We start from the raw sequence: 144,179 nt of genomic DNA on the forward strand, positions 1-144,179 counted from the left end.
TTACAACAATTACTTACACTACCATATAACAAAACAAGAAGAGATATTCCTCAGAAAAGAGACTGATGAGACTCCTGAGTATCGACCTACATTGTGCCGTTTCTAGGCTTAACATATCAAGTTATCGAAATTAGTGCCTGGGTGTTTGTGAGCGTTGTTTCATATCATCACGTTCCCCAAAGAACTAATTAAATTAACGTTTGTTAATTTGGACGTAAGACCACACATATTTCATGAGAGTATACTTTTGTTAGGTGTTGGTACAAGTTTGTTATAGCTCAAGTAGTTTGTGATGCTGTTCATTTTGGGGACACCTCATTCCACCGTTATAGTTGTTATAAGTCTGTGGGGACATGGGGGTTAATGAGTAGTTGTATGGGAAATTCATGCTTTTATAAGTTTGTTTACAATCTGTCTGTGAAAATTCTTATATATATATTTTACACGTTCCCGCTTTGTTGTTAGTTGTTCAGTTTTATTTTTAACGAAACCGCTGAGTTCATAAATGTATGACCCGTGACCTGAATAGTCTACCACGCTTATTCCAAGGGGTTTCAACGAAGTTTATTAATTTCTGTAACTACGGGAGGTAACCGCACATGAGACAAAACAATAGTGAAACGTATAAAAGTGGAACTAGTGGACGAATAATGCATTCGAACCAGTGTTATTTTTTTCTTCTAAATGTGTCTGTGTTTATCAGAAAACGTACAACCTTATGCAAAACAATGATTGTCAGTGTTGATATAACATTCTGAATATCCTTTTGTAATTTGTAATAGTTTAAACAACTTTAGACAACAACTTTAAAGTTTAAACAACATATCACTATTCGTTAAGTTGTTCTTAAAATTCTCGATATTTTGTCAGTTTTTCAGTTTTAGTTTCTAGTATATTTAAATCCTGGAATGCATGACATTTGTATGAAAGGTCACAGTATCGCAATAATGACAGGGAAATAGTGCCTACGTGCAGGTTCATCACCAGCGGAATGCGGCTTGACCTAGTTTCGGTCCTCATCTAGGTGTACAAATCGACCATTTGATATTTATTTTCTGGGTGTTTTTTGTTTGTTTTGTGTCGAGATTTGATATTTTTCAGTTTCAGCTACAGCACAAAAGCAGATATTTTTCTAATTTAAAACTATGGGCCTGAGTTAATTTGAAAGAAACACCTTGTAACAAAGTAACGTTATTTTTGTGGCACGGATTTCTTTTTTTCAACAGTCTGAAGCATCATTATTTTTTATTATTTGTTCCAAGAATTTTCGGGACAATTCATTTTTTCGATACAATCCCAGGCTTCTTTAGAGAAGATGGTCGTGAGTGTTGACCGGAAACTGCTGACATCCTCGGATCGCCTGACAAGCACCGGAAGTTCATTCCTTAGAGAAGCGCCAGCTCTGCTGAGAGTTCTGTTTCCGTACGTTGTGGTGAAGATGGCGCCACCATCTGTTGTTGGCATGCCCGCAATGCCTGTTTATGTTGGTAAAACTTTGTAAGTTCTTGTAGGTACACTGGAGCTAGACCATGGAGTGATTTGTAGACAAATACCAACAGCCTGGCCATGGTTCTCTGTCTCACTGGCAGCCAATGAAGTTCCTCAAGACCGGTGTTATGTGGTGGCGCATTCGACATGGAAGGTGTATCTTGTCCAGATGATTTTGCTGAATGCCATGCATGAGTCTGTTGCAAGAGTCTAAGTTTGAAGCGACAAATGCAGGGACTAAGCATTAGACAGAGTCTTTGTCCACATCTACTGATCTGTCTGATATTCCTTATCCTATATGATGGAATGCGACCCGTGAAGATCCGGGATAGAATAGGTCTTCAGCAACCCATGCTTGCCGTAAAAGGCGACTATGCTTGTCGTAAGGGGCAACTAACGGGATCAGGTGGTCAGGCTCGCTGACGTGGTTGATGCATGTCATTGTATCCCAATTGCGATAATGGATGCTCATGATGTCGATCACTGGATTTTCTGGTCCAGACTTGATTATTTACATTTATTTGATAGGCATTACTTAGAAGTTGACGGATGACAAGGTAAACACAATTTTATGGATAACAACTTCTTTGATACTGTAAAAAGCGACGTTTCGGTATAGATCCTTAACAACTTGACAACGGTATAAGGATCTATACCGAAGCGTCGCTTTTTACAGTATTAAAGAAGTTGTTTTCCATAAAATTGTGTCTACCTTATTTACAGACCGCCGTCATATAGCTGGAATACTTCTGAGTGCGGCGTTAAACAACAAACGAAAGAACGAAAAAATGATGGTATGCACTTTCGCAGATGTTATTCACATGGTTTCCTAAATTGAATGTTAAATCAATGTTCACGCCTAGATTTCTTGCATGACTGCTTGGTTTAACAATACTGTCCCAACCGGGATATTGGGACGTTGAAGATGACATACAATTGTGAGTTAGTGTGTTGGGTTCAACGCCGCTATTAACAATATTTCAAATATATTGCGATGTGTCAGCTTGACGTGGGAGGAAAGCCCGAAATGACGCAGGTCTTAGATGTTTACCTCTTCGGTGCACGAAACCCACGGGCACGGGTGTGGTGCTGACAAACCTTGGAACATAATCGGGGCGAACCGGGATTCGAACCCATAATCATAGGTTTCTGGCGTGCCCAGGGGACGCAACTCCGCACGGCAAATCGCGGCGCCTTAGACGACTGGGCTACCCGTACCACAAGGGGCACGTATGTATACAATGTAGCATGCATCTTCTCAGTATGCTTCAACTTTGGCCAAGGGTGTCCCTGTGGTCTTAGGCGCCATATCTCGCTGAGCAGAGTTGTCTCCCTTTCAGTCACCACCAAAACCTGGAACTCCTAGATCCACAATGATTGTGTTTTATGCTTCTCAGACACAATAAACGTGCTTGTTTCACAAAAGTTGTAAGACCTGCATCACATCGAACGTTCCTCACAAATCAAACTGACATGCCACTGTTTAAACTTACTCAAATCAGGTGGCTGCTTGTTTTTGTGTGTGAAACATATCGTAATACGTCATGAATTGTCCCATCATGTTATACGAACTAATATCCCTACCGATGTGCCGTCTGATATACCATCCAGGTAGAAGAGTGAGTGAGTGCGGTTTTATGGCGACTTTAGCAATATTCCAGCAATATCACACCTGAAATGGGCTTCACACATTGTACCAATGTGTGGAATCGAACCAGGGTCTTCGGTGTCATGAGCGAACGCTTTAACTACTAGGCTACCCGACCGCCCCTGGAGGCAATAGAATAAGAAGAGTGTACCGACCTGTTGTTCATTGTGGATTCGAGTCTTAGACTCGCCCCGATCACATTCACGGCATTGGCAGTCGCATCATCTGACTGTAGAACCTTTGCACCTTTGTTCTGGAACTATCCGTTTTTCATGCACTCAAACACACGCGAATAAAAGAAATCACAACGATTTTATTCCAGAAACAGTATACATAAATTCTTAAAAAACAGACATGTTAACATGGCAGTAAATTGAGCAGATCTACGTTGGATGTCTAACATTCTAACATCAAGATACTTCTTACATTCACAAAACTGGACCTGGCAGTGGAACATATAACATATATCATAAAACCAACTAATGTGCATTTTCAATTCATAGATTGCAACCTTAACAAAGAGATCATCCGTTGTGCTTAAATGCAATCGGAAATTGTTGAAGCTTTAAAATTTAAAAAAAAAGCATCTATGTGATCAGTGAATATGGCGCGAACCAGTCAAAGTATTTATAGATTTAACTGTTTTGCGTTTTTAGTTTGAATATGTATTGTGCGTGTTTTTATTGTCAGGAAAGTACCACGGCTCCTGAGAAAAACTACAGAATACAGTTCTCTAACGAAGCGCTACCAATGACACGCATCGTCACTTCTTCACGGGCCTGCATACACGCCCGTGAAGTATTAACGGTGAATGTCCTGGGATCAGGTTAAAGTAAGCTCTCGTGGATGGACATCTGTTTTCCCAGTAACCATTGCAATTGACACATATTGTTTCTGTTCATACACAAACCATGTTCTCAACAAACATTTATACCGACAATCACACATCGAGATACGCGGTCTTTCAAAGACATTTCACATTCACGTTTGTAGCTGCCTTGTTTGATCGTGCCCAAGTCTGACTACATCACTTCAGACATTAAGGCCACGCCGACTTTGATCAAGTGTTAATTCCTACTCTCAATTTACAAATAATTTTAAAGAGCATGTTTGGATTTCTTATCCTCAATGTACGAAGAAAGTTATTTTTATTAAATAGCTCCCGTACATCTGTTGTGTTTTACGTGTATTAACATGTTTCATTTGAAGAACCACTGATTGTTTTGGGATTTCGCAACATATAGATATGCCGAAACTGAAATTGAGGTAAATGTATTATCAAAGATGAATTGTCACCTTAAAATATTTAAAAATATATGAAAACTTAATAAAATTTATTTTAATAATCGGAAAGAAGCCTTCCGTAAGTCTAGTTGTTTCAAGCCCTACGAACCCGGAACACATTATCCACATCCAAAATCATGTAATCCTGGAAGTTGAATATGTTTTCAATAAACAGGGTGTCTAAATGATATCTAAATATAGACTCCCTTACAAATCAACAAATCAGCATTACTGCTAATCGCTTGTCTGTAGCTACGATGTCTGTTACGTGACTGAACGCGATGAACACGTTTTTTCATGGGCTAGGCCAACAAAATTGTTCTAACCTTGGTTGTTCAATGCATGTAAATATCACTTTGGGAATGACTGATGAATTGAAATATGTTGAGATCATAACCAGGAATAATAAGACCGTTTCAATTTAACGGAACATTTCTCAGGTGCTAAAATTTGAGGAACGCAAAATGTGTTTTTTTTATGATACTTCAAAATGAGATATTATGACTTGAAATTTCATTTTTACAAAATTTCAACGTACTCAAAACCGGGATGTTCAGAACCTACAATGAGGCATCCGGCGAAATATTCCATTAATTCTGGTCTAGTTGTATTTCCTCAAACAACCACGGTGAAGGTATGACGTGAACTGATGGTTGATGTGGTACATGTAAAATATACTTTAATATGGAATCCTAGATATAGTAGCCTCATCCCTCAACCAAGCCATTCGTCACCACTCGCAACTTTCCGTTTTGTTTTCGGTTTGTTCCGAAGTGACACGAATGGATTTAGGAAAAATGATTGCGAGTTGTGGTGAATGGAATAGGTAAGGTGGGTCGTCTTTCGCATCTTATCGTATCTTTTAAAAAAAGATCTACGATTTTATGTCCTATGGACAAAGAACAGTCAACGAAATATCACGACTGAGTAAGTTACTTGCAACGGAAAGACACGTCAATTCACGAATGAATAAGTTACTTGTAACGGAAACATACGAAGAGACACGAATGAACAGCAATAGCGTGAACAAAATGAAAGCATTCGGATTTCAAAGAAAGGTATCGTACTCATGACCAGATGTTATCTGACAAATGTCACTGGACAATAACACGTGCTGATTTCTCAAGCACGTTTGGATTTGGCATTTGTAAAGCTGGAGAAATCCAGTGTCCTAAACTGGTTCCACTGTTGGTTCGCGCGGCAAGTAAAGCGCTGTTAGGCTGGAGCCCAGTCACTCCAGTGCCCTGTGTTCTACATGAGAGAAGCTGCTACCGTTATGTGACTACAGAATCCTACAGTTTAACCAACAAAACATGACATGGTCGACATATAGTCTATACTTTACAATTTAATCATTTGTTCGTCGGATGTAATGGTTATAACCATGGAATCTCCGAAGGGACATTATTACATTGACGACAATGCCCTTCTAGGATTCCGTATTAGAAGTCAGTGGAATTCGAACGTTTTAAACTTTCTTTCAATGGAGTTAACTCTTACCAAAAATAAAAAAACTTCACTTTTCTCATTGATGGTGTTAGCACTTCCTATGTTTTGCGCCAGACTATTAAAGTAACATCGAACGTTCATTCCAAGCACAGCCAAATTCCATTACGATGCTTACCATATTGTCAAAATTTTGGCGTCATTAGATTTCGCCACACACGAGCCCTAAATGGTAGTTGTATGGCTGATGGTATAAAACCTAACGCGGGACGCATCAAATCCCATGTACCCCGAGTGATCCTGCTACAACTTATATCATATGTCAGCTGTTCAAACCTTTGATCGGACGTCTCCCCCCCCAAAAAAAACAAACAAACCCCACGACGTTACTTTTGTGGCTACGTATGGCCATCTGAAATTTTAGTACGAAAAGTATTGTCCTCGGTTTCGTTGTCTACGTATTTTTAGACAAAATTGCGAATCCGACGAAGAAATAACTCCATTGTTGTGGCAAAACTAAACCATGATGAACTATGATGGGTGACCTTGACTTCCAGGGAATTAAGTTAGATAACTCTGAACTCTAATGATCCGTCAATACCACCGAGATGATCCGAGGAGAAGGACGCTCCAACTTCTCGCAGGCCGCGACTCCGGGGGGTGATCTCAAACTCGAAAGATATAGTTTCCTTTGGTCCAATGGGTTTTCTGAAAGCCGATGGGAAGAACTATCACGGATGGGTTCTGGAGGGGCTTTACAAGTAAGCGCAATAATGAAGACAAATCCATATGGGCAGAGACAAACATAACACAAATCATCAAATAATTATGACGAAAATAACTGAGGCAATCTGAATCAGTTGTACCGAATATATTATGGAAGAAAGATAAGAGCTGCAGTATCCATAGAGGGATTGGGGCTGCAATTTAGGTGCGCACCCCCTTTTTTCATAACCTCCCATGTTAACAGCATGCCCACTCGGATGAATCACTTAGGTATTATTTGCATCCTCTTTTTTCCAAATCTTGGTCATCTTCGCGAGGCAAGAGCTTCCACAAACTTATTTATCAAAGTCTAGTTTCCACCCCTGCCTTATCAAACCAATTATCCTGTGCTAAAAATGTTTGGACTATCGCCAATATCGATAGTCTAATCAAACGTATCACAAAATCAAGTTCCGAAAACATAGCCGCTACCATAGCTTGTCGAATTTGCGATGACGTCTTTTTAACAATTAAGCAAAAACTAGTATTTTCTAAGTCTTTCCACGTCATAAATCATGTCGCTTGTAAGCGGTTCGATGTTTAGAACAGTCATTGCCAAAACTGGTACACATTCGTATGATAGTTTATTTACTGCTGCCTGTCTTTGTTGACACGAATATGTCATTTCCATCTACCCCTCAACAATTGCCTTTATTTGTCTGTCATGGATAAAATGGCGAATGTTTTCGTTAACTGATCGACCATTCATTGTAATCGCGATGTTTGAAGCCTTACGAGCCAAGATAACCGATTTGATTGCATAAAGGGGCACAACTCGTGACCTGCGCGAGGTGGACCCACGATCGATCCAAGGAAAGGGGGCTGGGTGTGACAGGGGTAGAAACTAGGCTTTAATATAGGCTAGTGAACATGCTTGACTCGGGAAGATGGACAGTGCTGGGCATGAGAATGTTTGATTTTAAACAAAGGTATACACATCGATGAAAATAAGCTTGGACAATGCCATAACGATACTTATCAATTATTAAATAGAACAGAATATATACATTCTTCCACATATTCTGTAACTCTGTAGAATGTTTTCCTTATATTCCAAAGGTTAGGATGGGGTGATTCATAAATGAGACACCAACACGCCTGAACTTACTTGTAGTCAAACTGTTGAACCTTGACCGCCGACCCCCCTTCAACCTGAATCGAGGCGCCGGTCACCTTGATATCCAAAGGATTCGTGAAGGACACTTTTCCAACATATTTTTCCTTAGGATGGATTTTGTCTGGGACCTGTACAAGACGAAAACAATGTGTTAACTGTCTGTTCATACTGAATACAATGTGTTATCTGTCTGTTGATACTGAATACAATGTGTTAACTGTCTGTTGATACTGAATACAATGTGTTATCTGTCTGTTGATACTGAATACAATGTGTTAACTGTCTGTTGATACTGAATACAATGCGTTAACTGTCTGCTGATACTGAATACAATGTGTCAGCTGTCTGCCGATACTCAATACAATGTGTTAACTGTCTGCTGATACTCAATACAACGTGTCAACTATCTGCTGATACTCAATACAATGTGTTAACTGTCTGCTGACACTGAATACAATGTGTTAACTGTCTGCTGATACTAAATACAATATGTTAACTTTATGTTGATACTGAATACAATGTGTTAACTGTCTGCTGATACTGAATACAATGTGTTAACTGTCTGCTGATACTGAATACAATGTGTTAACTGTCTGCTGATACTGAATACAATGTGTCAACTGTCTGCCGATACTGAATACAATGTGTTAACTGTCTGCTGTTACTGAATACAATGTGTTAACTGTCTGCTGATACTGAATACAATGTGTTAACTGTCTGCTGATACTAAATACAATATGTTAACTGTCTGTTGATACTGAATACAATGTATTAACTGTCTGCTGATACTGAATACAATGTGTTAACTGTCTGCTGATACTCAATACAACGTGTCAACTATCTGCTGATAATCAACACAATGTGTTTACTGTCTGCTGATACTAAATACAATATGTTAACTGTCTGTTGATACAGAATACAATGTATTAACTGTCTGCTGATACTGAATACAATGTGTTAACTGTCTGCTGATACTCAATACAACGTGTCAACTATCTGCTGATAATCAACACAATGTGTTTACTGTCTGCTGACACTGAATACAATGTGTTAACTGTCTGCTGATTCTAAATACAATGTGTCAACTGATACGCAATGAGTGAGTGAGTGAGGTTTTACGCCGGTAAAATCAAAAGGTGATGAACAAGGTGTTCGCGAAATGGCGAGCGTATCCTGCCTCACTGATGGCACCCGTCACAAACACATGCAAGTGCAAGTCAACTGTTCACCTGATTAAAGAGGTAAATTACGCCACTTACTTCGATCAGAAGTGGCGGTTTAAGGAGACAGAAGGCCTCTGTGTCCGCCCACATCTGCTTGGTCTCGGTCACTCTGTAGTTGGCGCACGCCTGGAAGGTGGCCTCCGCGTTCAGCTTGCTCTGGAACTCCTGGCGGCTGACCTTCACCGTGATCTTCTCCTCTGAGAAGGAAACAATTCAACATTTGTGACATCTTCCCGAGGCAAGGAAATTAAATGACTCCAAAAGTCCAGTTTCAACAATTGCCGAACGAAGCTGGCATTTCTGAGCTTGATTCTAACGCCACCAGTGGTTATTACGAGTTAGGTCACTTCTATATGTCACTCCTATTGACAAATCAGATCACCTCTTATATCACTTGCATTTGCTTCAAACAAAATGGCGGAGCCAGTCAAGACGATCTAATCGATGATCAAGATATATATTGTAATAAAACGGGCGCAGTGACATCAACTCACGTGAGCATTTCGGGTAAAACCATGAAAAGATTTGGAAATATCTGAAAATATACGCTAAGTTGACGGGACATATTGCAAATCCTGCAATCGACCCAAATCTGCACGGCAGTTTACGAACCGATGTCGATTTCGTTTCGAGAGTATTACTGGACTGTGCAAAGACTCGTTAGTCCAGCCAAAATATAACTCGACAAGTGTAGAAAAGGTCTGAGACCTACATTACTTCAACAGGCTAAAAATAATGTTTAAACTTCCCTATTTTCACTCACGTTGTTTGGCTTGGATTTTCACATCCGTTATTTCTCCTTTCAGTCGCTTGGCGGGATTGCCGGTGTAGTATGACGTCAGCACGGACATGCGCCCACGAACAGTTCGTGTTTGGCTTGATGTGTTCTTTATAACCATGGTAACCACGAAGTCTTCTGACACGGAGGCCGTTTCAGGTACCTCGAGGCAAAACTCGACGTCAGTTTCCACGTTCTTGCCGTAAATATCTTCATCTTCACGAGAACTGAACTGGTTGACGAACTTGACAACTTGCCTTTCCTTGTCCGAACCTGCCACAGAGAGGTAGAGAGTATTATATGAACAGGATGGTATAACAAGAATAAAGCTGTAGCAGACCGTTTATCATTATGATAAATAAATGAATAATGAATGGATGAATGAGAATTTCCAGGATCACCCAAACACATGCATTGATTTATTGAAAACTGTAGTGGTAGTAGTAGTAGTAGTAGTAGTAGTAGTAGTAGTAGTAGTAGTAGTAGTAGTAGTATGATGATGATGATGATGATGATAATAATAATAATCATTATAATTTCCAGGATCACCCAAACACATGCATTTATATATTTAAACTGTAGTGGTAGTATGATGATGATGATGATGATGATGATGATGATGGTAATGGTGATATTAATAATAATTTAGGCCACAACATGCCTCCTACCTTCAGGATACTTGTACAGGTGGGTCACATCCTCCCGCAATGGGGAGTTCTTGGCCTTGGTGCTGATGAACTTCCCGACGGCGTGGCTGTTGATACGGAGCACTTCCATGGCACCATCTCCATCAACCTGCAACGAAGGAAGCGAGTGGCTGGTGTTTCAGGACAGTCAGTCATCATGTTGTGACAGGGAGAGGGGGAAGTCAGCACTTTACATGAACATTGTATATTGACACTGAGATTGACTTATGGCACAGATGGGAAACACTTCTGAATATGTACCCAGGTTGTCAGCATCATACCTTTGCCAGTGGGTTTTCCCATCTTCCCGAGGCAAGGGAGTTAACTGACTATAAAAGTCCAGTTTCCACCCTTGCCGAACTAGGCTGCAATTCCGGAGTAACAGTTCGGCTGGACTAACGAGTCTATGCATAGTCCAATCAAAATCGCGTTACGAACTAGACATCCCGTTCGTAAACAACATGGACTTCAACGTGCAGATTTCGGTCGACTGCAGGGGTATCAAAGCATGTGTACCGCCAACTTGGCGTCGACAGATATTTTGCAAAGCCTTTTATGTTTTAAATCAGGGTGCTCAGGTGATTTGATGCACTTCGCGGTGTAAGACAAGTTTTATTGCAATATAGATCTTGATTATCTTGACTGGGCGCAGCCATTTTGTTTGAAGCAAATGCAAGTAACAGGAGAGATGGAATTTAAATGATCAATAGGTAAGGACACTGAAGGAGCATAACTCGTAAAGCCACTGGTGGCGTTACGATCGAGCCTGGACATTTCAGCCTATTTCAGCCAGGGTGGAAACTGGACTCTTATAGTCAGTTAACTCCCTTGCCTCGGGAAGATGGGGTTTCTCCAAAGTTGTAAACGTCTAAAACCCGCATCGTCAGCGTTTCCTTCAACATCAAGCTGACACGCCGTTATATAACTTGAATACTTTTCAAAGCGGCGTTAAGCTCCAACTCGCTCACTCACGCATACCCCTCATGTAGGACCGACCTGCCAATGGACCTTGTCTCCGTTCACCTCGCTAAAGACGAAGGCTGTGTCGTAGCTGAGGTACACGTGACCTTCCTTAATGGCCTTGAGAGACGCCGGGCCGCACCTCATCACGCCTGGCAATGGACGAAGTAGCATTTCCGGTTTCATATACAACAGGTGAGGGACGAAACACAAAGTATAAAAAGCACTGGCGGACCCTGGAGCGGCATTCGTGACCAACTCGTGTTATTCCGGGTACGTTACGGAAAGGGGCGAGTGGTGACGAATGCCTGGAGCGGGTCTAGAACACTACCACCTAATCCCTCTCGAACATTATACATACACATATTAGTGAATATTCAACACAAAATAATATGTCCACTGCACAATATCTATTTGAACATTTCAAAACTCACATATTCATCTTCGATCACCCAGTGTATTTCTCTATTCCACTACTGAACCAATAGCCTCAATTGCTTTGTTTTGAGCCCTATTAAAAAAAGTCCTATTTTAACAGCCATCCAATCAAATCACTTATATGAGCGAAACATATTCTGTGCTAAGTTAGTGATACGCTATGACGTCCAGGGCATGTATCCTAACGTAATGGAGATATAATATACTGGATACACGAGGATGTCTTAACAATGTTCGACTTTAGTTTTAGTATACCAGTGCCTGAATTTCTTCTTTGATTGTATAAATAATAAATTATAAAAAAATATTCTTGAATGTATTCCATGTTTCGATGTCAATTTGCAGTATCATATTGAGGGGCCATGCTCCCTGGTATTCTGACCATATCAACCGCACGCCGTGCCACGTGTGACGCCGTGACATTGTCTTCATGTTATGAACAACGGAGAAATTGATGTACACAGTTTAATTGTATTCATCACCACTCGCCCCTTTCCGTAACATGCAAGAAGACTCGTCCCCTGTCGATGAATGTTAGGTGCGAAAATACGACAAACCAATCAGAATGCGCTTATGATGATATACCCAAGGCACAGTTAAATGTGTTCAATCATACTGTATAATTCCGCATGTCTAGATGTGCTTTAATTTGCATCTGATGTATATAGGATATATGGGAAAATATATGTGAACCATCACGCAACGAGTTGACAATTGTTTTAGGTATGCCCGTTTGCGCTAAGACGGAACCCGGTTGCAAAAATGGCCATGAGAGGGGCACAAGTCGCTATTCGGCTTGTCCCGGAATAACACGAGTTGGTCACGAATGAGTTTAATTGGAGTCGGCCGACACAAATCTGAGTGTTACCTTCGCTGCATTCCTGTGGCGTGGAATCGTGGGCCTGCCAGCCATCGTATCCATTGGGGAGGTCAAGGCGGCGCAGAAAAGACTCATTCCACACGTGGAAGTTCCTGGGAAAAGTGCCAGAAGGTTTATACCACTCTCGCAGAATGTGGGACAAAAGACAATATCATCCTCCGCATTCGCCGTTTACTGGGTGTGGACCTCTTTATCACCGTTCTGCAGTTTGGTAGGTACATGTTCTGACACACTTCACATATATACAAGGCTATAGTGTTGCAGGTCTCTAATCAATGATTATTAGTTTCATAAAAATTTCTAGATTATGTATATATTAAGAAGCAGTTGTCACTAAACAAGATTTGCCTATCATAAGGATAGAATTAATATTCATCCATGGACTTATGAACAGCTTGGCGCAAAGCTATCTTGGTGGTCGTCAAAAAATGAAACATGTATTTCGTGAGCGTACAAGCTCACAATCACACACAGCCGACGACCACCTCCAACTGAGCTATGTGTGTTGGCCTACCATACGGAATCGTCCATCCAATCCACTGGTTCCCCCTCCTCGTCCCAGTGGGAGTCGATGGTCATGCTGCTGTCGGTGTCGTGGGCAGACTCGAAGTTGGTGACTGATCGGGTGGCAATACCAAGGCTGCGCAACACTGTAGAACATAGCAAAGAGAGGCGTGCGAAAGGGGAACTTGGCAACCCACATGGGTTTGTTTGTTTGTTTGTTTGTTGTTTAATGCCGCACTCAACAACATTCCACTTATATGACGGCGGGATGTAAATAATAGAGTCTGGACCAGACAGTCCTGTGATTGACATCATGAACATCGATCCACGCAAATGGGATACGATGACATGCATCAACCAAGTCAACGAACTTGACCACCCGATCCCGTTAATCGCCTCTGACGACAAGCATAGTCGCCCTTTATGGCAAGCATGGGTTGCTGAAGACATATTCTACCCCGGATCTTCACGGGTGTCTAAGGGTACATTTCGCTAGATTCCAGCTGTCCTACAAGGACGGCTGTCATAGCTGTCCGACTTTACCAAGCCGCTTAACAGCTACGCCGTTGTTCAATACTATCTCAAAACTAGTTTAATACTAGTACATATTGCAAATGGTGGTCTCCATAATGTAGGGCTAGTAAGATATGATGAGGGTTTGCAACATTTTTTGTTAAGCTCTCCTGGCCAGTGAACTTATGGAACTAATTCATACACTGCCTGTAGCCGATTTTTATATTGACTTGTCGCTACACAGAACTATCTTACATTTATCTTACAAAAGCATACTAGGGCGGTCGGGCAGCGTAGTGTCTCACATATGCTCTTTTCTGGAGTTTCCCTCCGTGCTATTGCTGGAATATTGCTAAAAGCGGCGTAAAACCAAACTCACTCACTCACTCACTCACTCACTCTAGTGAGTGTGTTTGGTTTTACGCCGCTTTTAGCAATATTCCAGCAATATCACGGCGGGGGACACCAGAAAAAGGCTTCACACATTGTACCCATGTCGGGAATCGAACCGGGTCTTCGGCGTGACGAGCAAACGCTTTAACCACTAGGCCACCCGACCGCCCCCACTCACAGGAAATCATATGGTAGTGATTGTACTAAACATATGTATTAGGACATTATAAAACATTTGACCCATTATTGATATAAGGATCTTTAGGTCATTTGGAATAAGAATCAAGTTAGTGGAATGACAATCAATGCACTAGAACAAATACCAATCTGAAACACTATATTTATAGCTTAAACATACGCTTAAATCGTATATACATTATTACAAAGCCGGCCTATTTTGATCCACAAAGCGAGTATTAAACTATAGACATACAACATACGGTGCCGACACTGAAAGAGTCCCAACCGCGCCTATTAAGGAAAACATGCAATTATATGAAATTAGTAAAAGTCAACTTCTTGTTTTTACTTATAAAACAAAATATAATGTCCTAAGTAAATACAGAAGAAGCTGAACCAGAACTCAACCTACACGTGGTCACCACTCCCGAGAACACCCAACACTGGCCATATTTCACCGGCTTTCTGGTCTTGTAAAACTGCTCCAAGATGGCGACACTTCCGGGCCACAGCCATGGCGCAGTTGAATTTTTTGGGTATGTCTCTGTCCAGCGGCCTTCCAGAACACCGTCGTCGTCGTTGCTGTTAGTCTACAGATTATGTTAAATTACGTTAAAACAATGTTAAATGCATCGTCAATACTTAACAGGTTTTGCATACTCTGCGTTCTTGCATCAAGGAGAATCATCGTGTATGCCAAAACAACATATACTGACGATGTTTCAGAGGTGTTCATTTAATGTTTGATTGTTTGTTGTTTGACGCCGTACTCAACAACATTCCACCTATATGACTACAGTCTGTAAATAATCGAGTCTAGACCATACAATCCAGTGATTGTCATGAGCATCGACCTACGCAATTTGGAAACAATGACATGCATCAACCTAGTCAGCGTGCTTCACCACCCGATCCCGTTTGTCGCCTTTTACGACAAGCATGGGTTGCTGATGACCAATTGGATGTCCTTAAGCTGGTATCGTGAACGTGGGTGCTATTTACTTGTTGGTAATAATCAGAAAGAGGGACATCCTGCGTTAATTGTTTAGATGTTCCCAAATTAACCATCTTCCCGAGTCAAGGGAGTTAACTGACTTTTAAAGTCCAGTTTCCACACTCCCCGAACTAGGCTGGAATTCCTGGGATCGATTGTAGCGCCACCTGTGGCTTTTACGAGTTATGTCCCTTCTATGCCTGTCATATGGACCAATCAGATTCCACCACTCGGATCACTTGCATTTGTTTCAAACAAAATGGCGGCGCCCAGACAAGACGATCTGGTCGACAATCAAGATCTATATTGTGATAAAACGGGTCTTACATCGCGAAGTGCATCAAATCATGTGAGCACCTTGATTAAAAACTTGAAAAAATAGAAAATATCTGTTGACAACGAGTTGACAGTTTACGAACCTGATTTCGATTTCGGTTCGCGATTTTGATTGGACTATACTTGGACTCGTTAGTCCAGCCAAAATGTAACCCCATAATACCTGCCTAGTTCGGCAAGGCTGGAAACTGGACTTTTATAGTGAGTTAACTCCCTTGCCTCAGGAAGATGAAATTAAACTGTGAATTTCATTTATAGTGGAACAAATAGCCAGCGTGAAAGGTTTTCAATTGGAGTTTATCATTTGCTTGTTTCAGTTGAATACATTGTTCCATTTCAAGGACACATTTTTAACAGGTGTAGCGGCAATAAAATGTCCGAGTAACGTGATGGGATTCGAACCACGGACCTTCTGATATGAGGTCGGACGCCTTGTCCACATGACGAATTAGCTTAACCCATAAGCAAGCTGACAAGGTAAGGATGTCATCTTTGGGATTCCTCTCTGCACTAATACATAGGGAAACACAGGGAAACAATAATTGTGACCCGCCTGGAGAAAAGGGTGCTGGGATACAATTGTGCTATGACGTCATAAAGTTGTTTGTCGGCAACTTACTTCACTTCGCCATATGTTATTTTTCTCTCGTTACTTCGTAATGTAATAAAAGGATTATTAAAAAACCTTTCAGGATACATGTCTACTTTCAATGCATCAACTGGATAACCGAGGCTGCATACAGACATGTGTGAGTCAGTGTGACGATATGAGTTCGCTCCCCTGAACGTTTCAAGCGAACATTTAAAAAGATGAGATTTTGTGTTTGGTTGTTCAGCACCGCAATATTCCAGCTGTGTAAATATCGAGTCAAGACCCGACAAACCAGTGATTGATATTAAGAGCAACATATCATATTGTCGCGTTAGAAACGAACCCGCCCAGTCAACAAAGTCAACGAGTCTGACCATCTGATCCGGTATGATGCCTCCCACGGCAAGCACTTGTTGCTGAGGACCCGTGAGGGTTTTTATATAGAAATGTGTTTTGTAGATATGCTCACCATGGCCGAGATTGCTCTGATGACAGCTACCGGGCTCCCTCTCGCTGTGTCCCCCAGTTCCGCATTGTCCAGCAGCAGTAGCGCAGCGTCCAAGCAGGGCTCATCGAACTGGTCAAGCGAAAGCCAACACATTTAAACGAAACGAAAATCCAATATAACCGTTTTGTAGAAGCTATTTAAACTGGCGGCCAAAAGAAACTTTACCATCACTAAAGTTTAAAAAAACGAAAAAAGATAGATGCTTGAAGTAAAATGTCTTGAAAAGATAATAATCTCAAAGAAATCAACATTTAAAATGACAGTCATTTAAAATCCAGGGGTGGCCCAATCGTCTGAGGCGCTGGGAGTCGTTGTGCGGAGTTGCGTCCCTTGAGCGTATCAGAAAACTATAGATTCGGTCTGATTATGCTTCTAGGATGGCCAACGTTATATCCATGCTCGTGGGTTTCACCAAGGTGGTAAATGGTAAGCATCAAAGACTGCATCAATGTCCTCCCATATTGAGCTGACACGCCGTGATATATCTGACATATTGTTTTAAGCGGCGATGAGACGAGACTCACTCACTTATGTGTGCCTTGCTGACCGTTACACTGACCTGTCCGAAATTCCAATGTCTGCCTCTGTGGTTCCTGGATGACCCAACCCATATACGGCCGGAATCTCTCAGCACGTACTCGTCTCGGTCACTACTGTCCGGCATATACACCGAGTCATCTGGTGGGCAAACAAGGCAGACACTTAGCGCACATACACATGTACGACATAGGCCATACCTTATAGCACATATACGACATAGGCCATACCTTATAGCACATATACGACATAGGTCATACCTTATAGCACATATACGACATAGGCCATACCTTATAGCACATGTACGACATAGGCCATACCTTATAGCACATATACGACATAGGCCATACCTTATAGCACATATACGACATAGGCCATACCTTATAGCACATATACGAGATATACGACATAGGCCATACCTTATAGCACATATACGACATAGGCCATACCTTATAGCACATATACGACATAGGTCATACCTTATAGCACATATACGAGATATACGACATAGGCCATACCTTATAGCACATATACGACATAGGTCATACCTTATAGCACATATACGACATAGGCCATACCTTATAGCACATATACGACATAGGCCATACCTTATAGCACATATACGACATAGACCATACCTTATAGCACATATACGACATAGGCCATACCTTATAGCACATATACGACATAGGCCATACCTTATAGCACATATACGACATAGGCCATACCTTATAGCACATATACGACATAGGCCATACCTTATAGCACATATACGACATAGGCCATACCTTATAGCACATATACGACATAGGCCATACCTTATAGCACATATACGACATAGGCCATACCTTATAGCACATATACGACATAGGCCATAGGCCATATCACATGTAGCACATATACGACATAGGCCATTTCGTACAGCACATATACGACATAGGCCATATCGTATAGCACATATACGACATAGGTCATACCATATAGCACATATACGACATAGGCCATATCATATGTAGCACATATACGACATAGGCCATACCTTATAGCACATATACGACATAGGCCATACCTTATAGCACATATACGACATAGGCCATACCTTATAGCACATATACGACATAGGCCATACCTTATAGCACATATACGACATAGGCCATAGGCCATATCACATGTAGCACATATACGACATAGGCCATTTCGTACAGCACATATACGACATAGGCCATATCGTATAGCACATATACGACATAGGTCATACCATATAGCACATATACGACATAGGCCATATCATATGTAGCACATATACGACATAGGCCATATCGTATAGCACATATACGACATAGGTCATACCATATAGCACATATACGACATAGGCTATATCATATGTAGCACATATACGACATAGGCCATATCGTATAGCACATATACGACATAGGTCATACCATATAGCACATATACGACATAGGCCATATCATATGTAGCACATATACGACATAGGCCATATCGTATAGCACATATACGACATAGGCCATATCGTATAGCACATATACGACATAGGTCATACCATATAGCACATATACGACATAGGCCATATCATATGTAGCACATATACGACATAGGCTATATCATATGTAGCACATATACGACATAGGCCATATCGTATAGCACATATACGACATAGGTCATACCATATAGCACATATACGACATAGGCCATATCATATGTAGCACATATACGACATAGGCCATATCGTATAGCACATTTACGACAAAGGCCATATCATATAGCACATATACGACAAAGGTCACACCATAAAGCACATATACGACAAAGGCCATATCATATAGCACATATACGACATAGGCCATATCATATTGCACATATACGACATAGACCATATCATACAGCACATATACGACATAAGTCATGTTATATAGCACATATACGACATAGGCCATATCATATAGCACATATTCTAGATACGACATATCATATAGCAGATATACGACATTGGTTATATCATATAGCACATATACGACATAGGCCATACCATATAGCACATATACAACATAGACCATATTATATAGCACAAATACGACATAGGCCATACCATACAGCACCTATACAACATAGGCCATATCATATAGCACAAATACGACATTGGTCATATCATATAGCACAAATACGACATTGGTCATATCATATAGCACATATGCGACATTGGTCATATCTTATAGCACAAATACGACATTGGTCATATCATATAGCACATATGCGACATAAGTCATATTATACAGCACATATATACGACATAGGTCATACCATATAGCACATATACGACAGGAAATAGACGTATATTCATTCTCGTTCCTTTGTGACAACGATGTTCCGTTTCTTGTGTTTCTACGTTAGACAGATTTACATTCGGTTCACAGTGGGTTGTTGCTTGTTGTTACGGCTAGGTTTGGTAAGTTCAAGCATACAAGCAACTTGTAGTTACTGTAATTGATATTGTGTGGCTTAAGGTATAATACATGCATAAGCAGAACAAAAATCTTTCAATATACAATGGTTTGATTTGAGTATATTTTATTGCTTGTAATTTCGGTTTGGTAATTCACTGGGTTGACATTTATTTTAGATATTATAGTCCAATTTGAAAAGAAATACAGGAGAAATATGTATACTTTAATAAATTTCAACCTATTAAATTACAAACCAGGCGGAGAAGCGATGAAATAAAATGAAAAAAGAGCTGACATGTCTCCATAAATTCATCCACCAATAGATAGCGTGGAGTGCCTGAGATTTTATGTTCGCATCGTTAACTATGGATAGGTTGGGTTGAGAGCTGACAATCTCAATAAATTCAACCACCAAAAGATTGCGTGGAGAGCCCGAGATTTTATGTTCGCATCGTTAACTATGGATAGGTTGGGTTGCAGAACAACCCTGTTCTGTTCCTTTGTTTTAGGTCAGTGTTTCGCTTCTTCTTTAACACCACACTCCGTGTATATGACCCTACCTTTACACCAAGTATTGAAACTACACTGAACATATGACATATTACATGTATATATGACCCTACCTTAACAACAATCATTGAAACTACACTGAACATATGACATATTACATGTATATATGACCCTACCTTTACACCAAGCGTTGAAACTACACTGAACATATGACATATCACATGTATATATGACCCTACCTTTACACAAAGCGTTGAAACTACACTGAACATATGACATATTACATGTATATATGACCCTACCTTTACACCAAGCAATCGAACTACACTGAACATATGACATATTACATGTATATATGACCCTACCTTTACACCAAGCATTGAAACTACACTGAACATATGACATATTACATGTATATATGACCCTACCTTTACACCAAGCATTGAAACTACACTGAACATATGACATATTACATGTATATATGATCCAACCTTTACACCAAGCAATCGAACTACACTGAACATATGACATATTACATGTATATATGACCCTACCTTTACACCAAGCATTGAAACTACACTGAACATATGGCATATTACATGTATATATGACCCTACCTTTACACCAAGCATTGAAACTACACTGAACATATAACATATTACATGTATATATGACCCTACCTTTACACCAAGCATTGAAACTACACTGAACATATGACTTATTACATGTATATATGGCCCTACCTTTACACCAAGCATTGAAACTACACTGAACATATGTCATATTACATGTGTATATGATCCTACCTTTACACCAAGCATTGAAACTACACTGAACATATGGCATATTACATGTATATATGATCCTACCTTTACACCAAGCATTGAAACTACACTGAACATATGGCTTATTACATGTATATATGATCCTACCTTTACACCAAGCATTGAAACTACACTGAACATATGGCATATTACATGTATATATGATCCTACCTTTACACCAAGCATTGAAACTACACTGAACATATAACATATTACATGTATATATGACCCTACCTTTACACCAAGCGTTGGAACTACACTGAGCATATGACATATTACATGTATATTTGACCCTACCTTTACACCAAGCATTGAAACTACACTGAACATATGACATATTACATGTATATATGACCCTTCCTTTACACCAAGCATTGAAACTACACTGAACATATGACATATTACATGTATATATGACCCTACCTTTACACCAAGCATTGAAACTACACTGAACATATGACATATTACATGTATATATGACCCTACCTTTACACCAAGCGTTGGAAATACACTGAGCATATGACATATTACATGTATATATGACCCTTCCTTTACACCAAGCATTGAAACTACACTGAACATATGACATATTACATGTATATATGATCCTACCTTTACACCAAGCGTTGGAACTACACTGAGCATATGACATATTACATGTATATATGACCCTTCCTTTACACCAAGCATTGAAACTACACTGAACATATGACATATTACATGTATATATGACCCTACCTTTACACCAAGCGTTGGAACTACACTGAGCATATGACATATTACATGTATATATGACCCTTCCTTTACACCAAGCATTGAAACTACACTGAACATATGACATATTACATGTATATATGACCCTACCTTTACACCAAGCATTGGAACTACACTGAGCATATGACATATTACATGTATATATGACCCTTCCTTTACACCAAGCATTGGAACTACACTGAACATATGGCATATTACATGTATATATGATCCTACCTTTACACCAATCATTGAAGCTACACTGAACATATGGCATATTACATGTATATATGACCCTACCTTTACACCAAGCATTGAAACTACACTGAGCATATGACATATTACATGTATATATGACCCTTCCTTTACACCAAGCATTGGAACTACACTGAACATATGACATATTACATGTATATATGATCCTACCTTTACACCAATCATTGAAGCTACACTGAACATATGGCATATTACATGTATATATGATCCTACCTTTACACCAAGCATTGAAACTACACTGAACATATAACATATTACATGTATATATGACCCTACCTTTACACCAAGCATTGAAACTACACTGAACATATGACATATTACATGTATATATGACCCTTCCTTTACACCAAGCATTGAAACTACACTGAACATATGACATATTACATGTATATATGACCCTTCCTGTACACCAAGCAATCGAACTACACTGAACATATGACATATTACATGTATATATGACCCTACCTTTACACCAAGCATTGAAATTACACTGAACATATGACATATTACATGTATATATGATCCTACCTTTACACCAAGCGTTGGAACTACACTGAACATGTGACATATTACATGTATATATGATCCTACCTTTACACCAATCATTGAAGCTACACTGAACATATGACATATTACATGTATATATGATCCTACCTTTACACCAAGTATTGAAACTACACTGAACATATGACATATTACATGTATATATGATCCTACCTTTACACCAAGCATTGGAACTACACTGAACATATGACATATTACATGTATATATGGCCCTACCTTTACACCAAGCATTGAAACTACACTGAACATATGACATATTACATGTATATATGATCCTACCTTTACACCAAGCATTGAAGAGAACAAAGACATCCTCATCCTCGAGTTCATATCTGTTTATCTTCTTTTCGCCCTCTATCTTGCTCTCAACGTACACGCTGTAGCGGCCGACGATGGCGCGTTTGAAGGGCGTTACTGTTGCCGTCAGCTTGCTTCCAGTGATGTTGACATTATTCACGATCCAGTCCCGGGCACGCTTGGGAGGTTTTGTTTTAGCGAGGAGGGGGAGACGGAGTAGACTGCCTTTACTCTCCTGGGGGCGGGCACCTGTCAGAGATCAATAACATTAATATACATGAACGAGATAATTTTTTTTTTCGTTCTACTCTTGATCGGGTTCAGTGAAAGTCAATTAATCAAACTCGAATTTCTTGACGTCTTCACACAATTGTCAATTAAACAGTTATAAGCGTTAAAGATGATGAAAAAAACACAAATTGTTTCTCCTTTATTGGATCATGGGGTACCTATGTGGTTAAAGCCATCGATTGGTTTAGTGTGTCCTCTCCTCCACCCCCAAACCGAAACCCCACCCCCTACCCCAGCCCCTCTCTCGGTGTCCCCGATATGCTTGAATATTTCTATTAGCAGTGCAAAACCAAACACACAGCCTGGTTCATTTCGTTGAAACGCCCTTCGCGGACTGGCATTTTTTCTTTATAAGAATAAATGAATTTGGGTTTTGGAAGCAAAACTGGAAAAGAATATTTTGTCCTCCACTTGTATAATTTGTACTCTAAACTATAAGTTGGATGGCCTGAGAAAAATGTGTTTAAAAAAAGAATTAATCATAAAATGGTTTAAAATTATCAAAGAATCAAATGGTGAGTCCATCAGGATTACCTGTTGTGAATTGTAGAAATATGACGTCAGAGCTTTTGGTGATGGCTCGGTCGAATGTGATGGACAGGTCAAACGATTGGCCCCTCCTGATGACCAGGTCCTCCTTTTCGAACTCGTCCGTGTGGTGCTTCTCCTTGTTGGACTCCTTGTGGAGATCCACGGACGACACCTTGATGGCTTTGGCTGAAATAAACAGCAGGTTTTGTTTGTTTATTTCTTGTTTAACGCCGCACTAAGCAATATTCCAGCTATATTCCAGCGGTCTGTAAATAATCAAGTCTGGACCAGACAATCCAGTGATTGAATATCATGGATCCACGCAAATGGGATACGATGACATGCATCAACCAAGTCATCGAGCCTGACCACCCGATCCCGTTAGGCGCCTCTTACGACAAGCATAGTCACCTTATACGGCAAGCATAGGTTATTGAAGACCTACTCTACCCCGGATCTTCACGGGTCTAAACAGCAGGTGTACCAGTGAACTAAATGAGGCCTGGGCAACAGATAATCCATGTAAAGACCTCAGGACCATCAGAAACGTATCGAGTTATCCTTATTTCGAGACAACCGGATTGTCGATATATCGGACAAGGATGTCGGACAAGATTCTACAGAGACAATTAACCCATCTCTCACTTATATAGTGTGAAAGTAGCATTAGTGAAACCACATCCGTCCGTTTGCCGGAACTAAATTACCTTCTGCAAGAACTCTAAGGGCCGCAATCCTTTTCCTGTACTCCTCATCACTGAACATGCATCGTCGACGTCCCTCTTGATCTCCTCCCATCAAACGACATCGCCGACTGCGTGTTCTATAACAATGAATAGGTACGTTTAGTAGAGACAATGTCAGCGTGGCGTCAAGCAAGTCATGTGTTTTAGTGAGTCGCGACAACAGTGACAAGTTTGGGGCAAAATAGAAAACCAGATTCATGATGGGGAACTTAAAACGCAAAATGTATACAATGGAAACATTTGCGTCTGTAAGTGTAGAATTACTAGATTAATCGTTATTTTTGTTGATTCAGTTATTTATTTTTGTTTATTTACATGAATCAACAAATGCTTAAAAAGATGTGTGTATGTGTACTTTTACCAACATCCTTAAAGATGCTATACGTAATGGTGATGTCTCATATAAGAAATAAACGACTCGGGGTCGTTGAGCACCGTACAATAAAACACTGCAAGGAGAATAAACGACTCGGGACTGCGCCCCTCTTGGTTTATTCTTTCTGCAGAGTTTTACGGGTCTCGTCGTTTATTTCCTGATTATAACATCTATATAGTTCATAACCAATTTTGAACGTTTGCTAGGACGAACAAATTTCCATGATAGTACCTAATATCATCCTGCTCCCGGAATGATTCACTGTGTCCATATTTACATGAATCCAGTGTAGTATTTATGATAACAATGACATTCGATGAGGTCCCTGGTCTGTAGACTTCTTCAATAACAGACACAGTGGAATGTAAAGGGCCTAACTCACTGTGAATGATTTTGAAAACGGGACCCCGCCAAGAGGCGGTTTTCAAAATCCCAGATATAAAAGACTTTTTCCTTTTTTTAGATCCATAGTACAGCACGTTTGGGGCTTATATCTGACAGCTTATCTCTGGGCGTACCGTCTCATGATTGATGAGGGTCTCTCAACAGAAGGCAGGGCCCGTGACTTCATGAAACAGGTGCGTGTTTATGTTCAACAAACAAGCAAGGGGCTGATATTATCAAACATGTTTGTTTTGCAATAGGCGGTGATTGTGGCGGATTGTGGCGTTGGCTGTTGGTATTTTCGAGTCGGGAAACGCTTCGCTGTTTGTATCGAAATGGTTAGTACACTACGCACACACCATTTCATGAATGGAACACCTGGGACTTCTCCACTAACACATTAATTTCGCATAAAAACATATACAGTTTGAGAGTAAATGGAATCCCAACCCAACAATTCCGAACAATGGTTTTACGCCGCTTTTAGCAATATTCCAGCAATATCACGGCGGGGGACACCAGAAATGGGCATCACACATTGTACTCATGTCGGGAATCGAACCCGGGTCTTCGGCGTGGCGAGCGAACGCTTTAACCACTAGGCTACCCGACCGCCACAAATGGAATCAATACCTCATATGGAGTCAGAATGTTGAGGTTTGAGGTGTAAGGGGTAGTAGTGGAGGGAACACCGCTGCTCAATTTCCGAAGTGAACACAAGATTTGCCAGTGTACAAGTAACAATTGCAACCACACAGTATACACATAGTCTCTCATACCGATACTGAAACTTTTAGCAAGTCTAAATTTCTACAGTTCCAGGAAAAGGAAGAGATTTCTATGAATTAGATATCTATTATACATAAAAAGCAATTTAACATCCCCATCTTCTAAAAAAAATTACAGAAAAAAGAACAGCAGCGTCGATGTGAGACCACAGTGTCGACATGAGACCACAGGTGACAGCAGTGTCGACAGAAGACCACAGTGTCGACATGAGACAACATCGTCGACATGAGACCAAGTTTCGACATGAGACCACAGGAGGCAACAGTGTCCACATGAGACCACAGTGTCGACATGAGACAACATCGTCGACATGAGACAACATCGTCGACATGAGACCACAGGAGACAACAGTGTCGACATGAGAGAACAGTCGACATGAGACAACAGAGTCGACATGAGACAACATCGTCGACATGAGACCACAGGAGACAACAGTGAAGACATGAGACAACAGTGTTGACATGAGACCACAGACCACAGGAGACAACAGTGTCGACATGAGACAACAGTGTTGACATGAGACCACTGACCACAGGAGACAACAGTGTCGACATGAGACCACAGACCACAGGAGACAACAGTGTCGACATGAGACAACAGTGTTGACATGAGACCACTGACCACAGGCGACAACAGTGTCGACATGAGACCACAATGTTTATAAGTATTTTATAAGTATTTTGTGGGTAACGTAAAGCCCCATCGTCTTAATAACGATCAGTATGTGTGTCTTTGACCGGCATCTAGGACTGCCACACGTGTACAAGGTTCCGGTTCAGACATACTCTCTACACCTCACTTCCCGATGCCGACAACAGTTGCAGTGTAACGGCAGTGACGTGCATATCTCGACAAGGACATCCGCCCACCGACGCTGATTCACACTTGAGAAGTGTAACGTCTTTAAGATTACGTTTTAATAATAATTTTTGTGGTTCAATTTTCATTAGTTGATATCAACGTTTAGTTCTGGAATGTTATTTGGAGACTAGATGTTTTTGTCATCTACAGCTGCAAAGCCAGATATGTTTTTAATTTGAAACTATAAGTCTAAATATGTTTTGGTGAAAAACACCTTGACACAATGTTTTTTTAGGCAGGCATTTTTTGGCAACAGTCTGATATATCCCATTGATCCACCTGCCACCACCCCCAGAATATCAAATGCTCGTTGCCTAAAACGTTTACACTTTGATGAAACCCACGAGTACGACTATTGCGCTAATTCACCCTGGACCACATGCGTAGTGCGCACTCTGTTCAATCTAAACCGGCCTAGATGATACATTTATATAGATATCATCAGTATTGGATTCTTTTGTTCAAAACAGGGAAATGTCTTGTGTAATAAAAAAAAGATGGACTATAAAACAAGGATCATAATCAAGAAGGACGAATCAGCGGATCTTCCGATGGGAGAGGGGAGGGGGTGTATTTAATGAGATCCCGGTTATGAACAAAGCTCCCTTTCACATCTCAATGCCTCGCTATAACGTGCGGCGAATCATTTACTCGACAGCCTGGGTTCTCTAGCGCGTTCCCTTCCAGGAGGGTAGGATTACACACTTGAACGCCAAACTTACTAGGAAAATATCCTCGTCACTTCAAATTTGGGTCAGATTTCCTCAAAGTTTAGATTCTTGGCTAATAAACGTTATAATGATCTGACTGTGGCGAAGTCCCAGAAGTCCTTCAGTTCATTCCAAACTCCGCCCGTAAGATGATAATTAATTGTATTGACAAACGTATGTTGCACTTACAACTTAACTCTTAACATAGGAACGGACCAACTTTGTTTTTAAGGTGGGGGTTTAAAGTAATTTTATCCTCTACCAAAAAGACATGTATTTTGAGTGAGATAAATATGTCGTTAGTTCGGTCGTTTCTGTTGTCGTATTGGCATCTGCGTAAGTACAGGAAATACCACAGGGCCACGTATAGCCATACTGTACTGACACACTAGTGTAATCAGTACAATCAGTATAGTATGGCTATACGTGGCCCTGTGGGAAATACTCCCACGTTCAAAATTACAAATCCAACGTCACCATTATTAATCTCGGCCTGCACCCGGACGGATCCCTAGTCACAACTGTCTAACAAATGTTTGGCAGTTAGGAAAAGTAATATTCATGTTCGGAACCGTAAAACGTCGAGTGGAGTCTTGGAGTGGAGTCTTGGAGTGGAGACTTGGGGGTGGAATCTGGAGTTAATGGGAACTGACTTCATTATTAGAACGGCGGAATTTGTTGCAAGTTGTAGCAAATAGTATGTGACAGGCAGATAGGAGACTGCCTAGGACTGCGGAGGACTCACTAGGCTGGAATGACCTCTTTGTTTCTACACAGTGGGAGCTTGCTCCTACTGCCCGTCTCCTAGTCCTGCACCATGACCGTGGAATATATTTATTTTATGAAAAAACTAAATCTAGAAATGCATACAAAAGCAAGTCTAGCCAAATCAAGCTAGCTCTATCAGCATAGGGATTTTTTTTTAATTTTTAGAGTCAAGAAGGGTATTGTGTAACATAAGATTTCAGAGACTAAATGTTAGTCTACCCGTCTCCCACCCGCAGGTCTCTCTCACTCTGTAGGTAGCCTTGCTCCAAGGCTGTAATGAATGATATGTCCATGGGTGGGTAGTAGTTCTATCTTTATAGGCAAGTCTAGATAAGTCTAAGGTAGCAAGTATTTTATAGGGGCACTTATTCTTGTGCAAGTCTATTTCTCTTGCCTACTTGCCACTTTGGTAAAACAAGGGAAAAAAGACTCCACTGTAAGGCTCCAAGGCTCCAAGGCTCCAAGGCTCCAAGGCTCCAATCCCATGGTTCCACTGCAGGTTTTACAGCATGCCTTCGTGTTCTGCTTCGAGTTGTTGGAATCATGATCTAATTTTTCAATTTTTCTAATTTATTCATTTCAACAAATCAATTTGTATGTCTACCCTCTCTGATAAACCACCTCCCGTGCTCATGGGTTTCACCAAATAGGTAAACATATAAGACCTGCACCACTTTGGGCTTTCCTCCAACATTAAGCTGACACGCCGTGATATAACTGGTATACTGTTGAAAGCTGCGTTACCGCCTCCGTTGTCTGGTAGAGCGTCCGCCCGGAGAGCGGATGGTCCGGGTTCGATCCCCGACCGCGTCATACCAAAAGACGTTAAAAGATGGTACTTGTTGTTACCCTGTCTGGCGCTCGGCATTAAGGGGCTAAAACAAGGACTGGTCGGCTCAGAGTCAGTATACTGTGCCTGAGTGGGGTATTCATGTTAAACTGCGACATGGTATCTCAGTGAGCTAGCACTATAAATCGGCATCAGTCCGGACAAGTACAAGCAGCCACACACACACATACAAATACACGTGCATGCACGTCGCTATATAAGTGCAATAATCTTGGACGCGACGTTAAACCCCATTTCACCTCACCTCAAAGCTGCGTTAAACCCATCTCACTCATTCTGATAAGCAAAGAATAAGCTGTTTAAAATACAGTCATGTGATACGAACGTTAGGATCAGGTTACACGCTAGACGGATAACAGAGATCGGAGGTAAGGAGGTCAAGGTCCGAGGTGTATAGGTATATAGTAGCGGAATGAGCCGATTGGATCCGAATGAAAGCGTCTCCGTCACCAAGCCGGTATACCGCGATGAACTTATATGCTTCAGGTCATTCTTGACCAACTCGTGTTATTCCGGGACAAGCCGAATAGCGACTCGTGCCCCTCTCATGGCCATTTTTGCCACAGGGCCACGGATAGCCATACTATACTGACTGTATTGATTACATTAAAAAAATGTCACCAATTATGGCTATCCGTGGCCCTGTGATTTTTGCGACCGGGTTCCGTCTTAGCGCAAACGGGCATACCTAAAACAATTGTCAACTCGTTGCGTAATGGTTCACATATATTTCCCCATATATTACATATATTTTAGATGCAATTTAAAGCACATCGGGACATGCGAGAATTTAACAGTATGATTGACCACATTTAACTGTGTCTTGGGTATATTTTTAGATGTAAGACGTATGTTAAATTAAAATTGTTTCTGAGGGATTCTTTGACGAAGAACTTGAAATCATACGCGCATTCTGATTGGTTTGTCGTATTTTCTGGGTCACCATGACATCGACTTGGTCTGGACTAACGTTATCAGTTTTAATGGAGACGTGTGTAGATATTATGTCAAAAGTAAAATGAATCAATTCCCAATTGTATTTAAGTTAATATAATATAAACATACAGTCCTACCGATGTATTAATGTCATATCTTTCCTTCTATATGTTAAAAACCCCGTCAGTTATGTATATAAGTAAACAGTTTCGGTTTCATCGACACAAACAATTGGATAGGGTCAACTTAAGGGTCAGTATGGGGCAGTGTAGTTCGTTTATAACGAACTAAAATTGGTGGTCCATTTGAGTTCGTTATAACCATAATATACTGTATATGCAAACTGAGTCTGACAAAGCTCGCCACTACACCACTTCCCGCTGTTTGTTATCTCTGCAGCCATGACCTTGTACTTGTAACAGCCAGACTGTAAAGTAATTACGCCCCCTACAGTTCGAAACAGTACTTCCTCCTGAACCAGCTGGTCAAAGGTTATCCCGTATGTGATCTATTGTGGGAATATCCGCTTATCGTCCTTAACAACGTTCGTTTTGTTGAAGGAAATAGCACCTCCAGTTGGCGTTATACATGTAGGAGTTTATACAAGTCTTGGAGTTTACGTGACACATAAAAAAAATGTCAACCACCCTTGTTTCATCTAATGCTTCCGTCTCTTATAACGTGACATTTGGGTTAACAGAACTATTAATGCCGTTGTAATTATATAGCGAAGCCGCGTAATAACGGGGTTTCCTGGTTCGTGACTGCATATGAAAGTATGCATAGGCTTCATTATGTAGATTATTCATAGTTCGGGCTGATGTTTTAATTACACAAATCTTGACATTAATTGTTATCTCATTTGATAAAACAAGGTGCCCACAGCGTGTATTCATAACGTGCCAGACAGAAAATTATATTTCTTTTGCATCGGATTTTTACAATATTTAGGATTTCTTGTGCCAAGACATTTAAAATGGCCCGCACTGTGATGTAAAAAGAACATATGTTTTAAACGTTTTTCTTTCTGACATCACTTGATTGTCTGGATTTTTCACAGGCCGCGTTATAAGGCTGGCGTACTGCTGTGTGGCGTCAGGTCGTCTGTCTTACAGACCCTGATACAAATATATATGTATCAAATACAGCCCATGCAAGTCTATAATGTTTGGCAAGTCTAGATCACTGCAGTATCAGGAATGAAGAGAGTCACTGGGCTCCGTTTTATTATATTTTTATTAAGATAACTGAACAACTGTTTTTTTCTGTACGATATGTTCATTTCAGAGACTAGATGTAAGATAGGCGTCAGGAAACAAACAACGACGTGGGCTACCCATGTTTCACGAACACCTGTCGTCATCACTGGGTTTCAGTGATCCATTCATGTAACATGTTTTATTGGCCCACATAGAAGTAGACGGATGACAAAGTAGACACAATTTATGGATAACAACTTCTTTATTAACAGTGAAGGCGACGTTTCGGTATAGATCTTTATACCTTCTCAAACACCGAAACGTCGCCTTTACAGTAAATAAAAAAGTTGTTATCCATAAATTGTGTCTACTTTGTCCATTCATATAATTGTCATCCCCAGTTACTTTTTACGCCCAGTGGAATCTGTGTCGCCGGATAACCGAGGCTGGCTATTCTTTGGCGTTGACGTCTTATAATTATTGAATTGCTTTTGCTACCTATGATTATCTTGCTTAGGTGTTACCATGGTTATTTGCTTGATTCGACCGCCTCCGTGGCCTAGTGGTAGAGCGTTCGCCCGGAAGGTCCGGAGTTCGATCCCCGACCCCGTCATACCAAAAGACGTTAAAAAATGGTACTTGTTGTTACCCTGTCTGGCGCTCGGCATTAAGGGGCTAAAACAAGGACTGGTCGGCTCGCAGTATACTGTGTCAGAGTGGGGTATTCATGTTAAACTGCGGCATAGTATCTCGGTGTGCTGGCACTTTAAATCGGCATCAGTCCGGACTAGTACAAGCAGCCACACACACACACACACACACACACACACACACACACACGTGCATGCACGTCGCTATAAACCCAATTTCACCTCACCTATTTGCATCATTGAATACAATAATTAAAACCTTTTCCAACTCAAAACTCAGAAAGCCACGACGGCCATGACAAGGTCATGTCTGATATCTCTACCACACGGTTGAGAGCATGTTAACTGTCGCCCATTAACCGTCACAGGAGTTGACGTGCATCACAATAGACAGCAGGAGGCATGGTTCGGGCATTGTCAACCTTAAACGAGACTCGTTACATGCAAGTGCTCACTGCTGTGTAGCTATGACAACAATTGAAAAGGGTCACATCTGGTCTCAAATTCATATTATCATGAACGTATAAAAGCAGGCAGGTTGATAGATGTTCTAATGTTGACAAATGTTATTGAAATGTTTCTTTTGTATACGGTTTTAAAGGTATTGCTGGTAAGATTAAAATTCAATTTGGTTTTTATCATTATAACATTTTCGGATGTAAATAAAAAACATCATCGCCAGATGATGAAAAAAACATTCGATTTTTCGACAAACGGATTCCATTGGGTGTATAAGGAAAAATAGCGGTGAAAATTATATAAATAGACCACTGCCACACACTAACGACACCGTGTGTTGCGAAAAGGGTTCCTGCCCCTGAGAAATATCATTTACATGTGTTTGGACACAGGTGCTACCATAGAACCTTTAATGTTTGTTTGTTCGTTGTTTAACGCCGCACTCAGCAATATTCCAGCTATATGGCGGCGGAACCTTAATGACTGTGACTGTGCTCTTCTAACGAAGCCATGTTCGAATAGCCGACATCATGGATTCCGCCAACGGGTCAGTATGGACAAATGAAAATGAAAATGATGGCTGCCAACTAGCCATGTAGTTCTCCGCATTCACTAGCCATGCGCCATGACTGCGCGGAATATCTCCATGTAATTTAAACAAACCAAGTCTGGATGACAGGTCGAACAAGTGATATTCCATTAGATCATATTTTTAACAGAGACATTCATAAAGTGATAAAATATTTCATAGACTACAATATTTCATTAGTCTGCAAATTCACCAAAGGTCAAGGACAGTGACGCGCATGTGCAGGTGACGCTACCTTGGACATCAAAACAGACGCCATGAATTGGAGCGTGAATAGCTTTCGCGGAGGTCAAGGTCAGATAGTGCAGCTTGTCTGCGATATATCAGGGAGATTACCCTTGTTGAGCTGTACTAGTGGAACATGTGGACGTGTTATCGTTAGGTCTAATCTCCAAATGCGAATACTTAACGCTCCACGTCTGCTGACACGGCACATTTGTTTCAGTCGGCATACTGGATCAGTGGAGTCGTGAAGCTGTCGGGCTCGCCATTGATTAAGGCTGGTGAATGGGTGAATTATTTAGGTCAGATTAATTAGGGGTGGGACTGAACAGCGATAGCGTGGAGGAACAGGCTCGCCACATGCCAGCTGTACAGGTTGTTGTCTTGCTGGAGTAGAAACGTCATTGCCCAGACAGATGTCTAGCAGCCTTGTATGAAGGGATTCCAACCCTTCTGTGTAATCAGAACCCAACATCCGAGGAAGGTCTGCATCAATAACCATTGACATTCGTCAAGGCTGAAAGTTTGAAATTCTTGTGCTTATTTTCAAATTTCATCTAATGCTCCCTCCACCCCCACGTAAATCAGTCTCAGATGTCAGTCAAACATGACTCCTAGATTAACGCTCTGCTCAGCACATCTCCTATGCCCCATTCCTCCCCCATCCATTCCTCGTTGAGCCTTGTGACCCCTCCCATGCACAGTGCACCCAACCGCGTCTGTCCTGTTTTCTCCATTCTCTAGAAACCTGCAAATTGCATTAAACCCCCTGCTCATTTTATGATACGACAAACTTATTGTTCAGGATTGTACAGTGTTATGCAACGCGATGTAACGTAAACCATGTTCCTTTCAGGGCCGGGCATATCAAGTATCAAGCCTTGCAAGAAGGTTACCAATTTATCTCACAGCCATGACGACCATTGTACATTTTGAATTTGAAAAGTGACGCATGCGTTATGCAACGCCTACATTATGGTGTGTATGAAATTAGTTTCAATACATTGAAACTTGGTCCTTGGCTCCACCGACTGGCATTCTTGCAAGTGGTATCGCGAAATGGCGATCATTACCATACAAGTAAACTTATAAGCTATCATGACGTTTATCTCGATGCATTACAGAATCAATATGCAAGACAAGGGAGGACTTAACACCGGATCAGATGCAACGTAACTGCAAATGCTTGTTACCTTGTTATCGATCTGTGACATACAACCAGACGACATATTACTGTATCAGTGCATCGTGAATAGTGTGATTAATATGTCCGGTCCATATCGAAACCAGCTTTCCAATTAACGCTTTATGCATAATATAGCCGATATGGCACGCATGCGAACATAACAAATGAATGTACGTACGCTCTGAAGTTGTATCTTCGTCGACGAGGTTGCTCGGATGCTCTGCTGCTTGTCCGCCCGCGACGACCACTACGTCCACGTGCCATGATGCTCCGAAAAAATTCAAAGACCTAGCTCCAGAAAACACAGATCCAATACTTTATGTCCGAGTAAGGGGACAATGACAAAGTGTTTCCGACTTGCAAAAGCACAACACCAACGATTACTGGTCCGATAAGTAAGCTGTGCTGGCGTGTCACAAAACAACACGGTTCCCTACCCGGTAGTACAAGTCAACTCACCAGAGGGATCGCGGTCACACTAGGATGAACGAGCGTTAGGCGTTATAGCGAGGAGGTGACGTATTGAGTTATGGCTGGGCTGTTGTTATTATTGTTGAACTGAATATTGTTGCAGGTTTGGGCTAGTTAACTTGAATTCTTACATCTCGTTGCAAGCTGTTATATGTTAGAGTTATGATGAAGTCATTGGCGTGCACAATGACTATGGATAGCTGCATTTAGTTTAATGGAAACCAGGCTAAATGACAAACAAGGCAAATCAAACTAGCTATATTCCACAAAATCAGAACCAGACAAAGAAAATATAAAACGAGAAAACATATTGCGATATAAAAGATTTAACTAAAGTTATCCCTACTTTTAAAGTTTAAAGTGTCGGTATTGTTCTAGGTTGCTGTTAAAAATGTATCAAATATGAATCTTGTTTAATAGTTAATGAAGAAAATTATACTTTTATTTGGCTTTGTAAATAATTGTTTATTGTACTGGATACGACAGGTAGGTTCGTGTTTGAAAGAAATGGCGCCTCCGTGTAATAATGGATAGTCTGAATAAGTAGGAACTGATCGCCGATAGATCACCTACATTCAGATCTCTACAGAAACTAGGTCCCAGTTTCACACATAGCACGCAAGGTCAAGACCCGCAACGACAGCTCTACGTTATCAGGCTGCGGAGTTGAAAACTTTACGACATTTAGCCAGTGCCACTTAGGAGCGGGGGTGGCAGGTACTGTAGTATCTAATGTTGTAGTCTCCTCTACTGGGCCTGAATATATACATACGAAAATTCGGAAGCAAGTATACAACATTCTTCCAGCCTATATGTCTTCGGTTTCAGGCTCTAAAAATAAAGAGATTCAATGGGCTCACTCAAATAAATTAAAAAACAACTTTTAAAATATTCTTATTTCACAGACGAGATGTTTGTCTAACAATGGAACAAAGGTTACATAGTTTTGTCGTAGATTAGATAGTGTTATCGATGTGATAAACTAGTCCCATAAACATGCAATTGGTAGAACGATTCCAGGAGGGGTGGGGGGCGTCCAGGGGTCCCGACCACTATCTCCCCTTATTGAAATCTAAGTGTAGTGTATTGTTGTAGACAGTCCAAATATCTTGAGAGAGGGTTTTGAGAATTTGGAGCCCTCCCTTTCAAAGATGCCGGATCCGCCCTTGCGATCCGTTAAATGACACAAATGAGGTCACCGAGCATCATATCATATGATCTCTTGCCACATACACGGATACATTGTCTGCTTGATCAATAGATTATTTACAAACGTTCCCGGTATGTTATGCGAGGTTTCCCGATGTGTGTGTTTCTATATATAGAAAATCGCGGCTGCATATATTTTGGCACTCTATGACGATGGTATGGTTCACTCGAACACTCACTCATTCATACGAGGTTCTAAAGTTACTTCTTTGATTTCTTTGAAACACGTCTTAAACATGGATTAGTTGCAAAATGACATTATAGTATAAAGTTTTTATTACCCTCGTATGTTTCCGTATCGTGAATATCATATGTTAGAAATAAAATATTTGCATAATAAATAATATTTATCCACTGATGGAGGAACGTGGTGTATACAACCCCTGAAGTACTGATGGATGAACGTGGTGTATACAACCCCTGAAGTATTGATGAACGAACGTGGTGTATACAACCCCTGAAGTAGTGATGGAGGAACGTGGTGTATACAACCCCTGAAGTATTGATGAACGAACGTGGTGTATACAACCCCTGAAGTAGTGATGGAGGAACGTGGTGTATACAACCCCTGAAGTAGTGATGAACGAACGTGGTGTATACAACCCCTGAAGTAGTGATGGAGGAACGTGGTGTGTACAACCCCTGAAGTAGTGATGGATGAACGTGGTGTATTCAACCCATGAAGTAGTGATGGAGGAACGTGGTGTATACAACCCCTGAAGTAGTGATGGAGGAACGTGGTGTATACAACCCCTGAAGTATTGATGGGGGAACGTGGTGTATACAAGCCCTGAAGTAGTGATGGAGGAACGTGATGTATACAGCCCCTGAAGTAGTGATGGATGAACGTGATGTATACAACCCCTGAAGTAGTGATGGATGAACGTGATGTATACAGCCCCTGAAGTAGTGATGAACGAACGTGATGTATACAACCCCTGAAGTAGTGATGGATGAACGTGGTGTGTACAACCCCTGAGGTATTGATGGATGAACGTGGTGTATTCCACCCATGAAGTAGTGATGGATGAACGTGGTGTGTACAACCCCTGAGGTATTGATGGATGAACGTGGTGTATACAACCCCTGAGGTATTGATGGAGGAACGTGGTGTATACAACCCCTGAAGTAGTGATGGAGGAACGTGGTGTATACAACCCCTGAAGTAGTGATGGAGGAACGTGATGTATACAACCCATGAAGTAGTGATGGAGGAACGTGGTGTATACAACCCCTGAAGTACTGATGGAGGAACGTGGTGTGTACAACCCCTGAAGTAGTGATGGAGGAACGTGGTGTATACAACTCACTGAAGTATTGATGGAGGAACATGGTGTATACCACCCCTGAAGTACTGATGGAGGAACGTCATGTATACAACCCCTGAAGTCGTGATGGAGGAACGTGGTGTATACAACCCCTGAAGTAGTGATGGAGGAACGTGGTGTATACAACCCCTGAAGTATTGATGAACGAACGTGGTGTATACAACCCCTGAAGTAGTGATGGAGGAACGTGGTGTATTCAACCCATGAAGTAGTGATGAACGAACGTGGTGTATACAACCCCTGAAGTAGTGATGGAGGAACGTGGTGTATACAACCCCTGAAGTAGTGATGGAGGAACGTGGTGTATACAACCCCTGAAGTAGTGATGGAGGAACTTGGTGTATACAACCCCTGAAGTAGTGATGGAGGAACTTGGTGTATACAACCCCTGAAGTAGTGATGGAGGAACGTGGTGTATACAACCCCTGAAGTATTGATGAACGAACGTGGTGTATACAACCCCTGAAGTAGTGATGGAGGAACGTGGTGTATACAACCCCTGAAGTAGTGATGGAGGAACGTGGTGTATACAACCCCTGAAGTAGTGATGAACGAACGTGGTGTATACAACCCCTGAAGTAGTGATGGATGAACGTGGTGTATACAAGCCCTGAAGTAGTGATGGAGGAACGTGATGTATACAATCCATGAAGTAGTGATGGAGGAACGTGATGTATACAACCCATGAAGTAGTGATGGAGGAACGTGGTGTATACAACCCCTGAAGTAGTGATGGAGGAACGTGATGTATACAACCCCTGAAGTAGTGATGGAGGAACGTGGTGTATACAACCCCTGAAGTAGTGATGGAGGAACGTATATATATAATGTAATGTGTAATGTATTTGAAACAATGAAAACTAACCTCCATTGCTGTTCTATTTGACATGCGTCATTGTTACATTGCGCTTGGACTTTTGGGGATTCGGGTCAGAATAGGAGGTCCCCTGCCTCAAGAATGTCACAAGAGCTGAGTCAAATTGGTTTGTAATTATAATATTATTTTATGAATAATGGACCATAGATTCTCTTCAGTTTCCTCAAAAAAACTGAAAAGAAATCGTATTGTAGCTTTGTATATTTCTCAGGAACATAGCACAGAATTCCTCTCGCTCATGTGAGTCCATTGATTGGACGTCTGTTATCAGCGCCGTGTCACTCGCATCAGACTAAAAACATAGCTATGGCAACGAATGGGTCAAGCTCGAGAGATAATATGTATACTGTACTGAGTCTTTGAAAGGCAATTAGAAGTGATAAATATAAGGAAGCGAAATTATGAATGCCAACTACTTTATCATAAGGGACACAACGTTTCGGAGTATATACTTACTACATCATCGGGTGAATAAATGCTACGAAGCAGACAACATATATATGTACCTGTAAGAATAACAAAGATGATAAGATAACAAAGGCGGAAACTTAACAATGGAAGCCAACAGTTAATTGGCGCTGACAGGTGATTAGCAATGGACAAATAGAAGCCAACACTTAGCGGTAAATTAGCTCAGATAGTTGATAGCGATGGTCAACTGGGATCCAGGACTTAAATTATCACTGATTGGTAATAGGCAATGGACAATGGGCAACCGCCCCCCCCCTCGATTTCTTTTTACAGAAAACAGTTTTATTTTAATCAAGTTGGGGACAAGTGATACTTGTACAAATATTTGCGACAGGACATTGAGAAACCGCATGAGAGTAGCAGGAATGGCGAAAGAAATGTATCAAAAACGCCCCCTATTGGCAAGTCACCATCGGAGGTTCTGTTGGCCATGGTGTTCAGTTCGACGGGCTTGGAATCGGAGTACCTGGCAGAAATCCACTGGTCGGATGAAAACAGGTTGTGGTAAATGTCATGGATGGATGACTGAGGGTCTGGAGACACAGGGATATGGCCTATACACAACGGAACATCAGGCCAACTTTCCCTTATGGGGAAGGCTCGTTAATGATTTGGGGTGTAAAGCTGGAGCCGGTCACCATAAAAGGGAACCCCACAGCTTAACAGTACATCCGAGATGTCATAGAACCCATTTCGACAAGCACCCACTCGCCACAAGGCCCGTGAAAATCCGGGATAGAATTGGTCTTCAGTAACCCATGCTTGCCGTAAAAGGGGTCGTGTGGTCAGGCTCGCTGTCGCTGATGCATGACATCGTATCCCAACAGCATGGATCGATTCTCATGATGTCAATCACTGGATTGTCTAGCCCATACTCGAATATTTACAGACCGCCGTCATAAAGCTGGAATATTGCTGAGTACGGCGTTTAATAACAAACAAACAAACAATCACTCTCCACAAGAACGCAGTTCATGGATGATAACGCAGACCACATCCTTCCTTGTCAGTGACAACGAACCTCCTGAACAACGCTGTGACGGTTTTCCCTTGGCGAGTCAAGATCTGAATCAACTTGAGCATCCCTTCGCGTTGTATACAGGCACTGGAGCCTCCTGTACAGGATCTGCGTGTGTTGAAAGCAGCTCAGACTAACATTTAGTCTATGAAATCTTATATTACACAATATCATTCTTGACTCTAAAAATATTTTAAAAATCCCTATGCTGAGAGCTGGCTAGACTTGCTTTTTTATGCGTTTCTATATTTTTGTTCATATATTATATATATTCCACAGTTATGGTGTAGGACTAGAAGAAGCTTTGCATCTTGAGTGTCTGCAACTTCCCTCTTCAGTCATCAAAGGACTCAAGTGACATCGTTATCAAGAAATAGCCATTGAAATCGTTGTATGAACTCTGAACTCCATACTTAAAAGGGTTAAAGCGTTCGCTCGTCACGCCGAAGACCCGGGTTCGATTCTCGACATGGGTACAATGTGTGAAGCCCATTTCTGGTGATATTGCTGGAATATTGCTAAAGGCGGCGTACAACCATACTCACTCACTCGATCATACTTAAAAGGGATATCGTTTAGGGGTGATAACATCCCTGGTTCTTGTTCTACAATATCGTGATTAAAATCTAACATCAGGTGACAGTGGTGGCGCTTTTCTTGTTGTCAGAGGGTTGTGGTTACAGATAACATTCGTTTATCCGAGATCAGTTTGTTAGAAATCTCATTCCGGCACGTGTTCTGGGGTTCTGGGGGTGCTTGGTTTGTTTCCAGGGGTATAAAACCTTACTTCGTAAAAAGCGATTCGCATTAATAGCCCCGTGTGTATGTGTGTAAACTCTTTCAAACGGCAATCAATTTCAACAGAGGAATCTTAACGTAATACAAGTGTAGCCTAGGGCCTGTGAGGTTATATTGCAATGACTTGCGACAATACCACGAAGCTTAATGAAAGAACGGCGAAATCACCCGCCATTTGTTCTGAGAATAATTGTGTTGAGGTAATTCTGTAGATTTACACTTTTTACAATTTCTTAACTTACTTTAGAGACGCAATACAGTCCTGTGATACGGTAAATTAAATATGAGGTGAGGTGAAATGGGGTTTAATCGCGTCCAAGATTATTGCACTTATATAGCGACGTGCATCTACGTGTGTGTGTGTGGCTGCTTGTACTAGTCCGGACTGATGCCGATTTATAGTGCTGGCTCACTGAGATACCATGCCGCAGTTTAACATGAATACCCCTCTCAGACACAGTATAGTGACTCCGAGCCGACCAGTCCTTGTTTTAGCCCCTTAATGCCAATACCATCTTTTAACGTCTTTTGGTATGACGCGGTCGGGGATCGAACCCCGGACCTTGTGCTCTCCTGGCGGACGCTCTACCACTAGACCACGGGGGCAGTCTAAATAAATATGAACATCATAACCATAAGCTACCCTCATTTTCTCAATAATACAAATACAAGTCACGCCTAGTGACCTCGAGAAGGTACTGATGGGGTTGGTACATAGCAGTATGTTACAATATAATTAGATACGAGTTGATTGTTCTATTGGTACATAGCTGTTGCCTCTTATGTAATGAAAGTAAATGCATTTATAATGTCTCATTATCACCAGGCAGAGACAAATAATATATTTATATTAATGGGAGCCCCAAAATACCTGCTCTTAGGGAACTACAAACATTTCTAAAGGTAGCGAGAAATAAACTCACTCACTATTGCTTGTCATTTAATGTTATGCCAATATCGCTGAATCATTCTTACATAAAAAAATGGCGCGCTTTTATGATGACAAAAAAAAAAAAGCCGCGGCCAGACCGAGGCAATATTAAAAGTTTAAAAATTGAGACCACACCCCAAATCACCAATGCCATTTTATTGAAAACTCAGCGCTTAAAGTCACAATAGAGAGGGTTGGCGTGTTTATTGCAAACAAAATCCGGGCTGCCGAAACATAACAGACCTGTTCGTAATTGTGAAGAAGCACCCGTTAGACCTGTTTCAAACACGAACGCTATTTTAAGAGCTTACATAGAAATACGGGCAGTGTCCTTGAGTAACAACGCTACCCTCTTAAAATGAGATCACCGGGTCATATGCTATTGATTCACATTAGCCATCTTACGCGAGACTTTGAGAATTATGTCTTTTGATGTTTGATAAGGGGTGAATAATGTTTTGTGATGTTTGAGGCGGGTTCGAATACAGTGAATAGTTTGATACAAGTACGCCACAGATACTTGAATTCTACTTTCAACACGGTGCTACTTGGCTGGTCCATGGAGGTGCTTCTGTGCCCTTTGTATGGTACATCATACAGGTTCATATAACAAGCATCTCATGTGTCAAATAAGTTCGTTGCATATTAATCTTGTTTTACTGGAATACTGATGAGTGATCGTTAAACAACAAACAAATCATTAATATATTGTTCCACGATGGTCATAATGACGCACAGACTGGAAGCGGTCACTTATTCCAAAATAAGTGAGTGAGTGAGTGTGGTTTTACGCCGCTTTTAGCAATATTCCAGCAATATTACGGCGGGGGGCACCAGAAATGGGCTTCACACATTGTACCCATGTCGGGAATCGAACCCGGGTCTTCGGCGTGACGAGCGAAAGCTTTAACCACTAGGGTATCCGACCGCCCCTATTCCAAAATAAATTAAGAAACATACGAGATATATTTGATGGCACACAAACTGTGTGTTTCGAATGGCCTAAAAAACAGTAAGAAAAAAAATCAAATTTAATTTTGTTTATTTGTTGCCAAAGTCCCTGTCCTGTTTGTTACGTGATGTTTGTTAACAAAGTAGAGACTCGACAGGTCTAACATCTGGGTACTTGGTACTTGGTATTAGTTGTAGACTTCTTTCAATCTGTCACGTTTGTATACATGTCTTTGAACCAGGGTCTTCGGCGTGACGAGCGAACACTTTAGCCACTACCTACCCAACCGCCCCTGTGAAGTTAGAAGAGTGAAAGTTCGCCAGAATACCGCCTCGCGATGCGATAGCGTACTGATAAATATCACGTTTTGCATGGAATGTGCATGCAGACAGCTATCCTTTAAATGTAATGTCCACAATGCAATTATTGGGATATAAATATACACCACGTGATCATATGGCGATCTCTCATTGGACAAAATCCTCCAGCAGTGGCGACTGCCTCCTCGTTATTTAGCCCGCTTAATAACGAAAACATATACCGGATATTCTTCAACATGTGTTATAGCACGCTTCTGTATCGCCAATTCCCATTAATATTGAACCTTAAGCACTGTTAGAGGTTTCAGTATTTACAGAGCACATTGCAGGTGATATTCTGGATATTTAGTGTGACATTTTAAAGGCATATGACAAAGACACATAACTGCGATAATGGTTTGTTATTACCATTTTGACAGGTGTCATTACAATTTTGAACATTTTCTTGTCTCAATGCTTTCAAGCTGAAAATGAAAATCATGTCTTATGTTAAAGTGTTGCTCTCCCATTCCATTTAAGAGTATTGTTTCATTGCACTTGTGATTCTCATTTTTCTCATCATGTTTTTGTCCTTTTCCGTTTTTAAGCCCTGGGCTTAAATTTGGATGATATTTTACTCAACTAAAACAGGCATAAATCGTAACTAAGCCCTGGGCTTTAAGAAACGTGCAGTCCCGGTACATTATGTGTTGTCTGGTGTAGTTTCAATTCGTTTTTTATTTCAAACTGCTAATACTATAATACATATCTGAGACATGTAACTATTAAGATTTCATGATAAATAAGCTCGTGGTTTGTTTTCAGCAAAGTCAAAAATATTTTGTACAAACATATTACTTATGTCTCGAAAACCACCGACTTATATGACCTATATACGCCTATACGCGTGCTATAATGGCAGGGTTGTTGTTTTTGGGCGGAGAGTTCCAAGGATTATACGGGCGCTTTTCGGGAAACTTTCATGGCTGGTTGGTTTGTTGTTTAACGCCGCACTCAGCAATATTCCAGCTATATGACGCCTGTAAATAATCTAGTTTGGACCAGACAATCCAGTGATCGATATCATGAGCATCGATCCACGCAACTGGGATCTATGACATGCATCAACCAAGTCAGCGAGCCTGACCACCCGGTCCCGTTAGTCGCCTTTTACAACAAGCATAGTCGCCTTTTACGGCAAGAACTATTCTATCCCGGCTCTTCACGGGTCTTTTACATGCACAATCGAGAATATTAAATTGTTTGTACCTGAGCATAAAAGTTTCGTTTAAGAATAAAACCCTGTGGAAATTCCAGGTAGGAATATGCCCCCAGTGCCTCATACTTGTCCTGTGAGACGACTAGAATGGGAATCGGGTGGTCAGTTCTGTAAGTTGTTGATTGCGTGTCAAAGTATCCAGATGGAGTGGATCGCTGTTCATGTTTTCAATCACTGGTTTTGCCTGATGCAGGCTTGATTATTTACGAGTGGCGTAGCTACGATGTAGCACAAAAAGCAAGTACTTACTCTTTGAATTGGTTATTGGTTACAAAAATAAAATAAAATAATGATTTAAAAATACTTTGGTGTGTTCTTGTTTCAGGTCGTTTGTTATAGTTACACAGTCTTTCGTTAATTTTGGGGCACGGGTGGCCCAGTCGTCTGAGGCGCCACGATTCGCTCTGCAGAGTTACGTCCCTTGGGAGCGCCAGAAACCTATGATTGTGGGTTCGAATCCCGGTTCGCCCCGATTATGTTTCTAGGTTTGTCAGCACCATACCCGTGCTCGTGGGTTTCACCGAAGTGATAAACGTCTGAGACCTGCATCACTTCGGGCTTTCCTCCCACATTAAGCTGACACGCCTCGATATAACTGGAATGCTGTTAAAAGCCGCGTTAAACCCAACTCACTCATTCACTGTGGTTAATTTTCAGGTTGACCAGCCCACCAGTGTGAAATTGTCGTTGATGAGCTGGTTCGATGTGTTTGATAAGCGTTATGAATGTTTAAGAAAAAATGCGTACGGAAATATGATTGCTTACATTTTAATTCCCCCTAGCTACGCTCCTGTTTCTACTGGCCGCCGTGGAGTAGCTGTAATACTGATGACCGCGAAGTCAACGACATCCACTCGCTCATCAACCTATTCCTTCAGCCAAACCACTTTTATGAGATGCGCAACGCGCCTTTTGATTGACCTCTGAAAATGAACATAATTTTTAATTAAATTAAATAATGTATATTCAACAAGGCAATGACCTTCTGTACTACGATTCCGGAATAAATACATAAAGGATATAATGGTGGTTGTCAAATACCCAGTTTATCACCGAGTGGCGTGGATTATATTCAATATTAATTTTAACGAGTAGCCACTATCTCGTGAGTTTCGTAATGTGACACACGTCTCAGATTTGCATCGGGCTTTCCAACTACTTTCTTACTCTCAAATTACCGTGCACTACTTTTCAAGATTCGAGTTCATATTAATGGGTGTACAAGAAACAAATTAAGGTTGGTAAAAGGTATAGCGCAGACATCGTCTTACTTTAATTGTAGTCGAAATGCTATAGAGTTACTCCCCTTGGGGCACCTGTCAAAATGTAAACTTCCGGTCACTCTTTGCTCGGTCTCACTTACACAAGGCGGTGACTTTTAACCTGAGACTTACAGAACTCGCCGTGACCTAGCGTCCTGGAATTGATGTAGTAGTTGTCCGTTATAACCAGCTGGTCTTAACTGAAATGTCTCCCTCGTGACAACAGATAGGTATGCTGTTTCTTTTCATATCCTTTAATAACAAATTTAGTCAAGTTACTTTGTGTCACTCTGTGGCAGACTGTGTGGGACACACCCCCTGTGATGTTGCAGATAGACTATAAAAGAGGCGGTGTTCTGTTTGACAGTGTTCCATATCGGGTGCATATCCATTCACCTGTCTCACACATTTCTAATCAAATATGGATCGTGTCACATTACATCGCACAAATAAATTCTGCATGACGATTTTTTTTCTTACATATGATATATTGACTTACAGTTGATATAGTTTGGTTCACATTAGTACAGCTTTTTATAGTCAGATGTTGCAAACAATGTGAGGCTGTTTAAACTGACATGATATTTACCAAATCTTTGACAGGCATACAGAAGTTGTGTGCAGAAGAGTGTGCATGTTGTTTTTTGCCAGCCAACAATATTTTATCTATATCTTGGCACCTTGGAATTAAATCTGTCTCAGACACACCAAAGGAATAATTAATATAATGAGCAATAACTTACCATTTCAACATCAAGGTCTTTGTGATCTAACAAATTTATGCCATGGCACACAACTTATAACAAGAGCATAAGCACCTAAATGTTTAAACAACATGTTTTGATAACCATATTAAAGTCTATGTTTATCTGCCTGGGCCCCGTTCCACAATGCGATCTTAGCGCTAAGACTGTCGTAAGTCTATGTTAAAGTATGGGAGTTACGATCGTCTTACCGCTACGATCGCTTGGTGGAACGGGGCCCAGAAGACTTGATTGCTGCCTCAATGTGTCCACTGAGGCTTTCACACAATCATTTAGCCCTTCCCGACTATGAAATGCATGTTCTGACAAAAAGCTACCACATCACACATACATTCTATGTATAGAAATGTAGAATAAGATACTGAAGAATCACAAATGCAATGTACCCCTTCACCATTGTCAATAATTGATTTACTATTAATGTTGATATTAGTAAATATTTAATTGTTAATTCCTCAGAATATATTCAGTATATATGGCACAAGACTGCATTTGTTTGCCTTTAGTTTAATGCAGACTCTGCAGGTTCGAATCCCACTTGCAGCGTTTTTCAGTAGATTGTATTGTGAAGTGACAGTATCATCAAAGTCAGCGTCAGAAAAAAGGAAATTTAGTAATTTCCAATTTGTGTTAACAAACAATCTCTGTTTTTTAAAGGAAGGAACTGTGGTTCTATTATCATGATTATTGGATAATTTTAATTGTTTCATAAGAGTCCTACAACTACTATTGGTAATTCAAGTTACAAGAAATAGTGCAGATTTCATGTCATATACACTCCCTGCACCATCCATCTTGAAACTTGAGACTACCACAGGTTGTGTTGCACAACAGGTGTAGGTTGACCAGGACAAGTACCAGCATGTGCTGCACGTGATGCAGACACAAGAAACATGCTTAACCCAGATCATCTTCCCAAGGCAAGGCAGCCGCATCATACCAAAAGATGTTAAAATATGGTACTTGTTGTTACCCTGTCTGGCGCTCGGCATTATGGGGCTAAAACTTTGTGTTCTCCAGCTCTACAGGATTTTGTGTGTAAAATAGCTTCACTGATATGCCTGCAAAGTTACTATATATTTGAAGATCCCAATTGTGTTTGCATTCCCCTTTGTTGTAGATGGACTTTCTCCTGGCTACTAACATGAAGTAACAATGATTGTGGACTGAAATATTGCAACAGCAACAAAGATGGATGTCCTTGACACCCAAGACTACAGCCAGTTTGACAGCATCAGCACCGACAGCAGCCCGCAGCACCCATCAGGGCGCCGGATGGAGAGGGGGTCTATCCTGGAACCGCCCGTTGATGACCAAGTCTATTATGTTTCAGATGATACATATGGAATATTTGCCAGTGTGAGTAACCATGGTAACAGCTATTTATGCTGAGTAATCAGTGTGTGTGTGCTTGTTGTTTAACCCGCAGCAATATTTCAGCTGTATGACGGCCACTGCATATATAATCGTATGTGGAGCAGACAATACAGTGATTTATATTGTGAGCAACGATCCATGCCAGCGAAGTAAGAACCATTTATGCTGAGTAATCAGAATGTGTGCTTGTTGTTTAACCCGCAGCAATATTTCAGCTGTATGACGGCCACTGTATATATAATCGAATGTGGAGCAGACAATCCAGTGATTAATATCGTGAGCGACAATCCATGCCAGTGGAAGTAACAGCTTTTTATGCTGAGTAATCAGAGTTTGTTTGTTTGTTGTTTAATGCCGCACTCAGCAATATTTCTGCTTTGTGACGTTGGCCTGTAAATAATCAAGTCTGGACCAAACCATCCAGTGATTGACAGCATGAGCAGTCACTGTCATGGTACAATGTCCCACAATAAGCCAGGTCACTGAGTCTGACCACTGACTCCATCTAATCACTTCTTACAACCAGCACAGGATACTGGGAATCTCCACAGTGTAGTGTCATGTATCAAGTCCAATTTGTTGCCTTAGAAACAAAAAACAAAAAATTAAAAAAATTCCCGAATAACAAAATGTACCAATTGAGCACATGCCTGAAGTATAAACAAAGCTTCATAAAGAAATATAGAACACTTTAGGAATGAACCCAATCATCATTTGAACTTAAGTCCAATTTGCTGGTTATAAAACTGAAAAACTCCCTAATCACAAAAGGCACCAGTTCAGTGCTTGCTTGGTATGTATATAAAGTTTCACAAGGAAGTATTGAACTTTTTATGAGTTCAGCTTCCGAAAGTATCCATATCTTCATTTGAAACAAAATCCAACGTTTTAAATCAGAAACAGTATAATTTCCAAACAAATCTGAATAGCAAAAGGCAACAGTGATTACGTGATGTGTAAGATGGATGAATGAATGAAATATTTAACAGTTTATAAGTTATGCTCTGGAAACGAAAGTGCTATATCTGTTTCCATGAGAAATCACAACTTCTGACTCACTGTTTTCCCTTGACCTTCACCCCTACCTTTGACAAAACGTCTGAAAAACAGAAAAATAATTTGTTTTGTAATAATGTACCTGCTTAAAACAGTTTCCTTATCAAGTTTCCTCTACCTTTGTCAACAGATACCTCAGACAAATGGTAACCTTGGTAACCCACAAAGATCCTGTTAATCTGGCCTACTTTATACTGGATTACCTTTTTTTGCTTCCTTTGTTCATACAAACTGAGAGACTGACATTTTTATGCGGGTAAAATAGATACACTCACCATTTAGGGCGCAAATGGTTGATCTTCTTCAATCTTAGATTCAAGTCCTATTCAGTAATAATCTTTAGGCCAGAGCTCTATGGAAATTTTTGGGAGCTAAACTTGTAAAAAGTTCGGTACTTCTTTGTGAAACTTTGTATACATATCAAGCAAGCGCTGAACTGGTGCCTTTTGTGATTAGGGAGTTTTTAAAATTTTAGTTTTTCAGTTGCATAGCCAGCAAATTGGACTTAAGTTAAATTCACGGTTGGGTTCATTCCTAAAGTGTTCAACTGGTACATTTTGTTTTTCGAGAATTTTTAAAATTTGTCTTTTTTTGTTTCTATGGCAACAAATTGGACTTGATACATGACACGACTCTGTGGGGATTCCCAGTATCCTGTGCTGGTTGTAAGAAGTGATTAGATGGAGTCAGTGGTCAGACTCGGTGACCTGGCTAAATGTACCATGACAGTGACGGATGTTGCTCATGCTGTCAATCACTGGATTGTCTCATTTTTATCAAGTTCTCAGTGAGGTGTTAATTTACAAACAAAAATATTTAGAGTGGTGTGGAATGTCGATGACATTGTCTTCTTGTTTACCTTTCTATTTAAGAGGACACTGTGCGTTATTTATGGTCACACAGTTTTCCTTGTTGGTTTTCTTTGGGGAAATGAGATCCCCTCATATGATACTGTAAAACGTGAAATAAACGCGAGCGTGAATTAAATGGGAAAAATGCGAGTGGTCTTTGCTCACATTATTAAACATCGCATTTATATCACCCAAAAAATAAGACATTTTGGATAGCAGAAAAACCAACGCTGAAAACAAACAAGTATGTATTCCACATCAATGTTTATTGAGCAGCACTTGTAACAAGTATGTAAACAATGTCATTCAAACATCCTGTGAATTGTCACTGCTGGGGTCAAGACAAGTGTTCTATTACTCATGTCATCACTGATCACACCTGTAAGTCCAGACAGATGCCACCCACGCAACACGGTGTCTTTGCTCTTTGTGACTGCATCAAAGGCCGACACAAGCCAGCGCGCACGTATTGTTTTAGCTGAAGTACTCTACTCAGCACTGATAAGCGGTGCTATTTGGTGTGTGATTGGATTAATGTAAGGTTGGATTAGGGTGAGGATTCTCCTGTAAACCTGACAGAGGACATTTTCTTTAGATATAAATCTACTGATGCTTGAGAGGAGGGGGTGTCGCATTCATATTGAGTCTCATTTTTGGCTAGGGGCCAGCGGTCACATTCTTTTGGAAACGCATTAATTTCACGTTTTACAGTATTAACACAATCGCATTAAAATCAGATCCTAGTTCTTGCTACTTCTAATCTTTGTTAACCTTTTTAAGGTTGCATGATGAGAAAACCCATTCTGACTGTCACTATTCTGATCTGGTATGCAATGCTCTGATTGGTCAAAATGAAAGGTCGTTCTGACATGACCTGTAATGGGATGTCCTCAGATCTTAGTTTGGGCGATAGCAAGAACTAGGATCTGATTTTAATGAGATTGTATAAATGTCATGTAATGGGATCCCATTTCAGCGGTATTGAAAAATAAGATCTGATTTTAATGTGATTGGACATTTATATCACTGCACTGTGCCAAGATATCAGGTGTTGAAAAAAGGCCACTCTCATCACAGGTGTCAGTTAAAACAAGAGAACAGCATTATCACTATCCCCAGTCTTGGGGCAAATTAGAATATTGTTTGATCATATAGAAGTGAATATAAACTATGAAAAAAGAGCCCTGTAAAATAAGAAAAGTTAGGCACTAGGTTCGCTTTATGTCATAAAAAAATATGATTAAATGTGAAATTATTACGCACAAAAGTCCTCTTCTCTGGCAAAATTAATTCATTGCACCAATTCTAGAACTCAGTCTCGATAAGTATCTCTTAGGTAAGCTAGCTTCAGTAGTTTCTGAGAAAACGTGTCCCCATTGCACACTATAAGCACTGAGGTGAAACGCACGGAACAAGGGTCATAACTCCGTAATAAATAATTTATGGCACCAAGTTTCGAACTCAGTCTTGTCAAGTATATCTTATATGTGAATGCAAACATTCATTCAAGTAACTTCAGTAGTTTCTGAGAAAACTTGTCCCCACTGCACACAGCATGCACAAAGTTTGAAAGCACGGAGCAAGGGCCATAACTCAGTAAAAAATGAATTTAAATCACCAATTTTCAAACTCATTTAACATCATGACCAGTAACATCAGTGAGTAAAAATTTCATTTCTCTAAATAGTTTTTGAGAAAATTGTTCCTTTCAAAAGAAATTACTAAGCTTTTGGAATAACATGTGCATACAAAAATGTAATGTCATTACTTAAATCTTTATGACTATAAAAAATGTTGGTCAATGAATTACCTGCGAAAAAAAAATGGGCCATAAAAATAACATCATTTCCTGTGTTTTCAGTTGTTAGTTGACAAAACACTGTGGGTGAATAACGGGTTATTAACTTGTTGTAGCCTAACTGACCCTCTTAACAGAACTTGAACTGAAGAACTGGGAAATAGATTATCAATTCATTGTGAAAGTGGAGCATATTCGCTGCTGTCTGTCGTAATTTATGAAGAAAGAGAATAACTTCTTGAAGGAACCATGTGTTATTATGCCAGATTTAAAAAGACACAGTCACATTTGAGATACTTTCTGATGGTATGTATGGAAGTCTTGAAACTTTTTGAGGCTCAACTTTTTTAATATTCTCTGCAGCGGTTTAAGGGTACTGCTTGACCTGTCATTGATAAAAAGTTGCCCCCAATAAATGTCATGTCCAGTGGGTTGGTTGTAGCCATCATGTAAATGTCATTCAAGTGCACAATCAGTCCCCAGTACCCATGCTTGTCACTGTGTGGGGATTCCGGGTCAGAATCAGTCCCCAGTACCCATTGCTTATCACCATGAAGGGATCCCGGGTCAGAATCAGTCCCCAGTACCCATTGCTTGTCACCATGTAGAGATCCCGGGTCAGAATCAGTCCCCAGTACCCATTGCTTGTCACCATTTAGGGATCGCGGGGCAGAATCATTCCCCAGTACCCATTGCTTGTCACCATGTAGGGACTCCGGGTCAGAATCAGTCCCCAGTACCCATTGCTTGTCACCATTTAGGGATCCCGGGTCAGAATCGGTCCCCAGTACCCATTGCTTGTCAACATGTAGGGATCCCGGGTCAGAATCAGTCCCCAGTACCCATTGCTTATCACCATGTAGAGATCCCGGGTCAGAATCAGTCCCCAGTACCCATTGCTTATCACCATGTAGAAATCCCGGGTCAGAATCGGTCCCCAGTACCCATTGCTTATCACCATGTAGGGATCCCGGGTCAGAATTGGTCCCCAGTACCCATTGCTTATCACCTTGTAGAGATCCCGGGTCAGAACAGTCCCCAGTACCCATTGCTTATCACCTTGTAGAGATCCCGGGGCAGAATCAGTCCCCAGTACCCATTGCTTATCACCATGTAGGGATCCCGGGTCAGAATCAGACCCCAGTACCCATTGCTTGTCACCATGTAGGGATCGCAGAGCAGAATCGGTCCCCAGTACCCACTGCTTGTCACCATGTAGGGATCGTGGGGCAGAATCAGTCCCCAGTACCCATTGCTTATCACCTTGTAGAGATCCCAGGTCAGAATCAGTCCCCAGTACCCACTGCTTGTCACCATGTAGGGATCGCAGGGCAGAATCAGTCCCCAGTACCCATTGCTTGTCACCATGTAGGGATCGCGGGGCAGAATCAGTCCCCAGTACCCATTGCTTGTCACCATGTAGGGATCCCGGGGCAGAATCAGTCCCCAGTACCCATTGCTTGTCACCATGTATGGATCGCGGGGCAGAATCAGTCCCCAATACTCATTGCTTGTCACCATGTATGGATCGTGGGGCAGAATCAGTCCCCAGTACCCACTGCTTGTCATCATGTAGGAATCGCGGGGCAGAATCGGTCCGCTGTAGCCATTGCTTATCACCATGTAGGGATCGCGGGGCAGAATCAGTCCCCAGTACCCATTGCTTATCACCATGTAGGGATCCCGGGTCAGAATCAGACCCCAGTACCCATTGCTTGTCACCATGTAGGGATCGCAGGGCAGAATCAGTCCCCAGTACCCACTGCTTGTCACCATGTAGGGATCGTGGGGCAGAATCAGTCCCCAGTACCCATTGCTTATCACCTTGTAGAGATCCCAGGTCAGAATCAGTCCCCAGTACCCACTGCTTGTCACCATGTAGGGTTCCCGGGTCAGAATCAGTCCCCTGTACCCATTGCTTGTCACCATTTAGGGATCGCGGGGCAGAATCAGTCCCCAATACCCATTGCTTGTCACCATGTATGGATCGTGGGGCAGAATCAGTCCCCAGTACCCATTGCTTGTCACCATGTAGGAATCGCGGGGCAGAATCGGTCCGCTGTAGCCATTGCTTATCACCATGTAGGGATCGCGGGGCAGAATCAGTCCCCAGTACCCATTGCTTGTCCCCATGTAGCGATCCCGGGTCAGAATCAGTCCCCAGTACCCATTGCTTGTCAACATTTAGGGATCGCGGGGCAGAATCTCTCCCCAATACCCATGCTTATCACCATGTAGGGATTCCGGGGCAGAATCGGTCCCCAGTACCCATTGCTTGTCACCATTTAGGGATTGTGGGGCAGAAATGGTCCCAAGAACCCATGCTTATCACCATGTAGAGATTCCGGGGCAGAATTGGTCCCCATACTTGTCCCGTACTTCCAGGCTACTAGGCTGTAATATGGTAATTTTGGTATTGTCTCAGAAAACAACTTCCGGTCCTACTAAAATAGATTCTGTTATTTCTAGGGCCGAGACTATGAGCCTGTGTACGTCACTCACAAGTACACAGAAAAGGAGAAGGAAACTCTAGCTTCCTTCGAGAGCTTGGATTATCTCCCTTCACACAGCTTCGTATTCAAACACTGGATCAAGAGACAGCTCATTACCAGGTAGGCTTGCTTTGTTGAAATTCTGTTTATCAAGCACTGTTCAGCCCATGGTATACGCATAATTTATATGGTGTAGAAACCTTTACAAGTTGTTTTGAAAGTTATAAGATGTGTTCATATGGATAAGAATTAGATTTTGTTATTTTGAACACTTGCATGTGTATAGGACTTATTACAACACTTGCATATGTATATTACAACATTAAATGCACATGTTTTGTTTGTTTCTTGTTTAACGCTGCACTCAGCAATATTCAAGCTATATGATGACGGTCTGTAAATAATCCTGTCTGGACCAGACAGTCCAGTGATTAATATCAAGAGCATCAATCCACGCAATGGGGTCTATGACATGCATCAACCAAGTCAGTGAGCCTGACCACCCGATCCCGTTAATCGCCTTTTACGACAAGCATAGTCACCTTTTATGGCAAGCATGGGTTGTTGAAGACCCATTCTACCCCGGAATCTTCATGGGTCTAATGTGTCTGTGTCAAAGAGGCTGTTTTAGTTTCAGACTTTTTTCAGCAATTGTTTGATCCAAGCTGATTTTCTTAAGCGATGCAGATATATTGCTAGTAATTAATAAAATAACACATGGCCACCAATAACAAATAGAAGGTTAAAGGACATACCCTGAATCATCCCCCACTAAAACATCCCCCATAAATTGTATTAACGTGAACAGGGGGTACAGTAATCCTGGATCTGCGTCTGTTGGAGTGTTGTATTATATGTGACTGTTCTGCGTGTTCCAGGTTGGAGCTGGACCGATGGCTGATGATGGGGATGATCGGTTTCGGAGTCGGCCTCATTGGCTTCCTGCTTCATCAGTTGATTGAGGAGGTGGCCAAATTCAAGTGGGATACCATACAGGGTTTCCTGGATGTAAGTCATTTGTCATACAGGGCTTCCTTGATGTAAGTCATGTGTCATACAGGGCTTCCTTGATGTAAGTCATGTGTCATACAGGGCTTCCTGGATGCAAGTCATGGTTCATACAGGGCTTCCCTGATGTAAGTCATGTGTCATACAGGGCTTCCCTGATGTAAGTCATGTTTCTTAGAGGGCTTCCCTGATGTGAGTCATGTGTCATACAGGGCTTCTTGGATGAGAGTCATCCCTCAGACAGGGCTTCCTGGATGTGAGTCATGTGTCATACAAGGCTTCGTGGGTGTAAGTGTTCCCTCAAACAGGGCTTTCTCGATGTGAGTCATGTGTCATATAGGGCTGATATGATAGCTGATGTTTCAGGACGATAAGATGGTTATTGCCTTGTTGTTGATGTTTCAGGACGATAAGATGGTTATTGGCTGGTTGTTGATGTTTTAGGATGATAAGATTGTTAATGCCTGGTTGTTGAAAATTTCAGGACGATAAGATCGCTATTGCCTGTTTTTTTATGTTTCAGGACAATATGATGGTTATTGCCTGGTTGCTGATGTTTCAGGACGATAAAATGGTTATTGCCTGTTTTTTTATGTTTCAGGACGATTAGACGGTTATTGCTAGGTTTTTGATGTTTCAGGAAGACAAGATTATTATTGCCTGTTTTTTATGTTTCAGGACGATAAGATCATTATTGCCTGGTTGTTGATGTTTCAGGACGATAAGATCTTTATTGCCTATTTTTTATGTTTCAGGACGATAAGATCGTTATTGCCTGGTTGTTGATGTTTCAGGACGATAAGATCGTTATTGCCTGGTTGTTGATGTTTCAGGATGATAAAATAGTTAATGCCTGGTTGTTGATGTTTCAGGATGATAAGATCGTTATTGCCTGGTTGTTGATGTTTCAGGATGATAAGATTGTTATTGCCTGGTTGTTAATGTTTCAGGATGATAAGATCGTTATTGCCTGGTTGTTGATGTTTCAGGACGATAAGATTGTTATTGCCTGGTTGTTGATGTTTCAGGATGATAAGATCGTTATTGCCTGGTTGTTGATGTTTCAGGACGATAAGATTGTTATTTCCTGTTTTTTTATGTTTCAGGATGATAAGATCGTTATTGCCTGGTTGTTCGGTGTGGGCTACAGTATCCTGTTCATTGTCTTCAGTGCTGCAGTTGTTGTGGTGAGTCTGTAGTTGTAATCCGCGACACTTAGATTACTGTGTAAAATCTACCAAAGTGAAACAAATAGTAATCCTTGCTGAAAGGCACTTCAATGTTTGTATGAAAAAACATCTGGATATTACTATGGAGTATATGCATGGATTGAGAAATTGTAAATTAGAACTTAAATCAAAACTTAAATCTAATATGCACTTGGAAAATCTTATTTGCACTTGGAATGTGCACTTAATATTTCTAAATCTGATAAACAATTATTCTGTTTTCACGCACATATTTTTAAAAGTTTTATCATTTAATGCCCAAAAAATTAATAATTAATTGAATAGAGTTTGGGAATCGCATGTCTTCCTTAAAACTGTTGTTTATCTCCCCCTAGTTCTGGAGACCAAGTGCAGGTGGCTCTGGCATCCCTGAAGTGACCGGCTATCTGAATGGCACCAATATCCGCCATATCTTCAACCTCCAGACAATGATCGTCAAGTTCCTGTCATGTGTGGCAGCCATTGGTTGTGGGATGCCAGTCGGCCCCGAGGGTCCAATGATCCATTTAGGGTGAGTATCATGTAGTACATTTGAACCTCATTGTGATGACCTTGGAAGTGTCAATTCCTGGTTGTCTCGTACTCACCTTCTGACCCCTGCGATTTCCTTCTATATGTCTCATCATTTATACTGGGATCTGTCGAACTGATTGTCTTGAAGTCATTTGGGAGTCCCAGGTAAACAGATTACTTCACTGTCATGTCACATGTCAACACTGGTTGTATATGTTCACTAGCCAGTGAAGTGAGTCATTAGGAAATGAAGGGCCACAAGTTGAATGAATGAATGAATGACTAAAGATTTCTGTTCTGTCATCAGGCCAGAGCTAAAATACCATATATATATCCTAGCTGGTGTCGTCGGTGCCGGTGCTGGTGGTGGTGCTGGTGGTGGTGCTGGTGCTGGTGCCGGTGCCGGTGCTGGTGCTGGTGCTGGTGCCGGTGCCGGTGCCTGGTGCCTGGTGCTGGTGCTGGTGCCTGTGCCTGGTGCTGGTGCCTGGTGCCTGGTGCTGGTGCCTGGTGCCTGGTGCTGGTGCTGGTGCCTGGTGATGGTGCAGGTGCCTGGTGCTGGTGCTGGTGCCTGGTGCTGGTGCCTGGTGCTGGTGCTGGTGCTGGTGCCAGTGCCTGGTGCTGGTGCTGGTGCCGGTGCCTGGTGCTGGTGCTGGTGCCTGGTGCCTGGTGCTGGTGCCTGGTGCTGGTGCCTGGTGCATGGTGCCTGGTGCTGGTGCCTGGTGCCTGGTGCTGGTGCTGGTGCCTGGTGCTGGTGCCTGGTGCTGGTGCCTGGTGCTGGTGCCTGGTGCTGGTGCTGGTGCCGGTGCCGGTGCCTGGTGCTGGTGCCTGGTGCCTGGTGCTGGTGCCTGGTGCTGGTGCCTGGTGCTGGTGCCTGGTGCCGGTGCCTGGTGCCGGTGCCGGGTGCCTGGGGCTGGGGCTGGTGCTGGTGCTGGTGCCGGTGCCTGGTGCCGGTGCCTGGTGCCTGGTGCCTGGTGCTTGTGCTGGTGCCTGGTGCCTGGTGCCTGGTGCCTGGTGCTTGTGCCGGTGCCTGGTGCCGGTGCCTGGTGCCTGGTGCCTGGTGCCTGGTGCTGGTGCTGGTGCCTGGTGCCTGGTGCTGGTGCTGGTGCCAGTGCCTGGTGCTGGTGCTAGTGCTGGTGCCTGGTGCCTGGTGCTGGTGCTGGTGCTGGTGCTGGTGCTGGTGCCGGTGCCTGGTGCTGGTGCTGGTGCTGGTGCTGGTGCTGGTGCCTGGTGCTGGTGCTGGTGCCTGGTGCCGGTGCCTGGTGCCGGGTGCCGGGTGCTGGTGCCTGGTGCTGGTGCCTGGTGCCTGGTGCTGGTGCTGGTGCTGGTGCCTGGTGCTTCACATGCTGCATCCTACTATTGGTTGTGAATTGGATTGCGTTAACACGTTGAAGGTTTCGTCTGAATTTGATTGCAGCCGTCAACTCTGCTATATTTAAAACTATCCGGTTCTTGCACATCAGGGGCGCGTTGCAAGCCACGAACCGCTAAGAGAAAGCAAATTAATCGCTCATCCCGGTGTCTGCAACAGTTCGAAGCACTTGCGCACTCTTCCAAAATGGCAGCGCAACTACTGCTTGGTTGCCTTGACGTAATGAAGAACGTAATAGAAGAGGCTCGATGATGAGCTGATGGAATTTATGACTACTTTGAAGATGTAGAGCAGGCTGAGGATGATAGGGTGTTAGCTGCCTTTGCTCATTTCCTCGTTGATCCAGTCAAGAATTTCTTGTTCCGCTGTCAAAGTAAGCCGCCATTTTGGTTTGAGAACGAAGCGACCTCAGCCAGCGATTTTTAGCTTGCAAGCGGCTGAAAGTTAGCGCACTGTTGTAAGGTGAATCGCTGTACATCGCTTGCAAGCGATTGGCGCTTTGCAACGCAACCCAGGCATAGGCGGATCCAGAGGTATGTGTGTGTGTCCAGGGGGTCTGGACTGTGTGCATTGATACAGCATGGCCATCTGTGATCAAGGGACTAGCATTGGCTTATGTTTTCAACAGGCCTATATATTATGTTTATCCCAAAGTTAACAAAGCAGCAAACCTTTTTTCTCTTATGGTTAAAACACAACTTTGGTTGAAAATGTAAAACCTTCAGTGAGGGACAAAGAAGCCCGAGGCATTTTCCTGAGTGTTTGAACTGACTTAAGAACCGTCTATGTGCAAGAAATACCAGAAAGAATTAGAAAACATTGGATACCTTATAGTGAAACAATACAGTAGTTGTGTTATAAAACAAATTGGAAGACAGCAGGCAAGAGGAAGATCATGTGCAACATGCACACAACTGAAGTCATGACATGTAAGGTTGAACAGCCTTTCATCACCTGCCCCGGAGGCTCAGTGGGAAAATAGTGGGTTACAATACTAAACATGATATACAAATGTATAACCTCCAAGCAGGTCTTGCATCTGAAATGTAAAACCTCCAAGTAGGTCTCATTTGAAAGGAGTACCTCTCACAAGGGTACTAAGAGATAGCAAGATACCTACAATACATTAGGCAAAGTGGCAGTAGGTTTATGAATGTTTTGCTACTTTTGCCACAAGGGTCATGGTCATGATCATGGCCAAGGTAAAAAGTTGATTTATCACCTCCATAAGGAGGTGCTGTGCCGTGTTTATCTACAAAATCTTCAAGTTACATTAAAAAAAGATTTGTTCAGTTTGTGCACCAGCAGACAATAGTGATTCTGAGTACACTCTGTCCGTTCTTCCACAGAGCCCTTGTTGGAGCTGGGATGAGTCAGGCCAGGTCGGAGACACTCAGGATTAAACTGCCATTTTTCCAGCGGTTCCGGAACTCGGAGGACAGGTAAAAAAGCACTTATTTTAGTTGATATGGGGACGGTGGGGTAGCCTAGTGGTTAAAGTGTTCACTTGTCACTCTGAAGGCCAGGGTCTGATTCTCCACATGGGTACATTATGTAAAGCCCATTTTTGGTGTCCCTTGCCATGATCTCGTTGGAATATTAGTAAAAACCATCCGAAAACATATCTCACTCACCCACTCGCTGTTGACAGGATCGGTTACAATGTTCTTTTACTACTGATTTTCATTGGTGCATTGTTTTGGCATTAACTGGGGAATTGGGGCGGTCGGGTAGCCTAGTGGTTAAAGCGTTCACTCGTCACGCCGAAGACCCGGGTTCGATTCCCGACATGGATACAATGTGTGAAGCCCATTTCTGGTGTCCCCCGCCGTGATATTGCTGGAATATTGCTAAAAGTGGCGTAAAACCATACTCACTCACTCACTCACTAACTGGGGAATTTACACACAGGGTTCAATTGCCTTCCTATGACAAAATTATATATGGAACCCATGAATATTAATTTCATACTAATCTGTCACATTGCTCCCCAACCTGCTATTTTTTATCTCATTCAGGGACCCTGTGCAAAATAATGTCAGATAAAGTTTATGCCATTTAGTGTTCTGGAACACTGACCATGGTCCCTCCTAGAATTATCCCTGTACTGATATACCTCCGGTACTGATGAAAAGCATAGTTGAAACACATTGCAATATTTAGGTATTTACTGCCAAGTTCAATAAACTGACTCATACATGTCATCAAGTGAAAAGAGCAAGTGAGTTGGGTTTTATGCAACCTTCGGAAATATTTCAGCAATATCACGGCTGGGGTCACCATACATGGGCTTCTAACATTGTACACATGTGGGGAATTGAACCCTGGCCTTCTGTGTGAAGAGCGAACACTTAAACCACTTGGCTACCCCACTGCGCCTCAAGTGAAAGGATCTAGTATCTGATATTTTTACTTTACATTGTTAGTCATCATCAGGATGCATTTAAAATTTCCATGTTATCTGTTCCCTTATGTTTTCGCATCAGTATGGATGATATATTACACATTAAATACATCGTTACTAAAATTTTGATGATTGAGTTAGTGAGTAGAGTTTTATGCAGCTTTCAGCTGGGCTGACTATAAATGGGCTTCTTGTACCATTTTGGGAATCAAACCTAGGCCTTCAACTACCCAACATTTATATATTCTTGCTTTTGTTATTTTTTCATGAAAAGATGAATATTCATACGCATTAATCTTGACATTACCAGGAGAAACTTTATCTCTGCCGGGGCGGCAGCAGGTGTGTCGTCAGCATTCGGAGCGCCAGTAGGTGGACTGCTGTTCGCGATGGAGGAGGTATCGTCGTTCTGGACCACGGCCCTGTCCTGGCAGATCTTCTTCTGTTGTATGATCTCCACCTTCACCACCGACCTCTTCAACTCCGCCTTCGAGGGATTCAGCTACACCGGGGGTTTTGGCGAGTTCAAGCTGGAGAGATATATTCTGTTCAACGTGAGCACTTACAGAGCACATTGACTTCATTGACAATAAAAAAAATCTTTTTATCCCCATCAGACGGGTAAGAATGGCTCCCCAGTACTCTATTACTTACCCTAAGAGGTGATAAATTTTGAGTGGGTTGTAAGGGTGACTTGGTTGTATGTCGTCCTTCTTGACGACATGGGGCGTTGCTCATAATATCAACCACTGGTTTGCCTCGCCCAGGTGGTCTCTTACAGGTGGTTGTATTATTGTTGCAATACTCTGTAAAATAAACAAAAACAACCCATTATTTTTGTAACTTGTAGTGGAGTAGTATATTTCATCCCACTTTTTCCTGAAGACAAGGTTATGCTTGGAGTATAATGTTTAGCCAAACAGCTGCATGGAAGAATGAATTCTCTGAGTCAGGATTAACCCTGTGATCAGAGGATCATGAGAGTGAGTTGTAAGGGTCACAGACCTAAGTTCCGGTACTTTGCTGTGCAGAGTTACCTCCCTTGGGTGTGCCAGAATTATCTGATTTGTTCTAGGTTCTTGGTTTGGCAGCACAATACCTGTGCTAGTGGGTTTCACCATTGTGGTAAATCTCTAAGACTTCCTTCACTTCAAGCTTTTTCTGCCACATCAAGTTTACACGCTATTATGTAACTGCAAAACAACAACCAAAAAACACTCACTCACTCACCCTGGGGGACTGCCATGGATAGAGCATCCCCCCTCCCCGGAGAGCAGAAGGTCAGTAGTTAGATCCCGGACAGCGTCACATCAAAATATGTTTAAAGATGGTACTTTTTGTTACCCTGCCTGGTGCTCATATTAAGGGATAAAACAAGGACTGGCCGTCTCAGAGTGAGATATCCATGTTAAACTGTGGCATAGTATTTCAGTGGGCTAGCACAATAAAACCAACATTAGTCCAGTCCAGTACACACAGCAACACACAGCAACACACACAAACAAACACACACACACACACACACACACACACACACACACACACACACACACACACACACACACACACACACACACACACACACACACACACATGCAACTTTAAACTCATTTTTACCTCACTCACCCAATGAGTCATAGTTCTCAGTGTGATGTTCTGTGTGTTCCAGATCAGTAAAGGTGTTAATGTCAACATCCTGATGTTCATCCCCACCGTCGTGGTGGGTGTCATCGGTGGCCTCACTGGCGCGCTCTTCACCATCATCAACCTCAAGATCACTCGCAGTAGAAAGAGACTCCTGTCCCGGATTGCCAAAAGTTGGGGGCAGAAAACTTTCAGGCTTGTGGAGCCTGCAGTAATAATGGTAGGTGGAACAGACGTACATCCTGGATTATCCGGGGCATTAAGTCTTCATTCTGTACGAGGGGGGCACAGGTGGCCCAGTCGTCTAAGGCACCGCGATTCGCTGTGCAGAGTTGCATTCCTTAGGCACACCAGAAACCTATGATTGTGGGTTCGAATCCCGGTTCACCCCGATTATGTTTCTAGGTTTGTCAGCACTATACCCGTGCTCGTTGGTTTCACCCAAGTGGTAAATGTCTGAGACCTGCACCACTTCGGGCTTTCCTCCCACATTAAGCTGACACGCAGTGATATAACTGGAATACTGTTAAATGCGGCGTTAAACCCAACTCACTCACTCACTCACTCACTCACTCACTCATTCTGTACGATCAATATCTTGGACCTCTATGGCACCATTTCGGAAGTGATATCACCCCCTGATTACTCCTTGCTCCACTTGGCAGAATTTCTCTCATTCATCGGAGTTTTTTTAATCGGATTGCTGTTTTTAGCATCATACTGTTGGAACAAGCTGAGGAACAATGCTATGGTCGTCAGCGGATCCAGGGTGGTAACCATAACAGAATGGATGTATGATACCCTGGATTATTAAGGATGGAATGCTGCATTGCAGTTGTTCATCACCCCATACACGGTCTTGTCCATGCCCCATATGATAATACTTATGGAACTGTGAAGATCTCGGTCGGATTAGGTCATCAGCAACCCATGCATGCCGTAAGCTCCAGACTGACTGTCAGTAATGGTGTGTCTTTCAGGTGATTGTGACTACCGTGGTGCTGTTCCTGCCATCAGCCTTCTCCTGCTCGTCCTACAGATGTATAGAGGGGGCTACTGGCCCAGTTGTGTAAGTGTGAGAGAGTGAGACTCGCTTGTCTCCCTTTGTGCCATGACTGGAGATTTCCAGCCGGATGTCATTAAAATGAAGGGTGGTGAATGACACTTATTAGTCTTCGACTAACATAGTCAGAATCAGCAGGTAACAATAGTGCAGGCTCAGACTAGAAACTGAAGACAGCTTGGGGGCGGCCTATGAAGTAATATCGCAAAGGGACTCAAATGACCTATTTCTCATAAATAAAGTGAAAAATGATAAAACTTAACTCTTCAGACACAATGAAGATAACTTTGTTAAGGATAAATAAGACCTTATTTTGACTGAAAGAGAGAGAAAAACTAGTTCACATTGTTGAAATTATATTTAGAATTATGTGCTCAGGATGAGCTGATACTTTGTGTGATATGTAGCACTGCAGTTGGATTAAAATCAAGAATTTACCTGCTCTCTTAAAATTTGAAAAAAATTGAAATTAAAGAAAGTGGTTCAGGATATCTTCCTCAGACGCCTAGTGTTGGTGACAGTCACCATACGCATAAATTCCTTGGATTTCAAACTAATGCCTGTGGCTCTCAAAAGGATTTCTCTATTTCTCTGTATATTTAGCCATGTTGTGAGTGTTATACATATCGCATTAGTTACAATTATGAAAGCTTGAAATTTTAAATTCCAAACTGAATTGCTACTATCATTTGCTGTTGACCTGAATATTTGCCTCTAAGAACAACCAGATCAACCAGACCGCCTCTATGGCCTAGTGGATAGTGAGTGAGTGAGTTAAAGTTTAACATCACATCGGCAGTATTTCGGCCATACAGCGACCCTAGTGGATAGTGTCCCCCTGGAGAGGAGAGGTCGGTGGCTTGATACCCGGACATGTCATACGAAAAGACATTAAATGATGGTGCTTGTTGTTTCGCCCCTAGTCCCTGGCATGAAGGGCATGGAACTAGGACTGGTCGGCTCGGAGTGTTTGAATACAGTATCCATGTTAAACTGCAACATGGTATCTCAGTGGCCTAGCACAGTACAACTGTCTTTATTCTAGACTAGTACAAGCAGCCACCCACACACAAACACCCCCCCCACCCTCCACCCACACCCCCACCCCCACTCAACCCCCCCCTCTCTCTCTCTCTCTCTCTCTCTCCCCCCCCACACACACGTTGCTATATAAGTGCAATAATCTTGAATGTGACGTCAAACCCAATTTTACTTCACCACCGAGACCAACCAGTAGATGCTTGTGAACATTGTTGTTTCTTTCACAGTTCAGGCTGTTTAAATGACACCCGCAATGCGCTGCACATCGAGTCAGCTGTAAAGACCTACACATGTGTCCAGGGAGAGAAATGGCAGGTCAACGAGACCACTTGGCACACCAATGGGACTTACAATGAATGTGAGTATACTTTCAACTATACATTGTATTTCATGTAGGAAGTTCCTGGTGCCTTATGATATATGGAACTGTAGTATGTAAGAACAGATGACACCCATGTCCATTGGCTAGATGTCCCAGATTCCAAAGTTGGAAACTAAGTCTCGCAGAAAATCTCACCCAATTCAATCTTATTAAAACCAGACCTTAGTTCTCGCTACCGCTAATCAAAGACTTGAAGACATCCCATTAAGGGTCACATCAGAACGACCTTCTTCCGACCAGTCAGAGCGTTGCTTACCAGATTATGAAAGTGACAGCTGGAATGTGATTTCTAATCATGCAATTTTGAAAACTTCTAACACAGGGTATTCCGAACGATAGTTATGGGTTTACCTGAATCCATACAATCTAGACCATCTATTAGCCATTCCAGATTGTTCTTTTGTTTAGGTTTCAAATTTGGTATCGAGAATTTGTCAAAATATGTTTCGAAGCGTAGTCACCAATTTGAAATTAGTGCCGTAAAGCACGAGAAAGCTCCCTTCTGATTGGTCATTCCATTGGTCGGTCAAAGTTCGCGCAAGGTCGGTCTGACATGACCCGTAATGGGATGTCCTTAGATCTTGTTTAGCGGTAGCGAGAATTAAGATCTGATTTTAATGAGATTGCACCCAGTTGTCTTTGATATCAAATACAAGTTGATAAGAGTTTTTGCCTTTTTTTTACAAGTGTTGATATATTTGATATCAAAAGACACAAGGATGAGGTACTACTCATCCAAGGTCATTCTTCCAACTTTTCAGTTTGTACACAGTAATCACCAGTGTCGTGAGTGTAATGGGTAGACCTAACCAGCTTCACTTGGACGTCACATTAGTCGGCAAAGCATTGTGATGCAATTTGATTGTATCTGCAGGAATTACACTGGGAACGCTGGATGAAACAATTTGTACATTTATTCGACGTATATATAAGTCTGCGGTGAAATCAACGGACACAACTGACGATAGCACACACATACACAGACACAATCGGTACAGCCCTCCGTAATCCGCCATCTCTCACTCAGCCATTACACAAAACTAACTGCCCGCCTACATCACACAATTACATCACAATCTCATAGAATCTATATACATGCACAACATAGAATGTAACGAAAGCAATGATACCAGCAATCCTCAAGCGTCAAACCAATCTCATTTCAATTAGTTCGGGCTGTTGGGTAGCCTAGTTGTTAAAGCGTTCACTCGTCAGGCCGAAGACCTGGGTTCGATTCCCGACATGGGTACCATGTGTGAAGCCCATTTCTGGTGTCCCCTGCTGTGATATTGCTGGAATATTGCTAAAAGCGTGACGTGACGTGACCCGTAATGGGATGTCCTCAGATCTTTGTTAAGCGGCAGCGAGAACTTAGATCCGATTTTAATGAGATTGGCGTCAAACGAAACCGGAAGTGATAGTGTGTGGAATGCAAAGGGAGATAACTCCATTAAGGGATACTGTAGAGGCCACTGGAAAATATGGTCAGAATATAACTTTACATTGGAATATCTCTTGTGATGCAATTTTTATTGCAGTGAGAGCAATGTCTCCTGTTGAGGACAGTTTGGGATGATAGATGTGCTATTACTGAAATCGTGTAGGATCCGAGAGTGCCGTCCACATGGGAGTTCATGTTGTGGTCTGTCCAGTCAGGGGCGGTGGGATAACCCAGTGGTTAAAGCATTTGCTCGTCATGCCAAAGGCCCATATTTGATTCCTCACATGGGTATAATTTGTGAAGCCCACTGTGATATTGCTGGAATATTGCTAAAAGCAGCGTAAAAGTCATCTTCGCTCACTCGCTCGTTCAATCCAGTAGCATGCTTTTTGCTAATACCAGAAGCTGCTAGAGAACATGTGATACATTATTGGGTAGTGATGTTCAAATCGCATTGTATTTCAAGCAAAGTCAACTTAATTCAATTAATACACATGTGCACCATTAATGAAATTACACTTAAATGTAGGACAACTTTAATTATTCTTCTGTCTTGTTTTGTCAGTGGCCTCCTTGTTGTTTGGTACTCTGGAGACAGCCGTGAAGCATCTGTTTTCTCGCGGGACCCACGTCCAGTTCGGCTACGCCACGCTGTTCACAGCCTTCCCCTACTTCTTCCTGGCCGTGTGCTGGTCCTCCGGCACCTCCGTATCCTGTGGCATGCTGGTCCCCATGTTGTAAGTAGCTGGTCCCTATGTTGTAAGTAGCTGGTCCCTATGTTGTAAGTAGCTGGTCCCTATGTTGTAAGTAGCTGGTCCCTATGTTGTAAGTAGCTGGTCCCCATGTTGTAAGTAGCTGGTCCCCATGTTGTAAGTAGCTGGTCCCCATGTTGTAAGTAGCTGGTCACCGTGTTGGAAGTAGCTGGTCCCCGTGTTGTAAGTAGCTGGTCCCCGTGTTGGAAGTAGCTGGTCCCCATGTTGTAAGTAGCTGGTCCCCATGTTGTAAGTAGCTGGTCACCATGTTGTAAATAGCTGGTCCCCATGTTGTAAGTAGCTGGTCCCCATGTTGTAAGTAGCTGGTCCCTATGTTGTAAGTAGCTGGTGACCATGTTGTAAGTAGCTGGTCCCCATGTTGTAAGTAGCTGGTTGCCATGTTGTAAGTAGCTGGTCGCCATGTTGTAAGTAGCTGGTCCCCATGTTGTAAGTAGCTGGTCACCATGTTGTAAGTAGCTGGTCCCCGTGTTGTAAGTAGCTGGTCCCCGTGTTGTAAATAGCTGGTCCTCATGTTGTAAGTAGCTGGTCCCCGTGTTGTAAGTAGCTGGTCCCCGTGTTGTAAATAGCTGGTCCCCATGTTGTAAGTAGCTGGTCACCATGTTGTAAGTAGCTGGTCCCCGTGTTGTAAGTAGCTGGTCCCCGTGTTGTAAATAGCTGGTCCCCATGTTGTAAGTAGCTGGTCCCCGTGTTGTAAGTAGCTGGTCCCCGTGTTGTAAGTAGCTGGTCCCCATGTTGTAAGTAGCTGGTCCCCGTGTTGTAAGTAGCTGGTCCCCGTGTTGTAAGTAGCTGGTCCCCGTGTTGTAAGTAGCTGGTCCCTATGTTGTAAGTAGCTGGTCCCCATGTTGTAAGTAGCTGGTCACCATGTTGTAAGTAGCTGGTCCCCGTGTTGTAAGTAGCTGGTCCCTATGTTGTAAGTAGCTGGTCCCCATGTTGTAAGTAGCTGGTCACCATGTTGTAAGTAGCTGGTCCCCATGTTGTAAGTAGCTGGTCCCTATGTTGTAAGTAGCTTGTCCCTATGTTGTAAGTAGCTGGTCAGCATGTTGTAAGTAGCTGGTCACCATGTTGTAAGTAGCTGGTCCCTATGTTGCAAGTAGCTGGTCCCTATGTTGTAAGTAGATGGTCCTCCGGCACCTCCGTGTCCTGTGGCATGCTGGTCCCCATGTTGTAAGTATCTGGTCCCCATGTTGTAAGTAGCTAGTCACCATGTTGCAAGTAGCTGGTCCTCCGGCACCTCCGTGTCCTGTGGCATGCTGGTCCCCATGTTGTAAGTAGCTGGTCCCCATGTTGTTAGCAGATGGTTCCCGTGTCCTGAGTAGCTGGTCCCCTTGTAAATAGCTGGTCCTCTGCTATAAATAGCTGGTCCTCTGCTGTAAATAGCTGGTCCTCTGCTGTAAATAGCTGGTCCTCTACTGTAAATAGCTTTTCCCGATGTTTGTTTTTTGATGAACGGGTATTTAACATGCTTTTAGTCAAACACTGTTGTGTCGAAGTATAAGGGACCTTCGTAAATACTTTGAGTTATCCATGGTTCGACACAACCAAAAATGATAAATAAAAAAGGAATATGCAGGGACCAAACTTTTACTTCGAGACACCCATAAGTTTGTCCCATCAAAGTTTGACACATCAAAGTTTGACACAACAGTGTTTGACTTTGTCTATGAAATCAAAATATTAATCATCATTACTGAAAGACATCATAAGACTGAAAGACATAATTAATCAAGGTTATTATTTACATTGTGGGAATGTTCAGTATGAAAGTGTTAGGCAATACACACTCAAAGACGTTCTCTGCTTTCAGGTTGATTGGATCCTTATATGGTCGTATTATTGGTATCGCCATGGTTTCCATGTTTGGAGTCCACTCTGAGACTACCGGCTACTGGGCGTGGATGGATCCAGGGGTCTTCGCCCTCATCGGAGCCGCCTCCTTCTTTGGGGGCGTGTCCAGACTTACCCTGGCTGTCACTGTCATCATGGTGAGTATCCAGTGTTAGGTCATGACAATAGAGGTGAGGTGAGGTGAAATGGGGTTTAACGTCGCGTCCAAGATTATTGCACTTATATAGCAACGTGCATGTCCGTGTGTGTGTTTGTGTGGCTGCTTGTACTAGTCGGGACTGATGCCGATTTATAGTGTTAGCACACTGAGATACCATGCCGCAGTTTAACATGAATACCCCACTCAGACACAGTATACTGACTCCGAGCCGGCCAGTCCTTGTTTTAGCCCCTTAATGTCGAGCGCCAGACAGGGTAACAACAAATACCATCTTTTAACGTCTTTTGGTATGACGCGGCCGGGGATCGAACCCCGGACCTTCCGCTCTCCGGGCGGACGCTCTACCACTACACACTTTTTACACACTTTTTATGGATAACAACTTCCTTTGTGCATTGTATTATCACAAAGAATAATAGAAGTTGCTATCCATAAAATGTGTCATGTATTCATGTTCTTCCAACTTCTAAATGGCCATGAAACACTTCAAGATCAGGTAACAAACTTGGAATTAATATTATTAGCAGTAAGTAAAAGCATGACTGCAGGAAGATGCTGTTTGACGTGTTGTTAACTCTCATACATTATAGTATGTTAGGATTAACGGGACTTGACTGTACTAAACTAAAGCATTACAGGGATGGGTATTATTTATCTTTCTTTTTCTGGAATGCGCCAATAATGATATAATATCTGGTTTTTTGTCACCGACATTTACAGGTTCCTAGACTAAGCCTTACTGGGGCCTCTGGGTTACAATTGGTCCTGACCAACCAGTATTTGTCGTAAGAAGTGACTAAATGGATCAGGTTCACTGGCTCAGTGAATCGGTTGATGGCGTGGGTCGTTCTGCATTATTATCACTGGTTGGTCTTTCCTTGTATGGTGGATTAGGTTTGTGTTTTCGGATGGAGCTGTTTAATGATGTGTAGGTTCTACTTGATAAGCTTATTGTTTTGCACGAGGAAACAGCACATTTGACTTGAATATATGACGTTTTACAACAAACAAACGACTTTAAGTGTTGTAATGGTGGATTGTGTTTGTGTTTTCAGATGGAACTGACTAACGATGTGCAGGTTCTACTCCCGGTGATGGTGGCGGTGATGGTGTCCAAGTGGGTGGGAGATTTCTTCACTCATCCCATCTTCCACGCCCACCTTGAGCTGAAGTGTATTCCCTTCCTGGACACAGAGCCGCGGGTCATGAACGAGGGGAAACTGTACGTGAATACCCCTGTTGGCTTCAGTCTTGTCCAGTATTTAGTGTATTACCCATAGGGCAAGGATATCGATGTCATTGGTTTCAGTTATTCTCGTGGCAATATCGTTGCTGATTGACCGCCATTGGACTGTCAGTATAGTGACTCGAAGTGCAAACAGGGTCAGTTGTGACATGACAAGCAAGTTATATGACATCTGATCTCTTATGTGGATGATATTCCCCTACCTACTGGTAATCTTTGGAAGCAGCCTTTGGCTGAAACTGCTGTGTGTATGATATTCCCCTACCTACTGGTTATCTTTGTAAGCAGCCTTTGGCTGAAACTGCTGTGTGTATGATATTCCCCTACCTACTGGTTATCTTTGGAGGCAGCCTTTGGCTGAACCTGCTGTGTGGATGATATTCCCCCACCCACTGGTTATCTTTGTAAGCAGCCTTTGGCTGAACCTGCTGTGTGTATGCTATTCCCCTACCTACTGGTTATCTTTGGAGGCAGCCTTTGGCTGAACCTGCTGTGTGGATGATATTCCCCCACCCACTGGTTATCTTTGTAAGCAGCCTTTGGCTGAACCTGCTGTGTTGAGGATATTTCCTATAACTACTGTTTTCTGTGTTTCCAGCCTTCAGTTGGATCTGTTCTGCGCCCGAGATATCATGTCGTCTCCTGTGGTGTCGGTCCACCAAGTGGAGTCTGTAGCTACATTAGCTGACATGTTGCTAAGCAACTGTCATGGTGGCTTCCCAGTGGTTAAAAGGGACAGGAACAATGAAGAAGTTTTCTTTGGTTTAATTACAAGGTAAAGGTTTGTTGCAATTGTGCTTTTGTTTGTTTGTTGTCTTAACACTGCTCTCACTTATACACCAGCAATATGACTGCAATTGTTCTTAAGGTGTTGACATGTCATACCTCAATGATGTATATTAGATATTATTTTATTGGCATTACTTATTCATACACGCTATCAATGTATTGTTGCTCATGAGAACTGATCCTAGAGAGAGTCAATGTTCACACTTTTCAATATCTTTTGTGGTTTGGGGTTATTTTTTGAGGCCAAAAGCCACACTCAAAACATAGAAAAGAAGTAGTTTTTCTTTGCCAGATCGTTCCATGTTAACTTAATTAAATAATTTAATTAAATAATAATTAATAAGATGCACTGTATGTTGTCTCTGGCTATTGCAAGCACATAAAGTAAAAAACAAGGTTATCTCAAAAGAACAGTTGTATCCTGTTAGAGTGAAAAAAACATTTAACACTAGCATGTATTTTTTCCTAATTATTTGTTTAGATATCCCAACCCAAGCTAACCAATTTGCCAAATATCTAGAAAAAAAAGAAACATTTTGTTTAAACACATATCTTTAAGATTGTTATAACCATAAAGAATTTTTAACTTTGATAATATGAAACACACCCACCTCATTGACAAGTGGCGGAGAGGGAGCCTAGTGTGACTTGCAGTGCCAATACCCTGGTTTGATTCCCAACATGGTAAGTTTGGGTTTCCTTCCCCATGACAGCTGTGACAAGTCAATATCACTCCTCATTCAACATTGGTGTAGACACATGAATAGGAATATTTTGAATACTTGACACTTTTTTATGGATAGCAACTTTTATTCTCTGTACGATGTTTCAGAGCTACTTTTTGCTCCTTCGTCCATAGGGTACTATGTATATATAAATCATGATGTTTGCAGAACACACAATGGGATGTTTGTACAAAGATAACAATATAATGACGGAGCCAATGACTTACGATAAAAGCACAAAGATAATAATATGACATACTGACGAAGCCGATTGGTTAGGATTAATGTGCAAAGATAATGATATAATGACAAGGCTGATTGGTTAGGATAAATGTGCAAAGATAATGACATACTGACGACGCTGATTGGTTAGGATTAATGTACAAAGATTATGATATAACAACGAAGCCAATGGGTTAGGATAAACGTGCAAAGATTATGATATTCTGACGAAGCCGATTGGTTAGGATTAATGTACAATGATAATGATATAATGACGAAGCTGATTGGTTAGGAAAAATGTGCAAAGATAATGATATACTGACGAAGCCGATTGGTTAGGATTAATGTACAATGATTATGATATACTGACGAAGCTGATTGGTTAGGAAAAATGTGCAAAGATAATGATATACTGACGAAGCCGATTGGATAGGATTAATGTACAAAGATTATGATATTCTGACAGAGCTGATTGGTTAGGATTAATGTACAAAGATAATGATATACTGACGAAGCCGATTGGTTAGGATAAATTTGCAAAGATAATGATATAATGACAAGGCTGATTGGTTAGGATTAATGTTCAAAGATAATGATATACTAATAAAGCGGATTGGTTAGGATTAATGTACAAAGATTATGATATACTGACGAAGCCGATTGGATAGGATTAATGTACAAAGATTATGATATACTGACGAAGCTGATTGGTTAGGATTAATGTACAAACATTATGATATACTGACAAAGCCGATTGGTTAGGATTAATGTACAAAGAATATGATATACTGACGAAGCTGATTGGTTAGGATTAATTTGCAAAGATAATGATATACTGACGAAGCTGATCGGTTAGGATTAATGTACAAAGATTATGATATACTGGTGAAGCTGATTGGATAGGATGATGAAGGAGCAAGAAGTACTTCTGAAATGATGTACAAAGAATAAAAGAAGTTGCTATCCATTAAAAAAAGTGTCATGTTTTCATGTTCTCCCAACTTCTAAATGCCTATCAAAGACCTTGGGAGTATTTTGAATGTAATTTGAGTCCAATATGCAGATTCTTGCAACATGTAGACCAGGTGTCAGTGTGAGGCCATGTTTTCTGTGTCTGCAGGAATGAGCTGATGGTGTTGCTGATGCATGAGGAGTTGTTTCAGTCGGACGACCACGTTGACTTCCACGAGGGTAGTGACATCACTTGGGTTGATTATGAGAAGGTATGAGCCAGGAAGGTTGGGAAAGTTGATTCCTGTTTAAAGGAAGAACATATCTGGGGAGGGTGGTCTCTTTAGCACTTGTTCATCTCAGGATGAAAGGCTTGGAGAGTTGATTCCTGTTTAAAGGAAGAACATATCTGGGGAGGGTGGTCTCTTTAGCACTTGTTCATCTCAGGATGAAAGGCTTGGAGAGTTGAATCCTGTTTAAAGGAAGAACATATCTGGGGAGGGTGGTCTCTTTAGCACTTGTTCATCTCAGGATGAAAGGCTTGGAGAGTTGAATCCTGTTTAAAGGAAGAACATATCTGGGGAGGGTGGTCTCTTTAGCACTTGTTCATCTCAGGATGAAAGGCTTGGAGAGTTGAATCCTGTTTAAAGGAAGAACATATCTGGGGAGGGTGGTCTCTTTAGCACTTGTTCATCTCAGGATGAAAGGCTTGGAGTGTTGATTCCTGTTTAAAGGAAGAACTCATCTGGGGAGGGTGGTCTCTTTTAGCACTTGTTCATCTCAGGATGAAAGGCTGGGACAGCTGGTTCCTGTTTATAGTTTTCCCTGATTATGTTTCTTGATTTGTCAGCACTATACCCATGCTTGTGGGGTTCACCAAATTGGTAACCATCTTCGACCTTCCTCCCACATTAACATGACATGCCGTGATATAACTTGAATACTTTTAAAAGCACAGTTGAACCCAACTTACTCACTCACTCCTGTCTAAAGGAGAAACATATCTGGGGATGGTCATCTTTTTTTACACTTGTTCATCTCAGGCACCACTTACACAAAGCAATCATAGTACCCTGGTATGTGCTACAAGTTCCCTAGCTCCCATAGTTTACACAGACTTATAATAGTGCTGCCGTCGAAATGCTACAGTCGTTATGTGCAGCCAAACTTAAAGTTCTCCTCAGCTATTATGGATATACTTGTCTTCTAATATGGATATACTTGTCTTCTGTAAACATGTTTTCTTGGCGCCTAGACTGACTGATCTTAAACTCGGTGTGAATATTCTTCTCAAAGAGAAACCCATATTTGTTCAAATGTATCTGATCGATTGGTTACAATTTCTGTGATTGACAAAAAATGTTTTGTTTTTTTATCATCCTGTCTTCAAATGCGCGACTGATGAAGCTGAAACATCTATGAATTTTACTTTAAGTGACTGATGTTGTGAAATTATTTAACCAGGTAAGCTACAGTATCTATCCATTATTCCTGATTATGACAATGGTTCAATGTTCTCATTTGTCTCCAGCTCCTGTTGGAGAAGATGCCCAAACCAGAAGATGTAGTAGACACATTCAAGAGATACCACGAGGACTCTAAATACAGAGATATGTTTCTCAACTTGGTAGGTGGAGCTGTAGTCATGTCGCACTCACAGATCAACTGGAGACATACCCTATTTCCTCAATTAAACGCCAGGCCTCCAATGAACGCCAGGGCCTAGATTAAATGCCAGGGTATTGGGAGTCTTAAAACAATAAAAACTGCCCTCAATTAATTGCAGAGTAGGTTTCATGCATGGAACTTGCCCCATTATGATCTTTGTGCACCAATTGGAATAATGCAGGTTTCATTACACATACCATGTTGTATTTCAACTACTGAATGCATACAATACATTGTCCCTGCTAAACAGAAGCATTTTAGAGAACTAATAAGCTACTCTACCAAAAATTGGGCTGAGGAAATCATTAGTCAGAAATTGAAATCATAAGTGCCAAGCCTCGATTAAACAATTGGCTGAAGTGTGTCTGAAATGAATATACACCAAGCGTTTAATGGAGGAAATACAGACATCTTTGAACTTGATTAATTTGCCAGATGAAATGAATATGTCTGTGGTATGTTATGTGCCTCATCGGACAGATCAGGGTGAGAAAAATTACATTATTTTCCTGACTGTTAGTCTCATGTGAATTCATTGTGACTGTTAATCATATGCTTCAGATTCAATAGTTAGCCTTACGTAAGGAATTGATGACGAGTGGGAGTTGATATACACTATAAGACCGCAGGGAGAATAAACCATGAGGGGCGCATATTCAGATCTCGAGAAATGACATCATGATAGAACAATGTTTTATCGTAAAATAAACCACACTTTTTTCTTTATTGTTGTTTGCGATTTATCGCGTAGCTACCTTATATTTTGAATAATGTTCTTTGTATTGAATGTACATTTTACATAAAGACTGACACATATGTGTTATTTAGGACAGACTTTTCACAGTGTCCGACATTGTTAATCTGGCAGGTTTTTTTACATGTATATTTTGGGTGAAAGATTTTCCAGTATGCGGGTTAAAGTGATGTCATATCTGGTTAGGTCCCAGCAACCTGAGCATCTTGAATAGACTGACTAGACGCTGAGAGTTGCACATTGTAAGCCCGAGAAAATCATCTGTTCACAGAACCCTTACATCAACCAGTCAGCGCTCTCCGTGCAAGAGAAGTTCTCCCTTCATCGGACGTACATCGTGTTGAGGACACTCGGCATGCGCCACCTGGTGGTGACAGATGCAATGAACAGGGTGGTCGGCTTCATCACACGGAAGGACTTAATGGGTTTCAGTATTGAGGAGAAACTGAACTTAGTGATGGAGAAACAGATCGAGATGCAGGAGCGTCTTCTACACGACCAGGAACTGCATGGTTCCGAATCAATATCATAACAACCTGTCGTCATTAGGAAATGAGCAATACAAGTGCTGTATAACCAATCAAAAGAGGAAATAGTCTTTCTGATTGAATTTAATATGTCAGTTCCAATGGAATAGAAGATAAAGACAGTTCATTTTTGCCATATACTACTCAAAAGAAGTTAAGGAACACACAATACTTTCATATTACTGTAAATCTTAAAATTAATGTGAGACTGAAGTTAATATTAAAAATATAAAAGGTTCTTTTCTCTCTACAATTCCAATGGTGTTGTGGGAGGTCGCATGACAGATTAACTTTAGTAAAATGAAAGTAGCGGGTGTTCTTTAACTTCCTTGGAGTAGTATATATAAATATATATATATCTTGATGAGGTCAGGGTCAGAGGGACCTTGACATTTGTAGTAATATGTTGATAAACACTTATGATCAGAGTGACCTTGACCAATAATTTCTTGGTAATATTTGTGTTGAATGACCTTGACTTTTGATGAAGGTAATCATCAAAGTGACCTTGACCTTTATGACAGCAGTCAGTGAGGTTAAAGTGACCTTGATCTTTGTATTGGTTTTTTGATACACAATGTGGAATGAGTGAGAAAGGCAGTCTCTGAACAAAAGAATGATTGTAAATGTTTTTATACTTCACCATGGTTATATAAGGCAGGGGCAGTCTGTGTTGTTTTGTAGAAGTCTGCCATCCAATAATTTGTTCTGATTCTTTTTTTTTCAGCCTTGTGGTTAGAGCATTTACTCGTAACGCCAAAGACCAAGGTTCGATTCCCCACATGGGTACAATGTGTGAAGCCCATTTCTTGTGTCCCCCACCGGGATATTGCTGGAATATTGCTAAAAGTGGCGGAAAACGATACTCACTCACTCATTCACTTTTTCATCCAACATGTACATACATGATAAGCAGTATTATCCACTGTAAGATCATCGTTAAATCTTGTGTGAAAGTGATGATCTTTTGAAGAGAATATCACGTTAATATTCCATTTATTATTGGCTGGGAAACATAATGGTCAAGTCATTCTCTGTCTGTCAATCTAAAACATCATTGCACCATTCAATACTGACATCATTCCATATTCCGACCAGTAGATGCCTGCTTTGTCTATCTTTCAGACCCCAGGGCATATATTTAATAAAACAACACCCCCTTTCCATCACCCCAATTCTCAACTCCAGCAGCCTTTATTCATTCATTTTTGTTATAGTTCCTGAATACTCCAGAATTCCTTGTTGATTTACCTCATTTTTGCCTTATACTTAGTTTTATTATGTGTTGTAATCCCTGTCTAAATGTCACGTTCTCTCTATGTACAGCTGGGCAGGGGTGACTGAGTGGTGCTGACCGTCATGTGTAGAGTTCTGGCCCTTAGTTTCCAGGATATGCTAATTGTAGGCTCTGATCCCAAATTTACCCTGATTCATAGTCTGTGACCTCAATACCACACTTGCCAGCCGTTTGGGTTTGGGCGGGGTATGATATGATGCATTATGATAAAGTGAAATATTTTACGAATATTGTCAATGAACATTGCCAGTAATGTTTACTTATTATTGATTTCACAATCTGTGATGGTGGGTGTGGCTCCTGTAGAGATCATGTTGGTTGAAAGAAGCAATATGTTGATATGACTATGTGTAAGCCAGTTACATCATTCCTTTGTCAAAAAATGATTTTGTAGTGCACGGCACATTATCACAGACATTGTCACATAGTTTTAGCTGGCCAAGTTAATAGATCATTAGAGTTCAGGCGATTCAATATAAAAGATGATTAATTTTGTACAAGAAAACAGCTTAACATGCTGATGAATTCTAAAAAAATTTAAATTACTTATTTTAGGCCCCAAGTATATAAGATATTCCTATTTGCCAGAAATTGGTGATGTTTCTGCAGTACCCGTGCTCATGGGTGGCCCGAGAGATAAATGGGTCACTACCTGTGTCCTTGGTGATGTCCTCCTTGATAACCAAACAAGGATATCATAAAATTCATAGACCAAACAAATATTTTGAATTAATCGACATCATTAATGTTAGACTTTCTAAATTGGTGATATATGCAGATGGTCCATTTTCATGAATGCTATGTACCTCTCTGGCTGAAGGTGTCAGAAACCGGTTGTTGATCATGCCAGAATGTTTGATGTCTCTGATGAAGGTGTCAGAGACCGAATGTTGATCATGCCAGAATGTTTGATGTCTCTGATGAAGGTGTCAGAAACCGGTTGTTGATCATGCCAGAATGTTTGATGTCTCTGATGAAGGTGTCAGAGACCGGATGTTGATCATGCCAGAATGTTTGATGTCTCTGATGAAGGTGTCAGAGACCAGATGTTGATCATGCCAGAATGTTTGATGTCTCTGGCTGAAGGTGTCCGAAACCAGATGTTGATCATGCCAGAATGTTTGATGTCTCTGATGAAGGTATCATGGGACACAGTTGTTATGTTGGTATGTTATGTGCAATATGAAAGGCATTCTCATATTCTTGTTTGATGATGTTTTTGTTTTATGTCAGATTCCCAGATGTTCTTCTTGGAAAGATGTCTGAGAAATAAGGCTTCTTGTTTGACTGGGCTGTACACTTACCGAGCCAATATTTCACAAGTGTGGAATCAAATTAAATTAAATTAAACAAAATATTTTCCCACTTATCAATAAATTTCAGTTATTAAAACTAGATTATGAATAGAAGGAACATCAATACATCGAGTGCAGTGCTGACTGTAAACAACAGGACAAATAAAGATTCAGATTGGGCATGCGCGGATCCAGGGGGGTCCAAGGGTTCCGGAACCAAATGTAGTATGTTGTAGGCGGTAAAAGGGGTGGTCGGGTAGCCTAGTGGTTAAAGGGTTCGATTCCCGACATGGGTACAATGTGTGAAGCCCATTTCTGGTGTCCCCCGCCGTGATATTGCTGGAATATTGCTAAAAGCGGCGTAAAACCATACTCACTCACTCACTCACTGTAGGCAGTAAAAGTAAAATTGACTGAGAGAGCATTTGATATTATGGACCCCTCGCTTTTAAAAATGTTGGAATCTGCCCTTTCACTGTGGTTTGTTTAATGGTATTGACTCATTAGTCATTTCTAATCTTTGGTATTTTATCATTGCATGAACATGTAAACAAACAGGACCTTATATGTACATTGTTCACTGCTGGTTTGCAGCACTTTGAGGTAAGGTTTTCAAAGGGGATCATGGAATAGGCCAACCCTACAGAAGAAATCGTGGAAACTATATATATTTTTTGTCTTCCACTGAATGCGAACTTACTTTTTTACCACCTCCACATCCCAAAACCACCACCCCACACCCAAACACAAAATGTAAAACAAATCTGCCCACTTCCGGACAATATGTAACAGTAAGTTGAACAATGACACAAGCATAACGAAGTCTGCACACATGGTAATATATTAAAATTAGGGTTGGCTATTGATATAGATTATAGAAATCGATAATCACAAACTAAATATCGATCAATTATTGATAAATATCCGAGAAGAAACTTTAAGCAAATATGCAAGAAAGTCCTGAAAGAAATCAACATATTTCACGCCACTGGTGAGCAGTTACACATAAAACATTGATTACTTTGTGGACATTTGAGATATAACAGCTGCTTCCTGTTTTCGATAGTTGACATTATTACCAATAACAAGTCTGTTTTGGTAAATCTATTAATTAAAGTAACATTTTCAAAACGAAAAAGTTAATAATCTGAAATAATTTGTTGTGGATTTGTTTACTCATTTACCAAGCAGTATTTTACACAAAACCTCCATAAAGCAAGAAATACAACAGTCTGACCTCGTACAATGTTTATCAGTGTTTTATGATACAAGTGTTGTCAGTAATTGGTGTAGCACTCCCTCCCTTGTAACTCTGTTAGTTGTGGGGCAGACATGATGTCACTTTGGGATGACATGGTATGATGGGCGATGTCGATGTCGTATACTTCTGTAATAAATGTCTCTACCTGGTTGGTTAGCAGAATGTGGACACAAAGCCGCTAACTTGAAGATGTTTGGATAAATATTGATCAAACTTAATATTATATTAGTGTGGTATTCATTTTGCTAAGCCAAATGGTATGGGGGGTTTTAAATTTGGGATTGAGAAAAAAAAAAGATGTGTCAAGAAAAGTATCAATTGGCAGTGAAATGTCCAAAAGATTCCCAACATGTAACAATGTTCAGTGGCAGAGTGATTAGTGATTTCACAGTTTTGAGACTCCATTGTAACTGAAGGTGTTCAATGGTCTTTAAAGCATTAGGGTACAATTACATTGTCTCAATATCTCAAAAGAGATATCGCTTTTTCTCACCAAAGCGATATCTCCTGTAGACGTCAATATTCAAGTGTACGATGTACAGGAATATGTTCCCTGGTGTGATGTTTGTATCTCCACTGTACACGTTGTTATGTCTTTGTTGGGATGTCGTCTTGTACAGATTATCTTACACTACTATGATGGGTTGTGAGAGGAGGATGTGAATAATGCAAGGATACTGAATACACCAGCTGAAAAATATACAACGTTAAACGATCTTATTTTGTGATAAAGATAGGCTGAAATTTGAAAAAAAAAGAATAATAATATGCTAAAATTATATTGAATATGAATTTTGTTTGCAGTGTTATTTTCAACTGTTATGTCAACATTTGAGTCATATTTGTGAAACATTTTACATTTTTCTTATAATTAATGAACAAAAATAATATTTTCTTTCTGACAAATCTATAAAACAAGATATTAATTGGTCTTGCTGAAAAAAACAAAAGTTGATGGTTCCTTGTGCAATGATTTTGAAAAAGAACTGGAGCAAGTGTGAAGTTCTCATCTGTGTTATGCAGACTATGTGATAGATACACACACACACACACACACACACACACACAGATATACATGTTTATCAAATCTGTTTTTATTGCATTATTTGCTATTCAGACATTGCAGGAGAATCACAATTTTTGTTTTCTGACCTGAAGATATTTGACATTGTTTACTTACATGGGTGTGCTTTAAGAAAAAACTCAAACAACAAACTTGCTTCACTTGACTGTACATAACCTTGTACAGTGATATTTCCAAGATGCTATTTTCTTATGAAAATAATAAATTATTACAAAAACATTGATGCATTCAAATCTCTATTGTTCGACTGCAATGTGTGTGTTTGAGAAGAGCTTGGCCAAGACAACATGTCTGCTAAGAGCGCTAATCCTAATGGGTAAAAGGCTGTTCAAATGAAGTTTACTTGAGAACTCCAGTCACTATAAACAACTTCAATCAATGTGACCTTTCTAGCTTGTCGGGGGCACGGGTGGCCCAGTCGTCTAAGACGCCACGATTTGCTGTGCTGAGTTGCGTCCCTTGGGCGCGCCAGAAACCTATGATTGTGGTCTCGAATCCCGGCTCGCCCTGATTATGTCTCTAGGTTTGTCAGCACCATACCCGTGCTCGTGGGTTTCACTGAAGTGGTAACCCAGATAGCAGTCAGACGTTGGGCCAACGTTGGGCCAACGTTATCACTTACGTTGGGCCAACGTTGGCTATCAACGTTGGCCCAACGTCATTTTGACCGGCGGCCCAACGTTGGGCCAACGTTGGCTGAACATCGTTGGGTCAACGTTGGGCCAACGTTTCTTTGCCAACGTTGGGCCAACGTTGACCCAACGTTGGGACAACGATGTTCAGCCAACGTTGAACCAACGTTGGGCCGCCGGTCAAAATGACGTTGGGCCAACCTTGATAGCCAACGTAGACCCAACGTTGATGGCCAACGTTGGTCCAGCGTTAGATTACGCCTTTTTTATTCCTCACTACCTCCCAGGCTGCCTGAAATGTTTGTACCGGTCTTGTTAAGACATCAGGTAACAAGCAATACGTTCTGCAAGCTAAATTCATTCTGAACACTATTCATGAAAGAGCATGCCAATGAAATTTGCTCTCTTCTGGCAGGGTACCTCAGCATGCATAGTTTGAAATATGGCCAAGAAAAAAATTCAAAATGTTCTAAATTACATGTACAATTTAGTGATATAATATTTACTTTCCCCAAAACTTTTCAAGACACTGTGCAAATTGTTCAACACTATTAAAAGATATATGATTTTCCCATGAGTTTGCAAATTAAAAACCATCACCCAGCAGACAATAAGCCCGGCACAAATTGAAACATATTTCTTGGCCTTACCCCATACCTTCAGCAACGCTGAGACAACGCTGAGACAAGCAAAATAGTCCATGCGTCATATGTCCTATGATCCATATCCTTGATCCATTAAAAAATATGACAGGAACAAAGTGACAATAAAATTCTGGTTTCAGTGACCTTTATTTATTAGTTAAATGACAAGTCAGAACTTGGGCTGAGTGGTTGAGGACCCTTTTCAACCATCAGATGTAGAGTGAGAAGAACTTATCACAGGGATGATCTTCAACTGTATCCATGGTCTTTTCTCATTGTGCCTTGCTAACTGAATAAAAAAACAATGACACAAATATAATAAAAATGACAAGGCAAGGAACATATTTTTGACATAAACAAATGGTTGCATTCCCCCAAATAATAATGTGATGTCTGAAAAAAAGTTTCAGCAGTGCTACCTCCACCCTCCAAGTCATAAAACTGTTAAAAACTGGGAAGGCAACATGGACAGTAATATCATAATGCTCTTGGATCATACATAGGCAGAAAAGCTATTGACACTGAAATGAACAAGGGTAACGATTCATTCATTTTTCAAAGTTCAAAACATGGAAAAAGCATAATTATCAAAATCAAACTTTGCACTGCACTTCTCCTATTGGAATAGAAACTACTCCAAATTGGAAAAGAATCCATGTATTTCTTTTCAAGTTATAGGTTCCACAAATGTTGAAGAAAATAATTCTAAGTTCAAAACTTGTACAAAATCATACTGTTTTATAAAATACCCATATCAAAATCAACCTTTGCCATGCATCTCTCCAATTAATATAAAAAGTGTTCCTTAAATTTGGACAGAATCCATGTAGTAGTTCTCAAATTATAGGTAGCACAAAAGTTGAAGTAAACAATATTCTAAGTTCAAAACATGAAAAAAGTTATATTTTCTTAGAAAATACACTAATCAAAACCAAACTTCGCACTGCACCTCTCCTATGGGTATAGAAACTGTACTCCTAATTGGAAAAGAATCCATGAAGTAGTGTTCAAGTGATAGGTCGCACAAAGGTTGAAATAAAAAGAAATATTCAAAGTTAAAAACATTAAAAGAATCATATTTCTCTCAGAATATATACATATCAAAATCAAACTTTCTCAAATAAACCAGCAGAGATAAATCTCATTTACTAACAGTAAGTCCAACTTCTAAATGCCTATCAAAGAAGTTAACAGTATGTCATCAGCGGTGTTAATTTTGGCAAATAGTTTCATCAGCCAATAGAAATCAACTGTAATTATTCAAAAGCAGTAACTTTCTGCATTGCAAATGCAAAATAGCATATGTTGGCAGAGTTTCTAAAATCTGATGTGAAAAATAAACAAATAAATGAAAAATATACATTTCCAAATAAAATAAATAGTTCTCATGCATGTTGCAAGCATGAATGTTGAATATGATTATGAACTGACCTTCCAATCAGTTATAGAACTGTTAACACTTTGTGGTATTTAATTAAAATCGTGATTATAGATTCTGTTTAATTTTTTTTTTAAATTACACCAATATTTTACATATTAATATGCCAGGATATTTATATATGTTCTAACATTTACAGAGATATTGACGTTGGGAAAATTAACAAAATGCGATATCTGAAACAATATCAGACGAAGTGGAAACATCTCTGTAAATATTTATTGAAATATATTATTCTCAATCGGAAATGATTTGGTGACTATTTCGTACCCAATCTAATCCAATACGTTCCCTTAGTTTTAACCATAATTTCCCGTAGTAGTAAATCATTTCTTAATATACACAAATAAATAATAATCAATCCCTTTCAAATAATAACAAACACGATCCCACGGCCACTGATTGGTGATCGAAAACTGAACTCGCGGTGTTGCCGACAACAAGGAAAAGCTCCATACATGGATCAGCAGGAGTCTGCATCGTATTATTATATCATGTACACGGAATGCTTTGAGTTTTAGGAGCCTCGTTCTCAGTTGTTCAGTTTAATTGATCTTTTTCACCGTAAAGTTAATTGTCACAAGCGATAACGAATTTCACCTTTTCAATTGAGTTTGCTTGTTATTTTTAAACATACGCGAGAATAGAAACAACCAGTATTCATTTACAAATACCATAGTCAGTAATCATGTGGTTGCTCGCTGTCCGGTGACCTCCAACTGTTAGAAACAGCTAAGATCGACACTGCAACTTACGAGATACGGTGCACATTTCTTTGCACTATCTTATCCTCTCGATCACGACAAACTTTATGATACGGACAAGCTCGATTTTTTGGGAAATGCTAGTAATAATATGCTATATTTGCAAGCAATCAGAGTGACATATTCCCATTCGGCTTCGGTCATGAAGTTAGTGAACGTGGTGTTTTCAATTTCTGGAAAATAATTACTCGTGTTGATATTTCTGAATGAACAATGGTTGTTTTTTCTCGGGTACTGTTGGAACATTATAACAAGACATTAATTAAACACTTACCTCTATATATATTCGAAGAAAACAGGATTCCGATGATCGAGCCTGTGCTTGTGTCGCGTCGTCTGCTCGTCGAGAGGCGCAAAAACGCAGCGCCCTCTATGAGAAGCTGTCAATTAAGAGTAGCGCCCCTTGGAAATAATTTCCGAAATGCGACCTGACGTTGAAACAACGTTGGGCCAACGTATGAAATCCGACCGCGACATTGCCAACCTTTGCCAACGTTGGGCCAACGTCTGAATGCTAACTGGGAAACGTCTGACACTTGCATCACTTCGGGCTTTCCTCCCACATTAAGCTGACACGCCGTGATATAACTGGAATAATGTTAAAAGCGGCGTTAAACCCCAGTCACTCACTCACTTTCTAGCCTGTCAGACTGCTCTTTGAACAAGGGACATGGGCGACACATTGGTCTGTTGATCCCAAATCTCATTAAAATCAGATCTTAGTTCTCGCTATCGCTTAACAAAGATCTGAGGACATCCCATTACGGGTCACGCCAGAACGACCTTTTATCCGACCAATCAAAGTATCGCTTACCAGATCGTGAAAGTGACAGTCGGGATGTGTTTACTTATCATGCAACCTCGAAAACGTTAACACGGGGTATTCCGAACGACAGTTACGGCCCGTACGACTGATTCTGTCAGAATTATCGTCCGTCTCTCGCTTCCGTGGGATAAAAATTTGAACGGAGGAGGCGTTGCTGGGAAGCACTGCCACACAAACTCAACCCTAATTAGACATTCCGGAATGTTCGTTTGATCAGTTTTCAAAATTTTAGTCGAGAACTGTGTCAACATATTTTTCAAGCGTAATCTGAAATGGAACTCGCCAGGTTGAAACGAGTGGCGTAAAGCTCGAGAAAGCTGCTTTCTAATTGGCTGATGTCGACTTCTTGTTAGTCATTTCAGTGGTCAGTCAAAGTTCGCGAAAGGTCGCTCTGACGTGACCCGTAATGGGATGTCCTCAAATCTTTGTTCAGTGACAGCGAGAACTTAGATATGATTTTAATGAGATTGATTGATTCCTGTCCAGTTGCCTCCCTTAGTCCTCACAAGATCCGTTTACAGTGTTCAAATCCCAGATTCACACTTAAAACGAGGGGTGCCTGAAATGTTCTTAGCCTGAAGGGTGAAAAGTAAACTCTTAACAGTTTGCATGTATTAAGTACAAAACATTCCATGATTACAGGCTGCATTTGGACCAAATATACCCCCGGGTGACATGTTTCCCCCGGCATGACAGTGACTAGGTATTCTTGTTGAAGAGAAGGGACAAAATTGGCTACCACTCTGACAAGTATGTCAGGCCAACATCAACAACCTTCAATGTTCAATGCGGACATGGTATCACTTTGTCACTGAAGAATTTGGCAGGGAGATCACGAGGGGAAGAGAGAGCCAAGATCAGAAAGACACTATGTGAGTGAGTGAGTGAGTTTGGTTTTACGCCGCTTTTAGCAATATTCCAGCAATATCACGGCGGGGGACACCAGAAATGGGCTTCACACATTGTACCCATGTCGGGAATCGAACCCGGGTCTTCGGCGTGACGAGCGAACGCTTTAACCACTAGGCTACCCGACCGCCCCAGAAAGACACTGAACTTACACCACTAAATCCAAGCCACAAAAAGCATTTCCATAAATCATAAGCTACTGCTAAAAGCAGAGTCCATTGTACGATTCCAGCTATACCATAAGCATGTATTCAAGAACCACCATCCAATAGTGATGGTACCACGAAAAGGTGAGCGTACCCTGCTCCATTGGTGACACCCTTGACAAACACATCTGCACTATTATAATACTGGGCAACAAACGTGTGACAATGTCATCCCAAATTGAAAGTGTTCAGGAAGACTAACGCTGTTCGGGCCAAACTTATAGATGTGAGGTGAGGTGAAATGGGGTTTAACGTCGCGTCCAAGATTATTGCACTTATATAGCGACGTACATGCACGTGTATGCGTGCGTGTGTGGATGCTTGTACTAGTCCGGACTGATGCCGATTTATAGTGCTAGTTCACTGAAATACCGCCGTTTAACATGAATATGTCTCCGAACCGACCAGTCCTTGTTTAGCCCCTTAATGCCGAGTGCCAGACAGGGTAACAACAAGTACCATCTTTTAACGTCTTTCTGTATGACGCGGTCGGGGATCGAATCCCGGACCTTCCGCTTTCCAGGCGGACGCTCTAACACTAGACCACGGAGGCGGTTCACCGTGTTCAGAGAAAACGGGGCATTTTGAACACCACACGTAATTGATTTGCACGTCCACGTGTAGTTTTATTCACTGATAATTTAACTTACAAGTATATATTTGCTACTGCAGTTAGAGACAACCTTCTAATTACAATTTATATGTTAAGCACCTTGTCACATATACAAAAGGACAAAATAAGGGTTGACGTGTTTCGTGGACACCGTACACAATTTTACAATATATCACTTTGTCCAGCTGATAAACCAAAACGGTAAAAAATGTTCTTCTTTTCGTTATTTCTTTCCAAACGTTATTTTGCAGAGAAGATGCTTTTTCAAAAATAAAGATATGGCGAGAATGAAAAAGTGCCTACACTTTGTGATGTAATTATGTTAGTTACAAGGAAACAATGGCTCAATATTGAAATACTCCACACATGCAAGTGCAAGTCAGTTGTTTGCATGGATTTGGTTTTGGTTTGGTTCGTTGTTTAACGCCGCACTCAGCAATATTCCAGCTGTATGACGGCGGTCTGTAAATAATCGAGTCTGGACCAGACAATCCAGTGATTAATATCATGAGCATCGATCCACGCAATTGGGATCGATGACATGCATCAACCAAGTCAGCGAGCCTGACCATCCAATCCCGTTAGTCGCCTCTTACGACAAGCTTGATGCGTCAAGCATAGTCACCTTTTACGGCAAGCATGGGTAGGTCTTCAGCAACCCATACTTGCCGTTAAAGGTGACTATGCTGGTTTCAGCACGCTGGGTTCAGAAGCTTCGGACTCCTGATGCGAAACACCCCGGGTTCATCATCTCTCGTGAGAAGTGACGTAGTTCTGAAATAGACCCAGATTGTTTTGTTGAGCGATTTGTAACCATGGATGGATCTGGGGTTCACTACTGTCAGGCAGATACTTAAACAGCAGTGAAAGCAGTGGAAAATCTAACGTCTCTTAACTAATCAGCTGGCAAGGACAATGCACCCGCGCACAATCCTGTTGTGGCCATGGTTTCAATGCATGGCGGATGGTTTTTGAAGTAGTTGAATCCTCCGTATTTACAGATTTGGCGCCGTCAGATTCCGACCTCTTCCCAAACTTGAAGATCCTACTATCTAGAAAGAATCACGCAAATGATGATGAAGTCATTTCTGCTGTGGAGGACATTTTACACCTCAAGGAGGAAGCCTTTTACGCCAGTGGGGTCCAAGCACTCCAGCATCGTTGGCAGAAGTGTGTTGATCTCGTAGGGGATTATGTTGAAAAATAATAGGCGAGGTGAAATGGGGTTTAACGTCGCTTCCAAGATTATTGCACTTATATAGCGATGTGCATGTACGTGTGCGTGTTTGTGTGGCTGCTTGTACTAGTCACTGTGTGACTGATGCCGATTTATAGTGCTAGCACACTGAGATACCATGCCACAGTTTAACATGAATATCCACTCAGACACAGTATACTGACCCCGAGCCGACCAGTCCTTGTTTTAGCCCCATAATGCCGAGCGCCAGACAGGGAAACAACAAGTACATCTTTTAACGTATTTTGGTATGACGCGGCCGGGCATCGAACCCCGGAGCTTCCGCTCTCCGGGCGGACGCTCTACCACTAGACCACGGAGGCGGTCTGTAAAACAATAAGCAACGAACTCTATAAACGCAGTCCAAGTTAGGCTCAGATTTGTTTTCAGCTGTTCATTGTCTTGTTGTCAGGGGCGAAACTACCATTGTAGCAGAAAAGCACTTGCCTACACCTGAAAAAAGCAAATTCTTTTCTAAATAAGAAAACCTCAATTTACCGTCTATGCAGTGAATATATTAATTAAAACTCTACACGGTCGAACGTGATATTTATTGTCTAACTTGAAAATCGCACTTTAGGATTTTAGTGGAAGATGGTTCATCAAGTTGTGATTGTTTTTGATTACTTAAAATTAGCCTAGTTGCGCCCGGGGTGTCAGCAATATCGCCTTGTTTGGGGGTTTCACATGAATAGAAAAAGTTTTCAACTTACACCCCCACCACATACACCGAATAATATGACTGAACTACCTTTCAAAGCCCGATGAAGCCACTCACACACTGTTAAATCGAACCCAGACCTTCAGCGTGCCAAACGAACAGATCAACCCCACAAGGCTACCCCGAAGTCCCAATCATTCGCTTTGGCAGTATCGCAGTTATCTCCCTTAGATTAGCCGTCACGCAAACTCCCAGCTTCAAAGACATATGGTTACGGCCGTTGATTACACACACACCACACATGATAACCAGTGATAACACGACAGGGGTGACAAGAGTTCCAACTGCCGTGTACCGACTGATACGACCCAGCCAGGAAGGTTAAATCTAGATGTTCCTCAAAACTAACAAACATACGGAGACGAAGAAGGACCCATTGTTCATTACTTAAGGGAATTGAAAGAACTGCTGATATTCTTACAAGGTGAGCGTTATGTAATTATCTCAGCTGCTTGATACCGCTATAAGAAGTTCATGCTATGACGCGATCTGCATGTCAGATAAGACTATAACTTCTACAGCTATCGATATAGATAACGGGATACATCGCCGCCTGCTGTACAGTCTTACTACACACTAGACGACATCTGCTATAACCTTGTCTGTAAACATATTTTTCTAATTCATGCTGTATGTGTACTCATTTCATATTTTTATATTTGTTTTGTACATTTTTCAAACTGTGTTGTCTGAAAAGTAGCTTTTTCCAATGTTCTTTATACTAAATTACTCGAAGTAAAATACAGATTCTTGTATCTTTACTGGGCATTACCGTTTATAAAGGACATTCAATGTCTTGCGTTCAATTGTTTCATAAAACAATATGTTTTTATTTTAAACTTGAGCAACTCTATCGCTTTGAATGCATCTTCTATTTTGAATGCTTGGCGGAGGGTCATTATCAATATTGTCTGAGAAAGGTAGTCTAATGGACAGTTGTACACATAATTCACACATTGACACACCAGCTGTATGAAGGTAGTCTAATGGACAGTTGTACACATAATTCACACACTGACACACCAGCTGTATGAAGGTAGTCTAATGGACAGCTGTACACATAATTCACACATTGACACACCAGCTGTATGAAGGTAGTCTAATGGACAGCTGTACACATAATTCACACATTGACACACCAGCTGTATGAAGGTAGTCTAATGGGCAGTTGTACACATAATTCACACATTGACCCACCAGCTGTATGAATGTAGTCTAATGGACAGTTGTACACATAATTCACACACTGACCCACCAGCTGTATGAAGGTAGTCTAATGGACAGTTGTACACAACATTCACACACTGACCCACCAGCTGTATGAAGGTAGTCTAATGGGCAGTTGTACACAACATTCACACATTGACCCACCAGCTGTATGAAGGTAGTCTAATGGACGGCTGTACACATAATTCACACATTGACCCGCCAGCTGTATGAAGGTAGTCTAATGGACAGTTGTACACAACATTCACACACTGACCCACCAGCTGTATGAAAGTAGTCTAATGGACAGTTGTACACAACATTCACACACTGACCCACCAGCTGTATGAAGGTAGTCTAATGGACAGTTGTACACATAATTCACACACTGACACACCAGCTGTATGAAAGTAGTCTAATGGACAGTTGTACACATAATTCACACACTGACCCACCAGCTGTATGAAGGTAGTCTAATGGACAGTTGTACACAACATTCACACACTGACCCACCAGCTGTATGAAGGTAGTCTAATGGACGGCTGTACACATAATTCACACACTGACCCACCAGCTGTATGAAGGTAGTCTAATGGGCAGTTGTACACAACATTCACACACTGACCCACCAGCTGTATGAAGGTAGTCTAATGGACAGTTGTACACATAATTCACACACTGACCCACCAGCTGTATGAAGGTAGTCTAATGGACAGCTGTACACATAATTCACACATTGACCCACCAGCTGTATGAAAGTAGTCTAATGGACAGTTGTACACAACATTCACACATTGACCCACCAGCTGTATGAAAGTAGTCTAATAGACAGTTGTACACACAATTCACACATTGACCCACCAGCTGTATGAAGGTAGTCTAGTACACATAATTCAAACATTGACCCACCAGCTGTATGAAGGTAGTCTAATGGACAGTTGTACACATAATTCACACATTGACCCACCAGCTGTATGAAGGTAGTCTAATGGACAGTTGTACACACAATTCACACATTGACCCACCAGCTGTATGAAGGTAGTCTAGTACACATAATTCAAACATTGACCCACCAGCTGTATGAAGGTAGTCTAATGGACAGTTGTACACATAATTCACACATTGACCCACCAGCTGTATGAAGGTAGTCTAATGGACAGTTGTACACACAATTCACACATTGACCCACCAGCTGTATGAAGGTAGTCTAGTACACATAATTCAAACATTGACCCACCAGCTGTATGAAGGTAGTCTAATGGACAGTTGTACACATAATTCACACATTGACCCACCAGCTGTATGAAGGTAGTCTAATGGACAGTTGTACACATAATTCACACATTGACCCACCAGCTGTATGAAAGTAGTCTAATAGACAGTTGTACACACAATTCACACATTGACCCACCAGCTGTATGAAGGTAGTCTAGTACACATAATTCAAACATTGACCCACCAGCTGTATGAAGGTAGTCTAATGGACAGTTGTACACATAATTCACACATTGACCCACCAGCTGTATGAAGGTAGTCTAATGGACGGCTGTACACATAATTCACACATTGACACACCAACTGTATGAAGGTAGTCTAATGGACGGCTGTACACATAATTCACACATTGACCCACCAGCTGTATGAAGGTAGTCTAATGGACAGTTGTACACATAATTCACACATTAACCACCAGCTTTATGAAGGTAGTCTAATAGACAGTTGTACACATAATTCACACATTAACCACCAACTGTATTAAGGTAGTCTAATGGACAGTTGTACACATAATTCACACACTGACACACCAGCTGTATGAAGGTAGTCTAATGGACAGTTGTACACATGATTCACACATTGACCCACCAGCTGTATGAAGGTAGTCTAATGGACAGCTGTACACATAATTCACACACTGACACACCAGCTGTATGAAGGTAGTCTAATGGACAGTTGTACACATAATTCACACATTGACCCACCAGCTGTATGAAGGTAGTCTAATGGACGGTTGTACACATAATTCAAACACTGGCCCACCAGCTGTATGAAGGTAGTCTAATAGACAGTTGTACACATAATTCACACATTGACACACCAGCTGTATGAAGGTAGTCTAATGGACGGCTGTACACATAATTCACACATTGACCCACCAGCTGTATGGAGGTAGTCTAATGGACAGCTGTACACATAATTCACACATTGACACACCAGCTGTATGAAGGTAGTCTAATGGACAGTTGTACACATAATTCACACATTGACCCACCAGCTGTATGAAGGTAGTCTAATGGACAGTTGTACACATAATTCACACATTGACCCACCAGCTGTATGAAGGTAGTCTAATAGACAGTTGTACACACAATTCACACATTGACCCACCAGCTGTATGAAGGTAGTCTAGTACACATAATTCAAACATTGACCCACCAGCTGTATGAAGGTAGTCTAATGGACAGTTGTACACATAATTCACACATTGACCCACCAACTGTATGAAGGTAGTCTAATGGAGAGTTGTACACATAATTCACACATTGACCCACAAGCTGTATGAAGGTAGTCTAATGGACAGTTGTACACATAATTCACACTTTGACCCACCAGCTGTATGAAGGTAGTCTAGTACACATAATTCAAACATTGACCCACCAGCTGTATGAAGGTAGTCTAATGGACAGTTGTACACATAATTCACACACTGACCCACCAGCTGTATGAAGGTAGTCTAATGGACGGCTGTACACATAATTCACACATTGACCCACCAGCTGTATGAAGGTAGTCTAATGGACAGTTGTACACATAATTCACACACTGACACACCAGCTGTATGAAGGTAGTCTAATGGACAGTTGTACACATAATTCACACATTGACACACCAACTGTATGAAGGTAGTCTAATGGACGGCTGTACACATAATTCACACATTGACCCACCAGCTGTATGAAGGTAGTCTAATGGACAGTTGTACACATAATTCACACATTAACCACCAGCTGTATGAAGGTAGTCTAATAGACAGTTGTACACATAATTCACACATTAACCACCAACTGTATTAAGGTAGTCTAATGGACAGTTGTACACATAATTCACACACTGACACACCAGCTGTATGAAGGTAGTCTAATGGACAGTTGTACACATGATTCACACATTGACCCACCAGCTGTATGAAGGTAGTCTAATGGACAGCTGTACACATAATTCACACACTGACACACCAGCTGTATGAAGGTAGTCTAATGGACAGTTGTACACATAATTCACACATTGACCCACCAGCTGTATGAAGGTAGTCTAATGGACGGTTGTACACATAATTCAAACACTGACCCACCAGCTGTATGAAGGTAGTCTAATAGACAGTTGTACACATAATTCACACATTGACACACCAGCTGTATGAAGGTAGTCTAATGGACGGCTGTACACATAATTCACACATTGACCCACCAGCTGTATGAAGGTAGTCTAATAGACAGTTGTACACATAATGCACACATTGACCCACCAGCTGTATGAAGGTAGTCTAATGGAGAGCTGTACACATAATTCACACACTGACCCACCAACTGTATGAAGGTAGTCTAATGGACGGTTGTACACATAATTCACACATTGACACACCAGCTGTATGAAGGTAGTCTAATAGACAGTTGTACACATAATTCACACACTGACCCACCAGCTGTATGAAGGTAGTCTAATGGACGGTTGTACACATAATTCACACATTGACACACCAACTTTATGAAGGTAGTCTAATGGACAGTTGTACACATAATTCACACACTGACCCACCAGCTGTATGAAGGTAGTCTAATGGACAGTTGTACACATAATTCACACACTGACACACCAGCTGTATGAAGGTAGTCTAATGGACAGTTGTACACATAATTCACACATTGACACACCAACTGTATGAAGGTAGTCTAATGGACAGTTGTACACATAATTCACACACTGACCCACCAGCTGTATGAAGGTAGTCTCAGGGACAGTTGTACACATAATTCACACACTGACCCACCAGCTGTATGAAGGTAGTCTAATGGACAGTTGTACACATAATTCACACATTGACACACCAGCTGTATGAAGGTAGTCTAATGGACGGTTGTACACATAATTCACAGGTGTTACCATGACGTGAGGACACCGCGCTTACGAACACCACGACTTCATCATGGAGCATGCGGGTTCTTCCCCTGGGTATGCCAGGTTTACTGACACAAGTGAGAACAGTTCTGACTCTCTGAGCAAGCCAGCCCATCGGCAGTTACAAGAAACTGGGTCAGCCTTCGAGCCCCCAACAGACGATCAGATGTTTCATGTGAGCGATGACAACTATGGGATATTTGAAAGTGTAAGTCGTATATTTCCATCTTGTTCATGTTCAGTGGAACCCATGGAGCGTTATTAATTATATATACTACTCAAACACATTCAGGAACACTCCCAAATGGAAGGATGTGTGTTTCACTTAGCACCAGCCATAGCAGATTAACCATAGTCATAAGAAACATTCGGATGTTCTTTAACGTCTTTTTAGTAGTATATGTACGTAATATTTCTCTTTTCCAGCACATCGTTCATGGTGTGTTATAATCATGCTTGTGTCTTTTGTAACAGGGACAGTATTCCCCAGGAAAAAAAAGAGCAGAATTATTTTGTGTGAGAAATAACGGAGACAAAAGAGCCAGTACAAGATGGCCATTGCCAAGTTATATGATAGTGTAAAATCCCTCACTTGGGACAGAATAAACTCTCAACTGAGAATTCCTAGGTTCGAATGCTATAGTAACAACTATACAAAAGGTTAGATTTGAGCATGATTTGAGAATTCCTAGGTTGAATGCTATAGTAGTAACTGCGTTAAGCGACGAACCTTTTGTTCTTCATCGTAAGTGAGGGATAATTCATTATATGATTTCTAGAGCTGGATAATTTGTTAACAGTGTTACTAAACTTTTGTCTATAAGTTACAGAGCCTCGAATATGTATGTCTTGAAGTAGTGTTTATCTGAAGGTCAACCCTTCGGCCTTCACGTCTACCGCTTTCCATCTTCATCTTAGTGAACAAGGGAATGTGAAAAATAAATGTGACTACTGAGATTGTATCGTGATATTTCCAGGGCCGAGACTATGAGCCGGTGTACGTCACTCACAAGTACACAGAAAAGGAGAAGGAAACTCTAGCTTCCTTCGAGAGCTTGGATTATCTCCCTTCACACAGCTTCGTGTACAAGCGGTGGATCAGAAAACAAGCTATAGGCAGGTCGGTTTTTAAAATGTATGAAACGCACTGAAGAATTCACCCTCATTAAATTTTAAAGTGTATTTGTGGATCCGTAAATGTGTCTGTTTGGGATTGTTTTGGTATTTCAAATAATTGGGTGTGTATACGTTTTTATACTTTTTCACATGAATTCTCTTCCAAAAAGACTCATTTTGTTTTTCAAAACGAGTAGACCAAGCACTGGAAAAAAACGACGAAATGCATTCTTTTGATGTTTTCAAAGTGCTTTGTCGTCTCAAAAAGGAAACAGATGATAGAAAAGTGTGCGAACTCGAACACTAATTCGGGCATTTGGTCTTTTGGGGCGGTGGGGTAGCCTAGTGGTTAAAAATTTGAAACCTGAACAAAAGAACATTCTCGAATGGCTAATAGATGGTCTAGATTGTAAAGATTCAGTCGTTAAGCCCGTAACTATCGTTCGGAATACCCCGTTTTAAAGTTTTCGAGGCTGCATGATTAGAAATCACATTCCGACTGTCACTTTCATAATCTGGTAAGCAACGCTCTGATTGGTCGGAAGAAAGGTCGTTCTGGCGTGAACCCTAATGGGATGTCCTCAGATCTTTGTTTAGCGGTAGCGAGAACTAAGATCTGATTTTAATGAGATTGTGCTTGTCTGACCCGGCTAACTCTCGAGATCTCTCGAGATCATCCCAATGTACATGTCCTCCATATTGGTTTGTCTGCTTCAGACAGTGTTGATTTGGATAGTTTTGACTTTGGTGTTGGCCTGTTGGTAGATTGGAGCTGGACCGCTGGCTGATGATGGGGATGATCGGCTTCAGTGTCGGCTTCATCGGCTTCCTGCTGCATCAGCTGATCGAGGTCATAGCCAAGGTCAAGTGGGACAATATACAGAAGTTCCTTGACGTGAGTTCTCAGCAGATACTTCCCAAGTTTTGTAGCGCGAATACCCTACCATGACACAATAATCTACAGAACTACCCTATTATCAAAACCATGCGCTTGTTATGGAACTATATGCCCAGGGAATATTGAAGCTGGATAACCAACATCTCGTTTGTAACCAGTGCCGCAGTAATGAGACATCCAATTACTGCATTATGTGAGCACCTTTAAGTTACTCGTGGTTTTTCAAGAGAGCGACCTCAATAGAATTGTCATTGCGAATACACAGTGAACGAAAATATATTCCGTACAGTCCACCTATATCTATCAACAGTTATAGTGAGTGAGTGAGTGAGTATGGTTTTACGCCGCTTCTAGCAATATTCCAGCAATATCACGGCGGGGGACACCAGAAATGGGCTTCACACATTGTGCCCATGTCGGGAATCGAACCCGGGTCATCGGCGTGACGAGCGAACGCTTTAACCACTAGGCTACCCGACCGCCCCATCAACAGTTATATACCTCAGTAGTTTTACATAATTAATGACGTTAGTAGTACTGTATGTCACTTTCTGTGTACTTTATACGAGTGATATCTCGAAGAAAATTATTTGTATCGTAGTTTATGTGCGCACACACTGGGAGAGAGACGATGTCACAGGCTGTATCAATGCCCTTCTAACATCTGACCGCCTCCGTGGTCTTGTGGTAGAGCGTCCGCCCGGAGAGCGGAAGGTCCGGGGTTCGATTCCCGACCGCGTCATACCAAAGGCATTAAAATATGGTACTTGTTGTTACCCTGTCTGGCGCTCGGCATTAAGGGGCTTAAACAAGGACTGGTCGGCTCGGAGTCAGTATACTGTGTCTGAGTGGGGTATTCATGTTAAACTGCGGCATGGTATCTCTGAGCTAGCACTATAAATCGGCATCAGTCCGGACTAGTACAAGCAGCGACATCCACACAAACACGTGCATGCACATCGCTATATAAGCGTAATAATCTTGGACGCGACGCTAAACCCAATTTCCCCTCACCTCACCTTTTAACATCTCAGGGGCGGTAGACCAGCCTGGAGAGTTTTGTTTGTTTGTTGTTTAACGCCGCACTCGTCTATCATACAGAGTTTGTTGGTTGGTTTAGCAATATTCCAGCTATATGACGGCGCTCTTTACATAATCGAGTCCGGACCAGACAATCCAGTGATTGATCTCATGAGCATCGATCCACGCAATTGGGATACGATGACATGCATCAACCAAGTCAGCGGGCCTGACCACCCGATCCCGTTAGTCGCTCTTACGACAAGCACAGTCGCATTTTACGGCAAGCTGAAGACCTATTCTACCCCGGTTCTTCACGGGTCAGTCTAGTGGTTGAAGGGTTAGCTCGTCTTGCCTATGATTCGGGTTCGATTCCCAACATGGGTACATGGCCTATTTGTGCTGTCCCCCGTTGTGATATTGTTGGAATATTGTTAGACACGACGTTAATCCCAACTCACTCACTCACTCTCAAAACGCAGGGAATGGTATGACTGTCCTATCGGAATGTACTTCATTTGTGTCATTCAGATACACAAAACAAAATACATGCATATCTAATCTTGCCTCTGTAAAGGAAACATCAGATTTGATGACCTTGACCCTGACCTCGTTATTATCTTCCTGAATTGCAGCGGGACCAGATGGGAATTGCGTGGGTTTTCGGCGTCGCCTACAGCGTCATCTTCATCAGCTTTAGTGCCGGCATCGTTGTGGTAACACTGACTTTCTTACCCTGTCAATACGCGCAGAACAATGCATGTTGAACTAATGACTACAGTCAGCTAGGTAATAGCGTCGAAAAGGTAAAATCTTACCAGGTCTCGGGACAATTTGCAGTTTCAATTTATGTCCTTCGCCACTTTATTTGCCGGTTAATAATATTACGATCAGATGTCGATCAATCTCGAAACAAATGATTACACTACGTGAACAATGCCTTTGTTTCACACAATACGCTCATGAAAACGCTTGGCTTTGTCTGAAAATGACCACCACATCTTTTAAGATGTATTGAAACAGAATTTACAGTGTAAGCTATAAATTAAAATGACTATTTGGGTTATTTTGAATATTAGTAATACATATACATGGAACATATTAAGATGAGAGAACCAATTGATTAATATTACTGGTTAACATAATTGTGACCTCATGATATTTGGTTTAATGACCACTCCTAGTTCTGGAGGCCAAGTGCAAGTGGCTCTGGCATCCCTGAAATGACCGGCTTTCTGAATGGGACACATGTACATCATATCTTCAACTTCCGGACAATGATCGTCAAGTTCCTGTCCTGCGTGGCAGCCATTGGCTGTGGGATGCCAGTCGGCCCCGAGGGTCCCATGATCCATTTAGGGTGAGGGATATTTAACTGCCCCGCAGTTATAAATGCAGCATTCATAGTGAATGAGTATGGTTTTACGCCGCTTTTAACAATATTCCAGCAATATCACGGCGGAAAGACCGGAAATTGGCTTCACACATTGTACCGTATCCATGTGGGGAATCGAACCCGGGTCTTCGGCGTGACGAGCCAACGCTTTAACCTCTGGGCTACCTCACTGTCCCGCAGCATTCATAGATATCATTAGTCAGAGACCTAGTCGGCTATCTATTAGACATTACAGAATGTTCTTTTCAAATTTTGTATGGTGAACTTAGTCAAATATTTTTCAAAGCGAGGTCTGGAATGGAAGCCGCCAGTTTGAAACTGGTGCTCGAGAATGCTGCTTCCTGATTGGCCAATGTCGACTTCTTGGTGGTCATTGGTCGATCAAAGTGCGAGAAAGGTCGTCCTGGCGTGAGCTTCAGGGGGTGTTGCCAAAAATAGGTCACGTGATGGAATGAGAATCAAGTTTATTCTATAGATTTGTAACCTGTTTTAGAATTAGCTTTTAAAAAATATAATCGTCCCTCCCTGTCGGCGTTCTTTGTTTTAAAAGGGCCATGAGAAACAAGACTATGTTTTAACTTGCTTTATAGTGTACAGAGGGCTGGTCCAGGAGAAACAAGTCTATGTTTTAACTTGCTTTATACTGTACAGAGGGCTGGTCCAGGAGAAACAAGACTATGTTTTAACTTGCTTTATACTGTACAGAGGGCTGGTCCAGGAGAAACAAGACTATGTTTTAACTTGCTTTATACTGTACAGAGGGCTGGTCCAGGAGAAACAAGTCTATGTTTTAACTTGCTTTATACTGTACAGAGGGCTGGTCCAGGAGAAACAAGACTATGTTTTAACTTGCTTTATACTGTACAGAGGGCTGGTCCAGGAGAAACAAGACTATGTTTTAACTTGCTTTATACTGTACAGAGGGCTGGTCCAGGAGAAACAAGATTATGTTTTAACTTGCTTTATACTGTACAGAGGGCTGGTCCAGGAGAAACAAGACTATGTTTTAACTTGCTTTATACTGTACAGAGGGCTGGTCCAGGAGAAACAAGACTATGTTTTAACTTGCTTTATACTGTACAGAGGGCTGGTCCAGGAGAAACAAGACTATGTTTTAACTTGCTTTATACTGTACAGAGGGCTGGTCCAGGAGAAACAAGACTATGTTTTAACTTGCTTTATACTGTACAGAGGGCTGGTCCAGGAGAAACAAGGTTATGTTTTAACTTGCTTTATACTGTACAGAGGGCTGGTCGGAGCTGGATTGAGCCAGGCGAGGTCAGAGACCTTCAAATTCAACGCCCCGTTCTTCAAGAGGTTCCGAAACTCCGAAGACAGGTCAGAAGAATGAGTGTGGTACTCTCTAAGTGACGACTTTGGCCTGAAGGCATTGAAATGTGTCTGGTACTAAATACATGCATTGCCAGGCCTATGTTTGACTATATTCAGCCATAAATAGTTTGAACATTAGAGTCAGTGTCCCGTCTCATTAAAATCAGATCTTAATTTTGCTACCGCTAAACAAAGATCTTGGGACATCCCATTACAGGTAACGTCAAAACGACCAACTTTGAAATGACTAGCTGACAAGATGTCGACATTGGCCAGTTCAGAGAGCAGCTTTCTCGAGCTTGACGGCACTAGTTTAACTGGCGACTTCCATTCGAGACTACTCTTTGAAAACGTTTTGACAAAGATCTCGATTCATTGAAAACTGAACAAAAGAAAAATCTGGGATGTCTGATAGGTTGTATGATTGGTTAAAATGTGTATCCTACTGAAGCGAGAGACGATTTTGACGGAATCAGTCGAACAGCCCGTAACTGCCATTCGGAACACCCCATTTCAAACTTTGCATGATTAGAAAACACATTCCGACTGTCAGTTTCCTATCTGGTAGGCGACGCCCGATTGGTCGGATGAAAGGACTTTCTCTTGTGATCCGTAATGGGATGTCCTCATATCGTTGTTAAGCGGTAGCGAGACCAAGATAGTTTCCCAGTATCCGCATAGTGACATATTTTCCCGGGAACATAGTGTGACGCGCTGCTTCAGGGCAACACTCATATAGACTTGTTCCAGTCTGTCTCTGCACTGCATCATCTTTATCATGCGTACTGACACACTCTTTTTGCGCTCGTATTGGTGAATCTGTTATATATCTGGTAATACATGACCTTGCATGGGATTTGTTCTTCTTTGTTGTATAAAGAAAAAATATGAGCTGCTAAACCTTCTGTTCCCCATATCATTACTGCCTTCGTGTTCTAATTGCGTGGATCGATGCTCAAGATGTCAATCACTGGATTGTCTGGTCCAGGCTCGATCATTTACAGACCGCCGTCATATAGCTGGAATACAGCTGATTGCGGCGTTAAACAAACAAACAAACAAACAAAATCTTTACTGCCAGGAAAAAGAAGTATACGACTGAAACTTGGATTCGACCGGAAAATTACAAACTCTATCATAACGCTACTAGGTTGAAAACAGTCGCCGAAACATAGCAAACTTAAGGTCCAAAATACAACTATGATACCGTTTCAAATACATCACCGTCGAATAACACTTTCTTGTTTGTTTCATTTTAAGGCACCATCGGATCATTTTTGTGCCAGCACCATACCCATACTCGTTGATTTAACCAAATAATAAACTCTTATGATCCGCATAAGTTTTGGCTTCGTGACATACAAAGCTGGCACGCCATGATATAATGGAAGCACTTGTCAAAGCGTCGTTAAAACCAACTCGCTCACGTATTCCTGTGACAAATTATTTGAAGAAGCGTCTGTAAAATACCAGCGTTCGAGAAGATGGCCTTCAACAATAATGTTGTTGACTGGAACATGTTAACCGAAATTCACACACAATACACTATTGACCAAAGGGTATAATATTTACAGGAGAAACTTCGTATCCGCTGGAGTGGCCGCGGGGGTGTCGTCAGCGTTCGGTGCTCCAGTCGGGGGGCTGCTGTTCGCGATGGAGGAGGTGGCGTCGTTCTGGACCACGGCCCTGTCCTGGCAGATCTTCTTCTGTTGTATGATCTCCACCTTCACCACCGACCTCTTCAACTCCGCCTTCGAGGGATTCAGCTACACCGGCAGCTTTGGCGAGTTCAAGCTGGAGAGATACATTCTGTTCAACGTGAGTAGCATGCAAGATTAAATAGCCGCTGAGTTTGTTGGGGCTCTAGTGACAAGCATGGTATCAATAACCTAAGAACAGGATTCACTATGCTGTACTATATCTAATAGGTAGAGAGAGCAATACAAATATGAGGAAGGCATCATTTGATGTATACCATTGTCCAATCTCTTCAATGCTATAAACCCAGCTTCAAATGTCTTTGGACCCGTGAAGATCCAGGTAAGAACAGGTCTTCAGCAACCCATGCTCGCTGTAAAAGGCGACTATGCTTGTTGTAAGAGACGACTAACGGGATCAGGTGGTCAGGCTCGCTGACTTGGCTGATGCATGTCATCGTTTCCCAATTGCTTGGATCGATGCTTTTGATGTCGTCACTGGATTGTCTGGTCCAGGCTCGATTTTGTACAGACGGCCGTCATAAAGCTGGAATATTGCTGAGTGCGGCGTTAAACAACAAACAACCATACACCCCTATCCCATATCCGTCTTTTAAAGAAAGCTTGACCAAATCACCAAATTATTGTGATTCTTTTTTGTTGATAACGCTACTGTACATACTGTAAATCGTGAAATTAATGCGTCCCCAAATGAATGCGACCGCTGACCCCTAGTCAATAATGCGACTCAGTATAAATGCGACACCCCCCTCCTCACTTACTTACTTATATTGGAGATTTTACGTGCGCTTTCCGACTGCAGCGTATTTCGCACAGGGCCCCCCTCCTCTTACTTACTTTGGAGATTTAACGTGCGCTTTCCGACTGATGCGTATTTCGCACACGGGCCCGGCCAGGCCATTTAATGTGTTTCCGAAAGGGGCGAAAGTGGTGTATGCAAGCCATAGGGGGCTTTAGGGGTTGCTTATATAGAATTTGGGAATTTTGAGATTTGGAATAGATGCCGATGCATCAGTGTATTTATATCTAAAGAAAATGTCCTCTTACAGGAGAATCCTCACCCTCATCCAACCTTACATTAATCCAAAAACACACAAAATAGTACCGCTCATTAGCACTGAGTAGAGTACTTCCGCTAAAACAATACATGCGCGCTGGCTCATGTCGGCCTTTGACGCAGTCGCAAAGAACAATGACACCGTGTTACGTGGGTGGCGTCTGTCTGGACTTGCATGTGTGAAACAGTGATGACTAAGTGTGTAGAACTCTTGTCTTGACCCCAGAAGTGACAATTCACAGGAGGTAATCAGTGTTTAAATGGCACTGTTTATATACTAAGACTTGTTACAAGTGCTGCCCAATAAACAGTGATGTGGAATACATAGTTGTTTGTTTTCAGCGGATGTCTGAGATGGTATTTCTGCTATCCAAAATGTCTTATAGTTATAGTGTCAATATTCACGGCAGAACTAATGGGCATGGCCTCAGCCCTCCATAATCAAGAATCCAAAAACACAAAAAAAATCCTAATACTTACCGACTCCCAAAGTGGACTGCAAGCCCTCCAAAACAAAAATACCAAAACCGACCTAAATTAATAAATCAAATACTTAAAAGTTCCAACGACCTAACTAAGGCAGGCAAACAAATAACCTTCTTGTGGATACCGCCCACGTAGGAATATACGGTAATGAAAACGCCGATAAAGCAGCTAAAATATCCCTCAAAATCCCAGAAATAAGCTTAAACTTACCCATCTCAAAATCAGAAATTAAAAGCGTAAACAAGCAAAAAATCATAAAAAAATGGCATAACCTATATCTAAACTCAAATAGCCAAATCAAAAAAGTGCTCAGCAAACCACTAACTAAACCAAAAATTCTCCATCCATCAAAAAAAATCGACAGGGTAATCACTAAACTCCAAACAGGACACACCAACCTAAATAACCACCTAAAAAAAAAAAAAAACACACTACAGGTAACTGCCCACACTGCAAACAACCAGAAACCCCAGAACACGCACTCATCCACTGCACACACTACCTAACACATCGAACCGCATTACAAACCACCCTCAATCTAAACAAGGCTCTCACTCTAGAAGCAATACTAAACCCACAAAATAAACTAGAAAACTTCAAGGCCTTAGCCGTATTCTTAATAAAAACGGAACTAATAAAACGCATCTAAAAACACAATAACCTACCAAATCAAAATCACATAAACAAACAAACATCCACCATACCCAGCTCCGTTAGTTCTCCTCCCCAACCCCATCGGCATCTATTCCAAATCTCAAAATTCCCAAATTATATATAAGCAACCCCTAAACCCCCCTCTTGGGTTGCACAGACCACTTTCGCCCCTTTCGGAAACACATTAAATGGCCTGGCCGGGCCCGTGTGCGAAATACGCATCAGTCGGAAAGCGCACGTTAAATCTCCAGAGTAAGTAAGTAGTTGATATAAATGCGTTGTTTAATAGTGCGAGCAAAGACCACTCGCATTTAATTTCAAGATTTACAGTACGTAAAGATTTTAAATATTTAACACTATGTTACACAATATGAGCGTGGAATGTGCGAATATGTTTTAACAGATTGATAAGAGTGTTAACATAAACATCCTGATGTTCATCCCCACCGTCGTGATCGGCGTCATCGGCGGCGTCACGGGCGCCCTCTTCACCATCATCAACCTCAAGCTCACCCGCGTCCGGAAGCGACTTCTGTCTTGGATCAGCAGAAATTGGGCGCAGAAGGCTTTCAGGCTAGGGGAACCTGCCCTGATAATGGTAAACTAAAATACAGACATAATCAGTAGTAGTGCCAAATCATATGACCGCCTCCATGGTCTAGGTGTAGAGCGTCCGCCCGGAGAGCGGGAGGTCCGGGGTTCGATCCCCGGCCGCGTCATACAAAAAGACGTTAAAAGATGGTACTTGTTGTTACCCTGTCTGGCGCTCGGCATTAAGGGGCTAAAACAAGGACTGGTCGGCTCGGAGTCAGTATACTGTGTCTGAGTGGGGTATTCATGTTAAACTGCGGCATGATATTTCAGTGAGCAAGCACTAAAATTGGCATCAGTCCGGACTTGTACAAGCACAAACACACACAAGTACATGTTGTCGCTATATAAGGGCAATAATCTTGGACGCGACGTTAAACCCCATTTCAACACACCTCACCATATCAAATCGGCTCAGACTCAGTTTTTCAAGGAGAGGCTATCTGAACGACCACTGCATCGAGTTATGTGCAGTGTGTTGAGAAGATCAGCAAGCCTGCGGAGTCCTTCGATGAAGTCGGCTGTCCTGAAAAGTGAAACAAAAGGCTTTCTCAGGACCAGTCACTTACCACACGAAACCTTCAATGTGTGATTTTGCATCAAAATTTGAATATTAAATGTAGATTATGTAATGAATTTAATGAGACTGTCCAACACATTGTCAGTGGATGCCCAGCTTTGGCACAAACACAGTATCTTAAACGACATGATGGTGTAGCTCACTTATTACCGTCTTCGCCTAGCTTGTTGTTATGACACAGAGGTCCACCCATGGTACGCTACAGAATATGACGTCATAGAAAATTATAAATACAAAATTCTTTGGAATAGGCCCGTTTACAGCCTCAGAAGTATCCAGACCAAGAAACTTGAACTTGTCCTTTTTCATAAATCCAATTAAATCATATATATTATTGATTTTTCTGTCCCTTTTAACACTAATGTGATTGACAAGATTGAGGAAAAACATGCCAAATATGCAGATCTCGCTTTCGAAATGTCATGCTTGCATCCCAAGTACCAAGTTGTCCGACTCCCCATTGTTCTCGGTGCCTTAGGTTTGGTACCTCCCAATCTGTCGACTAATATTGGGAGAGTGCCGGGTTTGCTACCAGGAATACAGCCATTCTGACAATCTGGGTACTGCAGAAGGCTGCATTGTTGGGGAGTCTTCACATTCTCCGAAAAGTTCTTGGTGGGTTCAACTAGGCAGCGCTTCCTCGGGCTGGGCTGCGTGTAGAGGGGAAAAGGGCCCCGAGCTGATGAGCCTAACCAGCCTGACTGTGCCAGGATCACCCAAACCCTCTTTGCTGCATTTTTTAATTTTAATCTAATAATAAAAATAATAATAATGGTAATAATAATGATAATAATAATTTTATTTTGATCTGTGTATAATGATAATATTAATAATAATTAGGAGATAAACATACTGTGTTTTCAATGTAGAGCTAGGTTACCTGTAGATTTAACCCCGCTAAATTGAATTTGGAACCGAACGCGCAGCGTGAGGTTTCAAATGTTAAATTTAGCGCGGTTAAATCTACAGGTAACCTAGCTCTACATTGAAAACACAGTATGTTTATCTCCATTCTACCATGACTAAATAAAACGCGAACTCTTTGGTGTTAGCAAATATACTGAGTAAAGCGGCATGGGTTGAGTTCTTTGTTTTGAGGGGGTTATCGATCTGAATTACGGAATCACCCAACAAAATATGGCGCTGTATATACTCAAGCAGTTTGTTTACACTGTAATACTTCACTCGAACATATGACAGGTATTGAAAGCATATAAGCACGGCAACTTGGTAAGCTAACGTGAGGTGGGCATCCCTAAAGAAAACAAAGCAAGCTTTGCAAGGCTTTCGCTCTACATCGCGCATCACCATTATGACGTCATATCGCTCATTGTGACGCTAAAGATATGACGTCACAGTCGTATATAGAAAAGCGCCAAAATTTCAAGCTCTCTGTTGTCTCCAAAACGTAAATACATTCCCCTTGTAGATTTCTGTCGTGTTTTTCTGCACGAAATGTATTGCCACACATCCTTTGAATATTGTAGTAACCGCATCTGTGCATTTTGTAACCTGTAATTGTAGATATAGTGATTTAAATATGCCTACCGACAATGACTGAAAATAGTATTATTCTATGAATATTAGCTTCCGCGGTGATGCGGCCGTCAAACCAGCTGTTTCAATCAGAGGGGGTTTATTGTGATTTAATAGCCTCTGATTGACCAATCAGAATCGAGTAAATTCGAAATTCATGGTAGAATTAGTTTCATTACATGTGTGTTTCTTTCACAACCAAATAAGGATTAACAAAACACCAAGTGTTCTGTAATGGGTGATACAAAATCGATGATAATGTACCCTTGTTTCAGACTCGATGTCGCTGATGTACTGACACCGGTGATACAGTTGTTGTATTAACCATCATTTAACATATTCTGCTCTTCTACCTCTGTAACCATTTCAGGTGATAGTTACCACTGTGGTGGTATTTCTGCCCTCGGCGTTCGCGTGTTCGCACTACAAGTGTATGCAAGCGGAGACTGGTCCCATCGTGTAAGACTACCTGCTACTATATTTGTTTCATTGTAACATTAAACAAAAGGATTTTCGATAGTTTTACCGGTATCCGCGACCATTTAGGAATTATAACTCGTTATTTCGGTGTTTATAAATAATGATTCTGTCAAACGATTTTTACTGAACAAAAAAAAGGGTTAGGGAACATTAATATTTGAGGGAGGAACATTAATATTTGGGGGGTATTTTTTATTGAAATTGTGTGCTCAGTTTTCACTATAAAAAATGTCCCCAAAAGTTTTCATGATCCCTAACTATTTTGTTTAGTATTTATCGTCTAAAATGAAATATAGAGATAACACAACAATAAACCCAAAGTGGTTTCGCTAAAGAGATATGATCTGATATTATTAAATTCCAAATTTAAAATCTAACGCTTTATCGTGTTGTTTCAAATGAAATTCTACCCTGACAAGATCTTTTACAAAGAAAAGTTGGAATGTGTGATTCGTTACGACCATTTCTTTACAATGAATCTCATCAGTGTGCGTGCATGTGGACTGTCGGTTTGTCTGTTTGAAGTGGCGAGTGTGTGAGTTGGGTTTAACGCCGCTTTTAACAGTATTCCAGTTATATCGCGGCGTATCAGCCTAATGTGGGAGGAAAGCCCGAAGTGGTGCTGGTCTCAGACGTTTACCACTTCGGTGAAACCCACGAGCACGGGTATGGTGCTGACAAACCTAGAAACATAATCGGGGCGAACCGGGATTCGAACCCACAATCATAGGTTTCTGGCGTGCCCAAGGGACGCAACTCTGCACAGCGAATCGCGGCGCCTTAGACGACTGAGCCACCCGTGCCCCCAAGTGGCGAAAGAGAAAGTGATTAAATATACATGTACATTGATGAAGATAATCTCGCAATATCCATTATTGGAACTAGATATCCTCTGCTTATCCATTCAGAACCGGGAAATGCCCTGAAACAAAATAACGTCAGTAGAGACATGAAGATTATAGAACCAAGAAGTGTTGTTTTGAGCCGCAATATTCTAACAATATCACGGCGGGGGACACCAGAAATGGTCTTCACGGATTTTGCGCATGTGGGGAATCGAACCTGGGTCTTCGGTGTGACGAGCGAACGCTTTAACCACTAGGCCAAGCTGTAGTGTAGATCCTGCAACCATTGTGTAGTGTTTGTTTCGTTTCTTGTTTAACGCCGCCCTCAGCAATTTTCCAGCAATATGACGGCGGTCTGTAAACAATCGTGTCTGGACCAGACAATCCAGTAATTGACATCATGATCATCGATCCACGCAATTGGGATACGATGACATGGATCAACCAAGTCAGCGATCCTTGACCACCCGATCCCGTGAGTCGCCTTTTACAAGCGACAAGCATAGTCGCCTTTAACGGCAAGCATGGGTTGCTGAAGACCTATTTTATCACCAGATCTTCACGGGTCATCGTGGAGTGATCTACTTGAGCCACACATTATTGATATGATTTGGCATTTCTCGCTATATATTTAATCGTTTTCGATGATCAATATTTGGGGAGATTGTTATAATGTTTCAGAATAGACTGCTTCAACGATACCCGCAGCGCATTGCACGTTGAGCCGGCCGTCCTGACCTACACGTGTGACAAAGGTCACAGCTGGAAGATCAGCCAGACCACGTGGTACACAAATGGAACCTACAATGAATGTTAGTGGACAAAGACTAATTCAATAATCAAATTGTAACTTTCAAAACACACGTTCCAGCACATATTACCAGTGTCTACATTTAAAGAATACAGATGGTGGGGATGTGGGAAGTTCGCAGTTGGCGAAAATACAAGTTGTGTATATATCAAAAGTTGAACATGTATTTATTATTTTTCCGTACGTGTCACAATTCCGCGCTGCCCTTATTCATCTGATTCTTTATTCTTCAGGGGGCACGGGTGGCTCAGTCGTCTAAGGCGCCGCGATTCGCTGTGCAGAGTTGCGTCCCTTGGGCACGCCAGAAACCTATGATTGTGGGTTCGAATCCCGGTTCGCCCCAATTATGTTTCTTGGTTTGTCAGCACCATACCCGTGCTCGTGGATTTCACCGAAGTGGTAAACGTCTAAAACCTGCATCACTTCGGGCTTTCCTCCCACATTAAGCTGACACGCCGCGATATTACTGGAATACTGTTAAAAGCGGCGTTAAACCCAACTCACTCACTCACTCACTTTATTCTTCAGATAAATGTTCCTCTTTATAAAACAGCCTCGTGTTCAACTCTGGCTAATAAGAGTAGTAAGAGTCAGATTGACATGAATCATAAACTTCGTGTAATTTGCCTAGTCCCCCTGTAAATGTTTAGTAAGACAGGCCAAAGCTGTGTTCAATTCTTCCACATGTCTGAAATATGTGTGAAGGTCATTCGTTGTAGCCCGTACGTGATATTGCTGGTATACTGTGCGGCGTAAACCACACTGGGTAATATTTTCAGTGGCCTCCTTGTTGTTTGGTACTCTGGAGACAGCCGTGAAGCATCTGTTTTCTCGCGGGACCCACGTCCAGTTCGGCTACGCAACGCTGTTCACAGCCTTCCCCTACTTCTTCCTGGCCGTGTGCTGGTCCTCCGGCACCTCCGTGTCCTGTGGCATGCTGGTCCCCATGTTGTAAGTAGCTGGTCCCCATGTTGTAAGTAGCTGGTCCCCATGTTGTAAGTAGCTGGTCCCCATGTTGTAAGTAGCTGGTCCCCGTGTTGTAAGTAGCTGGTCCCTATGTTGTAAGTAGCTGGTCCCTATGTTGTAAGTAGCTGTTCCTCCGGCACCTCTGTATCCTGTGGCATGCTGGTCCCCATGTTGTAAGTAGCTGGTCCCCATGTTGTAAGTAGCTGGTCCCCATGTTGTAAGTAGCTGGTCACCATGTTGTAAGTAGCTGGTCCCTATGTTGTAAGTAGCTGGTCCCCATGTTGTAAGTAGCTGGTCCCTATGTTGTAAGTAGCTGGTCCCCATGTTGTAAGTAGCTGGTCCCCCTGTTGTAAGTAGCTGGTCCCCATGTTGTAAGTAGCTGGTCCCCATGTTGTAAGTAGCTGGTCCCCATGTTGTAAGTAGCTGGTCCCCATGTTGTAAGTAGCTGGTCCCTATGTTGTAAGTAGCTGGTCCCTATGTTGTAAGTAGCTGGTCCCCATGTTGTAAGTAGCTGGTCCCCATGTTGTAAGTAGCTGGTCCCTATGTTGTAAGTAGCTGGTCCCTATGTTGTAAGTAGCTGGTCCCCATGTTGTAAGTAGCTGGTCCCCATGTTGTAAGTAGCTGGTCACCATGTTGTAAGTAGCTGGTCCCTATGTTGTAAGTAGCTGGTCCTCCAGCACCTCCGTGTCCTGTGGCATGCTGGTCCCCATGTTGTAAGTAGCTGGTCACCATGTTGTAAGTAGCTGGTCCCCATGTTGTAAGTAGCTGGTCCTCCGGCACCTCCATGTCCTGTGGCATGCTGGTCCCCATGTTAAAAGTAGCTGGTCCTCATGTTGTAAGTAGCTGGTCCCCATGTTGTAAGTAGTTGGTCCTCCGGCACCTCCGGGTCCTGTGGCATACTAGTCCCTATGTTGTAAATAGCTTGTCCCCATGTTGCAAATAACTGGTTCTCTTGTAAGTAGCTTGTCCCCATGTTGTAAGTAACTGGTCCCCGTGTTGTAAGTAACTGGTCCTCATGATGTTAGTAGCTGGTCCCCATGTTGTAAGAAGCTGGTCCTCCGTCACCGTGCTATGTGGCTTGCTGGACCCTATTTTGTAAGTAGACGGTTCCCGTGTTCCAAGTAGCTGGTCCCCTTGTAAATAGTTGGTCCTCTGCAGTAAATAGTTGATCCTCTGCTGTAAATAGCTGGTCCCTATGTTGTAAGTAGCTGGTCCCTATGTTATAAGTAGCTGGTCCCTATGTTGTAAGTAGCTGGTCCCTATGTTGTAAGTAGCCGGTCCCTATGTTGTAAGTAGCTGGTCCCTATGTTATAAGTAGCTGGTCCCTATGTTATAAGTAGCTGGTCCCCATGTTGTAAGTAGCTGGTCCCTATGTTGTAAGTAGCTGGTGCCTATGTTGTAAGTAGCTGGCCCCTATGTTATAAGTACAGTAGCTGGTCCCTATGTTATAAGTAGCTGGTCCCCATGTTGTAAGTAGCTGGTCCCTATGTTGTAAGTAGCTGGTGCCTATGTTGTAAGTAGCTGGCCCCTATGTTATAAGTAGCTGGTCCCTATGTTGTAAGTAGCTGGTCCCTATGTTATAAGTAGCTGGTCCCTATGTTGTAAGTAGCTGGTCCCTATGTTGTAAGTAGCTGGTCCCTATGTTGTAAGTAGCTGGTCCCTATGTTATAAGTAGCTGGTCCCTATGTTGTAAGTAGCTGGTCCCTATGTTGTAAGTAGCTGGTCCCTATGTTATAAGTAGCTGGTCCCTATGTTGTAAGTAGCTGGTCCCTATGTTGTAAGTAGCTGGTCCCTATGTTATAAGTAGCTGGTCCCTATGTTGTAAGTAGCTGGTCCCTATGTTATAAGTAGCTGGCCCCTATGTTGTAAGTAGCTGGTCCCTATGTTATAAGTAGCTGGTCCCTATGTTGTAAGTAGCTGGCCCCTATGTTATAAGTAGCTGGTCCCTATGTTATAAGTAGCTGGTCCCTATGTTGTAAGTAGCTGGTCCCTATGTTGTAAGTAGCTGGTCCCTATGTTATAAGTAGCTGGTCCCTATGTTGTAAGTAGCTGGTCCCTATGTTGTAAGTAGCTGGTCCCTATGTTGTAAGTAGCTGGTCCCTATGTTGTAAGTAGCTGGTCCCTATGTTATAAGTAGCTGGTCCCCATGTTGTAAGTAGCTGGTCCCTATGTTGTAAGTAGCTGGTCCCTATGTTGTAAGTAGCTGGTCCCTATGTTATAAGTAGCTGGTCCCTATGTTGTAAGTAGCTGGTCCCTATGTTGTAAGTAGCTGGTACTCCTATATCTCCTTGTCCCGTGGTATGCTGCTAAATCGTGATGTATTTGCAGGTTAATCGGCTCCCTGTATGGCCGCATTGTCGGCATGATTCTGGTGTCCATGTTTGGAGTCCACACCGAGACGAGCGGCTACTGGTCGTGGATGGACCCCGGGGCCTTCGCTCTCATCGGGGCGGCCTCCTTCTTTGGGGGCGTGTCCAGACTTACCCTGGCTGTCACTGTCATCATGGTGAGTGTCCAGTGTTAGGTCAAAATAAGTGAGTATGGTGTTACGCCGCTTTTAGCAATATTCCAGCAATATCACAGCGGGAGACACCACAAATGGGCTTCACACATTGTACCCATGTGGGGAATCGAACCCGGGTCTTCGGAGTCACGAACGAACGCTTTAACCACTAGGCTTCCCCACCGCTCCAGGTCAAAATGAACATACATGGTAATGAATCGTGGTGTCATATACCACATGTGCAGGATTAAACGGACATGTATAAGTAATATCATGCTGTCGCTAAGGAAACGTTAGCATGAAGAATAGTTACCTTATGAAAGATACCACTAAAGTAATAAACAGTTACAGCTACCGCTGTGACCACTAACTACAAAACCGCTTCCGTGGTCTAGTGGTAGAGCGTCCGCCCGGAGAGCGGAAGGTCCGGGGTTCGATCCCCGACCGCGTCATATCAAAAGATGTTAAAAGATGGTACCCTGTCTGGCGCTCGGCATTAAGGGGCTAAAACAAGGACTGGTCGGCTCGGAGTCAGTATACTGTGTCTGAGTGGGGTATTCATGTTAAACTGCGGCATAGTATCTCTGTGAGCTAGCACTATAAATCGGCATCAGTCCGGACTAGTACAAGCAGCCACACAAACACACACACACACGTAAATGCACGTCGCTATATAAGTGCAATAATCTTGGACGCGACGTTAAACCCCATTTCAGCTCACTTCACTTCATCTCACCTCACCCCACTAACTGCAAATAGATTTAAAGAAACAGCTACCGCCAGAATACGGTTACCTTTGAAAGAAAGTTATCATTGATGAGCAGTTACCTGTGAAGTTATCGTTAAAGAATAAACTGCCATGCAGAAAATACTTCCTTGTTTGATGGTGGCTAAAAATGAAACAAACATGAAATGTTATTTGATGGTGAGGTACATTTGTAATTGATACGGGTATCATAGCTGTGTTTTGGACCTTCGGTTTGCAGTGTTGCGGCGAGTGTTTTCAGCCAAGTAACGTTTTTATGTTTGTTGTGGTTTGGTCAAATTTAATTTTCAAGTGCATACAATAAACTACGGTTATAACGAACACGCTTATAACGAACTGACGGTTATAACGAACTTACTTTTTTGGTCCCGACTATTATGTAGTTTGCTGTATATATGCTTATAACGAACTACGGTTATAACGAACTAAAATGTGTAGTCCCTTTGAGTTCGTTATAACCGTAGTTTACTGTACTTTCTTACCCCGGGAGTTTACTGGTACTATTGGAGCACAATAACCGTTAAAATACAACTGTAAAAAAGCGCGACAAAACCCTTTTCCATCATCATACAAAACCTCTGCCTATTGTGTGATTCCGACTATATCATAAGCATGTGTTCATGACCCACTGTCAAACAGTGATGGCACCACGTGTTCGCGAAAAAGTGAGCGAATCCTGCCCCACCGGTGGCATCCGTCACAAACACATGCGAAGGCAAGTCAATTGTGCACCTGAAAAAAAGCAGGGTACAGTTGTACGGTTTTCCTCTATGATGGGTTTGTGTTTTCAGATGGAGCTGACGAACGATGTGCAGGTTCTACTCCCGGTGATGGTGGCGGTGATGGTGTCCAAGTGGATGGGGGACTACTTCACTCATCCCATCTTCCACGCACAGCTGGAGCTAAAGTGCATCCCATTCCTTGACACAGAGCCAAAAATAATGAACAATAGAAAACTGCGAGTATTTCTATGTCGTTTTCTCACCATTGCCATCATCGAAATGCATCAAACTGTGTACCCGCGTGTCGTCCCAGATGGTCTGCGGCAATATGCTTGTCGTAAGAGGCAACTAGTCAGATCAGGCGGTTAGGCTCACTGACTTGATTGATGCATGTCATCGTATCCCAATTGCACAGATCGATGCTTATGATGTCAATCACCGGACTGTCTGGCCCGGACTCGATTATTTACAGACCGCCGTCATATAGCTCGAATATTGCTGAGTGCGGCGTTATGCAACAAACAAACATACTATGGTCTAAAGAGAAAGATCAAGAGATATTCCCCTCGTGACTAACTTTAGGTTGTGTCATGTTTCCAGACTTCAGCTGGACCTGTTCTATGCCAAGGATATTATGTCAACGCCAGTTGTGAGAGTGCATCAAGTAGAGTCGGTTTCCGTAATAGCAGACCTGCTACTCACCACCACTCACGGGGGATACCCTGTGGTCAAGATGGGCAGGCACGGACAGGAGATCTTCTATGGCTTAATTACAAGGTCAAGGTGTTTTCAAATCGTTGTAGGCCCACTGCTAAGTAATATCTTCTTTGAAAGACCGTTTAACTTCTTAGAATCTTGAATGCGATATGGGGGGTACCCTGACTATGTGTTTGAGGGGCACAGATGAATCAGTGTTCTAAGGATCCGCAACTTGTTGTGCAGGGTTGCATCCCTTATCTGTCAGGATCCGCTGATTTCTGGGTCTGAATACCACATTATGATCCTTGGTTTGTCAGCGGAAAACATCTGCATGGGCTTTCCTCACAGATTAAGGTGACAGGCTGCGACAAATGGCATATTGCTCAACGCGGCGTAAACGCACTGGACCCGTGAAGATCCGTGTTAGAATAGGTCTCCACCAACCATGCTTGTCGTGAGAGGCGACTAACGGGATCGGGTGGTCAGGCTCGCTGACTTAGTCGATGCATGTCATCTTATCCCATTTGCGTGGATCGATGCTCATAATGTCAATCACAGGCTAGTCTTGTCTAGACTCGGATTATTTACAGACCGCCATCATATAGCTCGAATATCACTGAGTGTGGCGTTAAACAAATTACCAAATTATTGTGATTCTTATTGGTTGATGACACTATCAGATATGTAGACATTTTAAAAATTCAACACTATGTTTAACACTACGAACGTGGAATATGCGGATATTTTTTAACAGATTGATAAGAGTGTTAACATAAACATCCTGATGTTCATTCCCACCGTCGTGATCAGCGTCATCGGCGGCCTCGATTATTTACAGACCGCGGTCATATAGATGGTATATTATTGAGTGCGGCGTTAAACAACAAACAAACAAACAAAACAAACTGTATGTGTTTGGCAGGCTGGAGCTGATCGTGCTGCTGATGCATGACGAGATGTTCCAGGGAAATGATGAAGCTGAGCCACACGAAGAGGTCAAACTTGTAAACTATGAAAAGGTGAGACCGTGCCATTACTGATCAGTATTCGTATTTGAGAAAACAGTACCCATTGTCAATGCAGGCGGTGGGGTAGCCTAGTGGTTAGAGAGTTAGCTCGTCATGCCGACGGACTTGGTTCGACTGCCAAATAAAAATACAACACGAATCTCTCTGCTACAGAAGTTGCTATCTGTACTATGTACACCCATAACACTGGTTATAACTGTTTACAAATAAACAAGTTGGAAGAATGATTTTGGATTATAAATAGAATCGGGGCGGTCGGGTAGCCTAGTGGTTAAAGCGTTCGCTCGTCACGACGAAGACCCGGGTTCGATTCCCGACATGGGTACAATGTGTGAAGCCCATTGCTGGTGTCCCTGGACGTGATATTGCTGGAATATTGCTAAAAAGGCGTAAAACCATACTCACTCACTCACTCACTCACTCACTCACACACTCACTCAGACACTATCTCACCTTTGTGTCTTTTGACATAAAATATATCAAAGCTTTAAACTATTATCGAGTCGTGTGAGATTCTGTATAGATGCAGTGTCTATTCTTGGTGTTCCCAGGGGCGGTCGGGTAGCCTTGTGGTTAAAGCGTTCGCTCGTCACGCCGAAGACCCGGGCTCGATTCCCGACATGGGTACAATGTGTGAAGCCCATTTCTGGTGTCCCCCGCTGTGATGTTGCTGGAATATTGCTAAAAGCGGCGTAAAACAATACTTACTCACTCTTGGTGTTCCCAGCTGATGCTCGAGAAGTTGTCCAACCCTGAAGTGACCTTCGACACCCTACAGATGTACATAAACGAAGAGGACTACAAGCAGCGCTACATCAACCTGGTAACGACCACTGCATTCGGCGACAGTGCACCTTTCGACTTACAGATCGACCAACCCGAGTCAAAAAACACAATCAGAAATAAAAAGAATTTAAATTTATTTCAACATGCCCAACCACTTCATCGTTGACTGATTAGAAACATATATAGTGGAAACTGTAAAATATAATCACACAAAATCAAAGTATTTGTTAAGTTAATTAAAATAATTGATAATTAGTCTAAGATACCCATAAACAGTATTCCAACATTTTTTTTAATTTTTAGAAATTTTAAATAAAATTATATATAGAGTGCTGACAAAGCGCTAGTATAGATCATGTTGTATATAATATCGCTAACTTAAAAAGTTTTCAATTGAAAATCAAACATAAAGAGAAATAACTGGGATGTAAAGTTTTTGTGTACGGTGGCCCATAAGGGACATGGAGTCTGTTTTTCAATATTTTTATATTTCACTTACTGTTATTGTAACCTTTTGCAAATTAACACGATTTGTCATACAAATATGTGATAAGTCATGTCTAAAGTAGATATTGAGTCGCTGAAAAGTGAAGCGAAGATGTCTAAAATGAAAATGAAAATGTCAAAAACAGAAAGGTCAAAAACTAAAATGAAAATGTCAAAAACAAAACCGAAAATGTCAAAAACTAAAATGAAAATACAGAAAAGTATTTCGACCGCGGTGGAAATACTTTTCTGTATTTTCATTTCAGTTTTTTGACATTTTCGCTTCACATTTCAGCGATTCAGTAACTACTTGAAAGTACATTTTCCATGTTTTCGGTTGTTTGTATACATGATTTATCACATATTTGTATGACAAATCGTGTTTATTTGCAAAAGGATACGATAATAGTAAGTGAAATATCAAAATATTGAAAAACAGACTCCATGTCCCTTATGGGCCTAGTTTATTAGTATTTCTGTTTCAACCGACTCATTTGCCAACTGATTGTCAAATATCCACAAAATTAATGAGCGTGGCCCTGCAACATCTAGATTACAAAACCATTGATCATAAAACTATATCTATGTTTGTCATGCGTGTTGTATATTACTGCTTGAAAGGGGGACACGGGTGGCCCAGTCGTCTAAGGCGCCGCGATTCGCTTTGCAGAGTTGCGTCCCTTGGGCACGCCAGAAACCTATGATTGTGGGTTCGAATCCAGGTTCGCCCCGATTATGTTTCTAGGTTTGTCAGCACCATACCGGGCTCGTGGATTTCACCGAAGTGGTAAACGTCTGAGACCTGCATCATTTCGGGCTTTCCTCCCACATTAAGCTGACACGCCGCGATATAACTGGAATACTGTTGAGTGGCGTTAAACCCAACTCACTCACTCACACTTCCTGAAACCCAACACCTTTCCCTGATCATTTGTCTTTATAAGTTTTACGAATGCTAAACCACTAATTCCAGACAATTATGTAAATATTGAACGACAAGGCCAGAGAATAACCAGTCTCGATTATCTGCCGAAACATTCCATTGGGCGAAAATAGGCAAAATAGTGGTGAAAGATAAGTAAATGGAGCCCTGAATATCAGTTGTGACACCGGGTGTTCGCGAAAGTAAAAACCTTTTTCTGCTGACAGAGTCCGTACATCAACCAGTCAGCCTTCACAGTGCCGGAGAAGTTCTCCCTTCACCGTACATACATCGTACTGCGCACACTCGGCATGCGCCACCTGGTGGTGACAGACGACGAGAACAGGGTGGTTGGCTTCATCACACGCAAGGACTTGATGGGTTTCAGTATTGAGGAGAAATTGAACTCAGTGATGGAGAATGAGATTGAAACGCAGCACAGGCGAGAAACACTTTGTAGTGAATCGTCTGTACCCTCTTGATATTTGTATTACTTTATTTTAACTGATATTTCTCCTCTGGGTATGGGAAAACACCATCTCCAGGCAATGATGCATGTGCGCAATGAAACCTCGTTGATCCATACAGTAGCGTTGAAATCATCCGGCTTAACAAGTTTTCGGATTGCCTAGTCATGGGTACTGGGTTATGTCACCTTGTATGCGTGCAAGCGCTTCCCGCAGGAATAGTCCGGGTTGTTTCCAGATTAACGGTGTCCAGATTAGCGAGGTTTCACTGTATATGTAAACACAACGTATCCGTATTTTGATTCAGACGATTTCATTGGAATAACACTGTCCGGATTAACGGGGTGTTATTTTAGCAGTGTTCGGGCCGACTGTAGCAGGTTTTAAGATAGTGAATTGTTAATTATTTTGAGGAACCCACAAAACATCGGGCCCGATTTTGAATGGTACTTTTTAATATTTTAAAAAGAATGTATAGCACTTTTATTACATCATGATTCAACGTTTTTACAACACTGCACACTACCACGTGGACAGGCGTTTTAGGGGATGTTTTATTTCCATGTTAAAAGTAAGTATTAAAAAAAGTAAAAAGTAAATTTATTAATTGAGATTAAGAACAGTTTGGTTGCAATAAGTGACTTGATATACTTCAGTAATTTGTAGCGAAATTACAAATATTTTCCGAAAAAAATAAAATGACAGTCATTTCCAGTTACATTGCATCTGTATATAATACGTTTATATCTATAACGAACTGCAAACCTTCTGATCAATGGCGCATTCATTGATCTTTATTTACACTCGGTGTCCGGGACGCCAACATCGGCATTACAGGGTGAAATTAATAAGAGTTACCTCCCTTTGTCCGATGCTGTACAAGCTCCTTCCCAGGGCCTAACACCTTACCCTCACGGTATCATCGAGATGGGATAGAGAGCTCCGAGAACGGGCTATCGCTGTGAGGAGCTTGGATGTTGGATTCACAAAACTATAATTAAAAAAACATACGAACAGAGAAACCGAGGTAAATGTTTGTATGTTCACGACATAATACCGAAGTATAACAACACGCACCTGCTTTATCGAAGTCAATCCAGTTGTCTTACTCTGTGACACTGTATATAGGCTGAAGGTCTTAAGTTCAATAAATAAATTTTGGCTTGACATCGAATGGTTTTTATTCTTACGATAGCCCTGTTAATTTTCTTGTCTTAGAAGGGTGACGAGTAGTTCAGTGTACCTTGTCCTACATGTAAGTCCCGCTACCTCTCCTACCAGGGCCCACTTGCAAAAAGCGATCTTAGCGCTAAGATGAACGTCACTCCCATACTTTAACATAGGCTTAAAAAACTTATGTAAAGTAATGGAATCTATGGCTAAAAACAGACTACAACATTACCTAACTCCAAATAACATCATAAACCCAGACCAAAGCGGTTTCACTCCTGGCCGCTCAACCTTAGATAACCTCGCCCGATTAGAGCAGGACATTAAGACAGGACAACTCAACAAACAATATACTACAGGCATCTTCTTAGACTTTTCCAAAGCTTTCGACATGGTATGGCACGACGGGCTAATACAAAAACTACAAAAAATAGGACTCAAAGGTCAAATAATAAACTACATCCAGGACTTCCTAAACAATCGTAAAATAACCGTGGGTATAGACCAAACGCTATCGGACAAATGTCCCCTAGAAAATGGCACTCCCCAGGGCAGTATCCTCAGCCCCACACTCTTCAATATAATGATAAATGATCTATTCGAGGGCCTATCCCCTAAAATAAACACATAAAAGTTTGCGGATGATAGAGCCCTCTGGATCCAATTTAAAAGCATTAAAATGGCCCCAAATCTACTTACAAAATCTCTAAACAAAATACAACAATGGGCTGACAAATGGGGCTTCTCCCTTAACCCGGAAAAAACAACAGGAATAGTATTTAAACACAAAAACATGAAGCCCGCCTACCCAAACCTCCAGCTAAACAACAAACCAATCCAATTCCTAAAACAAACCAAATTCTTAGGACTAATTTTCGATGAACATCTCTCCTGGGACGGTCACTTAAACAACCTAATAACCAAATGTAGCAAAGATCTAAATACGCTAAGATGCCTAACTGGCTCAAACTGGGGGGCCTCCAAAAACACCCTCCTCTCACTCTATATATCACTAATCAGATCTAAACTAGACTACGGCTGTGCCATATACGACACCCTAAACAAATCCCTCAGCAAAAAAGTAGACTCAATCCAATATCAGGCTCTAAAACTTATAACACGAACTCAACATGGCACCTTCTACACTTCACTCCAGGCCTTAACAGGAGAAATGCCACTAAATCTACGTAGGGAAAAATTAACCCTAAATTTCTGGGCCGCGTCTCAATCAAACCCCCTAATCCAAAACCTAATAAACAAAAATATCAGCCAAAAAAACCAAGCCCTAGCTCGAAAACACCCTCTACTTACTCCAATATCCCAAAGAATAATCAATTACGTAAATGAACACCAAATAAACAATCTTAAACAAAACTGTAAACAAACAAATATCTTTACCTCAAAACTTAAAACACCCAAAATAGATATAACTGGAACTAGCACAATAATTAAACAAACCGACCCAAACATAGCTAAAACCACCATACTAGCATACATACACGAAAATTCGCCAAATTGGTGTCACATTTACACAGACGGATCATCAGATCCGATCTCAAAACACACAGGTTTCGGCGTCCACATCACACAACCAACTAAAGCCACACAATCCTATCGACTCCCAAACAATCAAACCATATTCACGGTCGAACTAATGGGCATGGCATCAGCCCTTCATAATCACCAATCTAAAAAACACCAAAAAATCTTAATACTTACCGACTCGCTCAGTGGACTGCAAGCCCTCCAACATAAAAACACCAAAAACCGCCCTAAACTAATAAATCAAATACTAAAAAGCTCAAACGACTTAACTAATGATCATTTGGATCCCCTCCAACGTAGGAATATACGGCAATGAAAACGCCGATAAAGCAGCTAAACTATCCTTTAAAATCCCAGAAATTAAAAGTGTCAACAAGCAAAAAATCACCAAAAAATGGCATAAGTTATATCTAAACTCAAATAGCCAAATCAAAAAAGTTCTCAAAAAAACCTAACCAAAGTAAGTAAGTAAGTAAGTAAGTAAGTAAGTAAGTAAGTAAGTAAGTAAGTAAGTAAGTAAGTAAGTAAGTAAGTAAGTAAGTAAGGGGGTGTCGCATTCATATTGAGTCGCATTATTGACTAGGGGGCCAGCGGTCGCATTCTTTAAGAGACGCATTAATTTCACGATTTACAATAACTGTAGTGTAAATCATTTAAACCTGAAAGCTGTATTTCTCACCCTGTATATATTAATTTTCTCTCAAATATACAACAAATACGCTTCTAAATGCTCCAGTCCTTACAATGTAAATGTGTTTGTGCTTGAGGCATTCCCCTAAGCACTGTAACATGAGATATGCTTAAACAGTCTTTCATGACTGTATGTATTTTAGTATACAGCTACACCAATTTTCGATGATTTTCGATTCTCCCGAATTAACATTTGCCGGATAAATGACTCGTGGGTACTTAGTATTCTCCCTAAGATAATAGATAGAAACAGGAATTGGTCGGAAAGTGCGTTGTCCGGACTTTCCGGGTTTCTCTGTAGGCACTCTGGTTCTATATATTTTGCCTTTGCATGTGTTTGTGACGGGTGTCACCGATGTTCACCGATGTTCCCTAATTCGCGAACACCTTCATCACTATTTGATAGTGAGTCAAAAACACATTCTTATGATATAGTCGGAATCGTACAATGGACAAAAAAATCCTTATGATTGTGGTACTGGTTTTTGTTGCTTTCATTTAGGCTGGTTTAACACCAACGCCACATTAAGTAAAAGGGTATTTGTATTCAAAATAGTATTTAGACTGAAATTAATTGAAACAAATTTCAAACAATTTATACATTCTGATATATATGTGCCGCTCCAACATCCATCTCTTTCCTTAAAACAATTGTTCTCCTTGCCATAAACCCTGTGGGGACACAGATTAAAATAAGATTTCCAGAATTGCATTGCTGGTCTTAAGAGGTCACATAGTCTTTGCTTGGTTTGGAGAACGTGGGCCGAAGGCGTGGATCATTGAGCATGTCAGTCACTGGTTTGTCTGACCCACGCACGATTATTTACAGGCCTCCGTGCTGGAGTTCAGTGTTGAACAATATTCATTCTCTACTTGTTGTGTTTGTTTGTTAGTTGTTTAACGCCACACTCAGCAATATTCCAGCTATATGACGGCGGTCTGTAAATAATAGAGTCTGGACCAGACAATCCAGTGACTGACATCATGAGCATCGATCTACGCAATTGGGATACGATGACATGCATCAACCATGACAGCAAGCCTGACCACCCGATCCCGTTAGTCGCCTCTTATGACAAGCATAGTCGTCTTTTACGACAAGCATGGGTTGCCGAAGACCTATTCTACCGCGGATCTTCATGGGTGCACAATCCTTGTCAATAATCAGACGCATCATTCAAGAAGAGTTCAATCATTTTGGTGAGTTTACTGAAGTCGTATTACTAACGAATCCAGCTAAGATAACACCATTAAGTCCAGATTAGCCATCTAACAGTTGCCTAAACCAACTAGTATGTACGGAACATTGCTCTAATCTCCTCAATCATCAGCAACATGTTGCGTAGACGGCACGTAAGTAGCCACACGTGGTCAGTCAACGCCCCTTTGTAGATGATGCATGGACGTTTGACCACTTGAGATAAGACGGAAGTATACAGACTGACCACTAGGGGTTATCACTCGCCGATACACTTGGTATTAATGTGAAAACAAGAGTCTTGATGAAGACAATATTTACCCTCATCAACGCCAAACAGAGCGGTATTATGGACTTCAAAGAACCCTTGCCATACACGCTGACCCGTCTTAATGAGAGAGATAGCTTACACAGAGAGAGGCTTTTATTGACCTGAGGTCATTTGCCTCAAGTCTTTGATAAATTACACCGTTTTTATCTCAGCCGGAGCGTCTGTATTAGTGTTTAACAGTAAACAGTGGCACGCGACTGGCTGCCCGCTACTTGTTCCTGATGGGTATAAGAATAGTATCCCTTGTTTGTATCGGTATCGGGCGGTAATAATTAGTGTTAACAGGCCACTAACTGGTTGAAATATCGCGTTTAGCGCCTGTTGATGCTAAATGCGAGGTTTCCAGAAGGTCGACTATAGGTTTCCGGCTAATCCAATACGAGGTGGGTGTCGTATCACGCAGGATGTAGTATCGAGGTGATAAATGCTACAGGGGCAACGCTTTACAACGACAAGGTGTGCCGACGTATACGGGTAACCAAATCGATGGAATTTGTTGGTGTTTAGTCTAGTCTTGATACAAAACATTTGGAGTTGGTTGGTTGGTTTGTTGTTTAACGCTGCACTCAGTAATATTCCAACTATATGACGGCGTTCTGTAAATAATCAAGTCTGGACCAAACTATCCATTGATTGACATGATGAGCATCGATCCACGCAAGTGGGGTCGATGACATGCTTCAACCAAGTCAGACAGCCTGACCACCCGATCCCGTTAGTCGCCTCTTACGACAAGCAAAGTCGGAGAATATCTTCTTATATGTAGGTTGTTAAACTGTTGTGATAATTTTTTTATTTTTTTTTTATTTTAATAGATCTACTTGTCAAAATTTATGATATAATCTAAAATCCAAATAATAGGATCTATGGAACGTCAGTTTATATCGACAGCACGCGTTACAATGGAGCACGGGGAAAACTATACTTTTGTTTCAACAACTGTACATATGTATTCTTCCTGTGACAATTCCTGGTTGATGTCATGTCATGTCATCGTATCCCAAATGCGTAGATAGATGCTCATGATGTCAATCACTGGATTGTCTGTCCTCGATTTTCAGACCGCCGTCATATAGCTGGAATACTGCTGAGTGTGGCGTTAAACAACAAACAAACAAACCACGTCATTTCATCGAATTATAGATGCATCGCCATCGTCCGTGGCTGACAATATAACATAGTCCACAGTTGATAAGTTAAACATCTACAGTCCATGGCTGACAAATATTAATAGTCCATGGATGACAAATTAAAATATCAATAGTCCTTGGATGACAAATTAAATAATAATAGTCCTTGGATGAAAAATTAAAATATCAATAGTCCATGGATGACAAATTGAAATATGAATAGTCCATGGATGACAAATTAAAATATCAATAGTCAATGGATGACAAATTAGATATCAATAGTCCATGGATGACAAATTAAATATCAATAGTCCATGGATGACAAATTAAAAATCAATAATCCATGGATGACAAATTAAATATCAATACTCCATGGATGACAAATTAACCATCAATAGTCCACGGAAGAATATATCAATATTCCTTATAAGACAAATTAAAAATATAATACTCCATGGACGACAAATTAAATATCAATAGCCTTAGGATGACACATTAAATATCAATAGCCTATGGACGACAAATTAAATATCTATAGCCTATAGATGACAAATTAAATATCAATAACCTGTAGATGACAAATTAAATATCAATAGTCTATGGGTGTAAAATTAAGTAGCAATGGTCCACGGGTGTCAAATGAAATATCTATAGCCCTTGGAAGACAAATAAAATATCAATAGTCCATGGATGACAATTTAAATAACAGAAGTCACATTGGATGACAAAATAAAATATTAATTGTCCATGGAATTAAAAGTAAAATGTAACCAGTTCACATCGATGCAATATAGATAGTAAAAAAACAAAATACCGTTGCTCGTTAAACTGTCCATAGTTTTGATGTAAACTAAATTCTCTTAAAAGCGCATCCATTAAGTAAGTATTCACAAATATTATGAGACAATAATGATATTGCTTAATCCACAACATGGACATTTGGTATGTTAAGCATTACCATTACCATCAAAGTATTGATAGAAATATCCACATTCTATCATGATAAACAGAAGGACAAAGGAAAGTATAGTGACTTTGTTTTGTACGTAATTGAAAATTGGAAGAATTGTTGGTAAATTTGATTATGTCTATTTAACCTTCACTCATTCCTGCCACAGTTTGTAAAAAGTAATGTCTCTGAGTAAACGTGTGTAAAAAATATTGGTTGAACCAAGACTGAGGTAAGAGATGAACTTGCAACCGCATGACACCTACCTTGTCTAAAATGTTGCAAACAGATACCAATCAACAGTTGTGTATCATGCAGTATATTTTTTATGAAAATCGAACATATGATAGAATCAATTGAGATGTATACAGTAAACTACAGTTATAAGGAACTCAAAGGGACCAAACACAACAATAGCACAAGTGGGCGTTTCAATCTGCCTGGGAGAGGACTGGGGCTGAGAGGTGCAGTCGACTGTGACCAACACTGACGTAGTGGGGGGTAACATACGACACCTGGAACTAATAGGAGGGTGTGGTGTGTGTGTGTGTTGGGGGAGGGGGGGGGGGTTGCTGGGGAGATGAGATATGTGAATATTTGACACTTTCGTTATTATGTGTATGTCAAATTCAATAAAGAAACCATGATCACGTGTTATTTTTAAGACATGCATCCCACCGATTTTGAAGCAAACTCAATATTCATCCATTTCTACATTTTGATACTTAATGTTGGTCGGGTATATTATTAAACCAAATTGCATAGCGGATTATGTCCTTTCAGCTGACTAACTCTTGTATGTTAACTTTGTTCTAACCATTTTATGTTAACTGCTAACTCTTGTTTTACAACTGGGGATTTCAGAATGCACCTCTCCTTTCCCAAAACACTGCCTTTGTGTTTTCCAGGTACGCGTGCTGTGGACATATTCTGTCCAAATCCTTGCGGGGCTCACTGACATGAAAAAGTCAAAGGAAGAATCCCAAACGCACGTTATAAACAATATTTCAGTTCGACATGTACGTGTGTTATTAATTTCCCAAACTTGTTTTCATCTTGTCTTTTGTAAAACCCTCTAGACTACTACCTAGACACACTACACACTGTCTACTCACATGAAAGGACCGATTGGAAGTAATGATTAAAGTCATCAAGTCTTCAAGTACAAGTGCATCAACTTCAGACTGATTCAAAGAATGTTAATACGGAAGTGTTGTTACTGTATCCACTAAGCTTCACACAACTCACATATAGGACAGAATCAAAGCTAATCGTCATCACACGTGGCATTTAACGCCAATATTCGTTACACCAATAGCACCACATATTATTATAGTGATGAGATTTGAAGGCTGTAAACATAATTGGATTTCAATAGCTTGCGTCAATATCAAAGGCTACGGAAATTCACTAAATACCTGTTCCAATGATCTTCCTTCAAATGTTGGCCTTGGTTTCAAAGGCTTGGAAATTTGTTAAATACCTGCTATAATTCTACTTTCACTACTTAGCTAGACTACGAGAGGTATATAGAGGTAGCAACTGCGTCTAATTCCCCTTGGGAGGGGGTCTGGCTCGTCCTTCGGACTCCCTACAGCGTCCTCTCGAGATCTTGCTTCAAGACTTTGAACACGACATGCCTCACTTGGGCCGCAACAGCTGCACGTGCGGTGTGCACGCGCTCTCGTGCTCATCACGCGCTCCCTTCTGACGCCTTTAATTAATAACCCATCTTCAAGACGGACAATGTTTCTCAATGGATCCGTGTTTGTATGTTGATATGAGTCTGTTTGTAACTTCTAACTTTCCTTTCATCGCGTGAGGAAGGGGCTGGTCACGAGCGGCCATCTTTCCGTGACAACCGGTACTTGGCGTGAGCTGCCTTTGAAGTCTGAGTGGACTTGATGACTGATGTTGAATTTAAACAAAATATACCAAAGAGGACGCCAGTTTCTCTCCAGGGTTTATCAGGTCTAGAGCTGCTGTAAAATAATAGCGTCAAACCCCTTCCGATATTCATAAGAAATCTCCAGTTTACGAATATATCATAAGAATGTGATTATGAATCACTATCAAATTGTGCTGATATCAGGTGTTCGCAAGAAGGTGGGCGTATCCTGCCAATTCGTTTGCGGGCACGTCAGGGCATAAAATGCAAGTCAACTGTCACCTGAAAAACCACGAGAACATACGGTAAAGTCAAAGCAGGTAATTGCATTGGGCATATTTTTTGTTGCTGACGACATTTCCTTTACGTGTCTACCATAAAACGTTTTGAAAGTTTTACCGAGGCCTTGAATGTTTTAACCCTGATCAAACAACTTTTGGACAAGAGTCGTATGACGCTCTTTGAAATCTTCGTTGAAAGAGCATGCTCGACTGTACCTCAAAATTGGTGAAATGTAGACACCAAAGGCTGGAGTTTCTGGAATAGTGTTCAACATACAGGGAAAGTTGACGTCAGTTAACGAACGTTGTCAAAGAGTCAGTTTCTGTCACTCTGAATCTTTATGCGTAGATTTAGATATGAAACAGATGAGGATGTTTCTAGTGTTCTGTTTGACCGTTATTGAACGAAATAAGATCATCGATAATCCTAAAGCTGACGTTAAACTTCTTGGCCAAATTCTCTTGTTTTGACTTTGCCAATCCGAACAGAAATTCCAATCAACATGGATACACATGAGCATTGGTATGTCTACTTATTGCATAAATGTCTCTCTCCCAATGTGAGTGAGTATGGTTTTACGCCGCTTTTAGCAATATTCCAGCAATATCACGGCAGGGGACACCAGAAATAGGCTTCACACATTGTACCCATGTCGGGATTCGAACCCGGGTCTTCGGCGTGACGAGCGAACGCTTTAACCACTAGGCTACCCGACCGCCCCTCTCCCGATATGAACACAGATGTTATCAACGAGGAAGTCCGTCATTTCACCTAAAGATTTCTCTGTTTCTCAGTACCTAATTACTCAGTGACGATGTTTGGGAAATTATGTTACAATAATATGGATCTTGCGAGGTGATGTTTCCACCCTTGCTGAACTAGGCTGGAACTATGGAGTTATATTGTGGCCGGACTGCGTCTGTGCATAGTCTAATCAAAATCCCCTAACGATATCGACACCCGGTTCATAAACGACAAGGCAACTGCCGTGCCGAATTCGTTCGATTGCAAGATTTTCAGAGCATGTGACCCTGGGCGTCGACACATATTTTACAAATACTTTCATGTTTTCAATCAAGGTGCTCAAGTGATATGATGCACTTCCCGACGTAAAACCCGTTTTGTTAGATAAAGATCTTTATTATCGATTTTGTTTAAGCAAATGCAAGTGATAAGAGAGGTGGAATCTGATTGGTCAGTTGGGGGATATAGATGGGACATAACTCTTAATAGCCACAGGTAGCGCTACGATCGAGCCTAGAAATTCCGCGAGTTCGGCGAGGTTGCAACTGGGCTTTTAAAGTCAGTTAACTCCCTTGCCTCGGCAAGATGGTAACTGTTATATGGAAACAATGGAGTCATATGACTGCCTCGTGGATCCAATGATGTGATGTTACTGCCACGTGACAAAATGGACACAATTTATGGATAACAACTTCTTTATTTACTGTAAAGATATAGATCATCTTTTTTGTCATCTGTCAACTGTCTCCTGATTCAAGGCGCCTGATTTAACTATCACATGGATCCAATGGTGTGAAGTTATCATGGTTACAGGAGCTAATCCAGCTAACACTTAGTCAATGAATTTTTTTTAAGTTCGAAAGAACCTTTCCTCTTCTCCTGTTTTCTGTTTTCTAAGGTGAGGTGAAATTGGGTTTATTGCACTTATATAGCGACGTGCATGTACGTGTGTGTGTTTGTGTGGATGCTTGTACTAGTCCGGACTGATGCCGATTTATAGTTCTAGCACACTGAGATACCATGCCGCAGTTTAACATGAATACCCCACTCAGACACAGTATACTGACTCCAAGCCGACCAGTCCTTGTTTTAGCCCCTTAATGCCGAGCGCCAGACAGGGTAACAACAAGTACCATCTTTTAACGTCTTTAGGTATGACGCGGTCGGGGATCGAACCCCGGACCTTCCGCTCTCCGGGCGGACGTTCTACCACTAGACCACGGAGGCGGTCCTGTTTTCTGAGAGTACCCCTCCCTCTCTTGTTGTATATCCTCTTTGTTCTCAGATGCCCAGATGTCTCAGGCGTCGCGATTCGCTGTGCAGAGTTGCGTCCCTTGGGCACGCCAGAAACCTATGATTGTGGGTTCGAATCCCCGTTCCCCCCAATTATGTTTCTAGGTTTGTCAGCACCATTCCCGTGCTCGTTGGTTTCACCGAAGTGGTGGTAAACGTCTGAGACCTGCGTCACCTCGGGCTTTCCTCCCACATTACGCTCACACGCCGTGATATGACTGGAATAATGTTAAAAGCGGCGTTAAATCCAACTCACTCACCCAATTGTCGTTCTGTCAGGGCAGCGGGGTAGCCTAGTGGGGTAAAGCGTTCGCCCGTCACGCCGAAGACCCGGGTTCGATTCCCCACATGGGTATAATGTGTGAATCCGTTTCATGTGTCCCCACCCTGATATTGCTGAAATATTGCTAAAAGCAGCGTCAAACTATTCTTACTCACTCACTTTAGCAATTATTATGCGTCGTTCTTTTTTAAACATTTAATGTGATGGTGTATTTTGTTAAGGTTTTACTTTTTCATTTATTAGTCTCTTCAGAAATGAAGCATCTATGTATTTTATCAATCACTAAGCACAGATGACATTGGTCGTAGTTTACCTCGGCGTATGTTTATCTGTGTTCCAGCAGTTTTAACAGACAGTATGTTTCGCAGGAACAGCGAGATGTGATAGCCATTTCCAGCGCCATATCAATCGACTGAGAAACGATACGGAAATCGTTTTGAAGAAGAAGAGAGTTGATAAACTGTGATAGATACATGCGCAGAAATTTACAATTTCATACAAACACTAGAGTGTATGAAAAATATATCGACCTGTTTTTCATCTGAGGAGGTTCGTCCATTCACGTCACCTCGTGACAGACAACCAAACTGTTTGTAAACATATATCTTCCCACGTGGGCGTCAAATAAGACATTGTCAGTTGTCAAGTGTCGAATTAATTTTATTCAGTGCCACAATCTCCCAAGCGATTTCTTCTTAATTTGCGAACCATCTAATAACAATCTACCTCCATTTGGTACCCTGAAGTCTAATTAACGCAGCATGGTTATTGGAATTCCACCAAGACATTAGCATCTAGTCTGGCTCGTAGACTCCGAGCGCTCACTCAAGGCACCTGTGGTTGTCAGATTATTCGCGTGCCGTGACGTAGCGAGCTCGTGCTGCGACGTTGCGCGAGGGGCAGCCCCGAGTGATTAACACGGCACCTGATTGGATGGCTAGCACATGAGTTTCTGCAATTGGTCTGGTGGATGGTTTCGGCGGGTGTAGAAGTTCTACAACTGCACACAAAGAGTGGAATCGGTGCCAAATAACGGTACACTTGTCTTGAGAACGCGCCTAGAGAACGATTTGATGCTTACAAAGTTTTTTCCTTTGCAAACATGCCCCGTGCGTTCCTGATCAAGAAACACCCTGCTTTTGGATGTGTTGGGGATTCCGAATCAGACCTACCTTGTGTGCAAGACTCATCCTGCCTTGTTACATCCGTCAATGGCGACTTTCACTCAGGTATGTTCAACTTAACATTTTGTATCTTTCAAATATTTTATAAATATCCATATTTTTCTTGTTACTGTTCCTTAAAAAATTCTCATAAACATTTAATGTCAACAAATATACAGGGTATCCTGTTTAGGTTACTTTGAAACTTATATTGTATGTTTGTGAAGCTACAAGTTTTCCAATAATTTTCTAAATTCATTTTGAGTGTTTGAGAATTGTTATATTTTTGTACGATGCCATCTGGTATTTGTGTGAATGCATTTTAGAAGACAAAATAAAACTTTAATTTATTGTTATTTTAAAAACAATATTGTGTTTATCTGAAAAAGAGTATTTCATTTATTCACATATAAAATATATTCCGTTCCTGTATAAATTCAAAATTATTCTTATTTATATTCTTATAAGTTTTATAAGTAATAGCTATTCCATTATGTTGTGATAATTCTATCTAAGAAACATATGTTTTCTCTATATCGCCTGACTGTAATATTCTCCTATTGTACTACAATTACACGAAGTAAGCAATTATTCCACAGTAACTTCGTTTCCTATTAAATTAAATTATTTCCCACCACAACATTCAAAACAGGACAAGCATGTCATAGTCAATGAAATTTTTAGCATTTCTTTTGTTTAAAATCAACAGAGTTAAGCTATTTTTCACTTGAGCATGTAATTTCCGAAAGCCTCGCGCGCATTTCTACTTTATGCTTTGGAAACATTCCAGTAACAATTTTCTCCAGAATTTCCCTTTATTTGCTTTCATTAATAACCATTTCCTTCGGTTCTTAACCAAATGCTGAAATGATTTCAAGATATTTGAAACACTTCTGAAGCGGTAATAATGTATTTCACAACTTTCAGTAAAATAGTTTTTTAAACGCACACTTAAGGTGATTAATTTTCCAACTGTAACATTGTGTACCCTCCGTCCTTAGGAACTGAACGCTGATATTTTTTCCCAAGGTTTACAAGTTTAATTCTTTAAGCTTTATAACATTTTATTTTCTTACATTTTTTGTTGTAGTTTTTTCTATTTCAATCAATTCCCAAATGTTTATGTCTGTGGGTTTTTTTCAGTCGCAGTCAATCTGGAAAATCGGGAAAACAGTTTCGACTACCTCGCCATGAGCCCCGGGGGTAAGACTGCGGAGAGCGAGGCCAGCCCGGGGGGTGCCTCTCGCCAAAGTCCCTCTGACACGGGAGTTAACAAGGAGTCAAGTCAGAGACAAATTGCCACTGAAAGAGACGAAAATGGAATCATCAGAATTTCGGAAAACGAGACATCGAAGGAAGGGGAAATGGCGGAACGATTAAACAGCAGTTTGGTTTCAAATGAGACGCAAAACACTCCCAAGAGCGCGTTCAAGCCGATCGTCAGACCATGGTTAATTGAACCCGTGCGTGACAAGATACCCTACGGGAATCAACATGTTCTTCGTGCTAATAGCTGCCCAGGGGATGTAAGGAGAGGGGATATCAGCTCGGACAATTATCTACCCCTCCCGGGTAAAGAAGTATACCCCCCAAACTGCCTCTCCCACCTCGACGCTATTCGTTTGCTGCGTCAACGAAGCTCGTTCTATCAAACGTCGGCGTTCCATTCCAAAGCCAGCCCCTATCCGAACATAAACGCCTGGCTGGCCTGTCTCAGAAACAGCCGACCTTATCAGTTGGTAAGCCTCCCACAAGGAGGAATGGTACCCAAAACGGACCAAATATACCCCGCTACCCATTCGCAACCACCCAGATACAACTGTGAAGCCTGCAGTAAAAGTTATTCCACATTCGGCGGACTTTCCAAGCATAAACAATTCCATTGTACGTCTCAAATAAAAAAAGACTTCAAGTGCAAATTTTGTGAAAAATCCTATTCCTCTTTGGGCGCCCTGAAGATGCACATCCGGACCCACACCCTCCCCTGCAAGTGTAAGCTGTGCGGCAAGGCCTTCTCCCGGCCCTGGCTGCTCCAGGGTCACATCAGGACCCACACGGGGGAGAAGCCTTTCTCCTGTCCCCACTGTGGCCGGGCGTTCGCAGACCGATCCAACCTCAGAGCACATCTCCAGACCCACACGGACATCAAGAAGTATGCCTGTAAACTGTGCACAAAAACCTTCTCCAGAATGTCATTGCTGTTAAAACACGAGGAGGGGAGTTGTACCGGGATGGTTCGGAGAACGTGAGGGGGGCACTGTAGTGGTCCCTGGGGAGGGGGAGGGGTGGACTGACAATTATATCATTGGAAATTGTATGAAAAACCATAATACCGTCATTTCCCCGGACAATTATACATATTTCGTTGCTGTATATAATAAACATATTTTTGAACCCGAATGGGCTTGCATCGTGCTAAGAACACAGGTTAGTAAATTAACAGGAATACAACCGCAAGACAAAATGCGAAAATATTGATGCTTTAGAAACAACTCCAGGACCAATTGGTATGATTCATCATTATATCCAGATGTGTATTCCCTATGAGAGTGACGTCTCTGTTCATTCACGTCTTTGTCAGTTAAATCATGTAAATGTGTCAACCGCAGTTGATGTAAGAGTAGGTCAACTGTTTTGTGAAATTCGTATATCACAATATGTCTGTGAGAATGTATATATAAATACCTTTGTGTCAGTGAAAGGGAATATGTATAGGCATGTAGCTATCACGAAGAATAAATAATTTATTTTCAATATATATTGTGTCTGATTGTTGCTTCATTCTTTATTGGTTTAAAACCGGTTGAAACAGGTTGATGCATAAGCAATAACGGTTCCTATGTAATCACATGGGAGCTTCATTCGAAAATAAGATATTTCTCTGATTTGTCTGGACAGACATTGATAATTTTCCTATCGTTATACTACTACTACTACTACTACTACTACTACTAGAATCAATTTGACAGTTATGTCAAATGAACTGGTACGTGTGAGCGTGGCCTTTATTCTTTTCAACACTTCCATGGAAGAGTTTTCATGGACAGGTTTTGCGTACAATGGAAACTGTTTCGGGGGATAGTCGAGACTGGTAATCCTCTTGCGTTGAAGTTGTATATTTTCTATTTTATGAAAATTAGCAAGTAATTGAACCCAGCTGATATTCTGATGATGCAGGCAAAGAAAGAAATACCGAAATGGTGAAGAATTCACCTAGGTGCCACGAACACACGCACAGAAAGAATATATGTTGAATTTCGAAAAGTCAGCATTTTTTATTCTTTATTTGCCGCACTAATGAACATATTTGAAGATTTTCTGTAAAAATTACCATTTCCAGCGAGCTAAAAAGGGACTTATATATGGTCATTTTGTTTAGAAAAATATAAAAATCTGTCACAAATATGCGTTTGTTTGTTTATTAAAACTGCACACATATGTATCCAATTTTAACTGTCGACGTATGATACATGTTTCTAACATAAACTTATATGTATTTATAAGTAAAAATTTAAATGACAAAACAGTTTGAAAGTACCTACTTTGATATTTCGTTTATATTTGTAGCCAAAAAATAACACCGTCTCAAAGAAAAATTCCTTTAGTGGAATAGAGGACAAAATAAATAGGCATAAGTGTTGGAACACAACATATAAACAACAAATATACAATGAGCGGAATATCTCCCTGACAGCATAACAACAACGACGAGTTTCCAGCTCAGACATACATGAGGCGAGCGAAGATCCAGCTCAGACTGTGGGCGTTTCCTCTGAGCGACACATCCGGCTAGCGGTCGTCCGTATAGTCGAAATACCAGACTACATGAAAATATACATGGAGATGGACATTTTATACAGTTACACAAAGATGACACGTAAACATAAATACCACAATTCCCCACTTGAGTTAATTAAGACGCTATTGGGTGAGGATTTCGTAAAGAGGAGGGTCTTATGGCTTTTGTTATTGTGTACTACGGGTTGCGCAACATAGCCATTTAATAGATCATAGTTGAAATGAACCTGAATAAAAATATTTAATACAAATAAATTAAATATAGGGTATCTGACCAAACATTCTGCGTCTCTCTGTGTTCTACACACGCTGAAACAACCGGTGTCTACATATTTTTGTTTGCAATTTAAATAAATAGGGACGCGTGGGAACCCTGCCATCATAAGTCTTTAGTACTCTATTTAGAGGCGACGATTTGGATCGGTGCTGGGGTTTGAAAGAAAGCGAGGCAGGTTGTTTACAGGAAGGATGCTTAATTTCAAACACGACATCCACCACCTCGCTTACCACTGGTTGCTGAGGGTGTTTACATCGGATGTTGGTTAACTAGCTGTTGGTTAGCTAGGTAGGCGAGCAACCGAGAGGGTAGGACTGTTTCTAGACTAACATTTAGTCTCTGAAATCTTTTACACAATATCCTTCTTGACTCTAAAAATAAAAAAGAATTCCCTATGTGGAATAGAGCTAGCTTGAGCTGGCTAGACTTTCTTATGTATGCATTTCTAGATTATTGTTTTTAATAAAATAAATATATTCCACGGTCATGGTGCAGGACTAGACTGTTTCATGCTTTATCCTTTTTGCGAACACCTGGTGTCATCACTGATTTACAGTGGTCCATTCGGATTTTTTTCACAGCTATTTTGCCCTCTGTTTTCGGGGATAGTGGTTATTCTCTTGCAGGGACGTTCTATATTTTGAATCAGTCCATCGACATTGTCGACAGGCATCATTCAAAACATGTTTTCGTCTATCGTTCCAACAGCTCCGAGGGGATATGAACGCTTAAATCATTTAAGCAGTGAATAGAAATCTAAAACATCTTCTCGGGAAGATGTAGTATTATTACCCTGGTGCACAGCGTTTTATCAAAGCAGAACTTTGCTGATAAGTTTATCGCAATAACCTAACTAAGGATATTGTACTGTATTCACTGATATCATATGATAATATTAAGGACAACAACGTTTGTAAAACATACGTTCCTATTACTAAGGACATTCATTGTGAAGATGGTTGATATTAAAATTATGATTGTATTCCTTTTTCTCAATTTATTTCAACTTTATATTTTTTATTTTGTAACATTTGGAAGGCATTTTTTCCCATGTTTAACAATGTTGAACAGACAATGTTTAAGTACAGATATTTGCTTCCGCCATGTCTCGACCAAAATACTATAAATCCAAACGGACATAATAGATATAAAGGGATATAATCGGTCGCATATAAAAATCCCCGATATATCTGTGGCATTTATGTTTAAAACAATTACCAATATCTATTCATATACAGTTTTTTTCTGTTCTAAATGTCACGAAGATATATATAAGTAAACACCGATGTTTGATGGTGGCCAAAATGAAACAAACAAAAAATGTCAACTTCTTTATTATGAGGAACACAAACTCAACGTTTCGGAGTATATGCTAACTCCTTCACCAGGTCAATGAAATATTCAGGAGTAAGCATATACTCCGAAACGTTGTGTACCTCATAATAAAGAAGTTGACATCCATAAATTCTCTTCCTCATGTGTATCACTTCTAAATGCCTTTCAAAGACTTAGTATTAAACCTATAAAAATATCGTCCTTTTAAACTCTCGTGTACTCCCACATCCCTCACACAGCGAGCCACAATGCAATGTAACCGCCCTCACTTTCACCTCTCCTTCTCAATCTAACCAAAACTAATGGCTTCTCCCATTTCCCTGAAAGATATATGACTTCTCGACGATTAAACCTGTTCTCGCTCGTTCCGGTAGTGTCAAGACAAGCGCACTACACGTGTTTTTGCGTGATTGAGAAGGCACAGCGCCATCTAGTAGCGACTTGGACCAGTCAACTGTCGAAAGTGCGATAGACAGCAACCCAGTCTAGAAGCGACTGGCAATATGATCCGTATACATAGTATCACAAACGCATTATTCATGCTCGACCTGTCATTCCTCTTCTGTTTTGCTCTTGATAGGTGGTGCTCCTGGGTATTATGTAACCTCTGATCTTTTTATAGCCTTTGTACAACGTTGAAATACCGTTACACTGGCGTTAAAGACCGACATGCTAGTATACACGAGGGAGCGAATAGATAAGTTAAATAAACTAGCAACATTAATACACAATGCATTTATCATATACAACTTTACACATTGAAGCCATAAACTATTTTAATAATCATATCAATTGAGAAACCGCATAAAGAAATATAACATAGCTAACCTGGAAATCCCGCTTTCCAATCAATTACCGTAGGGCACATTTGTTTGATGTTTGTTGTTTAACGTCGCACTCAGCAATATTCCAGCTATATGACGGGGGTCTGATGTTCGGATTAAAGAGGTTCCATTCTGTCAAATTGTGTGAGTGGCGTGTGCTACAGGTAGAGCAGGACATGCTTACCCTTTTCGCGAACATCTGGAGTCTTCACTGATTTTCAGTGATCCATTGGAATTGTTTTCACCTCTGTATTGCATTTACGCCGAATGGAATCGGGTGAGGTTAGGTGAAATGTGGTTTAACGTCGCGTCCAAAATTATTGCACTAATATAGCGACGTGCGTGCACGTGTGTGTGTGTGTGTGGGTGGCTGCTTGTACTAGTCCGACAAATGCCGATTTTGTAGCGCTAGCCCACTGAGATACCATGCCGCAGTGTAACATGAATACCCCACTCAGACACAGTTTACTGACTCCAAGCCGACCAGTCCTTGTTTTACCCCCTTAATGCCGAGCCGAGGGAATCGAACCCGGGTCTTCGGCGTGACGAGCGAACGCTTTAACCACTAGGCTACCCGACCGCCCCACCGAGAGAGAGAGAGAGAGAGAGAGAGAGAGAGAGAGAGAAAGAGAATGAGAGAGAGAGAGAGAAAGAGAGAGAGAGAATGAGAGAGAGAGAGAGAGAGAGAGAGAGAGAGAGAGAGAGAGAGAGGCGCATGTGAACGGGGTATAAGACAAGTTTTTTTACACCCGTTCGTGGGGAAAATATCATACTATCTTACGACGTTCAAGATAAATCTACCTTTCATTAACTATTCACACACACATCAACTGAAATCCATGACACAAACTACTCAAGCGAAATTTACACCCCCAAACAAGTGAAAAGATGACATACAAGGTTTATTTATGACCCCGAGATGTTCGGAGAGTTTGTTTAGGACGTGATTCTCGTGAGATCTCACGTATTGTTCATCCGACTTCGTCACGCTCCACGAACAATGTGACATTTAAACCGTAAGCCTAACAACTGACGTAGACCCCTATCCTTCATAACGTTATAACCCGTGTGAAAGACGAAACAGACACCTGATGAATGGATTTTCATTGAAATGAATTATTGCTATCTGTTCTTTCAAAATACCAAATTGATTAAAAACGAAATGAGCGTGGAAGTCGACGACTTAAAGAATGCCAACCATGGACAGTTTCACTCATGCCTAACGTCATCGTGTCCGACTGTAACCAAACCGAGGCTTCAATTATCGAGATCGAGACTCAAATTTCATAAAATGAGGTTTATTTTACAAAAAGCCATATTTCGTTTCGTGCAGTGGCTATGGTTGACCAGTGATTGCCTCGTAAATAATTTAAAACTAAGATTCAATCTGAAGTTCGGTTCGGGCGGTACAGGCATCTTACAAACGGGCCTGGGTCTTTAAGATTTAGTTCACTAATTCATTCGGAGGTCATTCTTGAAGTTTGGTGGTGTTCATATATTATACTACAATTGTACTGGAGGACCGAGGGGTCTTTAGTGAAATGTAAGAAATATATACATCATTTCCAAATACAGTAAACTACGGTTATAACGAACTCAAAGGGACCACTAATTTTAGTTCGTAATAACCGTAGTTCTTTATAAGCATATATACAGCATATATACAACAAATGGCCGGGACTAAAAAATAAGTTCGTTATATCGGTCAGTTCGTTATAAGCGTGTTCGTTATAAACGTAGTTTACTGTATATACTTTCCCGTAATAAGCAGTATTGCTGCAAAGCATTACTCGAGAATGGTCTGGGGTTGGGATGTGGGGTTGGGGTTGGGGGTTGGGTATGGGGTTGGGGTTGGGGTTGGGGTTGGGGGTTTGGGTGTGGATGTTGATGGGGTTGGGGATGTGGATGTGGATGTTGATCGGGTTGGGGTTGGGGGTGGATGTTGATGGGATTGGGGATCGAGATGCGGATGTGGAAGGGATGTGGATGTGGATCTGAACTCGGCTTCCTAAAAGACCTTGTATTTTGAAAGTTCACGGACGCATACACGGAGACACAATCAATTTTTCACAGTGACATCTTTTATTCATTTATCCATCTTAATTTGAGAGGAGATGATATTTTAGTGAGAGATGTTGTGTCTGGATGATATGTCGATACACTGACTGCGAGGTGGCTGGAGTTTCAGGGTATTATATTACCGGGAAGTGTTTCGCCCACTCCGCGTACGTATTCTTAAAACGAGAGTTGGGGATTCAGCTCGCTTGGCAGAGGTACCACTGTACACGACCAAACCACACAACAACACAAGACCTGGGTGAATTAACAGTCAGTTTATGAGACAGCCACGGAATCTTATATATAATCAGTCAACAATAGAATGCTTACAATCAATTATTAGAGAAGATTTACAATCAGTTATAGAGGTACATTAGATGAAGAACATTTAGATGAACATGATGAATCATTACACAAGATATATACAGGTACAACTGTAGTCACGATACATATTCCACGGTACACAACGAAATACAACAGTTTACATATGCCTGAATATAGTATACCCGACACACTCTAACTAATACATAACCCGAGTGGGCATTCACACAAGATACATTCAGTTCAGCCACAAAACATATTCCAAAATGTAAACAACGTAATACAGTTAACAGAATTGGCATAATCTAAACACAGAAGTAGTAAATGGGAATATCAAAGATATACACTCAAGTTTGACATTTTCAGTTACCAATTACACTTGCAGGTTTTGCCAAGGGTAATAGCATATAGTCAAGAATTAACATAGTACAAGATAGTAAGGTTTCTTACCTGAGTGAACAGTCAGTTTATTAGACAGCCACAGGATGATTTGTGACTGTCTGTTGTCCGTATTTATACCTATTCTAGCTACTACACATAATCTCATTGACTGATTATACTGACGATAAAGTTGTTATTGCGAACTTTAGTGGCGCTATCTAGACAGCATTATGTAGTTCAGTTTCAGGAATTATGATTAAGGTGTTTATGAGTAAAGTTTAGTAAGAATAATAGTTTACCAGTTCCTAGTATGCCACGCATGTATACGTGGTACGGGTGATTTGATAAGGGTGGAAGATACAGATATTAACGCCTTATATTTGTTTGCCTGACCCTATCTGACCAGCACCATGAGAGATGCGGGTCCTGTCCGATATGCGTTATCGGGTTGACCCTTGGCAGCCTAAAAATTATGGAACATGGTCGTTAGTTGTAATATTCCCTTATTTCACAATTTCTAATTTTTAATATGTGGCATTTTACGTGATAAATCTTTTGTCAAACTTTGTACATTTGCCCCATGTATATAATTCTACAACGGTAGTTCAAATTTCTCATCTTATGGTAGTGGTAGAGCGTCTGCCAGGAAAAAAGGTTAACATGCTATATTTTTTGTTAGGCATTTCGGGGACTGTCGGAGACGGAAATTTACACTGCCTGGGAGGGATAGAGTGTGCGTGAGTCTCTAAGGCAATAATTATTAGTTTAAATCTTAATATCTAGATTATGTAAATATTAAGAACAAGCTGTCCCTATAAGATACTAGAGTGTCCACATATGTAAACTTGCGTATTAGGGGGATAGAATTACTACACATCCATGGACTTATCTTGGAGCATCCTTGGAACAAGTCTGTGAGTTGGGTTAAACGGCGCTTGGAACAGTATTCCAGTTATATCACGGCGTGTCAGCTTAATGTGGGAGGAAAGCCCGAAGCGATGCAGGCCTCAGACGTTCATATGGCGCTTACAAAGCCAGAAACATAATCATAGTGAACCTGGGATTCGAACCCACGACCATAGGTTTCCGTCATGCATAAGAAGAGAGATCTGCTACCCGTGCTCCCCAAAGGGGAAAAATACCATACACAGTCTGAAAATACCGCATAAACGCATAATTGTATATCTTGCTGGGTCCGTTTTCATAAAGTCATCATAGCTTTATCTTTTGTAACCCTTATACATAAGCGTAGAGCTAAGTTCGTTTTGTGCAAGTCGGACCCCGTGTCGTTACGTCTAAGAACGGGTTTCTAATGACGATTTCGATGTTTCTTCGCTTGGTCGTATCCAGCGTTCGGGTAAAAAAGATAATAGCAACTGTCACACATGGGAGATAAAATGTTGCAAAGTTGGATAAAAAACATCACCCTCTCTTAACGTCACATTTAGCACCACCCGTCTGCCATATATAAGCTACGTTTTTATTGTTCGGAGACGCAACATCGAGATCGTCTAACTTATCACCCTACTATAAAACCAAGATATGGAAGAGGGATGGGGCAAAAACGTACGGTAAACAATAAATCTAAAAACTTTACCTCTCTACACCTGCCTCGTTGTATAGCCTGCCCTCGACATGTGCTGTCAGGGGTATTCTGTGGGAGAGGGTGGCGGAGGGGGGTTGGTATTTTAAGTGAATTACAACCCTACCGATCACAATCTGCTCTGTGAAACAGAAGTATACAGTTTCAGCTTGAAGGAAATGTACTCGCCATAGATCGTATTTCAGAGTACAGTAAACTACGGTTATAACGAACTCAAAGGGACCACTAATTTTAGTTCGTTATAACCGTAGTTCGTTATAAGCATATATACAGCATAACTGCAGCAAATTTTAGGGACGAAAAAGTAAGTTCGTTATATCCGTCAGTTCGTTATAAGCGTGTTCGTTATAAACGTAGTTTACTGTCCGTGAGTGAGTTTGGTATTACACCGCTTTTAGCAATATTTCAGCAGTATCACGACGAAACAAATGAAATGGGCTTTGTACCCATGTGGGGAATCGAACCCGGGTCCTAGGCGTGACGAGCGAACGCTTTAACCACTTGGCTACCCGACCGCCCCGCTTCAGAATGATCAGTGTGTTGATATAAGGATGTCATACTGTCAAAGTTTTGTTTTAGTTCGAAACTAATAAAATAAATTTAGATTGAGATGGTCATTGTATAGTTATAATGAGTGAAATATATATCTATTTCAGTTATGTCAACCTGATATCTTTAACAGCTTGTCAACGGCGGATCGGTGGAAGGTGGGGAGAAAAAGAGTTCTAAAAAGGACCTGTTACCTTCACTTTCGCAGTTTTACCAGGATGTTTGTAGCATAAACATCTGTTACCACGAAACAAGAAGGAAAGTAACTTCCAACCTGGTATGAATGACATCAAATAACGGCACATGTAAGACCAGTATGTTAACTGTATGTACCAGTGGTACCCGCACAAATACATGCAAAGGCAAGTCAATTGTTCTCCTGAACACGGGAACATATGGTACAAGTCAAAATAGAGAATTGCATCATATTTGTCACTGATGTGTCGAATTTGGAAATTTCCTCCACATTCCTACCATAAACATTTTTGAAGGCTTCATTGAGGTCTTGAGTGTTGTAACATTGATTAAACAACTTCTGAGCAAGAGTCGTATCACGCTCTTTGAAATCTTAGTGGAAAGAGCATGCTCGATTGTATCTCAAAAGTTGTGAAATGTAGACACCAAAGGCTGGAGCTGCTGGAATATTGCTCGAGATGAAGGGAAAATTGACCATTTGTAATTTGAAGTCATCCCTCTTGTCATACAGTCTTGTGGAGAGTGTTTTGTCACTCTGAATCTTTATGCATAGATCTAAATATGAAACAGATGAGTCGGTCTCACTGGTCTTCTTTATTTCTAGTTCAGGGACCCGTTCCACAAAGCGATGTTAGCGCTATGACTGTAGTAAGTCAGTGTTAAAGAATGGGAGTTACGATCGACTTAGCGCTAAGATCGCTTTGTGGAACAGGGCCCTGGTGGGTAAATCAGTGGAAGGGAATTGGCTATTTCATTGTTATTGAACGATATCAGATCATCGATATACCTGAAACTTAAGTTACATGCTTATGATACAGTTGGAATCGTAAATCGACTTTTTCTTTCGACAGAGATTTCTTGAAAGGGTTTTTCCACTTTTATTTCACAAAAAATGAATGAATTTCTTGAAGCACTGACTGAAAAAATATAATGCCTCGAACAAAAATCCCCGGCGCCCCAAGAATATAATGCGGTTCGTCCTTTCAAAAACTTAACGCGGAGTGTTCCTGTTCTGGGTATCCATTGTGTGGTGAGCACTGGGGAGGTAGTCGGTGATAAGGTTCTCTCCATGGCGGTGCGGACGGGACAGTTGCTGTCGTCGGTCCCATGCTCAAATGAGCACACGCTATTAGCTGAAGGTTTTTTTTATACAAATGACATGTAGATATAAAATACAAGCATTTCGTTTACCATTATTAACATGGACAATTCATTGTGTGAATGCCACTGAGCCCAGATGCAGTCGAACTAAAATTGAACACAGCGTGAACACAATGTGTTTAAAAACACATCTACTGTGCCAATTATTATATAGACAGATCGGTGTGGTGTTAAAAAGTGTCATAATATTTAATTGAAAGAAATATGTATTGATATACTACATGCGTTCAAACATAGAGAGTTAGTGAGTGAGTTTATGCTGACAATGATTGTTGATTGAATTATATACAGCAGGGTCAATATTATACAACATACAATAATTTACATATGATTGAATAGTACACCTACAAAACACCCGACACCCTCTAGCGAAAATGAATTGCCCAAGTAGGCATTCACCAAAGGTACAGACCATTTTGGTCATCATACATATTCCAACCCCAAACCACCTAATAAAGTGAAACGTTGTTTGATAGGCATTACTTCGACGCTGACGAATGACAAAGTAGACACAATTTATGGATAACAACTTCTTTCATACTGTAAAGGCGACTTTTCGGTATAGATCCTTCTATCGTTGTCAAGCAAGAACAAAACCATTACGACAAAGTAGACACAATTTATGGATAACAACTTCTTTCATACTGTAAAGGCGACTTTTCGGTATAGATCCTTCTATCGTTGTCAAGCAAGAACAAAACCATTACGACAAAGTAGACACAATTTATGGATAACAACTTCTTTCATACTGTAAAGGCGACTTTTCGGTATAGATCCTTTTTGCACAACAGTACAAGGATCCATACCGAAACGTCGCCTTTACAGTATTAAGGAAGTTTTTTATCCATAAATTGTGTCTACTTTGAAAAGAGAAACAGATTAACATGATCTATTTACAGCAGTATTATCTGAATGATACACAAGAATATCTGAAAAATACACAAACATATGACATGTTCCAAAAGTAACAGCATGTAGTGAAGAAGATTACAAGACAGTAAACGCTGTTCACTTAAGTGAATAAATTGAACTGTATTTGACAGCCACAGAGTGATGTGTCCGTTCTAGTTCTAGTACGACATGGATGTATAGGTGGTACGTGGGATTTTAAAAGTGTCGATGATGGACATAGCCTCCCCCCCCCCCCCCCCCCCCCCCCCCCACCCCCCAAAATGGTTTGTCCAATTTTTCCATGTTAACAATACTAAAGTTCTTTTTTTCATATTTCATATTTAACTGCGCCCGTGTCATGGCACTTTCTGACTATTTCCTCAAAATACGTTTTTTACTTCAGATACGTCTGTGCTCTTAACCGAAAGTCTGAAATCCAAGCATCTTAATTTTAAA

The 144,179-nt window shown here is 41.4% G+C and overlaps 5 protein-coding genes across 5 annotated transcripts; 4 read left to right on the forward strand and 1 right to left on the reverse strand.

The window, feature by feature from the left end:
• Nucleotides 1-6,114: 6,114 nt before the first annotated feature.
• Nucleotides 6,115-34,973, reverse strand: LOC139454498 (hemocyte protein-glutamine gamma-glutamyltransferase-like). Its single transcript, XM_071236245.1, has 15 exons — nucleotides 34,685-34,973; nucleotides 24,489-24,604; nucleotides 23,785-23,967; nucleotides 22,942-23,208; nucleotides 17,293-17,411; nucleotides 16,695-16,802; nucleotides 14,716-14,893; nucleotides 13,228-13,363; nucleotides 12,702-12,805; nucleotides 11,432-11,547; nucleotides 10,418-10,544; nucleotides 9,735-10,022; nucleotides 9,008-9,168; nucleotides 7,740-7,876; nucleotides 6,115-6,574 (listed from the first exon to the last, which is right to left on the reverse strand). Exons 1-15 carry the CDS (start codon nucleotides 34,768-34,770, stop codon nucleotides 6,433-6,435), a joined length of 2,268 nt encoding a protein of 755 aa, XP_071092346.1. The 5' UTR covers nucleotides 34,771-34,973; the 3' UTR covers nucleotides 6,115-6,432.
• Nucleotides 34,974-45,468: 10,495 nt separating this feature from the next.
• On the forward strand, nucleotides 45,469-77,355 carry LOC139454499 (chloride channel protein B-like). Its single transcript, XM_071236246.1, has 18 exons — nucleotides 45,469-45,631; nucleotides 47,286-47,524; nucleotides 53,717-53,859; nucleotides 54,618-54,747; nucleotides 55,854-55,934; nucleotides 56,312-56,487; nucleotides 59,208-59,300; nucleotides 60,573-60,816; nucleotides 61,932-62,126; nucleotides 62,887-62,975; nucleotides 64,238-64,368; nucleotides 66,399-66,570; nucleotides 68,411-68,588; nucleotides 69,667-69,833; nucleotides 70,456-70,632; nucleotides 72,714-72,816; nucleotides 74,076-74,171; nucleotides 75,238-77,355. Exons 2-18 carry the CDS (start codon nucleotides 47,357-47,359, stop codon nucleotides 75,496-75,498), a joined length of 2,604 nt encoding a protein of 867 aa, XP_071092347.1. The 5' UTR covers nucleotides 45,469-45,631; nucleotides 47,286-47,356; the 3' UTR covers nucleotides 75,499-77,355.
• On the forward strand, nucleotides 51,092-53,485 carry LOC139444372 (uncharacterized). Its single transcript, XM_071225339.1, has 3 exons — nucleotides 51,092-51,107; nucleotides 52,518-52,849; nucleotides 52,946-53,485. Exons 1-3 carry the CDS (start codon nucleotides 51,092-51,094, stop codon nucleotides 53,483-53,485), a joined length of 888 nt encoding a protein of 295 aa, XP_071081440.1.
• An 11,343-nt stretch (nucleotides 77,356-88,698) lies between the features above and the next one.
• LOC139452077 (chloride channel protein C-like) lies at nucleotides 88,699-118,788 on the forward strand. The gene is made up of 18 exons (XM_071233393.1): nucleotides 88,699-88,844; nucleotides 93,778-94,007; nucleotides 94,777-94,919; nucleotides 95,681-95,810; nucleotides 97,469-97,549; nucleotides 98,018-98,193; nucleotides 99,475-99,567; nucleotides 101,136-101,379; nucleotides 103,880-104,074; nucleotides 106,554-106,642; nucleotides 108,190-108,320; nucleotides 109,099-109,270; nucleotides 111,614-111,791; nucleotides 113,346-113,512; nucleotides 113,877-114,053; nucleotides 114,898-114,994; nucleotides 115,731-115,826; nucleotides 117,425-118,788. The coding sequence occupies exons 2-18, from the start codon at nucleotides 93,828-93,830 to the stop codon at nucleotides 117,677-117,679; spliced, it is 2,604 nt and encodes an 867-aa protein (XP_071089494.1). The 5' UTR covers nucleotides 88,699-88,844; nucleotides 93,778-93,827; the 3' UTR covers nucleotides 117,680-118,788.
• An 11,438-nt stretch (nucleotides 118,789-130,226) lies between these two features.
• Nucleotides 130,227-132,579, forward strand: LOC139452087 (zinc finger protein 358-like). Its single transcript, XM_071233404.1, has 2 exons — nucleotides 130,227-130,396; nucleotides 131,474-132,579. The coding sequence occupies exons 1-2, from the start codon at nucleotides 130,270-130,272 to the stop codon at nucleotides 132,577-132,579; spliced, it is 1,233 nt and encodes a 410-aa protein (XP_071089505.1). The 5' UTR covers nucleotides 130,227-130,269.
• The last annotated feature ends 11,600 nt before the right edge of the window (nucleotides 132,580-144,179 follow it).

Source organism: Haliotis cracherodii, unplaced genomic scaffold, assembly GCF_022045235.1.
Source record: "Haliotis cracherodii isolate W230 unplaced genomic scaffold, xgHalCrac1.p SCAF_10, whole genome shotgun sequence".
NCBI classification, from domain to species: domain Eukaryota; kingdom Metazoa; phylum Mollusca; class Gastropoda; order Lepetellida; family Haliotidae; genus Haliotis; species Haliotis cracherodii.

Excerpts from the sequence above, each read along its gene's own strand:
- LOC139454498 (XM_071236245.1), bottom strand. The coding sequence starts at position 34,770 with ATGGCACGTGGACGTAGTGGTCGTCGCGGGCGGACAAGCAGCAGAGCA. Across the intron at positions 9,169-9,734 it reads GAAAATCCAAGCCAAACAAC|AGGAGAAGATCACGGTGAAG; the intron begins GTGAGTGAAAAT and ends TTTCCTTCTCAG. Across the intron at positions 7,877-9,007 it reads AACCGCCACTTCTGATCGAA|GTCCCAGACAAAATCCATCC; the intron begins GTAAGTGGCGTA and ends CGTCTTGTACAG.
- LOC139454499 (XM_071236246.1), top strand. The coding sequence starts at position 47,357 with ATGGATGTCCTTGACACCCAAGACTACAGCCAGTTTGACAGCATCAGC. Across the intron at positions 55,935-56,311 it reads TCAGTGCTGCAGTTGTTGTG|TTCTGGAGACCAAGTGCAGG; the intron begins GTGAGTCTGTAG and ends ATCTCCCCCTAG. Across the intron at positions 62,127-62,886 it reads TGGAGCCTGCAGTAATAATG|GTGATTGTGACTACCGTGGT; the intron begins GTAGGTGGAACA and ends TGTGTCTTTCAG.
- LOC139444372 (XM_071225339.1), top strand. Across the intron at positions 52,850-52,945 it reads CGGGGCAGAATCGGTCCGCT|ACCCCAGTACCCATTGCTTG; the intron begins GTAGCCATTGCT and ends GGTCAGAATCAG.
- LOC139452077 (XM_071233393.1), top strand. The coding sequence starts at position 93,828 with ATGGAGCATGCGGGTTCTTCCCCTGGGTATGCCAGGTTTACTGACACA. Across the intron at positions 94,008-94,776 it reads ACTATGGGATATTTGAAAGT|GGCCGAGACTATGAGCCGGT; the intron begins GTAAGTCGTATA and ends TGATATTTCCAG. Across the intron at positions 99,568-101,135 it reads TTCCGAAACTCCGAAGACAG|GAGAAACTTCGTATCCGCTG; the intron begins GTCAGAAGAATG and ends TAATATTTACAG.
- LOC139452087 (XM_071233404.1), top strand. The coding sequence starts at position 130,270 with ATGCCCCGTGCGTTCCTGATCAAGAAACACCCTGCTTTTGGATGTGTT. Across the intron at positions 130,397-131,473 it reads CAATGGCGACTTTCACTCAG|TCGCAGTCAATCTGGAAAAT; the intron begins GTATGTTCAACT and ends GGTTTTTTTCAG.